The 144,179-nt window shown below is 38.9% G+C and overlaps 4 protein-coding genes and 1 pseudogene across 4 annotated transcripts; 4 read left to right on the forward strand and 1 right to left on the reverse strand.

Moving 5' to 3' along the window:
- Nucleotides 1-522: 522 nt before the first annotated feature.
- On the forward strand, nucleotides 523-10,618 carry LMOD2 (leiomodin 2). The gene is made up of 3 exons (XM_063309561.1): nucleotides 523-905; nucleotides 5,562-7,172; nucleotides 10,190-10,618. Exons 1-3 carry the CDS (start codon nucleotides 633-635, stop codon nucleotides 10,214-10,216), a joined length of 1,911 nt encoding a protein of 636 aa, XP_063165631.1. The 5' UTR covers nucleotides 523-632; the 3' UTR covers nucleotides 10,217-10,618.
- An 11,453-nt stretch (nucleotides 10,619-22,071) lies between these two features.
- Nucleotides 22,072-48,943, reverse strand: WASL (WASP like actin nucleation promoting factor). The gene is made up of 11 exons (XM_063309567.1): nucleotides 48,262-48,943; nucleotides 39,995-40,129; nucleotides 39,244-39,330; nucleotides 38,763-38,859; nucleotides 35,234-35,257; nucleotides 33,602-33,770; nucleotides 33,032-33,074; nucleotides 32,537-32,690; nucleotides 29,478-29,995; nucleotides 26,727-26,835; nucleotides 22,072-24,835 (listed from the first exon to the last, which is right to left on the reverse strand). Exons 1-11 carry the CDS (start codon nucleotides 48,376-48,378, stop codon nucleotides 24,774-24,776), a joined length of 1,515 nt encoding a protein of 504 aa, XP_063165637.1. The 5' UTR covers nucleotides 48,379-48,943; the 3' UTR covers nucleotides 22,072-24,773.
- A 36,521-nt stretch (nucleotides 48,944-85,464) lies between these two features.
- LOC134501684 (U4 spliceosomal RNA) lies at nucleotides 85,465-85,625 on the forward strand (annotated as a pseudogene).
- Nucleotides 85,626-96,118: 10,493 nt separating this feature from the next.
- LOC134501258 (hyaluronidase-like) lies at nucleotides 96,119-106,639 on the forward strand. The gene is made up of 3 exons (XM_063308903.1): nucleotides 96,119-97,069; nucleotides 99,129-99,218; nucleotides 106,301-106,639. Exons 1-3 carry the CDS (start codon nucleotides 96,149-96,151, stop codon nucleotides 106,637-106,639), a joined length of 1,350 nt encoding a protein of 449 aa, XP_063164973.1. The 5' UTR covers nucleotides 96,119-96,148.
- A 24,245-nt stretch (nucleotides 106,640-130,884) lies between these two features.
- On the forward strand, nucleotides 130,885-134,381 carry LOC134501508 (hyaluronidase-4-like). Its single transcript, XM_063309349.1, has 3 exons — nucleotides 130,885-131,766; nucleotides 133,572-133,661; nucleotides 133,968-134,381. The coding sequence occupies exons 1-3, from the start codon at nucleotides 130,885-130,887 to the stop codon at nucleotides 134,379-134,381; spliced, it is 1,386 nt and encodes a 461-aa protein (XP_063165419.1).
- The last annotated feature ends 9,798 nt before the right edge of the window (nucleotides 134,382-144,179 follow it).

Raw genomic sequence — 144,179 nt, forward strand, 5'->3', positions numbered from 1 at the left:
TTTAGTGGCATATTCCATAATTTTGGGAATGAGGATTTTCGTATTTCCATCTTATATTCTCAAAATTAGCAGATCTCAGTTTGGACAGTAATGATCCTTTCTCACCCTGTTCCTCTCCTGACAACAGTGAAAACAAGGGGTGTCACAGCTAAGAAAATATGTTGTCCCACTTTGGAATGACACTAATCATGCTGAACAAAGCACTCCTTTCATTACCTGGTCTTTGTTGCTTGGGTAGACACAAAGTCTTTGTAAGTGTGCTTGTTGTTTTATGAACAACCATCTTCCTGGGCCTCTAAATCCACAGATGAGTATTCATTTTCCTTTTATCAAGCCACTCTAAATATGGTTCTGGTCAGTATGTCAGTAATCCCTGTGTTTAAGAGACATAAGACACTGGTGCGTTGGGACATTCTTTCTGCTCAACTCCTGCTGACGTCTGATGCTTAAAACAGAGCATGCTTTCATCCTTCCGTGCATTGTCGCAACCCCCTAGGAATATTTTTAAAAGGTGCTGCAGTTACTGGGGGAAACATTTGCCGACCAAAGCAGATGCAGACCCCTTGGTTTCAGTGTCCGTGAATGCTGCGTTGTAGTTTCAACTTTACCTCAGCCTGACAACAGAAGGGACCATGTCTAACTTTGGCTACAGGCGAGAGCTTAGTAAATATGAAGACCTCGATGAAGATGAGCTCCTTGCTTCTCTTACTGATGAGGAGCTGAAGGAGCTGGAGAAAGAGTTGGAGGATATCGAGCCTGACCGGAACCTTCCTGTGGGGCACAGGCAAAAGAGTCTAACGGAGAAAACTCCCACAGGAACTTTTAGCCGGGAGGCACTGATGGCCTACTGGGAAAGGGAGACCAAGAAGCTTCTTGAAAAAGAGAGGATGGGGGCATGTGAGCAGGTACGAGAGCAATTGCATTAAGTCGGCCCTAGAAATATTCCCTTTCACTTTGTACTCTTATTCCAGAGAATGCTTTCCCTTCTCTGTATTTTCCATCATACTGAAAAGCCAATTGATCAAGAGTAGAATATTTATTAAAGTGTGGTAGTTAACAGTGTGAAGATCTTTTTTATATAAAAATATTCTTTTTACATGAAGGAACATCCAAAAATGTGATCAAAGTACAAGCTGAGCAGTACTGACGTGGTCACAGTCGGATTGATTATGCGTTTTTGCTAAATGTATAACTCATATCTCAGCTTCAGTAACACATCTAATATCAAATTCTGTTTAGCATTGCGCTACAACAGATGTGGCCTACCACATTCCAGACTTGCGGCATTTAATCTGCTTTTAGAAAAACCTTGAAATCCAGCAACAGAAGCTAGTACAAAATGGTGACTCAACAGAGGATGCTAATTATTGGTTGCATTTAATGAGCTATTATATACACAGACAGAATCTGAATATTTAAGAGTCTTATTCAGATTCTCAAATAATTCATGTGATGAAGGAATATGGAGATATGCACACTAACTTCAATCTACTTCTTTCCATTATGTTGTACATCATATTTTTCAGGATCTCAAATTGTACAGAAAACCCCTAGAAGTAAGAAACTGGCATGCATAAGTTTGCACTTCAGATGTTTGTTTCTGACACACTGTATGTACAGCAAAGGGAGGACAATACAAGTATGCTTTTCTCCTCTCTTATCATCAGAATAAATTGACTGTCTGAATAAGGCCAAGTATAAATCTAGTCACAGGAATTACAAATGGTGGTAATGAGTTGAACATCTTTGCTGACCTGCTGAAAATCATTCCATGATGTGCCAACAAGTCTTCACCAACTTTCTGTCCAACCCTTCCCCTTCCCTTCCCCTTCCCCTGTCCCTCCCTTTCTGTCTCCAACTCCCCAATTCCAAAGGCCTTTGAAGAAACTTCATCGTAACAGCTTTATAAACTCAGGGAAGTTTCCAAAGCAATTTGTTAGAATGAGATAGGAAGGAGCACTGCAGTTTATAACACACTAAAAAATATTGCAATCAAAACATCATATTAATGACCACTTCACATTTATGACAGATGATGATAGATGTTAGATGATAGATAGAATAGATAGGTAATAGATCTTGGGCGTCTCTAGAAACTAGAAAATGGATCTTTCAACACATTTTTAAAAATGTGGTTTTAGGAAGAAATATGAATATGAAGCCCCCCCCCCCTCCTATTTCAACCTCCTAAAAAAAAGCCAGACATTTCAAATTTCAGCCTGATCTCTTTTAGTAATATCACCATGCCAGCGCTGTGCCGATCATAACAGCAAGAATAAACAAGAAAGAGAGTGTCCCATGTCTATCAAAAGGTTGGGATAAGTCCAAGTCAGAGGAAGATTAGAAATACTTGGCTGGACAATAATGAATTGAATATTAAACTACAAGAAAAAGGTTTCCATGTAACTACGGGTAAGATGGTCTCTCCAGCTACCAAATATATCAGAGTTATCCTTTTATCCCATATACATCTTTGTTTCTTTTGTATTATAACATTGTTTTTGTAGAGCAGAAAACTGGAGTAAAATATCACAACCAGTAAAGAGAGAATAACATTCCCAGCAGTATCCAGATTACAGGGCTTTATTTAACTCTGAACTGATAAAGTCATGTTTCTCCCCATGAAAAACAGCACCATTCTTATCAGAACCAGACTCAAGGAATGTATCTTAGCGCTTCAGCCAGGGTGTTGGTATGCAGTCCAAGTATTAATATCTATTGGTCATCCTGACTTTCCAAGGGCAAAAGTAAATAACAATAACAAGCAGTGTTATAATGCAAATAAGAAAAAAGTAATGAAGAAAAAAGCAGGATTCAGAGTTATGTAATTCAACAGTAGACCTAAATAGCAACAACAGTCATTATGTCTGAACTGGGAAGGTACAAGCACAGTTAATTCTAGACTTAATTTCAACCTACACTTGACACTGCTTGGCACTTCTCTGAAATTGCTCTGTCTTTCAAGCCCAGTGATTGTAATTCAAGCTTCAAACTTTAAGGACAAAGCCCTTACGCTACAGGCATGGAGTCTGCATGGATAATATTCCATTACAGTTCAACAGAGTTCTAGTTCTCTATCCTAACACACACACACTTGTGGGTGTCTGCCTGTGTAACAGTAAAGGAGAACAATAACATGTTGGGCATAATTAATGGTCTTGGGTATACTGCTGATATTCCATTTTTTCATTTTGGAACTTCACATGGTTGGAGGAAAACTAATTGTACCAGCTTGAAACAGAAATGTGCAATGGTGGGAGATCAAAGTTTTCTATGCTTAATTGCTGCATCCAGAGTTTGAATGCCAGGACGTTCCAAGGTTTTTTTCATGGCCTTGTTTATTAAAAGATATATTTGTATTATTCCAGGATTTTCTCCTTATTTCAGTCCTAGAACTGATAAAGTGAGACTATTGCTGGCAATTAGAGAAAAAAAGTGCATAATACTGTTTATACAGTTAAGAGGGCTGGACTAGAATCCCAAATCTTTTTTGGGGGGAGAGGATGTTTAACATTTCAGTGAGATTCAAGCAAAAAAAGTTACCTAAGTGTATGCTGTGGTAATGCAAGCTTAGCAAAAAGGGGTCCAAACAAGGTAACTTGGAAGCACTCACTGAAAATACAAAACTGACAGCATCAACCAGTTTTATTTTTGTACATTGACATATCACTATATGAGATGTCAACATTAAAACTCTGCATATTGACCAGATAATATATTTTTTCCTGATCTGATAGTTGAGAATACTATCTTGATACTATCGAGATTGTATTTGGCTAGACAGCTTAGAATGGGATGGGCAACTCTTTCTGGTCCAAAGATCTTGGACTTAGAGTGGTATGCTAAGGATCCAGAAATGGGACATATACACAGACAACAACAAATTTATTTATATTCATATTTACTTACAATCAAATGTGTCCTATAAATTCACTCCTGTTAAAAATTACAGTTTGGTAACAAAATTGACCAGAGCCAGTGTAATGGTTAAAGGTACTGGGATAGAAAGTGGGAGACTGTGAATTCTAGTCCTGCCTTAGGCACAAAGTCAGCTGGATGACCTTGGGCCAGTCACTCTCTCTCTGCCCTAGGAAGAAGGCAAGGGCAAACTACTTCTGAAAAAGTTGCCAAGAAAACTACAAAGGCTTGTCCATGTAGCCACCATGAGTCAAGACTGACATGAAGGCAACAAATTAAATAAATAAACATTGAGCTCTCCAGGGGTTTTCTGCAGTGCTTATAAAGACCTTGTGCAGATGAAGTTTCAGGTTTCACCCTTCTGGATTAGAAGAGTAAATGAATTACACATCATTCTAAGTACACATTTTAAAACTTACTGAAACACCAGTCATTTTCTTCTTTTACCTCACTCTAGATCAGAAACATGTTGGATGGGATGGAAGCTAACCCTTTCTCTCTTTGAGGTGATTTTTAAAACTAAAATCACCACCAGCAGCTGCTACTTCCCAGGGTGCTGTTCTCTGAAAACATACAATAGTCACTTGGAGGCAAATGGTGGTTACAGTAGTTATAATTCTGCTGTTAGTCCTCAGTAATATTGTAAATACTTTCCAATAGGTATTATGACACACAACCACAACATTCTAAATTTTAAAGATCTTCAGTAAATTGTGATCTGATGCTTAGGTACATGGGGTATTTTTTGTGCAAAACTGTTCTTTGAGGATGCAGTATCTGCTTCTCAAAAACAAATGAAAAAACAGTTGTCCATAATTTTTTGGTACATAATTGTCTGGAAAAATCTTCAGGAAAGCTCACTGGAATGAAATTTATTTATTTATCTATCAAATTTTGCCAACACCCATCTCCCCCCAAAGCGGGGACTCTGGGTGGTTTACAACCAGGATAAAACATTAAAATACCATAAAAATATAAATACAAATATAATATTCAAATAAATTCAATATGAAATCCAGATGACAATGCTAGTTGGAAAATCGCTCAGAAGGCCATTTAGAGCACTAACCATCTCTAGGAGTGATTACTCCTCCTCCCGCCCCAAGCAAGTTGTTTATGAAAAGCCACAAGAGATGGAATCTGCCTTATCTCTGGGGGAAGAGTGTTCCAGAGGGCAGGTGCCACTGCAGAGAGGGTGCACTTCCTGGACCCCGCCAGATGGAATTTTCTTACAGACGGGGTCCATAACATGCCCTCTCTGCATGATCGGGTGGGACAGATGGACGTAAAGGGATGAGGCAGTCCCTCAGGTACCCTGGTCCCATGCCATGTAGGGCTTTAAAGGTGATAACCAACACCTTAAATTGAACCTGGAAGCAGACCTGCACCCAATGCAGCTCGGGAAGCAGTGGTGTAATATGTGCCGATCTAGGGGCACCAATAATTGCTTGTGTGGCCACATTTTGGACCAGCTGTAGCTTCTGGATACTCTCTAAGGGTAGCCCCATGTAGAGCAGATTACAGTAGTCTATATGGGAGATGACCAGGGCATGAGTGACTGTGCAATTTGAGAAGCTTTAGAGATAAAGTATTTTTTTTTATCCTTTACTTTTGATCATGACTGAACCACCATTCCCTTTTAGGATTATAAGCAAGAAGAAGAAGAAGAAGAAGGAGAAGAAGAAGAAGGAAGAGGAGAAGGAGAAGAAGAAGAAGTAGAAGAAGAGGAAGATGGTGACGGGTCAGAAGAAATTAAAGAAGAATATTTCACAGGAAGTAACAGTGGAATTTCTGAAGAGGTGCACGATGAAGAAGATGAAGAGGAGGACAGAGAGGATGAAAACAAAGAGGATGAGAAAATCAATGAAGATGATGAAGGGGAGGAAGAGGAGGAAGAGGAGGAAGAGGATGACAGAGGAGAAGTAAGTAGCACAGATGATGAAGAGGAATCTGTTGAAGAGTGTGAAAATTTTACAGATACTGAAAAGCAAAATTCGCTCACCATTAAACTAAAAAACCATAATAAAAATGAAAATGAAATTGTTAGCAATGGTCACAGTGAAAAAGAAGCAGATTTGAGCTACAGAATGGGAGCCATGCATCCATGTGGAAATCCAACTGTGATTGAAGATGCATTAGAAAAAGTTAGTAGCAATGATCCCGACACTACCGAGGTCAACTTAAACAATATTGAAAATATCACACCACAGATGCTTATACATTTTTCTCAGGCCCTCAGGAATAACACCATAGTCAAGACTTTTAATCTGGCTAACACTCATGCAGATGACAACGTTGCAATGGCTATTGCAGGTATGCTAAAAGTGAATCAACATATTGTGAGTCTGAATCTAGATTCCAATTTTATCACAGGCAAAGGAATTATAGCTATCATGAGGGCTTTGCAGAACAACAAAATTTTAACAGAATTACGTTTCCACAACCAAAGGCACATAATGGGCAGTCAGGCTGAAATGGACATGGTTAAACTTCTAAGGGACAATACTACTATTGTGAAACTAGGCTATCACTTTGAGCTTGCTGGACCAAGAATGAGTATGACAAGCATTCTGACAAGAAATATGGATAAACAAAGGCAGAAACGGATGCAGGAACAGAGACAGCAAGAGGCCAGTTTGGATGGAGCAGTCAATCCAAAGACCAAAGCATTGCAGAGGGGAACTCCTGGTTCTTCACCATATTCATCTCCTAGAAGTTCACCTTGGTCCTCTCCAAAGATTTCTAAGAAAGTTTCAGCTTCTCAAAACCAACTTTCACCTCCCAAAATTTCACCTATACCTTCTCCAAAGATTTCAAAGAAAGCTACTCCTGTTAAAAACCCAGCTCTGTCCCCACCACAATCACCACCTCCACCACCACCACCAACAGTACCACCTCCACCACCACCACCACCTCCTCCTCCTCCCACTCTTCTTCTACCACCACCTCCTCCTCCTCCTCCTCAAATAGTTTTAGAGAAAAAAGCACCCACCAGGAATATTGCTGAAGTTATAAAACAGCAGGAAAATGCCAAAAAGGGTCTACAAAATAATCAGAAGAAGAAAAAAAGCAAGAAAAATAAACAATGTGAGAATGCAATATTAAAAGAAATTAAAAATTCGTTAAAATCTGTCCCAGACAATGTGTCAGAAGGAGGGTCACGTCCTTCTACCCGACCTTCTACCCCAGTAAGATCACTCCACAGTGATCTTATGGAGGCAATTCGTGGAAGTAGCATGAAGCAGCTAAAGCGGGTAAGTAATCGTAATCTCAAGAGTTGATTTGGAATGGGAAACAAGTTAGGCTTACAGACAGATAATCATGATTTTTTAAAGGATATCTATAGGGTGATAAACTTCTTATCATTTTGTTAACAAGGGAAACTATTTCCTTAACTTGCCCCTGGGCAGTGGTGGGAATTGAGCATTAATGAAGATGTCAAGCAAGCAGCTCCTTGGGAGATGAGAACCCTCAAGAAGGCACTCCATAGAAAGAGCTTCTTACCAAACAGCCATATGCCCAAACCCTCTCAGCTGGCATTCTTTGGTATGAAACAAAATTACAGTGCTCCTACAAATCAATGATTTCCCATTTGTGTTCTTTCATGTTTTTCTTTTTGGCTGAAAAATAACTTTTCTGCAAAACAAGAGGTCTGCTTATTTTTAGATTCATTCCTGATTCCCACTTCCATACTACTTTATTATTTGATCCAATTTTGTGTCTTAAAGAAACTAGCATTGAAAGACAGGAGAGCTAATTTGGTTCACAAGAGATAAATCTTAATCATAGCCAGACATTCAGGTCTCATGTAATCTTGTCATATTAAGTGGGAGGCACCCTCACTGACTATAAAGATAGGATGGGACTTCAACGTTCAAAATGGATTGGAAGTAAACCATTTCTCCTCCCTCAGTGGTAAAGGAAAAGTGATTTTTCTGAGATCTGGTCAGTGGATAGCAGTCTTTTTTTCCCCTGAATTGCACAATGGGAGGAGTCTCGCAACTTGACACCTGTAATTCAGTATCTTAAACTGCTATGGAGTTGATCATTCCACCTATTTCATGCAGTTCTAATAAAGTTAATACACAGTACAGTTGAAGCCATTAGTGGACAGCTAGGACCACAGAATGGAGCAGAGTTTAACACAGCGGAGGAGCCGTGCACAGAAAAATAATATTATCTTAGATAGCTTTAATGAGCACATTAGAGACACACATGTTATTGATCTTACACACTTAGCCCTCCCAAGCATGAAGAATCACATGCTTAGAGTAGGTTCAAAATTAAAGTAAAAAGAGTCTTACTGATTTTTATTCTTGGTTCAGTTACATCCATCTTCAGTGGAAAAATTATGTTCCTTGTTTCTTCTATTCTTTCCCTATACTTAGTGATCTCTCAGCCCTACAGCTGCTAAGAGCTGCATGGAAGAAAGGGCTAGGCACTTGGCTTTAGGCCCAAGATGGAGACAGAAGCAAAACATGCTTCTACTCCAATGGTGAAGGAGGAAGAGAGAGAGAGAAGAAGTGGGAGTGGCAACAAACAGCTTTCTCTAACTAGCATGGAGAGTTGCATCCTGGGAACAAACTCAATTTACATGCTAATTGAGGCATGCTGATTTGCTAACACTTCTGTGACCAGTCTGATATGTGGTTGCTACGAGTCAAGAACAACTTGATGGCACATAATCAATCAATCAATCATACTGAAGGACCTGCAGATGTGACAGGTCAGCCTGTACTCTCTAGTGCGGTTCCATAGTTATTTTCATTTTTGGAATTCTACAATGGAAAACATTCTGTTCAGCCATATTTCTCTTGTATGAGCAGATCATCCCACATTAGGGATGATAGAATTTGGCATTTGTAAGAGCACTCTTGCAATTGAATTGGGAAACTGCCTTGAGTATCATGGATGCCAGCTTCTCTAATTAGAGAGGTAGTATCAGGGCAACAGGATCTGAAAGCAAAATAACCCCTTCCTACCAGTAATCAGTGTTATAAAGATGACTCTTATATGTAACTGAGAGTTCTACAGGTATGGGGACACAACAGGCTATTATTGATTAATGTCATTAAAAGGATTGGCCCAGATCTCATAAAGGTCAGATCTGTTTTAAAATTTGGTTGATCTAGATGTTGATACTCTACCAGTTGTCCAACAATTACTTAGCTTTGCTGCTTATATTTGTATGGATAAGCAAAAATGTTTACCTGTAACAGTAAGGAAGTCATCATAATATAAAAATATTCAATGGAACTAAGTATACTTGCTCCAAGAACAGCTTAATTTAGGGAAAAGAGTGAGCAAATTCTTTTGTGGCCTGGAGTCACACTTTTTTCCAGCACAACAGAAATTAATATTATTTATTTACTTATTTTCCAAAAACAATTAGAGGGGGAAAAAAAGGAAAGGAAAAAGAGGTATAAGAAAAAGCTACAAACATTGTGAGATGATTAGATTTTTAAAAACTATACAATGATTCGATTTTACACATTAGAATACCTTATATCAACTTAACACTTTAAATCATTTCTTTAAAAAATTATCTTGGCTGTTAAGGGCTGCAAGGGCATAGCTGGTGTGTGGTAATCTGGTGTGTGGGCTGATATTTATTTATTTTGTACTTAAAATCATTCAGGAGGGATTTTAAGTACAAAATATGTATCTTGTCAACTTTGGGCACTGATTTCAATTCTAACTTTCCATGGGAAAAATAAGCCCCAATCTGAAGAGGGGAGTTAAGGTGTAAAAAGTGCCTGTTTCATCTGTTAAATGCTTCAGTGCCTTCCCCAGATTAGCCAAGCCTTTTGGCTCTATCACTGTGGAAGCTGTGGCCCATAATTTAGGGCCTGCTTTTGGGAAGGATAAAGAGAAATAGAATTCTGTTTATCAGAGTTGCAAAACTACCATGATTTTTGAGGATCTTGAGGGCCATACTGTTCCAGTAGTAGATGGAAAAGTACTCAATGTAAGAGCGGGCTTCAAGCGTCTTAAGGGGTGAGCCTACAAAACTTAAGACACACATTGTTATTTCTCTTCATCTCCCAGTAGGGGTCTTAATTTTTGTCCTCATCTGCTCTGAGACCACACTTTTTTGCATCCTTGCCATCAAGCCCAAATATGCATCTAAAACATCTGTATTCTAGGCTTTACTATTACAATACACAGTACAATAGGACATTGAAACTTATGGGGTTTTCTCTACTTAGATGATTTCATTCTTTTACTTCAGTTCATATTCCTAATTTAGGTAAAACACCCTTCTTTTTAGGTGGAAATCCCAGAAGCTCTGCGATAAAAGAAAGCCAACACAATGAAATGAAGATCTATACACACACTGAAAGAGAGGTATTCAATTATCCTGCAGTGATACAATGGACTAATGTAAATGGCTTCAAAAGTGCATTCTTAGATTTGAGATATAAATAGAAAATGTCTATGAAACTTCAAGCAATACTTTTAAGAATGCAACAGTGTTTTGTTTCATTTGTAAATACGGAGAGTATTTTTTTTTAATTTAATAAGATTTCTAAGAAGACATAATTCATTTAGTTATTTACGTTGATATCAATTAGCACTTCGTAGAACAAGTCCTTTCTACAGAAAAGCAGCTGTTCAGTTCCCTGTCTTTCTTTGCCTGCATCATACATTTACAATAAATGTGGTTTGAGTTTCCAAGTGGAAAAAAACAAACAAACAATATTTGTCTTGGTTTGTTGCAAATCTGTTGACAAAGAATTATGGGTTTAAGGAGTAGTGATGGCCTGAGAAGAATCTTTTTATGCTGGAGATTTAGTGTGGATTTGTGTGGTGTTAAGATCATTACATGAAAAATGTTAGAAATGCTTTTCTGGGTGCGTGGAAGCGACTGTAAACAGTAGCTATAAAATTCTAGAGCTGGTTTCCCCCGTCAAGTGGAGCCTTGTTGTTAGGGGGTGTGTCATATTGGCACGGAAGAATTTCGTTTCACCAGAGGGATTAACAAGATCGATGACTGAACATCATGGATGTCTAGTGGCTGGTGACACATGGATGACACCCCAGTGGTTTTCATGTAGCCTGCACTAGAAGAAACTGCGCTAGCGAGTCAATTTTATATAAAATGCTTCTCCGGATAACTTAAAGGTCTGTATATTTCTACTCAGCAGGAACAAAACTCTTGAAGCTTTGCTCTTACATGTTTATTATATCTTGCTTTTGCTGCCACATCATGAGCACAGCCAGGGACCTAAAAAGCCAATACTGTACGGTAGTTCCTAGCCCGTGGCACACAAGCAAAGCCAATTCCAGCTCAATTTCATTCATTTATTTATTTTATGAACAAGGTTTATAAGGCTGCCCAACTCAAACAGAGTGACTCTGGGCAGTGTACTGGAGGAAAAACAAACAATAACCCCCCCCCCGAAAAACCCCTCCCACCATATAACATTAGACCAGTGTTTCTTAACCTTGCCACCTTTATGATGTGTGGACTTCAACTCCCAGAATTCCCCAGCCAGCATTTGCTGGCTGGGGAATTCTGGGAGTTGAAGTCCACACATTGCAAAGTTGCCAAGGTTGAGAAACACTGCATTAGACATATACAATATATAAATATAAATATTATACAAAATATAAAATGGCGACCAAGCAACATAACAGAACACCCAAAAGGGGACTCTCACTCAACCGGCCCCAGATGCCTGGGGTATCTCAGTGTATATTATGGAGTTTATACAGTCTGAGCAGAGAATACTTGTTTCTTTCAGTGAAGTACAATTACATGGCTGTAAAGAAATGGGAACGGTAGTGCAGATCATTCTAGCTCCTGCTTTTTTAACTGATACAAATTGAAACGTGAGGGATGACTGCAATATGCTATTAACTGTATCTCCCATTCTGACTGTGGACATGCATCGCACCAATTCAGATGGCTCACAGGATACCAGGCTTCACTTTTTCATGTGTGCATTATGCTGGTTGGAATGAGATTTCAAAGGAAACAAAATCCCACCCATCTATATCAAGGTGGCTCATGTTCATTCCCTGCCGTAACAAAGCCTGTGTCGGATAAGTAACCTGTATGCCCTTCCTCAGCAATAATAGCAAGTTAAGCTTCAAATTCTTCCTTTTCTGAAGACAGTATAAGGCTACCGACTCTGGTGATATTTCCTGTGATGCTTACGTTCAATATGGGGGGTTTGTACCATGTTAGTTTCTCTTCCTGGCTAGAAAGATTCCTAAAATGATGGGTGGGTGTTCATTTTCGTTTACATTTTCTTTTACGCACACACACAAACATCTCAGAACAAATATTTAGTATGGCCTACAGGAAGTATTAGGGTCACCATGAATCGTAAACGACTCGACAGCAACTAACAACAACAACAACAGGAAGTATACAGGCAGTCCTCGCTTAGTGACCACAATTAGGACTGGCAACTCTGTCACTAAGTGCTATGAGTGCTAAGCAGATAATCACTGCAATGGATTTACAACATCACTTCCCATTCAGTAGTTAAGTGAATTGCTGTGGTTGTTAAGCAAGACATCACATGACCACAACTTGTGATTTTACTTCTGTGTTCTCCATTAACTCTGCTTGTCGGAAGCCAGCTGGGAAACACACAAACGGTGATCACATGTCCCTGGGATGTTGTGACAGTCATAAATGCGAGGATTGGTTGCAAAGCTGGTTTTTTTACACAGTTGTAACTTTGAATGGTCACTAAACAATGCAGTCATTAAGTGAGGACTACCTGTAGTCTCTTTCAATTTTGTCAATAGGATTCCTTATTAATATGAAAATAAACATTTCCTTCAAGAACTCATTCTTTATCCTGATTTCCCATTAGGAAAAATCTAATAGGAATCTTTGCTCAGATGCAATTTGTTAAGAAGCTATCTCACTTTGAGCCAGGTGAGGAATAGCCGTTTTATGTTAACATCTCTCTCAAAATCTCAGAAGAAATTTGTAATGTTAGTGTTCCCTAGAGACTGCTTGCCAGTTTAGTTTTATTTTCTACTCAGTTTCCTGGAGTCATTACAAGTGCAGAAGAGTTTCCTAGTTTCTTTTTGACCTATATAAACAGAATTGTGAGATTCTCTGACCAGCTCAAGCATACCGGTTTTCTACTGCTGTTTGACCTAGAGAATTGTAAAATTCTTGGCCTTTCATATCATCGATCCTTCTGGACTGCCTACAAGGATTGCTTATGGGATGCACAGTTTGCAGTGGTTCTCTTTGGTCTGTCCATTATGACATGTTTGACAGGGCTTGGCAGCTTCACCTCTCCAGTTTAATATTTACATGAAGACCCTGACAAAGATCATCCATGAAGACAAGGTGAGGTATCCTCAGTATGCTGATAGTACCAGGTTATACTGTGCATGTCTACTCCAGGAGACATGAACAAGAGATACACTCAGGGGAGACTGTAGGACCCTGGATGGGGGAAACAGGCTTGCACTCAATCCCAGCAAGACAAAGTAGCCTTGATTACAGAAGCCATTGGATCACAGTAGAATTCCATCTTTGATGGACAGGCCCCTATGCAGAGTAAGGTTATTTTGTACTCACAGTTCCTGCCGGAAGATCATGGCCAGAAAGATCTTTGCCCAGCCTCATCTTGTGCTCCAGCTGCTGCCTTTCTTGGGACAGGAGGCTTTGCTGATGATCACTCATGACTTTGTCCTCTCACACTTAGACTATTGCAATTCACTTTACCTGGCATTGTATTTAAATACCATTTGGAAGAGACAGCTGATTGTGGATGCAATGGCTCAAGCAGTAACAGGTATGTCATGTTTTTCCCAGGTATTGCCATTACTTTGGGAACTGCATTTGTTGACAGTTGGTTTCTAGGTGCAATTCAAGATGCTGCTTGTCACCTTTAAAGTCCTTTATAGCACAGGACCTGGGTATCTGCAGGACTGCTTTTTCCAGATGGAATCTATCCATCCAATGAGATCCAGTAGGGCTAGCTTGCTGCAAGTTTCAATCCTTATAGGAATGCTGCCATCAGGGACCCCAAGGGTGAGCCTCTTCTGTGGTGCCCCTTCTCTGAAACAGCATACCTCTGGAGGTAACGTCAGCCTCATATTGTATTTTAAGCAGGTTAATACTATAATGAGGAGTTTGATCTGCTCAGAGTAGTTTTTGGTTGGAGAGGCATATAAGCCTTGGTATGTAAGCAAGTATATAAACAAACAAACAAACAGATATAAGTATGGCTATACAGTTTTGCATTATTAAGACCTTGAAGAAGAAATACCGTATCACCCAACAAGTATAACATGTTTATTGAATGCCAAATTCTTTTAACCACTCTGAAAGGCTGCCACAGGTGGTGATGATGATGATATTAAACTTGCTTGCTACTGAAAACTTTGCTGTTTTATGCCAAAACTATGTGTCCAAATTGCAGAAGATAGCAAGCAATTCCCTCCTTGAATGCTTTGTGACAGCTTCCTTGACAGTTCAAGTCCTTTTGAAGTTTATGCTGCTGTCCACTTTGTCATTCAAACACACAGGGTAAGTTTCCAGGTCGATAAAGGTCAGCCTTTCTCAACCTTTTGACCCTGGAGGAACCCTTGAAATATTTTTCAGGCCTCAGGGAACCCCTGCACACTCAGGCTCAAATATAGGCCAGAAGTTACCAAATTATTATATTCGTTTCACGTGTAGGCCTGTACTAACAGTGTTCTTAAACTAAAGAATGAAAGTTACCTTTTTAATGTGAAGTTGCTCAATTTGAAATATTTTTTTAAATCAATTGTGATCTCCCAGGGAACCCCTAGTGACCTCTTGGGAACACTAGGATTCCATGGAACCCTGGTTGAGAAACCTGATAAAGGCCTTATACCTTTAAGGCTGCAATGAAGTAGAATTTATTTTCCTCTTCTCTTTCCAATGGTGTAAAATAGATACCGCAAAATTAGAACCTCAACAAGAGAAGAATAGAAGCAAAAGGTCGTATCTAAAGAGCTGTCCTTGTGTTTCTTGGAAGACCTCCTGGCCTCTAAAATGACAGCACAGCTGTTCATAGAAAATTATGCAAAAAGATGACTAAATTCTGTATCTAGTTCTTGAGCTATGCAGTGCTGCTAGTTGCCATACTTGTAGCAATGATCAAATTACAGCTGCCAGGACAAGCTGGCTACAGTTCAAGAACACCCTGGCAGAGATTCCAATTGGTTTGCCTGTGTAATAAAGGTTATATTGGGGGCCTCTGGTTGCTTTTTTGCCCACCACTACTGATAAAATCTCATGCGCAAAAGTTTTTGTCCAATGGCAGATAAATTCCAACAAGCAAGTTCTGCAAACTTTTATTGATCAACAAGCCAGTTACATAAATATTGCACAGATATATTATGTAGAATGCATTCCAAATAGCCAAACTAAATGGCCAAAAACTCATAGTGGGCAAAAAAGGAACAAGAGCCTATAGGGGGATTCAAGAGAGGAAATCTTGTTTTAAATCGTTTGCTTATTGTTTCAAGGTCCAAAATACTGAGACTTTTTGATACTGCAGTTCTTTCACAGCTGTATGATTTGGGGTTCTTTGAAAGTTTTATGTGTCCTTGATCTGCAGCCAGCAAGCCTCATTAAAAAAGACAAAGTAAAATATCGGCAGTATCTGCAAAGCACTTATTGATTTAAAACAGTGGTTTGTATACAGCCCAGAGCCACCTATGTGGCTCTCTTTGGAAATGGAATTTTGAATTAGATTACCCTCAAATCTGATTCAGATGGGAATTTCATTCAGAACTATAGTGCTTACTCAGCTATTTCTCCTTCAAAATAATTCTTGACAAAACTGTATATCTGTAGAACAGAATGGAAGAATTAAGATAAAGTTATCTTTGTATTTCTTTGTGGGGATGTTCTTGTGTATGTATGGGATAGTAGCTGTGTTTTATAAATCATAGGATTAAACAAAGGCAACTGAAAAAGCTGGGAATCGACGAGCTATAGCTTTCTGGCTAAGTCAAAGAACTGACTGAAGAAGTTGGTAAATTTTAATTGTTGGTCAATTCCTCCTTCTCCTCCTCCATCATTGAAATTGCATTTTGACAGTGTTACAATTACATGAAGGAACTGGGTCCATTGATGTGTGGTTAGATTTATGCTGAAGTTTTTTGTCTGTCTGTCTGTCTGTCTGTCTATCTATCTATATCTAATTTGCATGGCCATCTCACCAAAAGTGACTCTGGGCAGCGGCGTACAACAATCCGATAAAAACAGTACATATAGAAAACAAGGAGTATAAAAATAGAAGAATCAATATTAAAAGATAAATAATATAAAAAACAAAACATACAAACTCTAGGCAAACAGAATAAGAATAGCCACCTCAGCAACGGAGCCATCTAAGCATGTCTCTGGTTCCTTGGGAGTCCCAGGCCTGGTGACATAAGCAGGTCTTGAGGGACTTCCGAAACATCAAAAGAGATGGAGCTAATCTAATTTCTGGGGGAAGAATGTTCCATAAGGCAAGCACCACAACAGAGAAGGCCTGTCACCTGGGACCCACCAAATGTATGTCCCTAGCTGATGGTACCCACAGCCTGCCTTCTCTGCTAGATCTAGTAGGGGCAGGCTGATGTAATCAGGGAGAGCGGGTCCCTCAGATAACCTTGTCTCATGCCATGAAGGACTTTAATGATTAAAAACCAGAAGCAAAGTGGCAACCAGTGCAGCTCGCAGGAACAGAGGTGTAACATGCGCTGTTCTAGAAGCGCACATAATTGCCCATTCCTCTGCATTCTGTACCAGCTGAATCTTCTGGATACTCTTCAAAGACAGCCCCATGTAGAGCGCATTACAGTAGTCCAATCTGTAGGTGTCATGTTCACTGTTTCAATGTGCCTGGTACATCGTAACACTTCACATGTCATTTGCTACTCCCGTATTTGATTTGTAACACTTCACGTGTCAGCTGTTAATTGCGTGTTTGATTTGCAGGGAAGGGAGGCTTCCATTCCCCAGACTGTTATCTCTGGGCTGAGGGAATGGAATGTGTTTGGGTTTTCTCAAATGCTCAAGGTTGCTTTCCCAGGGATGGTGAAGACAGTTACTGGCACCTGGGTGGTGGTGGTGGTTAGAACGGCTGGGTGGGGGGAGGTCTTATGTTTTGAGCCGAGGGTTCTTAATTTGTATTTGGCATGCTTTTGCTCATTCTCAGCTTTCTCTGTACTTGCATACTAATCCTTCAATAAACCAGATTTCATAGAGTCCACTTGTGAGCCTGGTTTTGTTAGGTTAGGCAACCATTACAGTAGGTGACTAGGGCATGAGTGACTGTAAGCAGGGTCTGCTGATCCAGGAATGGGCACAAATGACGCAGAAGGTGAAGCTGTGCAAAGGCCCTCCCAGCCACGACTGCCACCTGCTCATTGAGCAGGAGTCTAGGAAGACCTCCAGATTGTGCACTAGGTCTGTCTGGGGCAGTACAACCCCATCCAGCACCAAAGATGGCATAGTTCTGGAACCAGTGGGCTCCCAAACCCAGAGCTACTCGGTCTTGCCAGGGTTCAGCTGAAGCCTGTTGTTTGCATCCAGACCCCCACAGCCTCCAGGCACCAGAATAAGACATTCAAAGCAGTGCTTAATTTGCCAGGGGTAGAGATATATAGTTGGGTATCATAAGCGTACTGATGATACCTAACCCCATGGTGAGAGATGAGCTCACCCAGCAGCCTCATGTAGATGTTAAAGAGGAGAGGAGAAAGTACCAAACCCTGTGGCACCCCACATAGTCGGGGCTGAGGTTTAGACATTGCTTGGAAACAATCAGCATTTTTTGACTGCAGACTTCCTTGGAAGGGCATAACTTGGTTGAGTAATTTAAAATTTGGCTGCATAAAATTAAAAGCATCGCTGGATAAAACCAAGCCCAAGAGAGCATGGCTTCAGACTGGCTCTTGGGCTTCAGACAGAATAACCCCATTTCCCTAACTATAAAAATGGAGTACTACAGCACAAACTAATGTTTACTCTGAAATGAGTCCTGCACTGAGGGTTAATCTCCTTCATTGGTGTCTCTGAGCAGGACCAAGAGAGACAGGATTGTGGTTGTGGCACTGTGATCCAAAGCCTAACTTTTTGTACATGGGTCAACAGCCTATGCAGATAAAAATGCCCTAGCTGCCATCTTGCTGTTTTCATACACCCACAACCAGCTTTACTCCTGATGATTTCATGGACATGACTATGCAATTTTCTTGGTGGCAACACTACAAAAATGGTTTGCGGTGTTGTGTGTGTGTGTGTGTTTTCTACTTCTTAGTTTAGCTGACCCACCTAGGATTTCCATCTGTTCTAACCAGGCACAACTCTGCTTAGCTTCCAAGCCCAGACAAGGTCAGCCCTGGGCAAATTTGCAAAACCACCTCAGACAAACTCACAAATAAGGACTGCCAAGCGTTTTTCTGCATAAATGCATCACCATTCTGTCTGGTCTGCCAAAGTTCTGGGAAATCACTTGAGCAGTTGATGGATTGCAAGATACAGAGTGAACTATAGCAGAGCCCAGCAGCATGTAAGGTTGGGTTGCCACCAGCTGCCCAGGATTAAAAGTTGGTAGCAATCTTTGGAGAAACCTACATAACGGTCACACATCCATTCCTCTAGGAAGTCAGTGTCATTGAATTCTCCCCATCTGAGCTCCTCCTGATAGTAGCCAGCATTACCACCATGGCTTTCCTGCCCAGACAGATAACCTGTTGCAGCAGGCAGTGAGAACAGCAGACCTGGGCTACAGCACAGACTGAGGAAGATAAGGCATCTTGTCAAAGCCCAGAATCTGTAATAGAAAAGCTTTGATTAAAAACATTTTTTTAAAAAAACCCTTCTAGCAACTTGTTTTGAGTTGATGCACTCCAAAATATTAAATGCTCCTTCCCTTTTGCAGAACGACCTGGATGTTTACATGTTGCAAATAACCCTATATATTTATACATTCTTATTCTTGAAATAATTACGCTGAGTTTACTTTAATCCAGGTTAGAGAGACTTTTCATGCATGGCACTAACGCTGGAAAATGAATTGCACCCAAAGCTTGCAGACGAACAGTAACCTGCAGATCAGCAGTAGAGTAACTTTCCACACCAAATAATTACTTGTCTATTCATTTCAACATTAACAGAGTGGCCAGGACACCAGTTCATTTTGGCTTCTAATGTATTAGCTTCACAGCTTTTTTCTGTGCCTCTCTGACTCCCAGAATAGTTTAATAATCAATACAAAATTAAGATCGTCCCTACAAGCACACTCAAAAGGGGATATGGAATAAAAAATAAGCAACTCTATGAAGCATTCTGTAAGTTTTCTGTTCATGTAACCTGCAGTGATGTAACAGACACAATTACTATTTTCATTTATGGGAAACAAAAGGAATAGAACCCTTTGGTTCCTCAAGTCTAAAATGCGAGATGCCATGTGCTTTTTTTTCCTTGCTTTCCTCTCCCCCCCTTCCAACGATCTTTTAAAGTAATTACTGTACTTCTAAAGGTTGATATCAAGCAAGATATTTGCATTATCAGGTCATTATTCCCCAAATTGTATGTTGAGGCATGAAAGTATACCACATAAACACATGACCATGCATTCTTCATGGAGTTAAGATTGCAAATCCTCATTTGACTCCTCAAAAACATCTGTAATAGGTACGGTTTGTGTTATCTCAGTGAAGAGGACCAAGGGGAAGAAATCGGTCACCACTCAAAGTTCTTGCAAAGAAATCATTTCAGTCCTGTATATTGAACTATATTAAGGACAACAGGTTTCAAAACTCTTTAAAAATTCTTTAAAAAACCCTTTGGAATATTTTGGATTTGAATTTAATGGAATTCTTTGCAGCATGATATTCTTTATAGTTCAACTAGTCGTTCTACTCTCAGAAAAAAAACAACAACTGCCCATTATAAATAGTAATTCTAGATTGCACTGGCAGGCTCATGAGCAAATTGGCACATACTATAGCTGGAAGAAATGTTCAGTTAGCTTCCAAACTTTACCATTTGGAATGAGGTTCCCCCCAAGATCCAGCTGCCCCCCACTGCTATTGTTCAGAAGAGCAGTGAAGACCCAGCTCTTCACCCAGGCCTTTGGCAAGGGAGAGTGGGACCCCTTGCTTCATTCCATTTGGTCTGTTGTGCTTGCCAACTTTTATCTTTTATTGATTTTATTGTAAGTTCTTTGACTGTTGTGAGCTGCTCAGAGTCATTGGGAGTCAGGCAGCATAAAAGTTTGAATTTTTGAAGAATCTGGGAAAAACCACATTTTTGATCACAAAGCTTATCTCTACATATTTCTTAAGACATATTCATTGACGCAGTGTAAGAAAATTAATCAATTCCTGTTATCTGCCAAGTTTGTTATTTAAAAACAATGGAAAATTAAAATACACTTTTCATAGGATCAAGTGTGGGAAACTGCTGTGGCTGTAAAAATTAATAAAACAAAGAGCGTTGATCTACTTTATAATGCAGGATAAATGTACTGGTTATTATTTACATTGACAATATTTTTGATAAGATTTTTATTTATTAATTATTCATCTCCCCCAAAAGAGGGACTCTGGGCAGTAATTACCGTTATTTTGATAAGAAATATAGAACACAGGTTTAAAATGTACTTCTCCTTAATATCATTTTGATTCAGTTTTTTTTTGTCATAGATTTTTCTCCTTAAGACTATTTTAAGAGTTTATATTTTCAGTTTTCTGCGGCGCTGGAAAACTCACCATTGCATAGCAGATCAAAAGTTGGGGTTTTATTATACTTTATGTAATACTTTTTTCTGTTGTAAACCACAAGGAGTCCATTGAGAGTATGGTGGCACAAAAATAAAGTTCTGATATATTGTGATATGTTCAATTCAATGAGCTGTTACCATGTACACTTATTTGCATCTTACAGGAATCACCAGCAACTCCTCTAGGATTGAATGGCATCAGAAACATTCCACTCCTGGGTTTTTTTTGTTGATATAAAGTATGTTTCATGAGGAGTTAACGCTTTCACTACGTAATCATTTGCAATGTTGAATCCACTGCTTGATCTTCCACTAGCTGAACTGTTGGAAGTGAAACAACAGGGATTTCTGGAAATTGCAGATTAGTATTCAGTTTGCTTGAGGCAGTGGTTCTTACACTGTTTCATCCAATTACCCCTTTTCTCAAATAATGTCATTACGCCACCCCCAAAATCCCAAACTGTTGTTTTACATGTGCATTTCACCAGTGGCAGTTCCAGGCTGGATCAAGTCACAAACAAGTAATTACAAATTGCTTCATTACTCCAAAGATACACCCCAATTACACCCTGGGGTCTAGTTATCCTCAGTTTAAGAACCACTGGCCTAAAGGCTACAGACTTCTTCAATCTGCTGCTGTCCTAACAGCCAGGAACCACGCTGAGACAAGGAACAGGTCTCTAGTGTTTTATTGCTGCTACATAACAGGGAAATCCTAACAAACTGAAGAAGCATGGGAAAAACCCAGACAGATAAACCTCAAAGGCTAAGGCGGGCCCGATCTGTGTCTCTTTGAATGGCCACCTAATTCCTCAGTGCTACGCATGCGCTTGACAGCCTGGATGGGAGCCCCCTGCTCGCCATCCTCACTCATGACAGCTGCCTTTTGTATGCACTGGCTTACAACCTCCAGAATTCTAAACCAGTATGGCTAATTTCATTGATGATCTGGCATTATCATCAGTATTATTCAGAGCATTAGTATTGTAATTATTCCTATCACACCTTTCAAGAGAAACATGCTATAAACAAAATGAATATAATAAATATTATAAAGATATTAAATATTTTAAAGTATTTGTTGGATGTTTACTATGAAACAAAATAATCAGGATCCTTTCCATAGGGCATCCACTGGTAGGTCCTATGGGGAGAGTGGGGAGCAGAAAACTCCCGCTGAGCAAATGTGGGGGTGGCTTGCCGCTTGTCTTCCATGTTTTCCCCTGGGAAACTTTAGGAAAAAGTGTCAGAGCGTTTATATCTTGCTATTCGTTTTAATTAGCCCATTCCAATGCTGTAGAGACATGTAAGTTATTTGCTGAAGCCATTTTTTAAAAAAATCTGGAACAATTTTTGAACAACTAACTAATTTCAACCTGCCCTCAAGTGAAGACATACAAGCCACACCATACTATTATACTGAGACAAATTAATTTTATTATGCTTCATGATGAATTGCCACCAGTGCAACATCCTATTCACTGTACATTTCCAAAGAAGAGCCAAAAAGGAAATTCACATACCAAGAATTTCAATCTGATGAAATGGAAAACTGAATGACTGAGATCTTTTCAGAGTACAAGTCGCTAGATGCTATTGGTTAAGCGCAGTGTTCAGAGACAGGCTCATTCGCTACTTGCCAAGGCTATGTGGACAGACAATTTAATTGATGCAAAAGGCTGCCCTGGTTACAACAGTTAGCAGTAGTGATTCAATGACAAAAAACATCGCCTCCTGCCCACACTGAGAGCAGTAAAGTAGAAACATGCAGCTCTGACTTTAAATCTAACTGTAACTGCGGTCATGCCTTAAATTAAAACCATACAATATGCTATCGAAAGCAAAACATTTGAATGTGTGTGCAATAATGTAGATATACTTTCTATATGGAAAAAAAGCCTGTTGGGTAAGTGATTAATGGATTACACAAGTATCCTCAAAATATTATCTTTTTTCAAACTCTCTCAACTTTAGAAGCATGTGCTTAATTTATAAGTAACATCGCTGGAGACCAATTGAGCAATATCAACTTTTAAAATGCCCTTTATGAAACTAGCGAGGGAACACTACAGGCTGTACTGCGGGCCATTAACATCATCTCTCATGTGCATACACTTTTAACCCACCTCCACAGCATTATTACACTGCTCACAATCCTCGAGCCCTACTAGCAGCAATGCTACCTGAAAAGTCTTTCTAGCACAAAGCAGTGCCAGAGATACACCTGAAATGGAGATACTTTGAAAACGTTCCTTTTCCATGTTGTTTGCATCAAATTACAATTATTCCCTTTGGAATAATTTAGCTTCTGCTTACCACATCTTCTTTCATCAACATACTCTTTAAATCCCATTCTTCTTACAGAATTAAAAACCCAAATGCTAGACATACATTATAATTGCATTAAACATCCAGGCCACATCATGCAGGTCCAGCCTGCCAAAATCAGGCCAACACTGGATTTCAATAAAGATAATTCCATCCAATATGTCATGAACAGAAGAAAAATGAAGAAGGAAGCAAGCAGGGATTAATTGTACTCCAAGTATGTCTCACTTGAAACCTTCTGCATTTACTAAGTGTATTCTTACTGCTAGTACAGTATTAGCATTGATAAAGCTTATCTTTAATGCAATATTGCATGAAAAATAAGCAGATAGTCCAAACATTAGGTCTCCTAGTAAATAAGAAAAATTAAAATGAAAACTCAAATTTTCCCATCATATATTGGAATGTAATTCCAAGCACAGGACCACCTAACTTTTAAGATCACATCCCTTATTTCTAGTGAAATACTGCAATGTGCAAATTTGGTATATATAAAAAACAGTGGCTTATAAACCTTGTAGTAGTGAACTTCTCCCCCAAAGCAAAAGATAAACAGTTCAATTAGCTCTGTTCACTCTTGCTTCGAAGTCCAGAAATGTAGAGTCAAAAGGAAACAAGGCAACACTGACCCATAATGTTTGAATAGCCATAGGAGCCTGTGAGAAATACTGCATTTGATGGGAAGAGTGCCCACCCAGTCTCAATGATCTGGACAACACAGATACAGAGACTAAGTTAAGAAAGATGGAAACATCAGCAAGAAGCTCACTGGTCTTCTAGCAACAGTTTCTATCATCTAATGTTGTCACAATCAATAAAATATGGATTTAAGGCTCCATCTCTATTTAATCCAATTTTTAGGTATAGGGTCCAGTGTCTAATTGTGTTGACATGCCCCATAATCCATGAAAACTGCAGAGTTACACTACTTAAGTTCATTTATTAGCATACCAATGCCCTACATTTTAAAAAATTAATTTACAACCATTATTATTCAAAGCAAACATCAACTACAGCCCTTCAGTAAAAAACCTTATATAAAAATAAATAACGACTGCAGCAGTTGCCAAAAATGTAGACTCCTCTTTGTCATGAATGACAGTTGGGAAAAGTCATGAAGGTGGTTTCTATCAGTTCTATTTGACTAAATAGACTATTCTTAAATTCAGTATTCAGGTATCAAAGCTCTGATTATAGGCAACAACGCTCCAGATCAGGGAAAATTTTCATGATCACTTAATTTTTCTAGTGATTGCTTTATAGCTTGAAGACTAATCTGAATGGTAGTGTTATGAACTGAAATGCTCATCGTTTTATCAGCCTCATCCATGAAGCGTAGTTTCCAAGATGAAGAGGCTAAAACTAGGAGCTGCATTGCGTAAAGTATGTAGTGCTATATTAGGTTTTAATAAGAAAATCTAGATACAGAAAAAGTAGGGTATGAAAATAGTGTTTTCCTTCTTGCAATTATAACTAAATACATTTAAGGTGTGTTTGTCAGTCTCACAGATTACATTAAAACTCCCTTATTGATGGAATGGAAAGTATTCACATGTACACTGGGCAATCTGGTGTAAACTTTTACATATTAAGAAGGGAGTAGCCTTGTATAGGATGACAAACCTTTACAGATTAAATGAGGTATTGCACAGATTAATAAAAAAGCAAAAGGCAACAAAAATATACAGTAAATTGGTAAAACATTTACATGATAATTTTACAGAATCCATAGACAGAAAGTAGTTTAGTATTTCACCGTAAAAATATATATAAGATATAATATATTGATCAGTCATCCCACTCATCATCATCTTCAAAGTCTTCTTCATCATCTTCATCCTCATCTTCATCTGATGATAGAAAAAATAGTTATTTTGCAAGAAAACTAATGAAGACAAGCCTTAGTAGAGAGAAATATTGGTAAAATTATTATGGCAGGTATCAATTAACCAGCATTTGTACAATAAAATGTAAACTTGTATGCAACAACAAGAAGATAACTGGGATCTAGGCTTTAAATCAAACAATTATACACTAAAGGAATAAACTCAAACTTGTAAATGAAGGCCTTAATGTACAAGTTCTTTTGGACTGAAGATTGCCCTACTCTTTCAGTGACACTCCATCAAATTGTTGGGGAAAGACAAAACTAAGGTTTGGTTGAATTTAAATGTAATTGATCAAAGTATGAGATTCAGGTTTTAGAAGTGTTTTCTCTGTTTTGATTCTGAAAAAGGGCAACCACAGGTAAAAACTGATGACAAGTAAAAAGTTTGTTTGTTGTTAAAAAGGCTCACCCAGTTAATCTGATTGCTAAAATGTTAAATTATTCATTCTGCAAAAAGGAGCTAATCTTAATTAAATCTTTATGTTTGGCTAAGTACTTGTGCATTGACAAACATATCCCAAAGCCAGAGAACTGAGTTTACTAGATTTATGAGTATCTCCTAATCATTTGTCAATCCAATCAACAATATGTTTCCCAGCCAACAGGTTACTCAAGAAAAGGAAACCGATTTCCTAATCATCATTTTTCTTTTCATTTCCACTTATGAGACATGTTGTTCTCATTTCAGAAACAGAAAGTCCTTTGTTTTGTTTTGTTTTTGACGAGGTGGCAGAGCAAAGCTAATCAAAGCAGTTATGCCTTTATTTGATTGTTTAGCCTGGAGACCTATTATTATCCAGGTCTCCAAAAGCCAGGATTCTGTCATTCACTCTTAAACTGTCTCTTTAAACATTCAGCCACACAGATCTGAATTACCCAAAGCTAAAAAGTTATCTCTTTTATGAAACTTCCCAAAGAGAATAGACAGATTAGAATTTGCCTTGGAAGATACTGAGCACCTAGCATTGCTGTACTAAAACCTTCTGCCTCAGCAAGGCAAAGAGGTCTCTAAAACATCTTCACTTGTTCCCCAATGAATCCTAACCATCCAATCTAGAATCTTCTCCATTTTCTAGCTTCCTTAATAAAGAATCAAGGAGTGTAAGACGAAAGTAACCCTTGGCTCTTTCGTCTCTATTGTAGGGCAGATTTCACTTTCCAAGATGGAAACTGCTTCACGCTTTCAATACTAACCCTGTTCTGAGAGTCTGAGCATCAGAGTGCATCTCTTTATCTGTCCAGTTACTGAACACTTTAACTCCTAATTTTCTTAGAACCATTCCTAACAATCCTTATTCCACTGCTGATGGCCCTGCATTAAAGAGCTTGAGAATTTTACAACTAAGCTATCCCAACTCCATTCAAGATGCTCTCAAGTCCAGCTAGACTTCATTGTAAAACACTTTTGCTCCTTGTATGTTGCTCCTTTACGTTAAAAAAATGTTTAATTTGTGCGATTACTCTTTTTGTATTTCTCAACAAAAGTTACCTGGATTTGCACCATCAAATGTATTTTACTTCATTTCTAAATAAAAGACACCTAAGGACATATAAGCTTCCTTCTGTAAAGCAATATCCCTTATGCAAGTTGTTCTGAGAAGAGTAATAGATCTGTCTGTATCAGTAAATTTATGCTAAAAAGAATTCTAATTGTTATAACAAGCCTACTTTCCATGCAAGAGTTATTAAGATCTATATGTGGGTATTTCCAGCAAAAATATCCTAATTTTCTATTCTTGATAAACTGGCTCTTTCATGTCAGATATTATAACAGTATACAGAACACAATGTCCATGGATATAAGCTAAACAGTTCTTTCCTACTTGATGGCAAATGCTGATTTCCTGACTTACCTGAAGAATGAATGGCTTTGCTCCTTTTCTGCATAACTTCCATTAGTGCACCCACAATACCTGAGGTAGGTGCAGGTGTAGGTGGTACAGTCTCTTGGCCATCAGATACCTGAGGCAAAATTGAACACAAAAGAATGAATGCAACAAAACTTAGTAAGCATTTCACATTTTTCAAAAGCCTGAAATATGAGCAGATCTAAATAAACCAGACTGTTAAAAGCATTAGATGTTTAAAATCAACAGCACTTAAGAGTTCCATTGTAATATTTGTTGAAATAGCAACATTATTTTTGATAATTTGGGGGCAGATTTTTGCACATCAAGATAAAACAAAAATTAAATACCAGCAACCCTCAATGCTATACTAACATCTATGCATTGTTTACTTGGCAAGCTTATATATTTATTTTGTACTGTTTAATTGTTTTTTATTGTTTTGACTGTTTTATGGTTTTTATGACTGTAAGCTGCCCAGAGTCATTTGATGAGATGGGCAGCTATAGAAATCAAACAAACAAACCGGTTTCCAAAATTAACCTTCTTAGAAAAATTAAGTTGTCTTATGGAGTCCCTGGTGCTCTCTGAGCCTTGTTGTTTTCTTGCAGACATTTCATTGCCAGACTAGGCAACATCTTCAGTGCAAAGAGGGAGTGGGCCTTGCTCTCAGTTTATATACCGTGGCTTGCCCTGCTTCTGTTGGTAGGGGTGTTGTTCTCTCCTTGGGAGTTCTTTGATTGGGCTGTCGTTTGCTGCTTGGTTGATTGCCTGAGTTAATAGTTCCTTGATTAGGGTGTATTGTGCTGTTTGATGGTTCATCTGGTGTTGATTTTTGCATATCTGGGTGTTGATTGCTGGCAAGGGAGTGTACTGGTCTTTTGGCTTTTCTATTGTCTCTTTTGAATAGTATGTAAATGTTGTTTACCTCTATGTGTCTGTTGATGGCTGCTTTATCTGAGTGACAGGCTTCCAGGAATTCTCTGGCGTTTTTGGATTTGGCTTGGTTTATGATGCTCAGAGTTTCCCAGTTGAAACTATGGTTGAATCTGTCCATGTGTTGTGAGATTAAGGAGTTCTCATCATGTCTTCTGACTGCTAGCTGGTGTTCGTGGATGCGCTCTGCTAGTCTTCTGCCTGTCTGTCCTACACAGTGGCTGTTACAGTCTTTGCATTGTATGTTGTAAATAACTCATTTTTTCTTCTTGGGCTATTGGGTCTTTTGGGTTGCTTAATATGTTTTGAAGAGTTTTAGTTGGTTTATGTGCTACGGTGATGCCAAGTGGTTGTAACAGTCTGTTGGTGGTTTCTGAGATGAGCAGCCATCAACAGACACGTAGAGGTAAACAACATTTATATACCATTCAAAAGAAACAATAGAAAAGCCAAAAGACCAGTATACCCCCTTGCCAGCAATCAACACCCAGATATGCAAAAATCAAGACTAGGATTAACACCAGATGAACCATCAAACAGCACAATACACCCTAATCAAGGAACTATTAACTCAGGCAATCAACCAAGCAACAAATGATGGCCCAATCAAAGAACTCCCAAGGAGAGAACAACACCCCTACCAACACAAGCAGGGCAAGCCACAGTATATAAACTGATAGCAAGGCCCACTCCCTCTTTGCACTGAAGATGTTGCCTAGTCTGGCAATGAAACATCTGCAAGAAAACAACAAGGCTCAGAGAGCACCAAGGACTCCACAGTTCAACCCTGAGCTGCAAATATTTGCTTTAAGTTGTCTTAAAAAGGACAATTAGAGAGAGGATCAACTGAGCAAGAGAAAATGAACAATGAACCTCCACAATTAAGATCCGAATTGCCTTGCTTCCTGGTTCAGCTCATCTGGTGCTCAGAATGGACAGGCAATTGAAGAAACACTACTTTGGCAAACTCAATTCAGTATTATCAACATGTATTTGCAGAAGCACATAAAGATGACTTTTGTTCTGTCTGTGGAAATCCACCCTGCTAATCTTAACAGTTTCTTTCATTATTAGTTTAATTTAGAGGCATTTGACTTCTGTCCAACAATTTGGAACTAATAACCAATAAGCAAACTTCAAATCTTGCAACCCCCTCGAACCCTCCCCAACCCGTGCCTCTTGTGCACCCCCTTGCACCCGCATGCACCTTCCCCGACCTGTGACTCTTGCGCAGCCTCCCTGACCCTTCCTCCCCCACCCAGCAGCAGCCACTTACCTGCCTGCTGGCCTGGGACTTGCAACTTCCTGTCAGCTTCTCCACTGACTTTGGTTGTAGGAAGCTGGCAGGAAGTTGCCTTGCTTAATGACCATAGGTTTCGGTTAACAACAGCAACTGGGACTACAGGGACTGCTTTGCTAAGCAATGCAGTCGTGCTTTACAACTGCATCACTTAGCAACGGAAATTCCTGTCCCAATTGCCGTAGTAAGTTGAGGAATACTGTCCTGACAAGCAGGAACCACACCGAGATGAGGAATAAGTCTCTAGTGTTTTATTACTGCTACATTAGACAGAAAATCCTACCAAACTGAAGAAGCGTGAGAAAACCCATACAGATAAACCCCAAAAGTCAAGGCGGGTCTGTTCTGTGTCTTTTTGAATGACAACTCAAATTCTCTCTACTACGCATGCATTTTCCCCCCTGGATAGGGCCCCCCTCCTGCTCACCATCAGTGCTTATGACCAAATACCTGTAGAGGAAAATGGCTTTAAAAAATAATCTAGAAACTTGAAGCCAGATCTTAAAAAGAATGATACTCACAGACTTCAGCTGTATACCCTGTCGTATCTGATCAAGTAGTGCATCTCTTCCGGTACAGGAGACTGGACGACTGTTTTGTTCTACTTTTTTTAATTGGGCACCTTCTCTGATTTGATCTAAAAGCGCTGCTTTATTTGCTGAAGGAGCTGGAAGCTGATGGTCAACCTCTACTGGAAGACCAGGTGGAGGAGGAGGACCAGGAGGGGGAGGGGGAGGGGGTGGTGGTGGAGGGCCACAAGAACCACCTGATGGTGGTGGAGGGGGAGGAGGTGGGGCAGAGGGTGCGGAAGAATGAACTGGTGGAGGAGGAGGATATATCCTATTTGGTGGAGGTGGTGGCACTACAGTCCCAGATCTAGAAGGAGGTGGGGGAGGGGGTGCTGCTATTGGAGCTCTTGAAGGAGGTGGGGGAGGGGCTCCTCTTCCCCTAGCAGGAGGAGGAGGGGGGCCTGAGCTATGTGGTGGTGGTGGAGGAGGAGGAGGTGGACCGCCCCTAGACGGTGGAGGTGGTGGTGGAGCTGAAACCAAAAACAAACCAAAGACACAGAAGTGTTTATTCACTACGAGACAGTGCTCTCTGAAGCCAAAACTGACAGAATTAAAAGTACACCAATTACCTTGGAAAGCATTCATTCATACTTCACACTCTCCCAGAAGAGTCTTAAATCGTTTTTAACTTTTCTGCCACTCACATTTATTGACGCTATCCGTTAAAAAGAGCAGATTATAATACTATCTCCACAAATGGTAACAAGATGAATATTTATTTGCAATATCTAGTAAATATCTTCACTGGGCAATGTTTTTATTTAAAAGTTACATTCTACTGCCGAAGTTTTTATCTATGGAGAGGTTTGTTATTTGTTAACTTATATCATAAATGTGACTGAATTTGCTTTGAAAAAATACTATCTAGTATTACCCATTTGTCATTCTGAAAAAATGTAAAGCATAACAAAATTTAATACAAAAGGCAGGTCACTCAATCTCCAGTCCCATAAAATGATCAGTTGAAGCACTGGAATTATGTTCAACTGTAGTTCCAAGACAGATCCAGTAAATTACCTTAACCTGGAAGCTACAGAGATAGAGATACATTTGGGCAAGATGTGCAATTCAGAAAACTCCAAGTGGAAAAGCAAGAAGGTGCATAGTCAAGATGAAAGCTATAATGTGAAGCTTCTTTATCATTTTGCTTTGGTACTTGTAGTCATCATTTCGGGGAGAGTCAGACTAATGAAAGGCCCAAGCAAATCCCAATATTTCACGCCCAATTTTCTATGCACAATCCCCACCACTAGGGGTCCAGAAAAAGTACTGAACAGTTCAGTCATAAAGCCATTATTGGTAAATGTATTTCATTCAGCTAAGACTAATATTGATTGCCATTTTTAAGTAAAGGGTCTTGCTATTAGAATACAAATAAGAAAAATCAGTTATACAAGGTAATTTAATCAAGACCTCAAGATACAAGCACTCTTCAAGCAGTGATCATTTCTTATTATACAAGGCCTACTACATAGTCTGCGAATACTGAATTGGAGAAGCATTGAGATAAGTAAGTTAGTATCCTTAGAAAGATTAATGTCTCTGTGCCAACAAAGCATAGTTATTCATACAAAACACAGCTGAAACTTAAATGCTAATACCATGTTTACCCAAAAGGAAGACAGCTCTGAAGGAAGGGTGGGTGGGGGAGGGGGGAATCCAATGAACCCAGACAAAAGATTGTGTGCCATGCTTCCTTGCCTTTCCAAATGAGGATTGCCAATTCCAGTTGAAAGTATCATGGAGCTTTCCTGCCGCCAACGAGTGTGTATGTGTATACACACCCACACACACACATGTATTGACAAACGTGTTACCAGAAGCCACACTTCAAAAAAAGGCAAAGCTGGGAGGGGGAATGACGGAATGGACCCAAAACCAACCCAATTAATCCAGACTGATTGCCCCTGAAAAAGGTATTCCATTTATAAAACAAGCTGAATCCCAACTGCCTGTATCTATCATTCTCTCACACACAGGAGCATGCAAGAAGATATATCTTTTGGGGGAGATGGGCGGTGGCTAAATTTGATTAATAAAATAAAAATAAATAAATATGCACACCACCTTTCCTTCCTTCCAGCAAAACGGGGGAAAACAACAACAACTAGTGTGGCTATTGGGTGAGGGCGACTGGATTGAGATGAAGAAAGGGGAAAGGTAACTGGACAGGGAAAGCAAACGTCCCCTTCCAATCCACAGTTAATCTTCAAAGACATTCACCCTTCATAGCAGTGATGACTGCAACCACTTGTACCTCAACTTGGGTGTACAATACTTCTCAGAAAATATGAGACAATTCACACACACATACACAATTCATAGGTAGTTATTTGGGGGGGGGAATTGTCTTCCTATTAAGTAAAAAGGTACATAAAAACTAAAAAAGACTAGAATTCATACATACCACTCCAGCGTGGTGGGCCTAGATTATAAATGTAGCATATATTAACTTTCTCTGAAGTCTATCAGAGTCCCTCATATCCTACATTTAACCATATGAAACTGTTGTAATACTGCCTGCCCATCAATCTACCATGATAAAGCCAATTCTATGATGTATTCAGTGCTCATACAATGTTAAGCACTGTAATATTGTAATAATTATTTGTTGCTATCCAATTAAATTATACTCAACCATTAGAGATGATGATAATTGAATCAAAATATACAGAAGTTATACATTACTTGGGTATATTTTAAAATTCAAATTCTTACTTTTGGCTTTGTTGTTCCATTGAGGAACAGTCAAGCTGTTTCTTGAAGCCAATAGCAGCAATGTTATTGGCTACGGAGTTTGCCGCTCAAATAGTTAATAGAAAACATACTCTGTAGTATAATGTGATATATTTACAAGTGTGACTTAGGAATATAATTGTATTTTAACAAATGTGCAAATGCATTTTTAAATCAAGAGAGCACTTCTCAAATTACCCTATTTAAATATCCTAAATCTTTTGTAGGCATTAAAAAGCATAATCTATAGACTGCATGAGTATAAGAAGACTCACCTTGTCTACGCAATTCATTTTTAACTGCTTCTACTCCTCCTGTTTTTTCAATAAAATCATATATAACCTTGGAGGTTTCTTTGTCTTTGAGCTGAGCCTCTGAAATTCCACACATATCGAATAGGTTTTTCAGTTCTGGATCCAGATTGTTAACCTACAGGAAACATTAGAGCTATCTGCAAATTCATTCTTGTTAATAAATGTGATGCAAATATTTTGTAGAAAAAAGTCTCTACAAACTACTGAACTGTATGTAAAAGTAAGTGAAAAATGCTGAAATCTCTGAGACATGTGTACTTCCAAAAATCTTTTTAAATCCTGAAAAAAAATGGGTTAAGTTGGTGAGGAAGACTGCAATCCAAATACAGAGATCGCAGTTGCCCTTCTATTTTTGTTCCAGAACAGGATCACATATACATGTAATGAATCAGTGATCAAAGAAATGAAGTCTCACATGATAAAATGCTAATGTAAGCCTTCACCATGCTTACTTACATCAAAACCTGTGTTTGGGTCCCAGCCAACATGGCCAATGTGTCTGAAAACAAGACAAAAAAAAAGCTTTAGATACACGGGGTAAAGGCAACTGCACTATAATAAGTAACCAGCAAGCTGATAAATAGTTGTTACATTTATTCAACTGATGTGAGAAAATAATATGGAAAAGGTTAAGATAAAAATGAAATGAATTCTACACTTAATAATTCTACAGATCCCAAAATGGGTTAGAACCTTCTGTCACAGGAATAATCAAACTATAAATTTATCAGATGCCTGGTTTTGTATTCTATTAGAATTCCCCACCCTACTTTGCTTCTCTTTCTTTCTGTGGATTCACTATTGTGTTTTCTTATACTAACACTTTATCATTTAAGCGCATAAACCATTGAGGGTCTTTTTTTAAATGAAACACTAAAGGGTAATTATTGTAGGGCACTTAATACAAAGGAACTCTTGTTGTTCATGTAGAATTATGTAACTGACTTTCCTACTGAGATGTAAATAAACACATCTGTGGGTTTTTTGTAAAGTTAAAATGTTAATAAATTAAACAGGAACTCTTACTGGAAGTTGCTTGGAGTTCCAATATCTGCCTTTGTCAATCTTTTCTTTTTTGCTTTTCCTTTTTTCTTCTCTTTGGTATAGGAGATATTGTTGACTTGTGAACCATAAAATCTGTTAGTGGTGATTTCTGGATTTTTGATGTCAACAGTTGCCATTGGCAGACTTGGACCTGTAAGAATACAACTAGACTGTATGCTCAATTTGAATTGATTTATCTTTCTCTTCATATTCTGTTGGTTTCAGTATTCAAAAGCATTGTAGAAAGCTTCAAAACAAAGGAAGCATTATATATAAAAGAGTTTCATAACAGTATTATATTTCATAAAGTTTGTGAATTTCTAGTAATTCTTCCAACAATAGACATCCATATCCTTCCTGAATGCAGAAAACACGTATGAATCTTATGACTGATTAAAATGCAGAAATTATAAACAGATTTTTGAGTACACATGATAGCTAACTTATTTTGAAGTGCAATCCTAAGCATTTTTACTTAGAAATTAGACTTACTCTGTTCAGCTGACTTACATCCATGTATTGTTAAGAACGAATACTAAGGCAAGTTGCTTACTAGCAATATACCTATTAATAACCTATATATAGAAAATTTTAGCCTATTAGAAGCAAACTAACCACTCTAATCAGAGTTTGGTTGTCCATGGGGAACACATGAATATAAAGAATTTCCACTTCTTCTAACATTGTCATGTTAGTATCCAACAAAAAAAATATGCCATCATAACATAAGCACCACTCCCATGAGCAAAAGTTAGTGAAGATGAAAGAGATCTATGAGTTCATCCTTTGAAGAACATGACAGCCTCAACTATCCACTGGGTTGGTATCTTCCCCATTTTCAGGTTTTCCCCAAAACACAGTATAAAATATCCCATTTCTGAGATCCTGTGTTTTCCTCAGCTGCTCTTCATAAAGGGTAGCCTTCTACAGAATAAATCAGATTCTATCACATACATTAAAATGAAAATGGGCCACATGACTCCAGAATATATATACATTTAAAAAACTAATTCTGTTAAATCCTCAATTTCATTCCAGCAATTATGAGTGATAATCCAAAATTTAAGAGATTTTTCTATTGCCAACACCACTGGAAGCACAAATCCAAAGAATTTACAGGTCAATGCATTCAATGCCAATTTAATCCTACAATTGTTATTATGCTATGTTACTCAATCTCTTTAATTGCTTTTGTTTTGATGTGGTTAAAAATATAAATTGCAATTTTATGTCAAATATTAGACTGTTGAGAAGTGAACAGATGTAAATGGAGAACGTAATTAATTCTCACCAAAAGACAGATATTTATTTTTTCCTACTTAGCAACTGAAATTTCTCAGTGAATTTTGAATATGACAACCTAATGTTAGTATGTGAGATCAGGTTAAAGCTGAATTAGGACATTCTAATACAAGTAATAAACAGCAAGGGGAGTATTCTATACTGTAAGAATAAAATTAAAGTCATTGTAATTTCTGATTTTCCACTGTTGCATTCATATTACAAATTTAAAATATGGTCCTTCCTTCCAATCATCATTCTCAGAAATGCACACAGAAGTTGGCAGTTATATAACAATGATGAACATGTTATGGTTATTAATAAAAAGCTTACCATTTGGTAGATCTCTCCTTTTCTCTGTTAAGGAGGGAAAACACACAAAAGAGTATCATTCCAATCATACATGAAGTTAAGAAAAAAAATCAGTATTTCATTCATTTTAGTAACGGGTTTAAGTAATCTCTAATGGCCTGTGGATGATCCCAGATCCTCCAGATAGTCACTCTGGAGGACTACTATTAACTAGCTTAAAAAGTCAGCTTTCCAATGTAAATGACATTTTAAAATGCAGTTTAAAAGTGAGAGAAACATGCACATACAACTTGCTGTTAAGAAGTGTGACATTTTTTGACTTCCAGTGAACCACTGTGGCCGAAAAGGGTGCCCGAATGGGGGATTCAGGCTACCAAAATTTCTCTGGAGTAAGGAGAGATCACAAACTTATCCACATGTACTCTGTACAGGTGAGCATATAGCAGGAACTGATGAAAATAATGGGTTTGCTATTTCCGGTGATGTTTAATAGTTTTCTGATTGGAACTGGATGATGATGGTTATTTCTGCTAATGTTTAATAGTTTTTTGACTGGGACTATGACTATTTGAAGAGAGGAAATAGGGGGGGGGATCTGTTTAAATAGAAATGGATATATAAATATAAAAGGAAGGATTCAAATTGGGTGTAATAGATAACGTTTGTAATACTTATGTTATTTCTGATAATCCTTACTAGACTTTTGCTGGTCAATATGGAGAGATGAGGTTTTGGAGACAGGCTTATAGAGAATAAGTTGAAGTATGGAATGAAAAGGTGTTTGGTTGTATTTTGAGAGAGAGTGATAAGTCGTTAAAGTTGATTATATTTGCTGGGGATGAAGGGGGTGGTTTCTTTTTCTATTATTTCCCCACCCGCTTTTTCTTCTTTTTCTGCACTTTAATTTTTAAAAATGTATTTCTGTACTATGTAACTAGATTAGTTTTATTTGTATAGTATAATCTTTAATTTAAAAAAATCATTGAAAAAAGTGTGAGATTTTTTCAAATTTCTCTTGGTATTGTAGTAATCCAGGATAGTTTGCTGATCCATTGTTTCTATCTTACAAAATTATTTTAACAATAAAACTGATTGTATGCAATTCTAGGCAAGTAAATAAAAAGGGTAACTGACAGTGAAACATTCTGATATTTGGGAAAATAATTCCTATAATTACCTCACTTAAAAGACATGAATTTCTAGAATTATTACAGTTCACACATTTTTACATATTATGTATTTTCTCCATATTAAAGAAATAGAAGCAATGTGTTATATTCTACAGTAAGATTTTTAACAATTAAAATTTTAGACTTAATAATGTTATGTATGAAGGAATAAATGTGCAAGTGTTTTATCTAGAACTTCAGAAACCTTAATTGCATTTTAAAAAGGACATCTACTTAACTTATGTAGTTAACTTCCATTTTAAATATATTTTTCTATTTATTTCACTTACGTAAGTGATACACAAATGGAGCATGACAATGCACCCTTTTTAACAGGTGAGATACTACATTTGAGTTCTTAATTTGAATAAACTAAAATTTAAAATGGATTTTAAACTCTTTTTCTATTCCACTGAAAGGCCATTCAGTTTCAATAAAATGGATCAAAGCCATTTTTTAAAGGAAAATTAAATGTACTTTAACTTAGAACATTTTTTTCCAGTGGGAAAAAAGCAGCTTATCTCCCACCTGCATTCTGTAGTAGTTGCAGCTCTGACATGGTTTATCTCAGCATTTATTTGTAAAAGGTACATCTTGATAGAATAAAGCACCTTTTAAGAAAAAAAGGATGCGCTGTTCCAACTCTTATCTTATAATCATAAAATCTTTATCTGTCAGTAAATCTGTATTACAGGAATGATAGTGTTGGAAAATGTCATTTAGGATACATAGTCCAGTCCCCTGCTCCATGCAGGAATTCATATTGAAATATCCATGCTAGAAGACTCATGGAAAACATTCTGTAATCAGAACTACATCCAGTAGTGTAATACAGACTAAGGAGTCCATCTAGTGGTTAAACAACTTCTGTCCATTAAATAAAGGAAAACAAAGGCACGACTAAGAACTCCAATAATGTCTTTGCCAGAATAAATTTCAATTGTTTTCAATACGTATCTTACATTGACTTTTTGAAACAAATTCCAAGTTCTACATTCTATGGAAAACACAGAAAAAAAATTACCATCTGAGTGATAACATAATTCACAGAAATAGTTCCATAGAGAATGAGAGGTTAATTAAAGAATTGCTAGATGTATATGTGTATGTGTATGTATGTACACACGCGCACACACACAGTATATATATTTACACATATACATATGAATATGTTTACTGGCCTGAACTATGTTCACTCAGGTGGCAGGTGGAAACACTTGAGTTTGGGGGGATGAGAAACAGTGCTTAATTCATAATGCAGCTGAACACTAGGAGCTAGACAAATGAATACAAGCAGCTAGGTAATTTCAAGCTTCAGCAACTACTTAAGTATATTACAATACAGAAAAAGATAAATGTAAACTAAAAATTCATGGAGAATTAACATATCTAGGCTTGCTTAAATAGTATACATATTTCTCTTCTTGCACTTGTGTACATGAACACACACACACACACAGTCTCTCTTACTTATTTGGAAAACAGCGAACATGTATTGCGTTTATGGCACTAAAACACGATATATTCAGTGAGCTGAAACTACTTTGTTAGCTACATAAAATGTACGACTGGACATCAAAAGGTTAGGGTATTCTTACTTCCTAACTGAAATGCTCCTCCAGCAGACCATTTCTTTTCCTGCCATCCCCATTCTTCCATTTTTGTTTCAGCTGACACTCAACATGTTGCTACTGAGCATGTTGAGTCTTGTGCTAAACCAAGACAGGGTAAATCCAATTTTTCTTTTCTTTTTTGTTTTAAAGTTTTTTTAACATATCTTGTATTCACTCTACTTGGCTTTCCAGAACCCCCCTGTTAATTCTCAGTGGACCCGTTTTTGCTCAATTTCAGTTGGCTTTTATTATTTATATTAACTCTTCTAGGAAGGAATAATATTGAATAAATTAATTCTGTAATAGACTACACAGCCTGTAATGCTAGTTGGTAATAAATCCTTCTGAAATTGTCATGCACTGTATAGAATTATCCATTTTGCACATATTTGCACAATTTCTCTTAATTTATTTCAATTCAAATTGTGAAAAGTAATTATTTGCTAATTAATACCCAGAAGAATTTTGAGGCAATAATGTTCTTATGAAAGTAATTTCAAAAAATAAAAATATGCCATTTTTTTCAAGCCTAATTTTAGCACAGGGGCAATAGGGGAAGTCCAGGAAGCATCAGCACTACAATCCACCAACTCAACCCCATGCTGCATTAGTGTCAGACAAGGACTCCATTAATTAAAAACTTGTTCAAGCCTAACTGGTATAAAGCACGGTGTGTGTGTGTGTGCAGAATTGGGGATGTCCACAGGCTAAAGATTTCCTATTATAAGCTAGAACTGCAAATAAGACAAACAAGCACTATATAAGTACCAGATTTTCTCTGCCGTCGTCCAAGTAGGTCTGTTATTGTCTTTTGGAATTTTTTAGCTTCTTCTTCATTAGCAAAATTAAGACCCACCTGACATGCCTGAAAAACAATAATGTTCCTGTCAACTAAGAAATAGAGTAAAGATGTGCACTTATGAAACTAGATAAAGAAATGAAAGAAGTTCCATTGAAACAAAGCAGTCTTCGGATTTTCTACCATTATTGATCTCAACTGGAATTAGGAATACTTTTACTCTTACACTTTACTTTGCAGTTATAAGCTAATTAAAAAGAAGACTAAAAATCAACTACGTTTTCAAGTAAAAATCAGTCAAACAGATCTTCTATTTGAACATTAAAATAGAGATAATCTATACAAATGCAGACAATCCAAAAAAATTACTTAATATTTTATAGGCTACTTTAAGACAATATACATTTTTAGAGTAGTAACTTTTAAAAATTAACTCTTTAAAATACTTACATCTCCAGCCAAGGTATGAAAATATGTTCTAGGACTATTATATACAAAGTTATTATATAATTCTTGTTCCCACAATTGTTTTCCGTCCTGCAAGAGTGATGGGAGGGGGAGGGAAGAATATACAGACATTGAGACATTAAATTAGTATAAAAGCAAGTATATATTGATTTATATCTCACCTTTTTGTTCATGGACATTGATTTTTTTACAACCTTTCTGATGACTTCAGATTAAAGCTCTATTCTAAAGACATGGGAACTAGCTTACATTCTTGGTAACCTGCACTTTTGCAGCATGAATCTGAAAATGTGTTACAATTCTCGTGTAACTTGTACTGTCTCAGAGCCTATTAAAACAAATATGGACAAAATTCACAGATAGGACACGTATAAGTGAAAACGGGCCGGACTTATTATTTCCCCCCGCCCCCCAGAAATCCTAAATGCAAAAAAACTAAGCTTCTTGTACTTTCAGTAATGAAAATATTTGCAACAGAACACAAAAACAAAGTTCTTACTTTCCACATAGCTCTCTCTTATATATAAATATAAATACAAGATATAAATACAAAATAAAATAAAATCCAGATGGCAATGAAAGTTCTAATTCAGTTCTAGTGTATATAAGGGCCATTTTAGGGCACCAGCCCTAAACAAATTATTTGTAATTATATGCAACTATTACCCAACATTTTTGTAAGATATAACTGATAGAAATATACACTAAATATGGCAAAGGAACAGTTCCTTACCTTGATATCATATATTCTGATAAAATAAGACCTTTGTGGATTGTCTTTTACAAGGCAAGCTACACCACAGCATTTCTTTGACCACATAGCATTGCGTTCCGCCGCGTAAATCTGAACAACTGCAGAGCACATTGTCTAAAATAAATTTTAAAACATTCTTAGTTAAGTTTTAGGTATCATCTTGCTATTGTCAGGCATAGTCTTCTTCATTAGTAAAAAAAAAAAAATCTTGCAGAATCCATCTGATGAAAACTGAGTATTTCTGGACAGATAATAGGGCTCTCAATGACCTTTCTTTGAAAGTACTACAAAATCCCACAGGCCTCAAAATAGTAAAAGAATGTATTCGAAAAACACTAACAGGAAGATACATCAACACCTCCCAACTTAATCTGTATACAGTGCACATCATCCTATTTATTTCTGCATCAGTTGTTTTTATGCACTTTATCCACACCAGGCAATTCAGGAGAGAGAGAAAGATGGGGACATCCTACAATGAAAAAGTTGACCGGTCCATTTTTAATCCTTAAAAGGCATCCTGTAATGACGTTTTCCCTGTTAAAAATCTAAAGTGTCCAAATGGGAGTCTTGGTGTCCAAGAGGGAATAAACAGAAGATCTTTTAGTTTAGCCTCCTGCACCTCTTGGGCATCAACTATCTTGGATATGCTGATGACATAAGTCTCCTCTCAGAAACCAAAGAAGGCCTAAAACATCCGATCAAAAGGATTGAAGAAGAAACTGAGGACTTTGGCCTTTTCCTAAACATCAAAAAGACCAAGCTCGAGAGCGCTGCGAGGAATGGAAATGTCAAAATAACAATTGACAGTGAAGAGATCGAATGTGTGCAAGTATTTACTTTCCAAGGTTCGCTGATCACAGCAGTGAATGCAGTCCAGAAATAGAGCGTCGAATCGCACTGGGTCACACAGCAATAAGGAGCATGAATTGAGTATGGAAAAGCAAGGACATCAGCCTGGCAACTAGATGCAGATTAATCCACATTATTGCGTTCCCCATAGCTACCTATGATTGCTAAAGTTGGACCATGAAAAAACTAGACAGGAGGAAAATCGACTCGTTCGAGCTGTGGTGCCAGAGAAGGCTCCTGCACATTCCTTGGTCAGCAAAGGTGACAAATAAACAAGTACTGGAGCATATAAAACCAGACATATCTCTGGTGGGCAAAATCACAAAACTCCACCTTGTTTATTTTGGCCATGTCATGCAATCAAACTCGCTGGAAAAGGCAGTTGTGCTCGGAACGATCAGCGGTAAAAGGAAACAAGGCCGCCAAAAGACACCGTGGCTAGACACTATCAAAGTTGACACCAGGCAGAGCATTAAACAACTAAAAGAAGCCGCACAAGATCAGAAAAAGTGGAGAGAGCTGGTCCACAGAATCAGCAAGAATTGGACACGACTGAATGGAGAGCATCATCATCACCTCTTGGGCAGAAGTTATCACAGAGGTTACCAAAATTAACAGGCAAATTCTTGCACACCACAGAATGTTTCCTTCTGAAGATATTCTTCTAGCATAACGATGGCGAACCTTTTGGGCTGTGCGTGTCAAAAATTTTGAAAAGTTAGAAAATGTCTAACTTGACTCTGCTGGCATGTCAGCCCCCCCGCCAACAACAAAAAAGCTTTGTGCAAAGCCAGCAAAAGCAGGCCCCTTCACTCAAAGGCACCCCTTCGCGCAAATTTCAAGCAGTTTCTCCAGGAACTGGCTTTGCACAAAGGGGCAACAACAACATCAACAACTATTATTATTATTACCCCTTTGCGAAAGCTGGCTTCTGTAGGAACCAGCTTCGCCCGAGAAGGAGCCAGAAGATGGCAAGGTGAGCTGAGGTGGCAGAGGGCAGGGCAGCAGGGGGCTTGGACCTGGCGAGGGTGACCAGACTGGGGTAGCTGAGGCTTCCTGGGTTGTGGCAGTTGTTGTCTGGCGTTTCACCCAAAACTGGCGTGTCACCCAAAACATTGTGGCATGTCACCTTTAACACGTATGTCATAGGTTCGCCATCACTGTTCTAGCAGATCTTTTTTCCCCCACAAAGAAAATCTGTTTAATATTTGAAGGGAAGAAGTCATGCACTTTCAATATAAACTACTACCCAGAAAAAAGGAAGCTCATTTGTGGTGCTTCACTCAAAGCCACAATATTACAGGATGTTTTAAACTTTCAGTCTTAACCACAGAGGTCAAATGCTACATAGTGTTGCAGTCTGTACAGTGATGTCTCTCTGACTTTAGAACTGTAATACAGGAAATAATTTCAAGATGATTTTGCTAAATATGTGGAGTGAAAAGCAGGATTAAAAATATTTCCTGGAAAAAAAGCACTTGCTCAAATTACTGTTCATGTTATTTTTCAAAAATCTTTAAATTGAACTCCCCTTTCTTTACATTCCACCATATGTTAAGCATCAGAATCTACAATTTGAAATAAGAAGCCATTTTTAAATGTATACACACAGACACACACCACCCTCACATTTATGACCTTTGCAGGTCTGCAAAGGAAAGCTGAAGTAAGATCATAAGCACAGTCATGGTTTCACTTAGCCACTGCTTCACTTAACAACCAAGTTGCCAGTCCCAAATGAGGGCTACCTGTGTGTGTGTACAGAGAGAAAGAGAAAGAGAGAGAGAGAAGGAAGAAGCTGGTCCATGATCTCAGGGTCCTTTCAGACTCACAGTTCCTGCTTAAGCAGCAGATGGAAACCATACCTCGGATTGTGCTGCAGTTGCTGAGGGTGTGGCCAGGAAGTAATAGCACAGAAACACAACTTTTAGATCAACTGGAATTGAGGACCACTAACTTTTCCAGTATATTGAGTGATGCATGTAATATTGGGCATCTTTTCATTCACCTTGCCAGCTTGATTTAAATAAAAGTATTAGATGACTTAGCAGCCTTGTGTGGTGCAGAGTGGTAGGCGGCAGCATTGCAGCCAAAAACTCTCCCCGCGACCCAAGTTCGATCCCAGCGGAAGCTGGATTCTCGGGTAGCCAGCTCAGATCGACTCAGCCTTCCATCCTTCCGAGGTTGGTAAAATGAGTACGCAGCTTGCTGGGGAAGGTGACGACTTGGGAAGGCAATGGCAAACCACCCCGCTATAGTCTCCCAAGAAAACGTTGCGAAAGTGGCATCCCCCCAAAGGGTCAGACATGACTCGGTGCTTGCACAGAGGACCTTTCACCTTTCATCACCATTAGATGACTTACCATCCCCACCATGACAGCATTTTGTGAATGAGCATGACTCAAAATAGCAATTTTGTGTCTGTGGCAATAAGTTTCTCAAAATTCCGAACATGCCTAAAAAGCCTAAAAAGACTAAGTCCTCCCAGATCCACAACTACTGTTTTAAGGTCAATAAGGATTATGTCCTCCCTCAGACACTTAGTTAGCATTTTACATATTAAACTATAACTTGACAAGTTTTTAAAGCTAGGAATAAAAGGGATCCCAAGGAAAGGTGGTAGATTAAATACTATTAAATATTAAATACTATTTACTACCTTAAATACCACCTTCTATCACCACTTCTAGGCAATAGATGTTCCTTCACAGAATTCAGACCTATTATTTGACAGTTACATTGCATAGTGAGATGAGAAGGCTGACAGAGAGTACAACAAAGAGAATACCTGTGGACTTAAGTATCTGGAAAATGTAATGTAAATTTATAATGGAAAATGTAAAACTGTCAAAATATAATGCTGCCAGTCCCATGAATCCATGCTATGCCTAGATATCAGACGTCTACTAGAGATGTCTAGTAGGCCACAATTAAAAACTACCAATATTAGACATGGTATAGTAGATTAATAGGTACCGCTTCGGCAGGCAGGTAATGGCGTTCCATTTAGTCATGCCGGCCACATGACCACGGAAGTGTCTACGGACAAACGCCGGCTCTTCGGCTTTGAAACGGAGATGAGCACCGCCCCCTAGAGTTGGACACGACTGGACTTAATCTCAAGGGAAACCTTTACCTTTACCTATAGCATAATAGTACCTCACACACATTTTCTGCAGATAGCTTTGCAGTCAACTGCAACAAAAGATAACATTTTCTCTCATACTGAAAAACAATTATGACACCTTTCAACAGGTGAAGTAATCATATTAAGTCTCAGCATGTTGGAGGTAGTGGATATGGATTTGTCCCTGAGGTCATCTGAAGACGACTTAAATCCTACTGAAATAAGAATACATTTTCAGGGTACTGAGCAGCAATTAATGCTGTGGAATATAATTATTAAATAAAAAGATAAATATAAAAATATCCATTGGAGTAAATCCATATGCAGGTAGTCCTCACTTAACAAGAGTAATTGTGACTGGAATTTCCACCGCTAAGCAATGCAGTCACAAAGCGTGACATCCGCGACTGCACTGCTTAGTGACGACAGTACCAGAAGTCTACAGTTACTGTCGTTAAATGAGGATCTCATGTGATTGTGACTTCCAACTTCCTTCCAGCTTTGTTGACTTTGCTTGTGGGAAGTTAGCAGGGAAGGTTGCAAATTGTGATCACATGCCCCTGGGATGCTGCAATGGTTGGAAATCTGGGCTGGTTGCCAAGCACCTGGATCACAGTCATGTGACTGTGGGGGCACTGCAATGGCCAGAACTTTGAGGACTGGACATAACTACCACTTGTTCAGCACTATTGCAAGTTCAAACAGTTGCTGAATGAGTGGTTGTTAAACGAGGACCACCTTATTGAGCTCAAGAATGGATCTGCTTTTATAGAATAAGAGGGTAATGCCTTTATTTTATCTACACAGAATTTGTTATGATTCAACAAGACTAAGGAGCATTGTTGATTTAGAAAAGGTCAGACTATTTGTCTCTCCAGAATTGCCTTCTCTTGAACACTGATTCTTCAGGTTCTCTGAGTAAAGCCTTTTGCATTACGTATTCTCTGATCTTTTTAACTGATGCCAGAGATCAAACCTAACCTCTTCGCATGCTGAAGGTATTATCTACCAGTTATGGTTCATATCTTCTATATCACACTGATATTCATTTGCATCATAATTCTCAGCCTAGCAGTCACAATTCCAGGAGTGAGAGTGATTGGTTATTTCATGCTACCTTTTGCAGCTAGACAATATTACACCACAAAACACTTGATATGTATACGTATCTGAACGGCCACCTATTCCAGGTAGAACCAAGTTGTCCAGTAGGTCCAGCCAGAAAGGGGTGGCTAAGAGTGCCACCTCCAAGTGCGATCAAAAGAGGAGAGCAAGAATATGCTGCTGCAGTGTAACAATCTGCTTCCTGAGATCTGAATGGTGTCCTCCCTGATAAACTTCCTGAGGGCCCTAAAGTCAGAACTCTTCCACACAGCTTTTAATGGCTGAACAGAAGGCAACATGAAGGGACACAGGGTTTTAGCACATGTGGAAAAGTTCTGTAGGTTACGTTTTATGGTTTTTATAACTCTGTAAACTGTCAGTGGCACGAATACTTTTTAATAAATCACTAGATATATATTTGGACGTGATTATGCATCAAGCATTAAGCAACTAACACATATGCAATTTGTTTTTAATGAGATTTTAAGTTTTCCATTGAAATACACAATTATTTTAAAATAATAGTTTTAAAGAGGTTTTTAACAATCTTTTTGTATATGAGGAAGCACTGAAAAAATCATATAACCCAATATGCAATGTATTTTCAAATCTTTGAAGTGCCAACACCTAGAAATTGAAATATTTTCTCCAAGTCTAGACTCTATCTTCTAGTTTTATTAGTGAATAGTACCTAATTTTCCCTACTGTAGTATATTACTGTACCCAAATTTCTGCTCTTTAAATAATATAATTCTCTGCAGCTGACCACACAATTTTGATTTCCAGTTGTCACCTGGATTTTATTGATTACATCTGCATATAAAATAACTATACAAAAGCGTATTTGTTCCTTATATAATGCAAGCACACTCATAGATGGGTCATCTTACTGTTTGCATAGGAATTCACCATGCACTAAATTAGTGCAAATCCATGCAGCTCAATACTAGAAATTACTAGAAATGGGTCTCCAGAGAAAGGAGCTCTTTTCAATAAACTTGGACTTTGCTGGAAATAAAACTGGTACTCTGTGCGGGCAAAGCCTGAACTCTTCCACCCAGGAACAGCCTTCTCCAAAGAGGAGAGAATGTAACATTATAAAATAGATTTTAAAAACCTGTGAAGTATATTAAACTTTGGCAAAGACATTTTTAGCAAAAGTGCCAAATTTTCTTTAGTCCTGAAGTTTTTTTAAAAAAAAAATCTTTTCTCTTAGTCATTAGTTAAGATAGGGACCCTGCAAAAAGTGGATTGCCAGTAATATTACAGTACAGTATTAACATAAAGGGTGGGAGATGTACTTTCCTGCACTGCATCACCTAGCAAGCAAGTTTATATTCAGCCTCTTGCCCTATAGTATTTAAAATAAATTCAGTATGGTAACCAACATAAATTTACAGTCTCCCAGGCAAGCCTGCATTCCCAGAAAAAAGTAGCTCATGTTCTTTAGACAGTTTCTAGAAACATACTTTATCTTTGCAAATTCCCATTAACATCTGAAAAAGACAATATATCTAGACTGCAAACCTGACCTTAATGGAACATGAATGACAGACTATGATCTGTGAATCTTCTTTATCCATTTAAACCCATCAGAAACAAAAAAGTGTGTTTTCCACAGATACCACTATACAACTGTAATCCTTATGCAGCTCACAGTGGGCAAGGACATTTGAAAATCTGTAACCAATTTCTTGGTTCCAATATAGTTCAAGTTTGTCCTTCCTCTCATTATAGGAAAAAACTGTAGCAATATTGATTTCTGCAAACAACAACAAAAAACCTTAATGGAATCAGAACATGTCTGTGGTGCTTGACTTATGACTGTCTTTATTTAAAAAAAAAAAGATCAAGGAGGGGAAAGGTTTTGGTGCCAACCCATCTGGAATACAGGTAAATAATTTAGCGATGTGTTTAAATGTATGCCACTCAGAAATCAGAAAAGGCTAAATTTAAATGCAGGATATTTCAATATAAAATAGCATGATACAAATTTTATACTAAAACCTGCTAAGCCAAGACATAGCAGCATAAAGCCGCATATTAATAAGCAAATGAGGAGTACCAAGATTTCCAGGATTATTACAATCTGTTCTTTTTTTCCCAATAAAATATATTTTCAGAGGAATTTTGCATCTGCTCTTCAAGTCTACCGTTCAAATGGGAACAGAATTCAGAGCACTCTTTTGCCTAGCTCATTTCATAGTTCATCTCCTGAAAGTTCAGAAACCACATGGGTACACAGTTATTCAAGCTTTCTATAACTAGCTGAACTTTTCCACAAAAAAAGTTGCAACATCTCCTTTGCTGACACACACCTATTGGAAACGACAGAGCACTTCCGGGATACTCTGAAATAATTATACCTGTTGGAAAGAGGAAGGGAAGAGAAAATAATCTCTTAGCACAGCAAAAGCTGAAGAACTCCCCCGCAATTCTAAACAGCACCTCTCTGAAACAAGGCACAAGGGCGAAATATTTGTTTGAACCTCCCTAGCCAGGTTTATTTCCTTCAGCAAACCCGCAGCGGATCCAACGGATCAACAAACTCGGAGGGGTGACTCTGCCTCTCTTGCCTGGATCCAGAGCCTTCACCTGTGCCCAGCATTTATCCCACTCCCACGAGCTCAAAAAAAGGACCGCTGAAGTCTTCCCCTTGGAGAGCGAAGGCGTGCATCCCTTTCTCGTGCACCCCCTCCCGCTAGCCCCTTTCAGCACAGATTTAGGCAAAGCTGTCGGGGTTGATTTTCCACCCCCGCCCCAACAATAGAGAGCCATGGGGAGGAATAAAGGGGGAAAAGGAAGCAAGCAGCTGTTCCGTGGGAACGGCCCCAGCCTGGGACCTTCTGCTCTCTCGAAATCCGAAGTAAGCCAGCAACGACCCCAGCGCCGGAAAGGAAAAAAAAGGGGGGGGGGCAGAAAAGCTGGCAGTCCTCTCGCATCATCACGCCTCCCACTTGGAGTAGCCTGCTTTTCCTCCAGCAGATGGAAGTCACCCCCGTTCTGCCCGGAACCCCCTTCCTGAGAGGTCAACGGGCTGCCCGGGACGCGCGCATGGCAACCCTCCCCGCGCTCCCCCAGGCGCCCCCGCAGGATTGGCCGGGCCTCCCCGCAAGGCAGGCCCAGCCGGCAGGGCGAAGCCTCCTTCCCGTCCGCCACTCACCACGCATTTCTTGCCGAGGAAGCCGAAGAGGCTCTCGTTCTCCTGCGGGGTGAGCAGCAGGGAGCCCACGTTGGAGACCCGCCGCGGCGGCGGGGGCTGCTGCTGGCTGTTGTTCATGGCGGCCGGCGCCCGGCCGGGACTGCCAACCCCTCTGCCGGCCCCGCAGCTGGCTCTGGCTCGTCCGGGGGTCAGGCCCCGCGTCCCTCGGAGGGTGGCGGCGCAGCAGCCTGCCTCCCTGCGCTATTGCAGCAACATCGGGGCGGCGACCGGAGGGGGCGCCGCGGCGGGCCGGGGACTAGGCCGCTCCCGAGGGGCTCCTGCGAGCGGGGCGGCCGGGAAGTCCCGCTCCTCGCCCTCTCCGCGCCTTCCGCCGCTCTCCCGACAGGCACTAAACTTCCAACTTCTCCCCGGCGCCGGCCGCGCAATCCAACATGGCAGGGAGCAGAGGCGCGGGCGAGACCAAACGTCGCGGAGGGAGAGGGGAGGACGCGGGGTCAAGCCGCCCCAGGCTGCCCGGCCCGCGCTGCCGCTTCTCGGCGCGGCGCCCCCCTCGCTGGGCTCTCTTCTGCGTCGGCCCGGAGAGCGGCGGCGGGGTGGCCCGCGGCTAAGCGGCGGCGCAAGTCCCAGCGGCGAACTCAGGAGTCGCGTCTTCCGTGGCCTCCCCCGTTAAATACCGGGCGGGCGGGCCAGGCCGGGCTGCTTTCCCGGCCTTGTCATGCAGGAAGTCTGGATGTTGGCGGGAGGCGGAGGAAGCGAGTGGAGGTGCTGCGGACTCGCAGGAGGGACGCGCCCCGCGATTTCTGCAATTCTTCGAGGCAGAACCGCGGGGCTGGTGGAACGCAGCGAGGGTGCGCGCGCGTGTCACCCCCCGCGTGTCCCTGGCTTAAAGCCTCTGTCAGTCCTGCAGACCTATTTGCTCCTCCAGAGTTGAAAGCGTAGCTATTATAAATTTAAACCTCTTTCTTTAGTCATTTGGACAAAAAGGTTTGCATAAAGTATGTATTGCTTTCAATAATGGACGTGGGGTTGGGCTCACCTCTGTGGTTGGTAGGGTCTGGTTGATGGCTTAAGGTCCTAAACCATGGTTAAGAGATTAAAAGGCCTTAGAAGTGTGGGAACCCAGATTGTGTGTGTCCACATAAAGGTTCCAAAGTTGGGAACAAAAGAAGGAGCTCGTGGTTTTTATTTTTAACTGAACCGAGGTCATTGTGTTATAGGTCTCATCCTTGGCTTTATGGAATTGCTGGATTTTTATCTGGATGCATCTTCATGCACTCCAGAGCATTGCTTGCAGTTGTAGTAATGGTTTTAATCATATAAATCACAGAAGCAAAATGTTCTACATGGAAAAAGAAAACTTCTCTCTTTGAACCCCAGATACCCATTTTTGCAAGAAAACATTGGAAGGATACTCTCAGACTGCAATTGTGTTGAATCTGCATTACTGACAATAAATGATAAATAAAAACAAACCAGATCTAGTGTTTTTCATTGCTCATGAAATGGTCAGGATTATTATAGGATGGTTATTGGTGCAGTCCACCATCATATAAAAGCTGTCAGTATGCACAGACTGCACTGTAAAAATTAGCCCGCATCTTAGGGCGCAGAATGAAAGATTCAAGGAACAGATCCATACAGAGTCTTATTTACTAGTAAATGTTTTGTGACAGGTGTGCTGTTTTTTAAAAAAGGATCATGCAGCTATCACAGCTTGCATCCTTGTACAAAGTTTTCCATGGCACACAAACCTAAAAGCAGTGATTCTTCTTTATATACAAGGGTCCATCAATTATAATGCATCTCCATGATGATAGAATTAAACACAAACACTCAAAAACTTGTTAAATTATATGTGAGGGGTGATCTGAAGGAAGGTTTTGAGTATCTTCATGTAAAAGTCATGAGAATTCAGTGAAGGTCAATACATACCTCTGATCTAGACTTGTGCACTGAAATTGAGATATCTGGTTTTCCTAGTCCAATCCAAGTTTCATATGTGTACTGTAACAGTGAATTTGAGGTGATGCTGCTGCTCATATTAGGCATGTTCACTGCCTTGAGTTGACCAAATGTAAAAAAAAGGTGGGACAAAATAATAATGCTGTGATGATGATGATGATGATAATAACTTGTTCAATGGTTCACTTCCAAAGGGAGGAAGTTAAATCCTGTTTGGAAAGTGTATCTTGTACCCTAGACATTCAGGGTATTCTAAGCTACATTTGCTTATTTAACAGCATGCACCATCACATCAATCCGTACAGAAACTGTGACTGGGTTCACACATGATCCATTATACTATTTAACTGTGGTTCCCTGAGTTAAAAACATCATAGAACCTGTGATCAAGAGGCAAAGTTCTAGTAATGGAAAATTGGCTGCATTGGAATGAACTTTCTCATGGAACCTCATTAAATTCTCATGGCACCTTGGATTCTGTGGAATCCAGTCTAAATAGCTCTTCCATAATGTGCTGTTTACATCATAATGCCTGGGTGCACATAAGACATTAAGCATTTTAAAACCCAACCACTATGGTTTGTCTGAAGCATTATGGCTTAGTACAACATTGGATTCCAGCCAGTCTGGTAAAATTAAAGGGAAAGCAGGATATGTTTGGGTGCATTTCTTTAATTAAAAAAAAAATTCCCTTCTCACCCCCATGGGTGGTATGTGTCTTCCTCAACCTCGGGTCCTCTACCAGAGGCCTGGGAGTTTGAGGGTTCTGTTCTAAACCATTTTTGCCTGAAAAGCTATGTGACTTAGCATCTGAATCAAGTACCAATACAGTACCACATACTGTATAGAAGCAAAAGCTTTCTAACAGGCAATTTTCTACAGAACCCAAATCCAAACATATACTCTGAGTTCATTCAGAATAGAATGTGGCTCCCTATTTTAATTTAGGGTTCAGCCATGGGATGGATGGAGGGATGGATGGAAAAAAAAATCCCTTCTCTCCCCTATGGGTGGTACGTGTCTTCCTCAACCTCAGGTCCTCTACCAGAGGCCTGGGAGTTTGAGGGTTCTGCTCAGGATCTCAGCTGTTCCTAGCATTGCACTCTTCTGGAAAGAGCTCTGATGTTGCTCCTGGGATCTCTCAGAGTCACTCTCCCAGCTTAGGAGTCACAGCCCCAAGTGCCCCTACCACCGCTGGGACCGCTTTGGTTTTCACTTTCCACATCCCCTCTAATTCTTCCTACAGGCCCTGGGACTTCTCCAGCTTCTCATATTCCTTCTTCCTGATGTTGCTGTCACTTGGCACTGCTACATCTATCACCAACACTGTCTTCTGGTCCTTGTCTACTACCACGATGTCTGGTTGATTGGCCAGTACCCATATATATATTTCCCTTAGCCCTGACATTGAAAAACTAATTTTATGAGCTCAGCCTTACCAAAAGTGAAGACCTACCAGGGATTCTTACAACAAAAGAAAATGGAGAGTAGGAGAATGAGAAGAAAGGATGAACTTAGACCACAGTACACTTTAACTATCCAGGTCAGGGCTTCTCAACCAGGGTTTGGTGGAACCCTAGGGTTCCACTAGAAGTCATTAGGGGTTCCCTGGGAGATCATGATGTATTTAAAAAAATTATTTCAAATTCAGGCAACTTCACATAAAAGAGGTAAGTTTCGTTCTTTTAGTTTAAGAACACTGTTAGTGCATATATATATACAGTCCTACAGATGAAACGAATATAATAATTTTGTAACTTCTGGCCTATACTTGAGCCTGAATGTGCAGGGGTTCCCTGAGGCCTGAAAAATATTTCAAGGGTTCCTTGATGATTGAAAGGTTGAGAAAGGCTGATCCAGGTAATTATATTCAGAATAACATAAATGTAGATTCTTAGTACCTGTTTATGATTTTTATGGTTTCATTCCAAAATGTTTTGGAAAAATATTTAAAATTATGATAATATGCCATGTATTGTCCCATAACCAATGTATTCACATTTTTATTGAAAAATGGGAGACAGTTCTGAAATAGAGAGAGTGAACCCATAAAGGGTATAGAGGGTAGAATTCTGTCAGGGGAAGTACATGATACTACTATACAGGTAAATGCACCGCAGTGTGGAGTGAATATATACAAATTACAGAAAACATCTGTTGTGACCTTTGCTAGGTGGTATGCAGTTGAGGATTAAAATTAGTCAGCCCTGAAATATCTTTTGATATACAAACGCTGTAATATGTTGCCAACAGTTGAAACATTCAGACCATTAATTTTGATTAGAGGTGTGAAACTTCAAAGAAGGAAAGTCAACCACCCTGTTCCCCTACCCTTTTTGTTTTTTAAAAAATGGAAAAATGGATTATAAATATTTTCATTTAAAAATGTGTAAATGATCAAGAGGTGAATAAAATTGATCTGAAACCATAACTGTTTTCTGAAAATCATTACTTTCTGCATTTGTGATTCTAGGATAAAGCCTAGAATATATTTTTGTTTTGTTTCACTACCATGTCAGATCCTTCTGTTTTAAACATTAGCGTTTTGTCCATATAATTTTAAACAGAGAAACAAACAAACAAAAAAAGCTAATTCCTTATAGTTCAGCAGCTTGAAGTTCCATTTGCAACAAAAATACAGAACATTTTAAAGTAAGTTTAATTGGTACGCTTAAAATGATTGAATAAATTGTACTTTTCAATTTCATACTTCATATATATTTACACACACACACACACACACACTTCACAAATTCCAGTGTGTCATAGTAACTAAAATGTGTGTCTGTTTACAACTAGTTTCACATACTGTGCTAAATAATGATTTTGTTAAGAATTTGTTGACTAAGCCACAATTGGCGGAGTTCGTGCACTGGGCTAAGCCATAAATCATAGTTTACAAATCAAATGGCTATGTTCACACATTAGGCTAAGCCTCAAACCAAACAACCCACACAATGGCTTAGCCCAATGTCTGAATCCAGTCTCACTCAGACTGAAAAATAGGGATTCAACATTTAATTATGCACATCTAATGCTAGGCCATAAAGTATGTTTTACAAACAATGGCTGCCTTCACACATTGCTTAAGCCAGAAACAAACATGCAACCTTATAGCTTAGTGCAATATTTGAGTCCGGTAATTGGAATCAGTGGGACAAAGTGAACCTACCTAAGATACCGTAAGTTCTATTGATTTTAATTGGTGTACTCTAATCATAATACTTCAGCAAAGGATCGTTACCTTGTCGTGGTGCTGGAGCTTGAGCACCTCAATGATGCCATGAGCTAAACCGTGAAGGGCCACCCAAGACGGGAAGGTCATGACAGAGAGGTCAGACTAAATGCAATCCCTGGGGAAGGTAAGGGCAACCCACCCCAGTATTCTTGACGTGAAAACTAAATGGATCAGTACAACCAGAGATATGTTGGTATACCATCAGAAGATGAGACCCCCAGGTTGGAAGATGGTCAAAATGCTACTGGGGAGAAACAGAGGATGAGTTCAACTAGCCCCAGACGTGATGACGCAGCTAGCTCAAAGCCGAAAAGACGGCTAGCGGCCGACGGTGCTCGTGGTGAACGGCAAATCCGATGTTCTAAGGATCAACACACCATTGGAACCTGGAATGTAAGATCTATGAGCCAGGGCAAATTGGATGTGGTTATTGGTGAGATGTCAAGATTAAAGATAGAAATTTTTGGCATCAGTGAACTGAAATGGACTGGAATGGGCCACTTCACATCAAATGACCACCAGATTTACTACTGTGGACAAGAGGACCACAGAAGAAATGGAGTAGCTTTCATAATTAATAGTAAAGTGGCTAAAGCAGTGCTTGGATACAATCCAAAAAACGATAGAATGATCTCAATTCGAATTCAGGGCAAGCCATCTAACATCACAGTGATCCAAATATACACCCCAACCACAGATGCTGAAGAAGCCGAAGTAGATCAGTTCTATGAGGATCTGCAGCACCTACTGGACAACACACCTAAGAGAGACGTTATTTTCACCACAGGAGACTGGAATGCTAAGGTGGGCAGTCAAATGACACCTGGAATTACAGGTAAGCATGGCCTGGGAGAACAAAACGAAGCAGGACATAGGCTGATAGAATTTTGCCAAGACAACTCACTCTGCATAACAAACACTCCATTCCAACAACCTAAGAGACGGCTTTATACATGGACTTCACCAGATGGACAACACCGAAATCAGATTGACTACATCCTTTGCAGCCAAAGGTGGCAGACAGCTATACAGTCGGTAAAAACAAGACCTGGAGCTGACTGTAGTTCAGATCACGAACTTCTTCTTGCACAATTTAGGATCAGACTAAAGAGATTAGGGAAGACCCACAGATCCGCTAGATATGAGCTCACTAATATTCCTAAGGAATATGCAGTGGAGGTGAAGAATAGATTTAAGGGACTGGACTTAGTAGATAGGGTCCTGGAAGAACTATGGACAGAAGTTCGCAAGATTGTTTAGGAGGCGGCAACAAAATACGTCTCAAAGAAAGAGAAAACCAAGAAGGCAAAATGGCTGTCTGCTGAGACACTAGAAGTAGCCCAAGAAAGAAGGAAAGCAAAAGGCAACAGTGATAGGGGGAGATATGCCCAATTAAATGCAAAATTCCAGAGGTTAGCCAGAAGAGATAAGGAATTATTTTTAAACAAGCAATGCGTGGAAGTGGAAGAAGACAATAGAATAGGAAGGACAAGAGACCTCTTCCAGAAAATTAGAAACATCGGAGGTAAATTCCAGGCAAACATGGGTATGATCAAAAACAAAGATGGCAAGGACCTAACAGAAGAAGAAGAGATCAAGAAAAGGTGGCAAGAATATACAGAAGACCTGTATAGGAAGGACAACAATGTCGGAGATAGCTTTGACGGTGTGGTCAGTGAGCTAGAGCCAGACATCCTGAAGAGTGAGGTTGAATGGGCCTTAAGAATCATTACTAATAACAAGGCAGCAGGAGACGATGGCATCCCAGCTGAACTGTTCAAAATCTTGCAAGATGATGCTGTCAAGGTAATGCATGCTATATGCCAGCAAATTTGGAAAATGCAAGAATGGCCATCAGACTGGAAAAAATCAACTTATATCCCCATACCAAAAAAGGGAAACACTAACGAATGTTCAAACTATCGAACAGTGGCACTCATTCCACATGCTAGTAAGGTAATGCTCAAGATCCTGCAAGGTAGACTTCAGCAATTCATGGAGCGAGAATTGCCAGATGTACAAGCTGGGTTTAGAAAAGGCAGAGGAACTCGGGACCAAATTGCCAATATCCACTGGATAATGGAAAAAGCCAGGGAGTTTCAGAAAAACATCTATTTCTGTTTTAATGACTATTCTAAAGCCTTTGACTGTGTGGACCATAACAAATTGTGGCAAGTTCTTAGTGGTATGGGGATACCAAGTCATCTTGTCTGCCTCCTGAAGAATCTGTATAACGACCAAGTAGCAACAGTGGCGCTGTGGGTTAAACCGCTGAGCTGCCGATCGGAAGGTCGATGGTTCGAAACCGCGCGGCGGGGTGAGCTCCCGTTGCTAGTCCCAGCTCCTGCTCACCTAGCAGTTTGAAAACATGCAAATGTGAGTAGATCAATAGGTACCACTTCGGCGGGAAGGTAACGGCATTCCGTGTCGTCATGCTGGCCACATGACCCGGAAGTGTCTCCGGACAACGCCAGCTCTAAGGCTTAGAAACGGAGATGAGCACCGCCCCCTAGAGTCGGACACGACTGGACTTTACGTCAAGGGAAACCTTTACCTTTACCTTTAGCAACAGTAAGAACAGACCACGGAACAACGGACTGGTTTAAGATTGGGAAAGGAGTACGGCAGGGCTGTATACTCTCACCCTACCTATTCAACTTGTATGCAGAACACATCATGCAACATGCTGGGCTTGAGGAATCCAAGGCTGGGGTTAAAATCGCTGGAAGAAACATTAACAATCTCAGATATGCAGATGATACCACTTTGATGGCTGAAAGCGAAGAGGAACTGAGGAGCCTTATGATGAAGGTGAAAGAAGAAAGTGCAAAAGCTGGCTTGCAGCTAAACCTCAAAAAAAGCAAGATTATGGCAACCAGCTTGATTGATAACTGGCAAATAGAGGGAGAAAATGTAGAAGCAGTGAAAGACTTTGTATTCCTAGGTGCAAAGATTACTGCAGGTGCTGACTGCAGTCAGGAAATCAGAAGACGCTTAATCCTTGGGAGAAGAGCAATGACAAATCTTGATAAAATAGTTAAGAGCAGAGACATCACACTGACAACAAAGGTCCACATAGTTAAAGCAATGGTGTTCCCCATAGTAACATATGGCTGCGAGAGCTGGACCATAAGGAAGGCTGAGAGAAGGAAGATCGATGCTTTGGAACTGTGGTGTTGGAGGAAAATTCTGAGAGTGCCTTGGACTGCAAGAAGATCAAACCAGTCCATCCTCCAGGAAATAAAGCCAGACTGCTCACCTGAGGGAATTATATTAAAGGCAAAACTGAAATACTTTGGCCATATAATGAGAAGACAGGACACCCTGGAGAAGATGCTGATGCTAGGGAGAGTGGAGGGCAAAAGGAAGAGGGGCTGACCAAGGGCAAGATGGATGGATGACATTCTAGAGGTGATGGACTTGTCCCTGCGGGAGCTGGGTGTGTTGACGACTGTCATGAAGCTCTGGCGTGGGCTGGTCCATGAAGTCACGAAGAGTCAGAAGCGACTAAACGAATAAACAAACAAACAAACAAACAAACAAAAATTATGGCAAAATCAGGATCCATTCCTTTGGCTGAGAGGTAATTTCTTTGTGCAAACCAAATTGCTCATAATAAGAAAAATGTAAGCAGATTATTTTTGTAATATTAAAAGTGTCTTTTCCAATATTACAGTTGTAATTTTTCTGGTAATAGGCTCAATGGAAGTACTGAAAGCAAGTTTTTGTTTGTTTATTTTTCCTCTCTGAAACTTCTGAGAACTTTCAAATGAGGCCAATAAATCTCTCAGGAAGGAGAGGTGAGGAGAGCAGGTAATGAAAGGGAAATGAGTTAGATCAGCTAAAGAAAACAGGAATTTGTATTTTCCTTAAGGCATTACAGATTATAAGGCTTAAGAATTTTTTTTAGTCAGGCAATATCAAAGTATGGTAGCCAGCAATGACATCTTTAATCTTTAGTACAGAATGAAAGTTTAAAGCTAGGACATTTAATGCTTATTATAGTATGCAAAAAGACCATCCATACAACTTTATTGTATGAATCAAAATAATACAATCATTCAAAATAAAAGGAAATCAACTTTTGCATTGTATTCTAGAATGATGAAGGAAGAATATACTTGGATCAACCTAGAAGGTTTGGTTTTGGCATCACAATAGAAAGGGGAAATGACAAATAAGTATAAATTATTCTTTCGGGCCTTGCCTACTTCTCTGTCATACCTGCAAAATAAACCTTCGAAAGGATAGGTTGAATATAAAGCAAAAGAATGGCAGATAAGTGCAACCATCAATCTCTAATGGCATGTAAACATTCCAGTTTCAATTACATGTTTTGAAACCAACATTGTTAGTTGAAATTACATTCTTTGTATATTTGAGTGTGATATATGTTAAATGTTGTCTAGCTCTGTGAGAAACTGTAGAACTCATTGTAGTGTGAAGCAGAAGTCTCCATTTTGGATGGGGGGTATTCATGGGCACATCCAATATTCTGATAGCATGTTGGGTGAGTTTGGCCAAAAGGAAAAATAGCAAGGTTCTCTGTGCCACTGAATCTAGTCTTCCAGAATGCTCACTAGTAGCCCCCAAAGCTATCCACAATTTTTAAGCCACCCAATGTGTTATTTTCTAAAAACATTCCTATGGGGTCTAGGTAGAATCTAAGGGCATTCTTAATAATGGAGTTTCTAGTAGTTGCTGTTTTGCTTTAAAACTGGCTGGGAAATTCTGGGAGTTGAAGTCCGCACACCTTAAAGTTGCCAAATTTGAAAAACGCTGCTTTAAAGCATACCAGCTTCATTATCTTCACTATCATGATCATTATTAATGAAAGCCAGTGTCATATAGTGATGAGATTGCTGGATTAAATTAAGGAGCCCCAAGTTCTACTTTATCCTCAAGTCTGCCTCTCAGCTCAACCTACTCCACTGGATAGTTGTGGGAAAAACTGGATCGTCGCCATTTTTATATTTCTGTGTTTCTCTTCCTCCCACATTGGAATACTAACATTTTGAAAGGGTTATAATTACTATAGTCCTTACAAAGTAAATACTATTTATTGAATACTTTTTTTTCCCCATTCAATCCTGTCCGATTCTCAGAGACTGCCTGGACAAGTCCCTGCAGTTTTCTTGGCAAGGTTTTTTGGGAGGTATTTGCCATTGCCTCCTTCCTAGGGCTGAGAGAGAGGGACTGGCCCGAGGTCACCCAGCTGGCTTTGTGCCTAAAGCGGGACTAGAACTCACAGTCTCCAGGTTTCTAGCCCGGTGCCTTAACCACTACACCAAACTGGCTCTTTATTGAACACTAATGCTTAGTAAATACTAAAATAAAAACTAACAATTGTAAGAATTATAATTAAAATTATTAAAATTTAAAAAATAGAGGGAAGCAGTGGTCATGGCAAACATGAAAAGGGATGATTGCAGATATATTAGGGTCCTTACTGCCACTTTGGGGGTACCTAGTATGTCATGTAAGTCTTAATCCTATATATACATACATGTTTTCCTTACATTTTTAGTTACAAAGCTAAGACCATATTTTAGTCTCCCAGCTTGCTTTGCCAGCCACTAAATTCTCCATAATGGAACATGCATTTTATACACACACATGCGCACACACACACACACACACACACCAATAAATTGCTGCCCATAAGCACTCCCTTTCTGAGTAGTGAATAGTTTTAAGGCTTTCTGTTCCTCAGAATTTACTTTCCCTTAGAGGGAGGTTACTGGAAACTGATGGCATTTTATGATTTAAAATTTATTTATACATTTATCAAGCTGAATAGGTTGCACATTCACAGCACTTATACTCCAATTAATTTTTCTTCCCTATCAGATATGCAGGGGATCCCACATTTCACTAGAATTTCTAGCAGCTATCTGCTACAGATGACTTCCTGCCAATCATCTGAGCATATCACCTATGTCATTTTAAGCAATCCTAGCTTTTACTTGCCAATATATTAATAGCATGAGCATTTTAAGGTCCATAGAAGTGAAGACAATTGGTTTCAAACTGTGTGAGATTGAGGAATGAAATGTCATAATGGAGTGGTTATTAACCTGTGGTGTCATCATGTTCATACTATTATGTAAAGTGCCAGAAAGGGCATAGCAAGTATCAGTATCTACATATCTGTAAACTCACATCCCAGTTAACAATCTAACTGCAAGTTCACCCACCATCAGGTATTTTAAGGATCAGAAAGGTAGGCCATCAGGGAATATCTGTCTGAGGATTTCTACCTTTTCCCCTTGCTTTCAAACTGGAATTATGAGCAACCATACTAAAATAGATACAAGTACAAACCTAAGTCTTTTCCTGATGTGCCCACTGCAACATAATTTATAGTATCTGATAACCCATAGTACCCTATGTAGATTTTCAAAAGATTGATCCAGAGGTGCACACATTTCAGCTGGTAGATTGGATGCAACCTCTCAAAAGCTAGAATGCTCACCCCCCCTGCGCCTGCCCCATGAGCTACTTCAAGTGTACCATCAAATGCCACTGGAAGGTTGTGCAATGGTAGCTACTCCATAGGAGAGGAAGCCAGTAGCAGAATAGTTCTCCATCACATTCTCTATCACATCACATAAGTCATCCAACCTACAGGGCAGTTTCAGAGGCCCTTCCCATTGCACCTTCACTAAGTATTCCATTCTGTCTTACACTATAGGAACCTTGCCTTAAAATTATAGCATCTCCCCAAAGATCCTTCTAACATCTCTCATATGGTCTAACAAAACCTCTTTCCTTGAGTGTGCAGTAGGCATGTGCAATGAAGGTGACACTTCTCCTTGGCTGCAAAACTAGCTGAAAAGAAATTCAGTTTAAAGGTAGATCGGCAGGGTAATCTGAGTTCATAGATGGATGGAGTAACCAATGTGTATATGGTATGAATGAATCAATTTGGGCCATCATGCTGAGGGCATTTAAATGATTTGACTGAATTGTTTCCTACTTTGGACCACATTTTGGAAGCTGGCCTCAGTATGCTATTCAAAAGCCAAGTATGGGTCCCAAATTAAAAAAAAATGCACAACTTTGTCTTGGGGTTGCAAAATGAGTTCTATTCTTAAATGGAAAAGAATTGAATAATTGGATCTAGAATCACATATACTTTATTTAGGATTAAAGGCAGTTCAAATAATATGGAATCCATAAACCAAAAACATAAATAGTCATAAAACACACAGATGAAAATCAATCAATAAAACCCATCATATGGTCCATAAGTGCTTTCTCCCACATTTGGCTGCTTCCAATTAAGTTGTTTCTTCCACCCTGATAAACTGTTGAGAAAGCATGGTCTTCAAAAGGAAAATAGGGAAGTGACCATCCTAACCTGGGTTGTCATTGAGAAGTCTCCTTCTCCCTTGCTTTCTCACAGGAGAAGGATCTTCAGCTTACTCTTTTGGCCACCTTGGAGTAGGTGGGCAGACTGTACAAATGGTCCTAAAGTTAGAAAGGACCCAACCCAAGCCATTGTTAGGCTTCAACTCGCACATCAGCTAAGCTGGACAAAAGCCCACCTTGCCACAGCCTTCATCTGCTATTCTAGCAGGAACCACGAATCTGGAAGGATTGTATACCTGCTCTTTCAGGAGCAGTGTCACCCCTTCCAGAACTAAAGATGGAGAGATTCTGCAACCCAAATGCTTCAGAAGAAATAGTATCTACATCTTGCTGGGATTCTTTCTAATCCTGTTTTGCCCCATATAGCAACTTACTCCAGGCATCAGGTTTTTAAAAAAGGAAAATTAAAAAAGGCTGTGATCCTGGCAGAGTGGTACCTTTCCAGAACAATACAATCTTTTGTCCTGAATATGGTTTTATCAGATTAAGGGGAAACTTTTCTAGTGACATAATTCTGCATCATAGCCCCTACAACGCAGGGCAAAATCTTTACCAAGGGAATGACATCTGAGATAGTACTGTAATGTAATCTTAGCAATTGATGAAGAAGACCAGGTTAACTTCCCTCTTGTTCTAACTGTTTTCTCTTTGTTCCCCAAAACAACTGAATTGCTCGACAAAAGATACCTTCTTAACTCCAGGACAGTTCTTCTTATGAAGTGGGCTATGGGCCAAACTCTTGCTAACATGATTATAGGATTCAGAAGGATGCTTTGAATACTGCTACTATACTAATAGGTTTTCAGTTCTTTCTCTGTCATTTACAAAATACAGATCGATTAATAGACTAATAGAATAATAGTTATACTTTGGAGTGAATTCAATGTAGTGTAATGCAAAGGAAGAGAACTCCTGGAACTGAAATCTATGTTAAGTAGATTTGTGTACCTGGAGATAGTGCTGAATCATATGTTATATGACCTGGAAGAAGACTTTGGGAAAAAACAGATTATGAGACACACACCCCCCAGTCCACCAACCCCCCCCCCCCAATTTCAGGAACATTACTACAATGTAACTGGCAAAAAGTTGTTGCTATGAAATCAGTTCTAAATTCTGTTTGAACAGATGACCAGTTTCAATGCATATTTATGTAAAAACAATGAATTCTAATTCTTTTGTGAAAAGTTATGTCAGGGCTTAAGTTGCAGTCTTAAATGTACCCACCAGGAGGTTTGTCTTAGTGTTTGTCCCACTTGGTTGCAGGGCCCATTTATTTTTGGACTGAGTTCTTTAAGCAAATATCAATGCATGATGTGACAAGGCCTTGTATTTTTCACCTGGTTGCCACAGAGCCAAACTCTGATTATGACAAAGAGGGAGTGACTGGCCCAAGGTCACTCAGTTGACTTGCTTGCCTATGGAAGATGAGGATTTGGTTTCCCTGCTCCTAGTCCACACCTTAACCACTATAGTATATTGGCTGTCATACCTACCAGGGAATAAGTCCCATTAAAAGCACTGGCACTCACAAGCAAGGAAAAGACTGTTGCATGCTTTTCAGAAATGATTTCAAAATTCAATATTCTACCAGCATATATTCTTTTGTTTAAATGGGCCTGTTAGATAATCGGTGCCTGAAAGATTATACAAGTTACCAAATTTTATTTTATTTTTTTTACCAGATTTCAAACTTGGAAGAAAAGAGGTATGCTATGAAGCACTAGCATCCCTAATCCAAAATGGGAACAAATAATGGGATAGGAGCTACAGTGTGTGATGCCCTAGCCAACTTACAGTACCATATTAGACTTTTCCCAACACTAACTGCCGTATTGGGAAATGGAAGGTTTTCATAAGGATCGTAGCAGAGGGGAAAAGAATCAAACTTCTCCTGGTGCACTGAGTTCCTCATGCAACACTCCCCATCACCATTAATATTAATTCTATAAAACCAGCAGCAAGAACACTGGACATTAGTATTTAATGTGCTTCGCATTGTTGAGAACAACTGAGATTTATTGGAAGGCATTCTTTCATAGACTCCTTCAGTCTAATACAACTCTTAATAATAGAATGTCTTCAATTTCTCTGGTAAAATCAAGGTTTCAGAGAATCCCCTATAAGCTGTTAGCAACAATATACTTTAAACAGAGATTACTAGCACCAGTTTTCTATTCTACCCGGGAACATCCAATGGTTAGAGAACTCAGTAACAGCCTAATAAGAAAGTAGCTGAGATGTCAGCATGGCAAATTCTCTCTCTGATTAAATAGAATATCAGTGGCATAATACAGCCAGTTCTTCCAGCTACTGTAGTCTGTCTTTCACCTCAGGCTGAGAAATCTTTTCCCCAGGCCCAATGGAGACAATAATGGAAGATGTTTCAGATCAGTGATGAGATCTTCTTCCCCCAGCGTAAGTTATTCAGGTATTCCTTAATATCAAATCAGGATGTTACCTAGTTAGGTATTGTCAGATTCCCCGATCAAAGGTTTCACAGAAACCCTTATCGGAGCATCTCCCATCATTTCCTTCTCCCATGTTGCCAGATGGGAGGGGGTGTGAAGTTGGAGTGTGAAGTGGTTTATTATGGCTATGGAGCACATCAAGGACACGGGGTTGAGATATGCCAGGAATACCATCTGGATGGGAGGGGGAGTGACATGGTTTCATGGGAAAGGGGACTAACTAAGGGAATGTAGTTTTAAGTTAGGTTTGAGCAGGAAATCTTTATTCGCAGCTTGCCTTCTGTACCATTCATTATGCTTCATTAAAACAGTTAAAGGAATCCCAGCCTCCTGACTGCGATTGTGTGAATGCTCGAATGATCAGGTGCTGACAGGTATGCTACTGAAGCATCAGACAGAATATGGATTTTAGCAGGACGTTTCTTAACAAGAGAGGGCTGATACTTCATTCAAATCATAGGGTGGTTGTTCTATTCAAATGAGGTAGTTACTCTGATGAAATAACAGGATATTGGTTCTGGCCAAATGCAAACAATGAGGCCTTGAATATTTTGGTACTTTAAACATGAGATTTGAAAACAGCCAGCATAAAACACACTTTGCACTTTTTCGTTAAATGTTCTGAGATTAATGGTAGAGATACCCACTGATGCTTGCAACCTGTTTGGGTTTTTACCTCTTGCCTAATGTTTTTATTCTATTCCTTTGGGCTAAGAGTATCTTTGCTGCAGAGAAGCCCATTCTGTTGCCAGGTAAGCTAATGTACTTTAGAAGTTTGTGTCACATGCACTCACCTCTGTCCATGAAAAGCAACTGTGAAGTGAATTGTTCATTTTATATAGACCTCAAATAAGCAGGTGTCAGATGCTGGTAATTTTGGGGTGTCAAATAATCACAGAGCTGCAGCCAAAAACTAGATTAAAATGTCCTGGGCTGAAACTTGACACTGAAATGCAAGGGCAAGCTTCCAACTCTGGCTTGTCTGAGCTTGTGGTTCTATATGCTTCAGTAGGTGTTTAATGGCCTGAATTAAGAGAAAAAGCAAAGTGGTTGCATCAACTACATTTTCCTTCAGGTTGAGGAGTCTGCTTATCCACAGGTGATGCAATAACAGAAGGCCTTCCTTTTGGGGCAGAAATCTGATAAATAAGTGACTGTCTGGCCAAGCAGGTAGCTGATGCTAGAAAGAGATGTTGCACTGACCATTACTGAAATTTTAAGTCTTTGGTAGCCTCACCTATTCTGCAGCCTTAGCTACTTTTGATACCCCATACAATACTAGAGAGATAAGTGTGTCCTTAGTTTATTTGAACCCACATATCCAGTAGAATTGTTTTAGAGCAGTTACATTTTTAAAGTTGAAAATTTTGCTTGAACTGTCTAAAGGCTAAGTCCATAACAACCCAAATGTTAAAGCTGGCACAGTGTCCTTGGATTGCTAAATGCAAGGTTTCAGTCATCATTCAAATCGATTGCCCTAATAGTTGCTGATGGTGAGCATGCAGGAGATGGATAAGCATGGATCTGTTTATAAAACTAGAACAGCTACAGCATTTCAGAGCAAAGGCCCTTTTTCCCTACAAGAACCAGCCCATGAGTTCAAAGACCAGATGGATCCAGCAGCAGTCCCTGTAGACACAGTGTTAAAAGGCCTTTTCAGATAGTTCTAGGAAAACTCTCAAACCATATGCTGGCTTCAGAAGGAAGTGGCTGTTAAAGAAGATGTTTCTAGAAAATCAGGGTAGCCTTTTATGTTATTACTGCATTTAGCATATTACAAGCTACAGTCCAAGAAATTAGGAGAACTCAGTTTTTGTGTGTTTTACAGCCACGGTAGTCATTCTGTGTAGAATTAAAATAGCCCCAAATTGCATGCAAACTTTAACGTATTAATTAGAAAACGTCTGCAAGAATATTGGCCAGGAGCCAAGCCTTCCTAAATGATGTTTTATGGTTTCCTTTTATTAGTTTTAAGTAACTTGCCACTTCTGTTGTTGTAAACACTTGGTAGAAAATGACTGATTAAAGACATATGCATCACTTATGCAGGTGATTCACATCCAGCTGATGCAGACAACTTAATTTACAGCAAGTTGAAGGAGATATAGTCATTATTAGGAACTACTTTGTTTTTCTGCCTCTTAAGCTGGTCTAGAGGTTTAATGTGTTCTTTAAAAAGTAAGAATGACTGTATCTTCACAAAAAAACATAGCATATCTGGATTCAAGTAAGCTAAGCAGATAATGGTATCAGTAGAAGTTGTGATTGTATTTTACCATCAGGCTTCTCTCCCCATCAGCATTAGTGATGGCTACTCTTCAGATGTGCACTGCTAGTCAGTGAGCAGTAGACCGATTTTGTAATGGAAGTGCTTTAGTGAACTTGGAGTGTTCTGATGCTTCTGGGTGGTGTCCTAAAAAGTTTAGCCTTAATCCTTAAAGCAAAAGATTCAAAAGCTAAGAATATAAGCAGGAGGAGGAACTATTGTCAAGACATATCTATCCACTAGGTGTTAAATAAATAAAAAGAGCACAATTGCAAGATTCTGTTACTATAGACAGTATAATAAAGTAGTTTAATCTTTCCTTTGGAGTTACTTTCTTGGCCTGGTATACATAGCAGGGCTGACATCAATCTTGCAAGTCTAATTTTGCCCCACTACTAACACCCCATACACCTGGGAATTAAGGAGGTTCTGTCTGAGCCATTTCTTCCTCCCCTAAAATCTCCATCACAGTCATCTTCTTTACTGTCTAGAGATGGTGACAACTTCATAGAGCTGTGAGGACCTTCTCCTATGAATTGGACGAAGTTGTTAGATGACCCTGTTCAGCTGTTAAATTTAGTCTTTGTTATACCCAGCCTCAGTAATGTACTCATGGTGATTTGTTATATTGGTCCATTTGTATTTTTTTTTTCTTCCCCCAAACGTTATTCTTTACTTGTAGAGGATTGCAAAGTATAAACACAGCACCAAAATACAGAATAATAACAGAAAAAAAATTCAAACAAAACAAAAAAGGACACCCCCCCTCCCAAGTCCTTAAAGACCTTAACCAAATTTAACAATTTACAATACTAATGGGTTAGGGTTAAAACTAAAGATCTAACATCTTATAGATAGTTACTGGTTTACAGAAAATACCATATAATACTATATTACAATCAGATAAAAAGAAAAAAAATCCAATGTATATGATATAGGTTTTATGATATTTTACAATAATACTACTGTATTATTGTAAAATATCATAAAATCTATATCAAAGAAATACACACTGATTCCTCCTTTGAGTAGTAGAAAATGTTGCCTGTTCTTGAATGGATAAGTTACATAGTTACAGGAGCCAATCCTTTATGTCTCAAACAATATCACTTTTCCAATTTCTCAGTATAAATCTTCGGGCCATCTCCATGCCTGTAATCCATAGACAGTCAGATTCCAGAGTTTTGGCATACAGTATAATAGTTAAGGTGCTTGGCTAGAAACCAGGAGTCTGTGAGTTCTAGTCCCTCCTTAGGCATGAAAGCTGGCTGGGTGACCTTGGCCAGTTACACTCCTTCAGCCCAACCCACCTCACAGGGTTGTTGTTGTGGGGAAAATAGGAGGAGGAAGGAGTATTTGGTATGTTCACTGCCTTGAGTTACTTATTAAAAAAATAATAAAGATTGGATAAAAATAATAAACATCTTTAACATTGAGGGATTTCTCCATAAATTGACTTATGTACATTAAAAGTTCCGACGACCACATCATATGGGTCAATGACCCTTCAAATTTTTTGCATCTCCAACAGAGAAAATTTGAAGTCCATCCTTTCAAGTTCTGTACATTATCTGGGGAGTCTAACACACTCTAAACAGAATTTTCTGAATGAAATATTTATTTAATTAATGTATGCTGCCCAGAGTTACAAATTCTAAATGAAGCAACCTTATAAATTCTTTAAGTAAATAAAAGTAAATAAAAAATAATTTGTATTTGCTTTCTGATTCCACTTATATCACACATCTGTTTCTTTTCCAACTAGTTCCCCCTTTTTTCTTCCTTTCCCAGTGGGGCTACCCAGTCCCTTTAACTGATCTCAACCAAGCCTTTTTTTTTTTTTTTCTTTTCTGCTAGAGTGAGAGATGGGAATATGTTTCTCTGTGAATGTGTTTCTGTATGTGAGAAAAAAATGACTACCATCTGCAGATGTGGGAGGAAGGGAAATAAATAAATATCTCAGAATTTTTTTTACAGAAATAAAAATATTCTGAGAACCAGCTATACTTCCGATTCATTTAATCATTGCCTTTTTACCTAGTAGATAATTAGCAGCTGACTCATGTATTGGAGATCAAAACAGGGTTGGGTCCAGATTATGTCTTGGTCAACCCACTTCCTGCAGGGCAAGATGTTAAAGAATAGGCTTGCATTCTGCCATAAATATGTCCTTTATTTCATCAACCTAACAGTCATGTTCAACTGTTTCAAGATAATTCAAGTATTTCACTGATTTGGAATTAGTTTACGGTTGAGATAGAGAGGGAGAGCAAAATGCCAAAGGAAGTTTATCAAGTTGGGAATGCCATCTGACTTTTTTGGTTCTGGCTGTGGAGACACTAGAACAGTGTTTCACAACCTTGGCAAGTTTAAGATGTGTGGACTTCAACTCCCAGAATTCCCCAGCCAGCCATGATGGCTGACGAATTCTGGGAGTTGAAGTCCACACATCTTAAAGTTACCAAGGTTGAGAAACACTGCACTAGAAAGTGAGGCAGCGAGTTTCAGACAATTGCGAACATACCTTACATATGCAAAAAGAACATGCGCTCCCTTTACAGCTTACAGACTGGTTGATAATTTACTGTCTGCTTGATTATATTGCTCAGGCATTCTGTTTTGACAGTTAATGTATTTCAGCCACTACATGACAACGTTGCTATTTTAATGAAATGTGAGGTCATTGTAAAATGTGGCTTGTCTAATTTTGCAATGTGATGTTTGGGTTGTTTTTAAGGGGCATATCATGACTGTTTTCCTTCAAGGATTTTCTGGTAGATAAAATCATAAAACAGCAGACCTTCACCATATGGAAGGAATCCCAAGGAAACTAACAGTTGGCTTAATACTTGGAGAGAAATCCATATTCTCATTGTAAGTGACAGAATTATCACTTTAATAAAGGTCTTTGTTACTCAATATGTTATTATTACAGTATTCTGTAAGTGACAGAATTATCACTTTAATAAAGATCTTTGTTTAAGTTTTATTAATCATATTGGATAAGAGTAATAAAACTGTACAGAAACTTAGTATTTTCTCTCCTTTGGGCTGTGGTAGGGAAGTGTCCACATACAAAATCTTGCTTTTTGTGAGCCATGTTTTGGAGAGCTTGGGCTTCCTCCAGATGTGTGGAGGACATCTCCCAGAATTCCCAGGGATAGCCACATCTGGAGAGAGCTAAGGGTAGAGGTAGATCATTGATTAGGTCCACTAGGGATGTAGCACATCTGCTATAGCCAGTAGAAAACTTGTTTCCCTGAGATAGAAAAGCAAATACATCCTCACAAAGCATCAGGATGCTTAATAACTGAAGGTGGTAAAGTTATCTTTGGTACCTGAGGCAGAACATTCCACAACTTTTGGTCCCTGAGATTAAAAATACAGCAATATAACAACAAGTGATTGCTGATTTCTTGACATATTAGATCTGCTGTCTCAGGTGGTGTCCTCAATCTGACTAATGATAGAGCCAGCCCTATACCAATCCTATGTGTAATGTTATTTCAACACAATATTATGTAGGAAATACTGCTGCATGATCTATATAATTTCATCTATGTGAGTGGATGAGTAGTTCCTCTATCACACGCCTGCTTGCTTCTCATGACAAATGTCAGCTACTGTGAATTTTGTGAATTTTCATCTTCCTCAGTCGAGATATACGGAGTGTTTTAACCTGGTACTTGTTGTCCCCACATAGTGGGACAGACCAGCTTGAAAACAGATTGGGGAATGACTTGTAAGAAATGGATGTTCTCTGCCCTTTTCTGAACACTTCCTTCTATTCCTTGGTAGTAGCCAACCAAGAGTATTAAGTTATTATCTCTAATTCTATAAGAGGAATGTCCTATAAGAAATTATGCAAAGTGTTCTGTCTACATCTTGTTCATTCAGCAGTGCTTCCTAGATCTGAATTCTTTTAATTTAGTGTGTTGTCTAAGCTTTTCTTTCCTCTTTTGTACACCTATATCACGATCCAGCAGAAACTAATAATCAAACAGTCCAATCCTGGGGTTCAGGGGTTGCCAGTCCAAAAGAACTGCCAGTGCCTGTTAGGGTTGAAGGCTGGAAAGCATCAATAGATGGGAAACTAGAGACTCAGAAGTTGGAAGTAGAAATATAGAAGAAGAAACCAGACATTTAGCTTGACAAAGGGCTTTGACTATGAAAGACAATCACCAGTTAAAGAAGTAGGGATTTTTGCTTAGTTTTCTATTTTATCAATATTTTGTTTAGCGATCCTTTAATACATTTTTGAGGAGATATTTTACAATATAGTGTTACGATATAGTATTAACATATTGGACCTATTAACAGTTAGGTAAATAAATATGTCATTACTGTAAAAGGGATCTATAGATTATATTATAATTGTTTTAATTTACAGCTGCCTATATATAATTGTACTCATTTGACTTATTTTGATTTTATGTGCTATTTTTATTAATTTCATGTTGCTGCTCATTGACCGAATAAACATTATTACTACCATTACTTACAACCATGATAAGACAATCTGAATGGTGGAAGTTGGGCTTTATTGAGACTGGTGAAGAGGAAATGGTTTATGACGTAGTCAGAAAATTCAATCAGTTGCTAGGGAAGGTTGTGCGATTTAGACATAATCTTTAAATGATGGAGGTGAGTCTTGAAGGATCAAAACAGAAAGAAACTCAAGACCTAACTTCATGACCCAGTGGGGCATAGTGGTTACTGACTGGGAAAATCCAGGTTTAGATGACTTTTGCCCATTCATTCTCCTCCCAATCTATCTCACAGGTTTGTTACTGTTGTGATGGATGCTGCATGCTGCCTTGATCTCTTGAAGGAAATACAGGATATAAGTATAACAAATAAATAAACATCCTGTGAATAAAAAAATGTAATTAAATACTAGGCATAGAAGAAGGTGATTATCCCTTCAGGGAATGTTAGCTGAACTCCTCCAGTTGCCAAGGAACATACCACACCTTTTACTGTATGTCAATTAGCATTAGAAAAAAATAATAAATTACTGTACCTTCAGGGTGTGGTGATTTTTGTCAATATCACAACTGACAAAGGCAGTAGCATCTATGGGAGGTGGGGTCAAAATAGGGAAGCTGGCAGTCATAACAGCATTATCCAAGTTTGTACATCCATCAGTGTCATTCACAAATTCAAAGGGGTGGGGATTTGATTGTACTGCTGTGACCACTATTTTCTCTATTTTGACCTTTCCCCTTCCTGTGGGCTTACATTTTCTCTTTTGCACCCTGGTTCATAATTTTTGAAAATCAGCGATATGATTACTCATTGCTTCCTTAATGTAACATACAGTTAGAATTTCAGGGCCAACCAAGCCTATGCTATCATACTGAGATCTTTGATAGTGGAAGCTGCACTTGACAATATTCTCCTGCCAAAGTTTTATAACAGAAGATTTGAAAGCAATTTCTCCTGCAGTGGAACAAAGGGCAGTGTTTCAGCTTCTACTTATGGCCCATCAGCAGGCATGTGGATAATTTAGGTTTCTACCTTCAGCTTTTCAGAGTATCCAGAATAAACATGTCAGTGAAGATTATACCATCACCATTCTCCCAATAAAGGAAGAAATATTAATACAGTTGTTTCATTAAATTACATGATCTGATTTTCCATCTGCCACTGAGGAGAAAGGGAAATAAGTAATAAATTGTGGTTAGTACTATTTCTGCTTCACAACAGGAAAAGTTCTAATCTTAATTAGTAGCCAACTGCAATTCCCAACATTTCATTTTTAACCAGGACAGAAACTCTATAGTAGAAGGTACAGTAACTCTCCCTCTCTTTCTTTCTTTCTTTCTTTCTTTCTTTCTTTCTTTCTTTCTTTCTTTCTTTCTTTCTTTTTTCTAAGGCAAGTGCAGGCAGGAAATGAGATGAGATGAGAAAAAAATTTGTGGAGAGTTTTCTCTTGCTTCATATTTGTGGTTGCGCCAAAGTGCTTCAACAGTAATCTTCTGTTTTGAAGTCTTCTTTGGCACTAGAAATTGTTTACCTGCTTATAAGCTTGGATGAGGTGAGAAAGTATAAATCAACATGATTTAAAATCATCAGAATGGAACTTGATCCAAAAATGTGTAAAACTTAGCTGCAGCATTTGCATGTTACCTGAGTTAATTCAGGCTATGCTGCAAACTGCAAAGGAAGGAAGGAAGGAAGGAAGGAAGGAAAGGAAGGAAGGAAGGAAGGAAGGAAGGAAGGAAGGAAAAAAAGGAAAGAAGGAAAGAGGAAGGAAGGAAGGAAGGAAGGAAGGAAGGAAGGAAGGAAGGAAAAGGAAAAAGGAAAAAGGAAAAAGGAAAAAGGAAAAAGGAAAAAGGATAAGAGGAAGCATAGTGAGTGGAAAGATGTAAAGTCAAGTCAACCTTGACACCTGGTGACATCAAGGAGATATCTATATTGTTATTCTGGTTCTATGGAGGAAAGAAATACAAATCAATAGAAAATTGATTTGTATTTCTTTATTATACTTGATTTGGTAATTAACTTTAGAGTATGTATTCCATGCTATAGGATAGAAGAATATAATTATGGCCTTTTAGAGGATTCCAACATTCCGGCAATTATTCTTAAATATCTATAGAATTTATATCTTTAGTAAAATGCAGCAGATTAGAGGATGCATAGTGGCTGCTCTCTTATCTTTCCGTAGTAGAAATCCCTCTCACAAATTTTCCCCAAGAGCTTGTTTAAACCAGAGACCGGCACACAATTCCACTGAAGCACAGATTGTTTATTATGGTACTGGAGGCAGCCGAGCTTAACCTAAAAGGAGTGGGGATGCAACCCCTCTATATACTGCAAATTACAGTATACAAATATCAGATACAGTGAAATTAGGAATTGGTTGCAGCAGCATATTTTGATTTGATGTAACAGCAAATCTTGTGTTGAGTGAAGTAGTTAGGGTGAAACAATTAGGTAATGGAAGCAGTACTACAAAGACTGCTTTGTATATATATATTTGAGAGAACGAAGAATCAGTATTTAATGAGCATAGTTCTAGGGAGCTACTTTTATGGGTTTATCTGATATTGGATAAAGCCCTTATATTTTCTGAAGGAAAAGAGGACTCCGAAGGACCAGCCCTGACTCTGACCTTTCTGAATACAGCCAAGGTCAGCCAGATGCTGCAACTTCTGGAGATACGTGGAATGGCCTAGTACAAACTCAGAAATCCTGCAGTTTGGGGCCCTGTTTTATCGTGGCCTACAACTCTATGTTCTATTCATATTCATCCATGATCTCTGAGTAGAAAGGAGGGGTATAGAGCAATCATCCATTGAGTGATGCTTGCAGTCCTGAATTTCAGGCAGTGAACATCTCCAGAACTTTGTGGAGATACTTGAAAATGAACCTACAAGAACCTGTGCCCTGTACCTTAACTACTGGCCTCATCCAAATTCTGGGCCAGAGGATTTGGACTGTATACTCTGCACAAATTATGGAAACTAATCACCCTTGCATATATGGCATATTTTGCTTAATTTTTTGTAGTTTATGTTAGGTCTTGGAAAGGCTAAGAAGCTATGACTACTGGAGATATTTTAAACATGTTCATTTCTGTACCCAATTAAAAATATTTGCTTTTTCTGTAATATTGCAGAATTAAGCATACATGAGGAGTAAAATCCTGCCCTATCACAAGAAACAGTATTATGTATTCAACAGCCCAGGAATGCTTGTCAGAAATTCTTCATTTGCCACCTATAGGTCTGTTCAGAAATAATGCATTACATTAAATGGGTTTTGTTTCCAATATGTGAATTAAATCTTTAAAGCAGATTCAAGAAAACTTGAACCAAATGTAAGAGGATACATTTGTATCCTAAATGTAAATATTTTAGATAAATTATTAACTCCCTATTTATAATACAATAATGACAAATCACAATTCTATACAAAACCTGTAAAGCAATGGGTATAGTGCTATTATCAGATCAGGGCTGATTTCCCAGTCAATGTGTTGTGTCTACTGTACCTTGATATCGACTGAGTGAACATGTTTAGAATGTCGTTCCATGTATTCTCTGCAGAGCAGCTGTGAATAGCCCTGAATCATTTTTTTCCTTTGCAAGTTAATGAGACCTATTGCTATATTGCAGATTAATATATTTACAGTCAGGTCAAAAGTATATTTACTAAAGGCTGGAGGTAGAATGAAGTGGGTTTAATATAAAAATATATTTAAACCCATTAACCCTGTGCTGGGTTACGCACTTCTCAACTTTTTTCAGACCGCTTCTTTTTAGAGTAAGAATGGGAGCCAAAATCATCAATGAGACAAAACATTCTTTCATCTCCCAAGGCCTCCCCCTATAGCCCAAAATTATACCTTGAAAATGTGGCCATTTTGACAGTGCAGTCTGGGAGTCAAAGATCAATGGTTCATGGACTGCGTATCACTGATGGACATAGAGAGCCATGGTGGACTTGTAAAGCCATAGCATTACAAAAGATTTGTAATGTAGGGAGGTACAAATGATTTAAGCTGAAATAGGACTGGGCTCTTCTAAAATATTAGTACATTTGTTTAAACATCAGGAAGAACACTATACTTTTCCTATTTGGTATAATGGACAACAACCGTGAAGCACAGTGATGAGCAAAGAAATGTACTGTGAATAACTTCTTTCAAAAAGAGAGGTGATATTTTTATTTTCATCATCCACCAGATGGTACTACTTTCTCAATTTAAAATACAGTGGTTTGTTGGAAAAATACGTAAAAAGATATTTTTGTAATTTGGCTTCTCTGGAAAAGTCTATTCCAAGGAGTATAAACTATTATCATCCCACTTAAGTCTCTAGAGACAGTAACAAATGGGCATAAATGGTGTTTACTTCTACAAGAAGAATATAGTAACATACATCACATCTCATATTTGCTGATTTTTTTCTCATTTTTATTATATTGTTGTGAATCTTAATACATTATACTTTTTTCTTTATTTTCCCAAGAGGAGTAAATTCCACCAAATATATACTAATGCTTAGCATTGGTAAATGGAGCTTCAGCATTAAATATTCTGTTGAGTTACTTCCAAATGAGTAAAATTAGAAGTTTATATAAATCTGACAACTTGAAAAAGTTCCAAGATAAAGCGTGATAGATTTGACTGGCTGATGCAGTGATACAGGTGCAAAACCAAAATGACTATAGGGGTATGCTTAAACTGAAGTCTGCACACATCTTCATGTGAAAGGTGAAAGGTCCCCTGTGCAAGCACCGAGTCATGTCTGACCCTTTGGGGGGATGCCGCTTTTGCGATGTTTTCTTGGCAAACTATAGTGGGGTAGTTTGCCATTGCCTTCCCCGGTTGTCACCTTCCCCAGCAAGCCGGGTGCTCATTTTACCGACCTCAGAAGGATGGAAGGCTGAGTCGACTTGAGCCGGCTACCCAGAGAGAATCCAGCTTCTGCTGGGATTGAACTCGGGTCATACCCACGTTTTTATGTTATTGTTTCTTAGCTTTATCTGAGTGTTAAGTGAGGCTTAAAACCTTAAAGAAATCCCTATGAAGTTTCAGTTTTGCTATTCTCACTTCTGCTATGTTCCTTCTATTTTGGACATTATCATTAAATAAATGATAATGAAACCTGTTTAAACGTGGGGACATTTCATGGTATTGACCAAAGGGAACTACAGTTCTTTCTATGTAGTAACAATGGGAACTCAGTGTGTGCATTGAGCATAAATTAAAGCACTGGATCTTCCGTATGTTTTGTTTTGTTTTTTGTTCTGGTCTTTTGAGTCAGTGTTAACTCCTGGCAACTGCCTGGACATGTCCCTGCAATTTTCTTGGCAAGATTTTAGAAGTTGTTTGCCATTGCCTTCTTTTTTCCTAGGGCTGCGAGAATGGGACTGGCCCAAGGTCACCCAGCTGGCTTCATGCTTAAGCCAGAACTAGAACTCACAATCTCCCAGTTTCTTAACTGGGTGCCTTAACCACTATACCCAACTGGCTCTGTAATAATCATTAATTACATGTATTCAATTATTTCACACTGGTTGAAAAGAGAGGAAGAGATACTACTGGGGTTCCATTCTGTCCTGCAATTTATGAGTCATGGAAATGGATGAGGCTGCTTCCTCCTTGAGACAACCTTTTTTATTTACTCACTTGAGTTCTTCTGGTTCTTAGAAATCCAGATAGTGCTGTTGACACCTTAACATTTATATAATTAAAGAGTCAACAAAATCCAACAGGAATCTTACCAAGCAGCATTCCAGTCTACGTGGAAAGGAAAACATTTCTGTCTGCTCTGGAAAATGTAATTGCACCTGCTTTCATAGCTTAAAATGAGTCATAATAATATAACAGCTGACTGTAGGCTTCATTTAACATAGCTTCAGTCCTAAGTACAAACAGAAAACAATGTAAACAGTTACAACTGTCTCGTTTGTGCCTGAAAACACATGATGCTCATCTGAATGTCAGACCAAAAAGCACCATAGAAAGTAAACTAATTTTAAAACATGTAAATTAGTGATTGCACACTGCACCATCACTAATGGTTTAACTCTACAAGTAACTAATTTTGTGTATTTAGAATGTAAATGAATCAATTTAAGATAATTTAGCTGTTGTTTTCTTTAATGTAATAGCATATGAGCCAAACACTACAATATCTAGCCTTATCTCCTGGTCTTATTTTGGTGCTTAGAAACAGCGATGGCAACATCTGAGTGGTTAGGGGCCACAAACTTGCTTCCCTGCTTTGAGGAGGGGGTGTCAATTTTTTCTAAGACATAGAACTTTCCACTTGAAAGTTAGAATGAGAGAAGGTAAAAATTGCCCCAAACCATCTTTTTTGCTGCTACCAGTTTTACGGTTGATCCTTAAAAAAAAACCATCTTGTTTTCTATGGATCCTCATTTTCATGCATAAGGTCCTCGAAGTGGCTTACAGCCAGATAAATAAAACAAATAAGAACCCCTCGTGATATATAATAATATAATTAAAGAAAGCAGTGAGACAGTAAAATCAGCAATCTGGCAGTTCTGCAAAAGAGAAAGGCTTTCTGTTAGCTATTCAAAAATATTAATTGAATGTATCTATCATTCAGTAGTGCACTATTAATTCAATGTATCCATCAAGGCTCATTGGGAGGTAGAAATGCTTTTATTGAAATAACTTCACTGGAACATCGTATAAAATAATTTCCTTCCTTCCATCTGTCCGTCCATCTGTCTTGACTCCTGGTGACTGCCTGGACTAGCCTTGGCAGTTTTTTTGGCAAGATTTCAGAAGTGGGTTGCCATTGCCTCCTTCCAAGGGCTGAGAGAGAGTGATTGGCCCAAGGTCATCCAGTTGGCTTCATGCCTAAAGTGGGACTAGAACTCTCAGTTTCCTGGTTTCTAGCCTGGTGCCTTTAACCACTACTGAGAGAAATCCTTTCCCAGCCCAAAGGTGATCTTAAATAGCAGTGAAAAAACAGACAGACAACATTTTGTCATACATGTCTGAACAAGGCCCTTACAGCTGTTTTTTGACAGAGCATGCAAAATAAAATCTTATTTTCCAATTTTATGATGTTGAAAGCATGAGTGGAAATTTGAACATGCTTATTCTCTCATCTTAAATATAAGGTTTTTGATAATAGAATTTATATTATATGTGCTTTTCATAATGAAACACATACAGGAAAAGGTGGTATCACAACTGAATGGAATTTCAGGTGCCATTTCCTCGGCAAAATTCTATCTGGATGACCTAGACTTCTATAGAGCAGAATGAACTTCAGAGAGGATATAAATCTTCTACTATAATTCCTATGATGAAACTGGAGGGACCTGTCCAAGTTTAGATTTTGATCAAACCTAAATAAATAAATCAAACTCTAAAATAAATTAATAAATCAAACCCTAAACTAAATAAATAAAAATAAAGTTTTATGTCTGAAAGTTTCCTTCTTATAAAAAAGTAGATGTGATTATTATTTTTTAATTCCTAGATCTCAGGAAGATGAATTAAGTCTTATTTTTATTTCTGCTACATTTATATGTAAATAGATCTTAATTTATTTATTAATCTTCATTGAAAGAATGAAATAGTATTTCACTACTTGATGGTCTAGATTGGCCTTTCTTGTTAAAGAACCTTTTGTAAAACTTTCCAACAGTGTTTATTGCTCCATATATGGGTAGTCCTCACTTAACAACCACAATTGGAACTAGAATTTCAGTTGCTAAGTGATGTGGTCATTAAGTGAATCAAACCTGATTTTACAACCATTTTTGCAATGACCGTTAAGTGAATCACTATGGTCATTAAGCGAACCATGTTGTTGTTAAGCAAATCATGCGAGTCCCCATTGATTTTGCTTGCCAGAAGCTGGCTAGGAAGGTTGAAAATGGTGATCACAGGACCACAGAACACCATGACAGTTGTAAATGCGAAGTGGTTGCCAAGTGCCTGAATTGCAATCACATGACCATGGGTGCGCTGCAATGGTCGTAAGGGTGAAGACCAGTCACAAGTTGGGTTTTAGCACCATCGTATTCTGAACCATCGCTAAACGAATGATTGTTAAGCAAGGACTACCTGTAAGACCTTTTAAAAGAAATAAAGAAATAAAGAAATAAATAAAACATTACTTCTTGTTCTTATTCAGAGCTTGCTTTTTTAAAAAAATACAGAACATGGATTTATAATGTAAAAAGGCAAATACAGTAGGTCGTGTCAAGAATTGGATAAATGTGGAAAGTTCAAAGAGTTTAATATCCAGTTCGCCCAGCACTTATAAGCAGTTGGTCTAATCCAACAAGGTAGCAACAGAGCAATGAACACAGACTCATTTTTCAGAATGTTTTACTGCTATATAATTTGCCATTTACTGTTAAATAAATTAATTTTGTTGTTTATTCGTTTAGTCGCTTCCGACTCTTCGTGACTTCATGGACCAGCCCACGCCAGAGCTTCATGACAGTCGTCAACACCCCCAGCTCCCCCAGGGACGAGTCCGTCACCTCTAGAATATCATCCATCCATCTTGCCCTTGGTCGGCCCCTCTTCCTCTTGCCTTCCACTCTCCCTAGCATCAGCATCTTCTCCAGGGTGTCCTGTCTTCTCATTATGTGGCCAAAGTATTTCAGTTTTGCCTTTAATACCATTCCCTCAAGTGAGCAGTCTGGCTTTATTTCCTGGAGGATGGACTGGTTTGATCTTCTTGCAGTCCAAGGCACTCTCAGAATTTTCCTCCAACACCACAGTTCAAAAGCATCAATCTTCCTTCGCTCAGCCTTCCTTATGGTCCAGCTCTCGCAGCCATATGTTACTACAGGGAACACCATTGCTTTAACTATGCGGGCCTTTGTTGTCAGTGTGATGTCTCTGCTCTTAACTATTTTATCGAGATTGGTCATTGCTCTTCTCCCAAGGATTAAGCGTCTTCTGATTTCCTGACTGCAGTCAGCATCTGCAGTAATCTTTGCATCTAGGAATACAAAGTCTTTCACTGCTTCTACATTTTCTCCCTCTATTTGCCAGTTATCAATCAAGCTGGTTGCCATAATCTTGGTTTTTTTGAGGTTTAGCTGCAAACCAGCTTTTGCACGTTCTTCTTTCACCTTCATCATAAGGCTCCTCAGTTCCTCTTCACTTTCAGCCATCAAAGTGGTATCATCTGCATATCTGAGATTGTTAATGTTTCTTCCAGAGATTTTAACTCCAGCCTTGGATTCCTCAAGGCCAGCTTGTCGCATGATGTGTTCTGCGTACAAGTTGAATAGGTAGGGTGAGAGTATACAGCCCTGCCGTACTCCTTTCCCAATCTTAAACCAGTCCGTTGTTCCATGGCCTGTTCTTACTGTTGCTACTTGGTCGTTATACAGATTCTTCAGGAGGCATACAAGATGACTTGGTATCCCCATACCACTAAGAACTTCCCACAATTTGTTATGGTCCACATAGTCAAAGGCTTTAGAATAGTCCGTAGAACAGAAATAGATGTTTTTCTGAAACTCCCTGGCTTTTTCCATTATCCATCGGATATTGGCAATTTGGTCCCTAGTTCCTCTGCCTTTTCTAAACCCAGCTTGTACATCTGGCAATTCTCGCTCCATGAATTGCTGAAGTCTGCCTTGCAGGATCTTGAGCATTACCTTACTGGCATGTGAAATGAGTGCCACTGTTCGATAGTTTGAACATTCTTTAGTGCTTCCCTTTTTTGGTATGGGGATATAAGTTGATTTTTTCCAATCTGATGGCCATTCTTGTGTTTTCCAAATTTGCTGGCATATAGCATGCATTACCTTGACAGCATCATCTTGCAAGATTTTGAACAGTTCAGCTGGGATGCCGTCGTCTCCTGCTGCCTTGTTATTAGCAATGCTTCTTAAGGCCTACAACCTCACTCTTCAGGATGTCTGGCTCTAGCTCACTGACCACACCGTCAAAGCTATCCCTGATATTGTTGTCCTTCCTATACAGGTCTTCTGTATATTCTTGCCACCTTTTCTTGATCTCTTCTTCTTCTGTTAGGTCCTTGCCATCTTTGTTTTTGATCATACCCATTTTTCCCTGGAATTTACCTCCAATGTTTCTAATTTTCTGGCAGAGGTCTCTTGTCCTTCCTATTCTATTGTCTTCTTCCACTTCCGTGCATTGCTTGTTTAAAAATAATTCCTTATTTCTTCTGGCTAACCTCTGGAATTTTGCATTTAATTGGGCATATCTCCCCCTATCACTGTTGCCTTTTGCTTTCCTTCTTTCTTGGGCTACTTCTAGTGTCTCAGCAGACAGCCATTTTGCCTTCTTGGTTTTCTCTTTCTTTGCGATGTATTTTGTTGCCGCCTCCTGAACAATGCTGCCAACTTCTGTCCAGAGTTCTTCCGGGACCCTATCTACTAAGTCCAGTCCCTTAAATCTATTCTTCACCTCCACTGCATATTCCTTAGGAACATTAGTGAGCTCATATCTAGCTGATCTGTGGGTCTTCCCTAATCTCTTTAGTCTGATCCTAAATTGTGCAAGAAGAAGTTCGTGATCTGAACTACAGTCAGCTCCAGGCCTTGTTTTTACCGACTGTACAGATGTCCGCCACCTTTGGCTGCAAAGGATGTAATCAATCTGATTTCGGTGTTGTCCATCTGGTGAAGTCCATGTATAAAGCCATCTCTTAGGTTGTTGGAAGAGAGTGTTTGTTATGCAGAGTGAATTGTCTTGGCAAAATTCTATCAGCCTGCTTCATTTTGTTCTCCCAGGCCATACTTACCTGTAATTCGAGGTGTCATTTGACTGCCCACCTTAGCATTCCAGTCTCCTGTGGTGAAAATAACATCTCTTTTAGGCATGTTGTCCAGTAGGTGCTGCAGATCCTCATAGAATTGCTCTACTTCAGCTTCTTCAGCATTTGTGGTTGGGGCGTATATTTGGATCACTGTGATGTTAGATGGCTTGCCCTGAATTCGAATTGAGATCATTCTGTCGTTTTTTGGGTTGTATCCAAGCACTGCTTTAGCCACTTTACTATTAATTATGAAGGCTACTCCATTTCTTCTGTGGTCCTCTTGTCCACAGTAGTAGATCTGGTGGTCATTTGATGTGAAGTGGCCCATTCCAGTCCATTTCAGTTCACTGACACCCAGAATGTCTATCTTTAATCTTGACATCTCACCAATAACCACATCCAATTTGCCCTGGCTCATAGATCTTACATTCCAGGTTCCAATGGTGTGTTGATCCTTAGAACATCGGATTCGCCGTTCACCACCAGCACCGTCGGCCACTAGCCGTCCTTTCGGCTTTGAGCTAGCTGCGTCATCACGTCTGGGGCTAGCTGAACTCATCCTCTGTTCCTCCCCAGTAGCATTTTGACCATCTTCCGACCTGGGGGTCTCATCTTCCGATGGTATACCGACGTATCTCTGGTTGTACTGATCCATTTAGTTTTCACAGCAAGAATACTGGGGTGGGTTGCCATTACCTTCCCCAGGGATCGCATTTAGTCTGACCTCTCTGTCATGACCTTCCCGTCTTGGGTGGCCCTTCATGGTTTAGCTCATGGCATCATTGAGGTGTTCAAGCTCCAGCACCACGACAAGGTAACGATCCTTTGCTGAAGAAATAAATTAATAGACAGCTGTTATTTGTTTATTTCAACCTACTTCGTGGTTTGGGGTCATGAGAAGACTGCTTCCTTAGTAGCAAATGATGTTTTAATAACATGTAATTACTAATGTCATACTTTGTTGGATCTATCCCTTGGGACTTGAGAGACTGAATGTGTGCTAGGGAGGAAGAGTGGAAATAAACAAATGCTGAATAATCTATGTCCTTATGTCTCATCTTGATATACTGGCAGGTATGCTATCAGAATCACTTGTCTGGAAACATATTCATGGAGGAGGAGGAGGAGAGGAAGAGGAAGAGGAAGAGGAAGTGGAAGGAGTGTTTCTCTCTGCACGTGTGGTGTGTGTGATCAGCAAACTGGATATATCATGATTCAAATGAGCATAGATGACAACGATATAAACTTGCACAATTACTACCACAGGGAAAAGTACTAGTCTTTCAGCACCACCTTCTGGAATATCATGAAAATGTAGAAACACTGTAAAACAGTACTTATTTCAAGTTATAGAGGCACTTAGAAGGATAGCCTGATTTCACCATTTAGCCATTGGCTAGCAGTTTACCTCCTATGCTTCACTGCATAATTTAAGACTTAGGCACAATGACAACAAGGACCACACTAATTGGAACACAGCAACCTTGGCTGATTTAAAATTTTATGTAATTTTGAGAGATGAAATCCACATCCCCTGTGATCAGGTCAGGATTTTATTTATGAACTATACACAAAAGGAGACACAGTTTAATATAAATGCAGCAGCTCCTCCAAGTTGTTCTGCCAAATTTTCTTCTCCTTACTACCAATCAATAGGTAAGTAAAATAGTCTCAAGCTTGTGTGTGCTTAGAGGCTTATAGTTTAAAAGTTCTTTCAGATGTTGTTTTGTAATAGAACATCATTTACTTACAGACTTACAATTGTACTACGATGCCACCTTTGCTGTTACATGATGCTATTGATCTGTATCTTAATAAATCTCTTAATATAGGTCATAAAAGCTGTGGCAGAGAACTGGATTTAGACTTCACAGTGAAAAAAATGCATGTGGCTGATAATTTAAATGTAAGACCCGATTAAAACACATATCACGGTGCCCTGAACAAAAGATCTAGCATCAGACTGATCTATTTTAGTAAAATCCCTGGGATTTGAGCAGGAGTATTTTCCCCAGTTTTTAAAGAGTTATTCCACAACAAAGATTAACATCTGAGTCTGCCAAGTGCTATAACATGCATTAATTTCAAAAGGTTCTCTAAACTTTCTTTGTCTTAGTATTCATGAACAGATTGCATGGGGTCAGGGATAATCCTTACAATTTAATAAATGGGCCAAATCCTCTGCATGTCCCATAGAAATGAATGGGAAGTTCTGCAACAGCATCTCTGTGTTGTTACATACATTCCATTCATTTCAGAGTGGTCTGGACAAAACAAGCTCCTAAAGCATCAGCCCTAAACATGTAGAAACCATTAAACTAAATGGGATTTTTTTTTGAGTCAAAATGAATATACACTAGAGCGTAGTGCACTTAGTTCCCCATTTGAATAATGAATATCCAGTCTTTGACATTAGTGGTTCCAGTCCACCCATACTGTGAAAAGGATGATGATGATGATGATGATTTTGCAGAGGAGAAAAGCAAATATCAAAGTACACAATAGCAGCCTACTACTGCTTCTACTACTGCTTGGTAATGGCAGCTCCAGTGGTGCAAGAAAAGCCTGATGCAAGATCTTGAGATAAAAGTTGATTTCTCCAACCTGGCAGAAGGCTGGGTTCTAGGAGATTCAGCTGTAGCACTATTATTATTTATTAAATTTATATGACACCCAACTCCCAGTGACTCTGGGTGGTTTACCAATGATTTAAAACATGAAAAACAAGGCATTAAAAAAAAGAGAAGAAACAAAAAGAAAGGTAGAGATGGGAAGATAACAAACCAGGTGGAAACAAAAGAAAACAGCCTAGGTTAAAAGGAGGCTTCAGCATTTCTACTTTGCCTCAGTTTGGGCAGTCCCACCCATCCCCCACCCCCAATCTTGTATTAACACTTTTCTACAGTATTTTACATCTGTGCATACGAGTTTCTCTAATCACTAAAACACAAAACAATCTAGATATTTCTGAAACTTTGTACCTTCACACTAGTTTTCTTTAAACAAAAATCAGTGCAGAGAACTGCATGCAACACACACATTGGTGACAAGTTGATACAAAGTACATGGGCATTATCATATATGGGCTGCAATGATCTAGATGAGCTCTAGATGGCAGCAAAGAGCCAGAGTTTTCTGTATCCCTGTATGCAGTAAATTTTTGCGACCCAAGTATGGATGTCTAAAATAAATAATATTAATGGTCATATCATAATCACTTATTTTTCCAGTGGAAATATGTTTATTGATAACATGGTATTGGGAAAAGTAAAAATTCTGGCAAATTGCTCATGAACAATCTTTGCACACTCAGTTCAAGAATATATAATAATATGGAACAATAAAGAATTCCAGTGTCTTACTATGCTTGGAAACAAGGATAGGCAATCAAGAACATAAACCCTTAGAAGAAATTCAGTTGGGAAAAATTCAGAAATGACATTGCAGATGAAGGGTACTCAGCACTTAATTACTATTCAAGTACGATTGGTAGCTACATTTCTTCTTGGTATATTTATTTATTTAGTTGCAGTCGAAGACCAGTATTTAAATAAGAAGATAATATTACATCAAATATAAAACAATGCAAAGAATAGAATAGAACTTGTATTAAAAAGCTGGAAGCAATTAATGGCGTAAGGGAAGCCCCAGATGATTTCTGGAAGCCGTTACATTAAAAATTATGATCACCTATGAGAAAAATGATAACCTCCTGCTCAGAGGAGCAATTAAGATTTCTGACAACTGGTGTTATGAGTCCTGTCTTCCATTTATTGTATAGACAGCACTGTAGCAGTACATGTAAAAGAGATTCGACTTCTATATGGGAACATATAGTGTAATATTCACAGGGATATTGATGTATCTACCAGTTGTTGCCGTTATAGATAATTTGCTGATTTGGCCAAAAGTGAAGAGTTTCCTATGTGAAATGTTATAAAAGTGTCTGGGAATGGAGCAGGGAGCTGATCACTGAGCTGTAATGGAGGTGGGAAATGTTGGTTTTATCTTGCTTGGGGATCTAGATCCCAGATCCTCCACTGAAGGGCAAGGGTCCTATCTTAGAGCGAAGAACCACGCTGAGATGGTATCTTGGTCTCTAGTGTTTATTGAACTACTCTAGTAGACAGAAAATCCTGCCAAACTGAAAGACCATGGGAAACCCACAAAGATAAACCCAAAACTCAAGGCCAGTCTACTCTGAGTTTCTTTGAAGGAAAGTCCAAAGGCTCTATAGTATGCATGCGTTTTTCCCTCTGGATAGGGGCCCCCTCCTGCTCACCATCAGTACTCATACAGTAAGTATGGCTTCAAGGGTGAGACTAGCTAATGCTGGGAGAGAAAAGCTTCGGTAAGCTAGATGAAGATTGAATTGTCTTCTTAGGGAAAATTCAAATCAATCTAATAAGCTGAGGTGGACCACAGATGTTCCCCCCAAGATTTGCTTCAGTCAGTCTTTAAGGCAACAGTGTCTCAAATGGGCCACTAAAGAGATGCAGTCTGATACCAGCTGGACTAGGCAGTTAAGGGTGGGATAAGGAACATGGGTTATAGCCTTTAAAATTTTGATTGGGTAGCTTCTAACTTAGAAACATCCTTATAAATACATAACCTGGCGCCATGTAGAATTGCTCCCAATACTTTGTGCAGTGGCAGTATTGTAGCTAATGAGATTAATCCGAGACATGATTATTGCTAACTGAAACATTTTCCCAGCACCCCCTTATGACAACTTGAGATATAGTTGGCCTTGGCAATTTTTGACAGTCCTCATGCTAGTGTCCACTTTGCTATTAAGAAAGTTATGTAAGGCAGCAATAATAAAAGTGAGAATATGGTAGCATTTCCCATCTCCTTTGCACTCACATTCTGTAAGTGCATCAAGGTAGAAGACAAGAAGCACAACCAGGAGTGCTAGCTTTATCTTTATTGTAAGGTTATATTAACAGAATCTTGCAAGACTGAAAGTATTTCTCCCCTTGTCTCCTTTTACTCCCTGGAAAACTAGGGAAGGTCCTTTCTGAAATGCTTCCCACGCCCTCCCTCCTTCTGCAGGCTGAGACATCTTTTACATGCTGATTGTCCAGTCTGGGGGTCTTCCTCCTGTCTCCCAAGGTCATTCCCACATACCATTACACACTCATCATTATATGGATTAGGCCTGGGAGAATAAGGAAATGAATGGGCCGAAATGTCAGTGATGAGGAGATATGTCTCTTCCAAGGTCATCAACTGCAGCTCCATTCCCTTGAACCCATAGCTGTGACATCATTGAGATGAGAGGCAAGTAGGTTGCTCAATAATATGTCGTAAGCGTTATAAAAGAATTCCTTTTGGCTATTGCTATACGAATTTTGTACTACTTGTAATCATTCTTGTAATTTCTTACTTTAAAGCTTTACTATATACTTGTTGCTAATAGATATCTTGCTTTCAGAAAGTTGCTCTTACATTTGTTATGTTGTAACAAATTAAACTGTCATATCAAAGCCCTTGTTTTGTTTTGTGAATCAGTGAATGAATGGTTTGAACTCACTGACCCAGATTTCTCTTCTCATAAGCTCAAGGGGAAAACCTAGTAAATCATGAATATTTCTGGAAATATGCTTCTGGTTCTTTCATTTTCCTCCGCCTTGGGACAACATACATCTGCATCTATGCATATCAAATACACGTTTACTTTTGACCTCATTGGCTTCTTTCCAGGTTCAGGGTTTCTTTGCTTCTCAGCCTGAGTGCTTATAATGCTCTTAAAATTTGGCAATTGTGAGCAAGGCTTCACCACCACATCCCCATGCTAGTTCTAACGTTTTGGGGACATTGAATTAAAGCATTTTCAGTTGCACTCTGTAAACTGAAATAGCTGGGGCATACAAATAGAAACAATTGTTACGCTATTTCTGTCTGTGTCTCACTATACAAAGTAAGACTAATGCACTGATGGGGTATTAGCTCATTACTGGTACTGGGTTCTAGGTAAATGCTGAAACTCACAGAAACCTCTGGTTTGGCATTGATCTGAATAGCAAAGACATTGCACAGAAAGGAAATTTGGCTCCACTCCACATTGAGAATTAAAAAAGAGAAGATGAAGAGATCACTCCAATTACATGACACACTATCTGTACTACAACAAGGATATATTATTTTTCCTATTCCTACCCCTTTCTCCAGAAACTCACACATAGCTGCTAGGTTTTTATTGCTGTCTTGGCTGGGATACCATCTAAACTAGAAGGTTTAATTGGTAGAACCATAGGCATTCTCGTGGATCAATATTAACAGCAAATACTGTGGTGTTTTAGATAAGCGGTTAGGAACTAGCCTACAATAAACAAACAAACAAACAAGTGTGTATGTATGTGTGTGTGTGTGTGTGTGTGTGTGTATCCTGCAATTATTTATAGTAGCCAGACTTCTAATACGATATTACAGAATTGGAAAATGTGAATAGAAGAAATTTACAGTATTCCCCTCTTTTAATGAACTGGGATCATTTATTAAAGCTAAATTTAGGGAAATTCATGACTCATCAAAACAATGACTTCTTTGCACAACACATAGATGTGGAATTCACTGACATCAGATATGATGGCTACTTATTTAGGTGGTTTTAGAAGGGGACTAAATGAATTCATGGAGGATCATGTTATCAGTGGCTAATAGTCTTGATAGCTGTTTACTACTTTCCAGTCATAGGCAATGCACCTTAAATACTATTTAGAACTGAAGAGGGATACCAGCTTATTGCCCATGCTTGCAAGCTTCCTGAATGCCTCAGTTTGGTCACTTTATGCTACCATATGCTGATTTAGATGGGCAGATCCAGCAAAGTTCTTTGTATGTTCTTAACAAAAGCACCTTATTTAACAGGCTTATTCTAAGTATTACAAAAACTGGATCCAAACCAATTTAAAAAAAAGCACTTTAAAGAAATTCTTATGGCATAAGCTTCCATGCATAAGAAATTACATGAATTATTCCTCAATCTTCCTTCCTTCCTTCAACATAATAAAATAAACAGATTGATAATCTGATTGGTCATACTGAATTGTGGGTTATACAAATCAATTTTATAAACTGAAAATTCCTTGAAAATACTTCTACTTGTTTTAGTAGGCTTGGGCACAAGCTTCAGCTTATTAATTTCTAAAGCCCTCTTTTTGTGCTTAAACTACGGAGCAGAAATATTTCTGCATGATTTCTTTTTAGGTCACTCATGTGAGTGGGAAAATGATGTGCCATCTTTGAAAGTTTAACTAAGCATGACAATGTGATATTGACTGAGCAGTAGAAGACACTTTGTACCAATCTAATGGTAGTGTGTATAATGGAATCACTATAGAGTCTGGGGCTGAAGTAGTGCAATAGATTTGCAAACTTCGTTAAAAAAGAGAACAGCAAGAAAAAAATGTGCTTGTTATGCACAATAAGAATTTACACTGCTCACCTAATCTTAACCCTAACTCTAAATAGTATCACATTCTTTAAAACTTAGTTTCAATAGATTTTTTTTAAAAAAAAATCACAGCTAAGCTCACTCTTAGAGTACACATCTACAATTTGTCCTGCTGCAAGTTCCTGTACAAGTGTGCCTGATGCATTAAAATAAATAAAAGGATTGCAAATACATAGTTCAATATATATTTGTTGCATCCTGTCATCCTGATTTTATCATCCAACAGTAGTATGGCTATTTACATTGGTTTGCCGCTAGCAATGATATCCATAGTTTATCTCTTGGAGAGAAGACTAAACTCTACATAGTAACAGACCTCCATGCCATCACACTAAACGGCATAATCCTTACTTGGAGGCATCAGTGCCTAACACAAGTGAGCGGTCATTCCAAGAAGGACAGCATAAGTCAGCATAAGAAAGTCAGCAAAAGTGCAAAAATTCCAGCAGTGTTGTGTACAGACAGAGCATTTTAAGAGTGAAAAAGAAAGAAAGAAAAAGAGAAGGAAAATGGAAGATGACTCCTTGTCACTTCATACAGGGAATAAAATCCAGCCCCTTTAATGGCTCAATCTGGCAAATGTTTGCACAGATTATTTGCATAAAATTAAAAATCAATTTTAAAAAGCAGGTGAGAATGCTTTCAATTTTTTTTTAAAAAATGTGATTAACTTGGGATTTTAACAAATGACTTTTTAAGGTTCCGTATTTGTTGACTGAATTTGAGCTGAATCTTTGAGTGGCAGAAAACCGTTTCTTAAATAAACAAATAGGTGAGGGTTCTCTGAACAAAATTAGTGAGCAAGTTAACGTTTTGCCTTGCTGATAAATCATAACATAAGGATGCTTCGGGATTCCTAATGAGGCAATAAATCATGCATTGCTTGACTACAGCAGCAATATCATAATCTGGAAGGCATCCATAATTCCCACTGTGTGCATCTCATAGTGGCTCCTGAAATTTGACACCAGAAAGAATGCACAGGTCATAAAGTTCAACTGCTATACAATTAAGATAGAGGTGAACAGCAAGAGTATTCAAAATACATAAAATGTGCATATTATGGCAATATTTGCACAGGAACCCATTAAGAATAATGCTTTTTTAAAGCATGCATTCTAAGGAAATTGTGTACAAAGTGAGCATACATGGGGAAATACTCATTAAAAAAAGTACGAGTTTTAATGAAGACCTCCTCCCCCACCATCAAATTTACAAACTGATGTGGAAATGGTTTGAAATCATGGTTACCGCAAAGAAAAACTAAGCCAAACTGAAACTCACAGATTTGCCTGTCCCTATAAGTAGGAATGCTGATAGAATTCTCCTGTACATTTCAGATTCAGAACAAGTGTGGCATCTAAGAAACGAACAGAATAAAACAAGAATAAGAGAACAAAACTCAGGAAAACTGATGATCTGTGGTGGTGATGATGATGATAGGCGAACTAGAATCTGTCAGTATGGGGAGCCAGGAAGAGTTTCTAAAAGAGATAAAGAATATTTAATCATGCAGAGCAAAGGTTTTCCAAATATGTCATTGCTTAGGGTTGGCTTAAGGCAATATGTCTCAACCTCAGCAATATTAAGACGTGTGGACTTCAATTCCCAGAATTCCCCCAGCCAATATGCTGGGTGGGGGAATTCTGGGAGCTGAAGTCCAGACATCTTAAAGTCCCTGAGGTTGAGAAGCACTGGCTCAAAGGTTTTCCAAAAGCAGCCTGATTTAGGATCATTCTGGTAGTGCTTGTCCTTCCTATGTATAGGGCAGTGAAGATTACAGCTGAGCAAGCTGCAGTACTCTAGGATAAATGGGATATTTTCTCAGTTGGTAGATAGGTTATGCCTAAAATCATAATGGGCCTTAACTCTGTTCCTCTAGGCCAGTGTTTCTCAATGTTGGCAGCTTGAAGATGTGTGGATTTCAACTGCAGGTTCAATTTCAGTTGTCTCCAAGACTATCATAGAGGGGCATATTGTGCATCACTCTTATATAACACCACTATGTTGTACACACTGGGAGAAGGAAGTTATGAATTGGATGCGTGTGTGATCCCTTCTGTAGGAGTAGATTACAGATAGTCCTCATTTAGTGACTGCCTTGTTTAGCGACCATTTGCAGTTACATCAGTGATGAAAAAGTAACTTTATGACCAAACTTTGCATCTACGACCTTCGCAGGTCCGTACAACAAAGGAAAGCTGAAGTAAGATCATAAGCACAGTCATGGTTTATAGTGATGCTTTGCTTAACAACTGAGTTGCTGGTCCCAACTGTGGTCGCTAAATGAGGACTACCTGTATTTGGAGGATTCTCCATTGCCAACTTTGGAAACTGGAGTTGAATTACTTATATTTTCTATTCATTATGTGCAGTTTATGTTGTTTTGGACTTATGCTTACTATTTTGTTGTTTATTCATTCAGTCGCTTCCGACTCTTCGTGACTTCATGGACCAGCCCACGCCAGAGCTTCCTGTCGGTCGTCAACACCCCCAGCTCCCCCAGGGACGAGTCCGTCACCTCTAGAATTATGCTTACTATACTGAGTATTTATTTGTTTATATTTTTCTCCCATTTTTTATTTTTGTCAGTTCAAGTACATACATAATGCTCTGTCACTGGATCTAATCCCATCTGAGCCCCCACACCTATTTATACAACATCACATCAGTTGCATTGGTCTTTGGGCTCTTATAACAGTCCCCTGGACCAATATCATAAGGTATGTTCATCTGAATATTATCTCCATATATGCCACTAAGTATAGACAGCATACACATTGGGTAGAGTGTATACAGAGACCAGCCCTAATCTCCCAGTGTTCCTGCAAGAAAAATAATTGAAATAAGTTGATCTTACAGATGTTCTAGATCTGTTAGTTGTCTGTCTTGAGAGGTGTGCTATCCATTTGCTTTCTCAGTGCACAGTGAGTGATAACTAGATTTTACATTATGAGTTATCACTGTGTAACAATCAAGGGATTGGGGCATCCGGAATTCTTCTAGAGATAAGCAATAAGACTTCCCCTCAGTTTACTGTGCCTGATCTACTCCGTTTTACATCACTTCTGCTCTCAGTATATTTATCTTTATGTACTCTTTGAACAGTAAAGTGATCTTTTATATTCACTGGAGAGGAGGTAGGCCACTGCCTAATTTAATATAAGCTAAAGATAGCAGGAACTAGTCTGTAGTTATGTTATTTTTTGTTGTAAACCCCCCAGAGTCCCCCTTTGGGGGGAGATGGGTGGTGACAGAAATTTGAAATATAAATAAATAAATAAATAAATAAATAAATAAATAAATATTTGGATGCTTAGCATTCCAATCTCTGTTCCTGAGCAATCCTGTTCCTACATCCAGGGAGGATACAGATGGAATGTTCAAGAACTTTTGAGGCAGACCCCCCACTTTCTCCTAGGTATTCCCCATTGTTTATCCCTTGAATCTACAATTAATTCTTAATTAGAGTTTGTTTGTTTGTTTATTAAAGTTAGAAGGCTGCCCAACTCCATAAAGACTGTGGGCAGCATACATTATTAAAAGCCATAACAGCAGTAAAACAAGAAAATAATCATGTATATCAGGAAGATAAATATTCAGACTGATACAATCCTATAAAGGGCTTGTGTCAGACTCCACAATCAAAGGATTGCTGAATCGTTTGATCATGTCCATCTGCCATGATTGAGTCAACGCGTGTCAAGCAGAAAGATGGGAGGGGGGAATTGCAAGGAGTGTGAATCACTACTGTTTGGGCTAGGAAGGGAAAAGTCAAGGTCATACTAGCAGAGACATCTGCGGCTGGTATGGCTGGCTGTTAGAAGGAGGGTGAGAAAGACACATGAGTGGGGTTCTGGGTACTGGAATGTTTTAATGAACTTCCTTTGGAGCACTTTTTCCAATCTCAGCTTTCTTCTGTTCTGTACACTTGTTCTCAATAAATCTGAATTCTGCATATTCCAATTGTGCATGAGTCATGTCATTATTGGGATTAATGATGTCAGTTCTTACAGCTTGTTATCCATCCTAATCTAAGGCCTGGGAAAATATCCAGGTTTTCAGAGACTTTTTAAATAAAGTCACAGTGGGCCATGTGGATCTCTGGAGGATGCTGTTCCAGAGGGCAGACACTGTGACCGAGAAGGCACACTTCCTGGATTCCAACAAATCACATTACTTGATTGATAGGACCTGGAGGAGGCTTACTTTTTCTCATCATACAAAGTCTGGTTGGAAATAGATGGTCCTCAGATAACCAGGCCCTATGCTATACCTCTAAAGTCTTTATAGATGGTAACCAGCTTGAATTGCTCCCAGAAACCAACTGGCCATCACTGCAGCTCCCAGAGCAGCAGTGTTACATGGGCATACCGAGGCATGCCCATTACTATCTGAACCACTGCATTCCAGACCAGCTGTAGCTTCTGGGTGGCCTCAAGGGCAGCCTCATTGCAATAGTCCATGAACGAGGTGACTGGGGCATGAATGAACATCTGAAGGTCCTCCTGGTCCAGGGACAAGTGCAACTGCCACCTACCCTGAGATGGATTTGTGCAAGGATTTTCCTGCCCACAGCTGCCACCTACCCTGAGCAGGAACTGTGAGTCTAAGAAAACCCCCAGATTGGATACCAGCCCTGAATTGAGAATTATCTGAATATCCACAGCCAGCTAGGATTAAACCTGAGGCTGTTCCTGAGGCTGTTCCTCCCCATACAAACCCTTGTAGCCTCCTGTAGAGAGTAAGAAATATAGCATTTATGGACATATGCAAGGACTATTACCAAGGCAAAAGGGGCTGAAGCATGATTTCTTGGTCTGGGCTACCTAGTGGGGTTGACACCCCCAGACACTAGGACATTGACAGCATTGCTTGGGCAGCCTGGGATCACAATGTACAATTAGGTATTATCTGCAGTTGATGCAGTTGCCTTAAGCAGATATTAAACAGGAGGAGCGAGAACATTTAGACCTCAGGCATCCCACAGGTGAGTGGCCTTGGACTCAACCCTCAAACCAACTGGAACCACCCACAGAGAAAGGAGAACAACTACCAAGTGGTTCCCCCCATCCTCGGGGGCAGTCCGGAAGGATACCCTGATAAATGGTATCAAACGATGCTGAGAAATCAAGGAGAACCTGGACAGTACTACCATTCCCGTCCCATGATCAATGCTGTCTTTGTGCTATGCTCCGGTCTGAAACCTGAGTGTCAGGGTCTGAAAGAACATCAGATTGATGATCTAAATTAAGGGCTCTGAGAAGATAAATGGTTGCAGTTTGCTATTTGTGTTGCTATTTTTCTAAGGTGCTTGTATTGCATGCTCCCCTTCTCTGCAAATGTTCTTTCCCCATTGTTTTCATCACTAAGATTCTATCTATGTTCTGCCAAAGTTCTCAGAGATGAGGTTAAGCTGAAGTAACTTCATACTACAAGTTTAAGAAATAAGATGTGTCTTCTTCCCTCAGTGTGACTTATATACTGTTATATATAAGTGTATAAGTAACATATAATGATAAATTGCAGAATTAAATCTAATCTGATGTTCCAGCATATCTTTGTAAGTAAAATGGAGTAGTGGTTTGGGTCTGTTCATCTACTTTAGTGGGAGTGTTTTGCGTGATAACGCTTGTTATATCAGAGTAATTTATTTTACTTAAAGATATAGAATAAGATGCTGAAGTTCACGTTTATCAGTGTTTCAATATACTGAATATAGAATACACTGTTAAGAATTTGGATGGGGTGGGGAAAAGCTATAGGCTCTTTTGAAAGTTGCCATAATCAAACCATTAATAAGGATTTGATAATTAATAATTTATTTCATTTAGTTCTGTGGTGTTTAATAATAATTCTCTATTTTTATAGGAATTGTATTCAACATTAGAAAATTCGCACAGCTAGGGATCAAAATACAACTGTAAAGTACCCTGCAGTACTTGTCTGATCAGAATATCCTAATCTGTGAAATATATTAACTGGGAAGTACTGTATACTCATCTGGGAAAGTGGTATGAGAACAGGGATGATAGCAATCCTCCCCACTACATGTCTTTATGAACCCTGTTCAGCAGCTAGTCTCATGCTTCTTAGAGTAGTAGATCTCCAACACTTGACTTTACATGGCTTAATTTGACTGCTTAGCTCAAAGCTGGCAGACATCTTTCAGACACTCAACATGGCGTACTTAGATAAAAATCCTTATTGCAGTTAGAGTGAGACCACATTCAACAGTAGTTCCCTTTTAAATGGGAGCCCCATCTTTCTCAAAAACTAGGGTTGGGGATGATGTCAAGTGAAGCGCCCCCTGGAAGATAGGTGGTAGCAGAAGTAACTACAGACCAGCAACAGCAGAGCAGAGATGGGGCAGGCTGTTTAGACTCAGTGGGCTTTTGGGGAAAGAGGTATGAAACCTCCAGCCTTTTATCCCCTGGGCTCAGCTGGGCCACTACACTCTGACTTTACTAGAAACTCAACATGGCATAGCTAGATAACAACATAACAAATATAATCTGCCAAACTTGATAAAATGTGATTCTTACCTCTGGAAGATCATTCATCAATTTATCAGTAATTTTTTTTTGTAATTAAGCAATTGAGAGCACTTTTTAAATCCCCCAAATCAATGGCTAAGTTTTCAAGACATTTCTAACATTGAGCATTAATTAGTTTGGCCACCAAAAGTAAATAGACAATCAGCTCCTTATTTTTAAATGAGGCATTGGATCATATACATTGATTCAGCAACCCTAACTCTGGTGAACATCTGACTCTTAATTTTTAGTAATACTAATATTACTTATAATGTTGTGCCAGAAGACTACCACCTGATCCCTTTTGTGTACAGCCCTCCAACGTTTTGAAGAGTGATTGCGTGGGATTTGTGCTAATTTAGCAGGAGTTAATTGCCACCTTCAATTGCAACTCTTGGATAGAGGCAGAAAGAAAACCTCTTGATTTCCATAATGATTACCTTGTTGGTTCAACCATTACATTGCCCAAATCAGTATCCCAAGCATCCTTTAAGCCATAAGAGGGATTCCTTATTTCAGTTGCAAAAATAGCATATAGATCTTTGACATGATTCCTTTTGGTTGTGCCAAATAATTTGATACTAAATTCTCAAAGATAATGTATGGACAAGTTGTGAAATTCCTAACGTCTTCTTTATCAGGTACTGGGTTGATCTGGTGCTCAATTTTGTCCTTACTATGTTGCCTGGTATAACAATCTATTCTGTAAAAGTTACAATTTCTCAATAATTTTAATTGCGTTAATCTATACTGATTCTCCCTCTTGAAAAAAGTAGAGGTGCAATAGGGGAAATGAGACTGAAACCACATTAAATTGCCCCATGTCAATATAAAGGCCTAGTTCCATCTTTTATTTATGGCAGCTTAAACCCATTGTTTTCTTCTTGCCTTTCCTATGTTTCAAAGGAGTTTTCACACTGTATTTCCTGGTCTTGGATCTTGACATAAGTGACATCTTTTTCCTGAAAATGTTGCCTCTTGCTTCTTACAGTAATGGCTAAAAGAGGAGTATAGGGTGGGGGAGGGCTATTTGTGTTCATATGGAAATTCTACTGCAATTATTTTATTTGAATTAATATATGATTTAATCCATCTCATTAAATAATTATATCAGCATTACATTAAACCCCCTTTATATATAGTCAGAAATAATTGCTTAGTTCAACACTGGTTACTTTTTTGTGTGTGTAAATAATATAGAATTATAGCTTTCTACCACATCTACTGCAACTCTGAATTTCTGTCTTGTCTTATCATCACTGTACTTTTTTTCCTGTTCTTGTCTCCCTCCCTCAAGGAACTAACAGTATCAGAAAAACTGCATGTTATGTGTCATCTGTGGATTAAATGCCTGGCAGCTTGGATATTATTGAAGGGAGTTCATGGGGATGATATTATGCAGACCAAAGCACCAATGTATCCCAACCAACCTTTCATTGTGTTCTGGAATGCACCTACTGAACAATGCCAGCTGCGCTATAAAGTGAATTTAGATCTCAGCACTTTTCACATTGTACCAAATCCCAATGAGACTTTAAGTGGGTCTGTTGTGACAATATTTTATCCTACCCAGTTGGGGGTCTATCCCCATATTGATGACCATGGGCATCTTGTCCATGGGGTTATACCACAAAATGAGAGCCTCACCAGACATCTCACTAAAGCAAAATCGGATATTGACCATAGGATCCCACTGAAGACATTCCACGGACTTGGAGTCATTGACTGGGAAAACTGGAGACCCCAGTGGGATAGAAACTGGGGCAGTAAAAATATTTACAGAGCCAAATCTATTGAATTTGCTAGAGAATTGAACCCACAGCTGTCTGAAGACAAACTCAGGAAAATTGCTAAGCAAGAATATGAAAAAGCTGGGAGGAGCTTCATGAAGGATACACTTTTACTAGCTGAAAATATGAGACCAAGTGGATATTGGGGTTACTATCTGTATCCAGATTGCTATAATTATGATTATAAGCAAAAACCAGATCAATACACAGGCAAATGTCCAACAATTGAAATTTTACGGAATAATCAACTACTCTGGATGTGGAAAGAAAGTACTGCTCTTTTTCCTTCAATATATCTTGAAATAATGTTGAAGTCAAGTGTCAATGCTCTGAAATTTGTGCACCATCGCCTTAAGGAATCAATGCGCATTGCTTCCATGGCCAGAGAAGATTATGCCTTGCCTGTTTTTGTATATGCCAGGCCATTCTATGCTTATACCTTTGAACCTTTAACAGAGGTAAGGTTTTGGAGTGCATGAATCTCAGAATCAAGGTCTATTGGCAGCTATACTACATGTTTATTAGAACTCTAATGTTAGGTGAGAGAACTCCTGGAAGATCTCATTTCAGCTGGTCATGCTCTCCTATAACAGTACACCAATTGGCATGCTTTAACTTTTCACCCCTTGAACACTAGCATATGAGAGGTTCAACATGGGTAAATCTGTTGCATGTCAGATTCTTCATGTAATTAGGAATCCTGACTGGTTAGGATCCTTGATGTTGAATAAACATCAAGTATAAACAGGGAAGGACTATTTTACATCAATATCAATCACACGGCCATGGGAAAGGAATAGTGAGCAGGTGCAATCCCACATCTCTCAGGTGTTTCCTGAGCTGCATGTATGTATGTGTATGTTGACAAGTGGAATGTTACTGTATGATACAAATCTGAATATGCATGGAATAATGTACAACACTATTTTTATAGTTCAACCTGCTATCCTAGGGTTGAATTACATATTGGCAAGGTTGACCTTAAATAGTTTATGTCTGTGACACAGCAGAAAATGCCCTTGCCTCCCAAGGCACAATGCACAGTATTGTAAGACAATCAAGTTATTTTGGCATGTGAAAATTTCACGAAGTACAGTAAAATACAACAACAAAACATCAAGTATTTAAAATTGGGATAAAATGCCTAACAGCAGCACTGTTTTACTAAATTGAAGAGTGCCATAAGCGCGGCTGTAGATTTGCTCCTATGAGTATTGCAGGGATGGGATGGTGGGACAGGGAATGTAATGTCCCATCCTCGCTATTTAGTCAATCAAATTTCCTCTCCTGCAGTTGCAGTTTGACAGGTAGGAAAAAATAAAATATAATCCAGTTATTTTCACTTGTGGATAAACAAATGTGTGTGTGTGTGTTTGTATGAAGGAAGAATATATAATTTTACCACTTCAGTGAAAGTGAGATCCAAATAAAAGCTGTGCATTATATATTGATTCTCTCTTCTCCCTGCTCATATGCTGAATACAAAAACTAGAATGAAGTGTCAAGGATAGATAAAACAATCAACATAGGGAACACACAGAAGCAAAATAATATGGCTTACAGTTCTATATAACGGGAATGAATGATTGCATCCAGTATTCCTGTACCCAGTACATATATGTCATTCATACATGTCACCTGTATTTCTGTGGATGTGTTATTGCCTTATTTTTAGCAATTAATCCCCAAAACACAATTCCTCATCTAAGCTATAATTCAGGAATGAAACCATTGAAATACCTTGAATCTCCAGCATGGTGCTTGAGAACACCAATATGTCTTCTAACAATGTTTTGGTGCCTGCCAAGATCCCTGCCCTACATAATTTATTTTTAAGGCTCTTTTAAAGACATTAGTGGGAAGCAGCTATGGTCTTAAGCAACACAACCACTTCAAGTGTAATGTGTACATCGTATCTCACAAGGTTTCTGAGCCCTGTGTAGACTTTAGTGGCATTTTTAAAATGTGGGTCTCTCTCTTCCTTTTTTCCTTCTAGTGTATAGCATTTTTTTCATTAGCAACAGCCTCCATAGCAAATCATTTTGTGAGAGTCCCAATACCACATTTCAAGATTCTTAATGTGCTCACTAGCCCAAAACCAGATTTCTTGGATATACACTGTCAGCGAGGAATTATAGGCAATTTTCTGAACACAGCATTTGAGTGTTCACCATCCTACAAAGTCTACATATTTAGCGTACTCTAACGTGATAATCTGAACAGGTCTCATAGCTGAGAAACCATCATAATCACTTTTACTGGGAATATGCATTAGCGTTGTTGACTTTCGGCAAGGCATTTGACAGAGCTATGAAAGAGCATTCTTTCCCATGGTGTAAAATCTACTTACCGCCGTGCCAAACAGGTTTTGCAGGTTAGTGCTTAAACCGCTTTTATCATAAATAGCCCAAAGGAAAAAAGTAAGGGGGGGGGGGAATGGCTGCCAACATTTTAACTCTTTGTTATCAGTGTGTACTGCTCCATTAAAATATGCCTGTTCATTGCCTTACTTTTCAGGAGGATCTGGTGACTACAGTTGGTGAAACTGCAGCAATGGGGGCAGCAGGAATTATCTTCTGGGGAGGCATGCAATATGCCAGTACTGTTGTAAGTTAGTATGGGTTAACCAAATGCCCATGAGCCAAATTTCATTAGAATCCTTGAGATTGCTCCCTTCCTATTTCCTTTTATGTAAACAATTATAGCTTGTTAGAAGTGCTTTGGTGGGTGATGTCAAGTTAGGATTTCTTGGGGGGATTGTTAGCCACATCTCATCACATGGGGAAAACATCTTAAATACAATAACTACCCCCCATTTCTGAAATAATATTCAGAAAGCAATTATAAGAGGTTTGTAGCATTATTGCCCTAACTTCTTCATATGCATCAGAAAAATAAATGTGAAATCTACCTAAATCTAGTTTACATAAGAAGTCACATTATTTTTCTGCCCCTTGACAGTATAAAGCATAGATGGATGGCTGGACAACAGTGGAGCCAGTCCAAAGCCCTGGCCATTTCTCTCCATCAACCAGCTGATAAAATGGATCAAGTTTCTGAGCCACCCTCCGCCCCAAATATTTTCAGTGATAAAAGCAATAAACATGAGCAGTTTGTAGCATTTGGAGGAAGGGCAAAAATTAAACAGTGGTTAAGATCACTCTTTTAACCCTATTCAAGTCCACTGGTTTCCCTGTGCCATTAGCAGTTGGAGACCAATGAGCTGCAGCAGAAAAGGGATCAAAGTTACTGCCTGCACAATTATTTTGTGATGAGAATGTGCTTGTGGGTACTTATGCACTGAGCATATGTAAAGGTAAGGCTGCAGTGTGAAGATATGTGCATTTGTAATAATATGGGCATATATATGTGGATTTGATGACATGTTTATGTGAATAGGGTGTTTGTAGAAGACATCTGTAACATGATTGGACTTCCTACCCATTAGCCTAGCAATAGATGTGCCTTTCTGGGTAAAAATATTATTTAAATGGAATCAATGAGAGAAGTAAGCTGTGAGTAACAAATCCAATTTAAAATAACTATGCTCTAGATATAATTAAATGTACATCAAACTCTTGGTAGCTATACCATATCATGTGAAGAGGAGTGTGTATGACGTTACCAGTGTAATCATTCTCTTTGTTGTTGACCCAATTTCCTTATTCATGTCAGTACTGAAGACTGTAATATGATTGTGCATGTATGAACCAGGTAAGAGACTGAAGCCATAAAGCAGGAGTGGGTACATGGTTTCTAGCATCCTTTTGTGTCCTCTACAGCCCTATGTGAGTAGACATGGCTAAAACGTATAGGGGTTTTTTTTGAAGTTGGAATAAGAAGCAAAGACTTGCTGAGACTAAAAACACTCACTAAACCCTTGAAAAATGGCCAAGCCTCACAAATTGGGCTAATCTTTTCATTTAGGGAGATTAAAAGGTACATAGGTGGAAGGGTACTTTAAATCTCTACATAACCTTTTTTGTTATTGTTGTTGGTATCCTTCACCAATCTCAGATCATTCTGACCTATAGCATTCCTGAGACAATCTACATAGATCTGAGCTGCTTGTATGTACTCCTGCTAACCATAAGTCCTTCTTTCCTCCTCTTCTACATGTCCCTTTTCACTTTCAGATTTTCACTAACATTTTTATGCAGCCACATTTGCATCTTCCTCTGCCCTCTATTTTTTCCTCTTTGAAATTGTTTGTGATTGTGGTTTTAGTAATTACTTCTAGGAACTCCAGCTTATCATGAAGCCTTTTCCAATGAGTTTCTGTTGTGATAGAGTCCTACATGTGATTGCTCTGAATTTATTAAAATCTACATTCAAGTACACTCAGCTTTAATTTTCCTTAAAATCAAGAATTCCAGCCCTACATGTATACTTTTCCCTATAGTTCTAGTACTACCATTGACTATGTTTTTCTTTTTTAATTAGTATGAGGTCAAGATTAGATAATTCTCTTGGGTTTTCCATCATCCTCTGGGGAGAAAGTTGTTTGCAAGAACATAGCATGCTACCTTTTTAAAAAAAAAAAAATCTACAGTATCTACCATTGCCTCCATCTTCTTTGCCTGTTTTTCTCAGTAAAGAGAAGGAGAAATGGGGCAAAGAAGTAGAAGACATGTAACTTCTCTAGATTTAGAGTTAAGTTATGGCAGGGAAGAGCCTCCAGCTAAAATCCTGGGGAATCTGACTGTCAGCATAGAACGTATTGAGTGGGATAACCTAAAAGTCTGGTTTTAATAAGGCAACTGTCATGAGTGCCGTTGAGCTGAAGACATCAGCGCAATGGCACACGTGACAATAACAAGGAAACAGGGGAAGGGGCTCAAGATAAGTAGCCATCAACTTACAAAGACTGAAGGGCAAGAGACAATGGCTAAACGGATCGCGAGGCACACCCAAGCTGTTAGCGCTAACGCAACGGAGATCGCCCAGCTGACAGCAATCACCGGAGGAATAGGGAAACCGATGATGGGCGATCCCGGAACGCCAGCGGGGCCTCGCAACCCCTCACCTACCGGCAGGACAGCGTGTTGGACAAAGGGGGGTGACGTAACCGCGAGTGAGGGGGCGCTGACCGGCGCGGGGTATTTAAACCCCGCACCGGCGCGCTCCTGTCACTCTCAGCTTTTTTCCTATACTGTATCTACACTACGAATAAACCAGAGCCTGTTTCACAGAATCAGCGTCTGAGTATTACTCGGAGGTAGGCAGCGCATGACATAAAGCTGAGAGTCATAAACTCAGCCTCGCCGAGCCCCACCGGACGACAACGAGCCGCGGGAGGAGTAGACGGCGAGAAGACCAGGAAGATGAGGCTGGCGTGATGCGGACAAGGGGGGCGAGCCGCACGGCAAGAAGCAGAGGAGGACCGATCGAGGCCAGAGGCACCGCGGACTCCCGGAGCCATGGACGCCCACCCGACCCAACCCGAGCCTCAGCTCCAACCCCAAGGGGAGATGGCGACGGAGGCAACCCGACCACGGGAGGGAGCAACATACCTCCCGAGACCAGCGGAGAACCCCGCGCCCCACATCGCACCCCAGCAACGGGCGTGGAGCGACAGCCCAACGGCGGTAAGCACGGGGGAGGACGATGAAGCAACCCAGCAGACGGCGGAGGAAGCGGACCAACGGCCGAGAGAGACTGAACCCCACCGGCAACCCACCCGCGAGTGAGGGGGCGCTGACCGGCGCGGGGTATTTAAACCCCGCACCGGCGTGCTCCTGTCACTCTCAGCTTTTTTCCTATACTGTATCTACACTACGAATAAACCAGAGCCTGTTTCACAGAATCAGCGTCTGAGTATTACTCGGAGGTAGGCAGCGCATGACAGCAACTCCAGGCAAAAATGGATATGATCAAAAACAAAGTTGGCAAGGACCTAACAGAAGAAGAAGAGATCAAGAAAAGGTGGCAAGAATATACAGAAGACCTGTATAGGAAGGATAACAATATTGGGGATAGCTTTGACGGTGTGGTCGGTGAGCTAGAGCCAGACATCCTGAAGAGTGAGGTTGAGTGGGCCTTAAGAAGCATTGCTAATAACAAGGCAGCAGGAGACGACGGCATCCCAGCTGAACTGTTCAAAATCTTGCAAGATGATGCTGTCAAGGTAATGCATGCTATATGTCAGCAAATTTGGAAAACACAAGAATGGCCATCAGAGTGGAAAAAAATCAACTTATATCCCCATACCAAAAAAGGGAAACACTAAAGAATGTTCAAACTATCGAACAGTGGCACTCATTTCACATGCCAGTAAGGTAATGCTCAAGATCCTGCAAGGTAGACTTCAGCAGTTCATGGAGCGAGAATTGCCAGATGTACAAGCTGGGTTTAGAAAAGGCAGAGGAACTAGGGACCAAATTGCCAATATCCGCTGGATAATGGAAAAGCCAGGGAGTTTCAGAAAAACATCTATTTCTGTTTTATTGACTATTCTAAAGCCTTTGACTGTGTGGACCATAACAAATTGTGGGAAGTTCTTAGTGGTATGGGGATACCAAGTCATCTTGTATGCCTCCTGAAGAATCTGTATAACGACCAAGTAGCAACAGTAAGAACAGACCACGGAAAAACAGACTGGTTTAAGATTGGGAAAGGAGTACGGCAGGGTTGTATACTCTCACCCTACCTATTCAATTTGTATGCAGAACACATCATGCGACAAGCTGGCCTTGAGGAATCCAAGGCTGGAGTTAAAATCTCTGGAAGAAACATTAACAGTCTCAGATATGCAGATGATACCACTTTGATGGCTGAAAGCGAAGAGGAACTGAGGAGCCTTATGATGAAGGTGAAAGAAGAAAGTGCAAAAGCTGGTTTGCAGCTAAACCTCAAAAAAAGCAAGATTATGGCAACCAGCTTGATTGATAACTGGCAAATAGAGGGAGAAAATGTAGAAGCAGTGAAAGACTTTGTATTCCTAGGTGCAAAGATTACTGCAGATGCTGACTGCAGTCAGGAAATCAGAAGACACTTAATCCTTGGGAGAAGAGCAATGACAAATCTCGATAAAATAGTTAAGAGCAGAGACATCACACTGACAACAAAGGCCCGCATAGTTAAAGCAATGGTGTTCCCTGTAGTAACATATGGCTGCGAGAACTGGACCATAAGGAAGGCTGAGCGAAGGAAGATCGATGCTTTTGAACTGTGGTGTTGGAGGAAAATTCTGAGAGTGCCTTGGACTGTAAGAAGATCAAACCAGTCCATCCTCCAGGAAATAAAGCCAGACTGCTCACTTGAGGGAATGATATTAAAGGCAAAACTGAAATACTTTGGCCACATAATGAGAAGACAGGACACCCTGGAGAAGATGCTGATGCTAGGGAGAGTGGAAGGCAAAAGGAAGAGGGGCCGACCAAGGGCAAGGTGGATGGATGATATTCTAGAGGTGACGGACTCATCCCTGGGGGAGCTGGGGGTGTTGACGACCAACAGGAAGCTCTGGCGTGGGCTGGTCCATGAAGTCATGAAGAGTCGGAAGTGACTAAACGAATAAACAACAACAACAACAATAAGGCAACCTTCTAATGGAATATGGCATGTAAGACATGTATGAATGATCATGTTCTGTGACTGGAAAGGAGGACGATATTAAAAACAGGAATATCCTGAAAGAAACCATGGCTTGCTATAACACTAAACAAAGAGGAATCTTCCAAACTGCAACATGTTATTAACGGTTTCTTTTAATCTAATCACATGGCTAATCTGGCTAAAAACTTGCAATGTTACTCCATAAGGGATCCATTTGCATACTGGGATTTGTCTTTTGGTAGTAACTCCTAAATAGCTTACTTGTATATATCTCCAAACCAAATGTAAAACATACATGCTTATGTTGTACTAAGTTTGCTGCTAAGAACTTCCAAGAACCTCTGTATGGTTATTTGGGAATTACAGCATGAGAGGGAAGTATTAACATCCAAGAGATTTTTTGCAGTACACAGAAATGGATGGGAAACATGCAGTCCATGGGCCCCATGCATCCATGTTGCAATATCTATGTACTCTGAGATCATGCCACTGAAATTTGGCAGCAAAAGGGCTAATGTGGGGCAACTAATTGAAATCAGTCCACCAAACTTATGCAATACCAAACATGTCCAATCCCACCAATAAAACTCCCAAGTTCCCCAGGAAGCTCAAAACCAGCTATCACTGTAGGGAAGTCATTATGTCATAGGTGGCCTCCTGTAGCCTAGTGATTGCAGTAACAAATATAAATCCCAGGCTGAAAAATGTTTATATTTCTACTACATGCAGTCATTTTCTATATATGTATTTCTGTTGTAAATTTGTATCCCACCAATTATCAAACTTCGCCATTACCTCCTTTTGTCAGACTTTAAATGGCATGAAGAGGAGAAAGGGGCTGATTCCCTTAGAGAGAAGTGGGTTGGGTAGAAGTGAATCTTGACTGGGACTACCAGAATCCAGCTATAACTCCTTTTTGTTTTCCGAAGCTTTGCTTGCACAGCCATTTTCCAATACTTAGTTCCAAGAGCTTTAGAAATTAATAATAATGATGATGATGATGATAATAATGATAAAATAAAATTAACTTTTGAGGATTGTTATCCTGAAAATAGAATGCTTTTCTGGATCTCCTGAACCATTATCTATTGAGGTAATTCTTAAGCTACAAACTATGCCCAATTCTCTGGACATAAGCTCCACTGAATTCGATTGGATTAATTTCTGAGTAGATACAGATTCTAAAGGAATGCATCATAAGGCATTTATTTATTTATTTATCAAATTTGTCACCACCCATCTCCTCCCACCAGAGGGATTCTGGGCGGTCTACAGCAAAATAATCAATAAAACAAAAAATAGACAATAAAAATACAACATATAAAAATACAATATATAAAAGTACAATTACAAGTCAACAATAATTATAAATAAAAATAGAATCCAAATGGCAAATGATCCAAGTCAGTCCTTGTATGTGATGAGCGCTCTAGGGCACTAGCCATCCCCAAACATGACAACTCCTCTCCCCGCCTCAAGCCAGGTGGCAGAGCTAGGTCTTCAAATTCTTCTGGAAGGCCAGGAGTGATGGGACTAGCCTCACCTCTGGGGGCAGGATGTTCCAGAGGGCAGGAGCTACTGCTGAGAAGGCCTGCTTCCTGGACCCCGCCAGATAGAATTCTCTTACAGACGGGGTCCGCAATATGCCCTCTCTGCATGATTGGGTGGGATGGGTTGATGTAATGGAGGAGAGGTGGTCCCTTAGGGAAACTGGCCCCATGCCTTGTAGGGCTTTAAAGGTGATGACCAACACCTTCAATTGGACCAGGAAGCAGCAAAGGTGTTATATGCGCCCTTCTAGGGATGCCAAAAATAGCCTGCGCAGCTGCATTCTGGACCAGCTGTAGCTTCTGGATACTCTTCAAGGGTAGCCCGATGTAGAGCGCATTGCAATAGTTTGTATGGAAATTAACAAGGTCTATAGTCTATATGGGAGATGACTAGGGCATGAGTGACTGTTTGAAGGGCTTCCTGATTCAGGAAGGGGCGTAACTGGTGCACAACATGAAGTTGCTTGAAGACTCTCCTTTATCATTATCACTATATTATATTATTAATATATTTAATTAATTATTATAATTAATTAATTAATTAATTAATATATTATATTATCATTCTTTGTTTTATTTTAGGACAGCTGTCAAAAAGTGAAGGACTACATGAATGGTCCATTGGGACGTTACCTCATTAATGTGACTTATGCAGCCAAGATTTGCAGCAACTTCCTTTGCAAGAAAAATGGAAGATGTATTCGTAAACATACTGACTCACATGCCTTTTTGCACTTGTTTCCTGATAATTTTAGGATCATGGTGTATGCTAATAAAACAGATAAGATAGTGATTGTGAAAGGAAAACTGGAATTGGAGAATTTGAAGATTTTAAGAGCTAAATTTATGTGTCAGTGTTACGAAGGCTGGATGGGACAATTTTGTGAAGAGCGTTCTGTAAAAAAAAGATACCAAATATAAGGAAAATAAATGCATTGAAGACTCTTTCTTTTATTCTCAAACAAAACAAAATTGCCATGCAGATCACAAGACAAAGAAATCCAACTTATTTGGGAGCAAGTTTTTTAGATCAACTGAAAACTTACAAGAAGGTACTACTTTTAAGTTTCTAAGAATAGTAAGATGCTGTAATTAAAAATCCAGGAAAAAAAGGATGCATGCAGTTGTGTAATGTGCCTGGGGAGGAAGGATAGATATGGCTAGCTTTCAAATCTTGGGTCTACCTAATTAAAACCTTTGCTTGTTTTTTCCCTGCAGAAATCTTGGAGTGATCTTTGCTCTCATCTAATACCTCTTCTTCATAGTCTCCAAAACTGAATTTAGGACTATAATCTTGTTATAGTTGCAGCCACATTTTTTCCTTCTAACCCCCCCTTTTTTGTTTTTTCTTTCTAAATTTTAAATTGCGCTGGATGAAAATTGTGCTCTATTACTTCAGTATTGATTTTGAATCTCTTATTCAGAGACTTCGAGCTAATTTGTCTACTAGCACCCACATTTTAACTTCCATAGCCCCTTCCTTCAGAGTGGGCAGGGGGTAAAAACAAAAAGATTGGGCCTACTTTGAGGAGAAGAGGAGGAGGAGTGAAGGTGAGGGAGGGGGGAGAGGGGAGAGAAGCAAAATGATTGTCTTAGGCCAGAAAATAAGGATCAATTTCATTCCTTAAATCTTCAATTCTTCTATGGGGTGATTTTTTTCCCATTAGGGTAGGGATTAAAAAAAATCAGTACTTTATGATCATGCAAGACTTAAAGCACCACTTTCTCCCCTTGACCAATCCCCAAATCAGTCTTTCCCAAAGGCCAGAAACTAGCTTTGTCCACTTTGGTGATGGAGTGACGTCACCAACCATGCTCCTTTCAGTCTTTGGAGATCAAGGGAACACTTGCAGTTTACTGATAGATTAATTCCTGAATTCAAAGCAAACGAAGTTTCTTGTTCAAAAATTAGGTAGTTGACTGTCTCACATATGTCTCAGAACTGCAGAATAGTTAATTAATTAATTAATTGTACTCACTTGTAAACTGTGGCAAGTCCTTAGCGGTATGGGGATACCAAGTCATCTTGTCTGCCTCCTGAAGAATCTGTATAACGACCAAGTAGCAACAGTAAGAACAGACCACGGAACAATGGACTGGTTTAAGATTGGGAAAGGAGTACGGCAGGGCTGTATCCTCTCACCCTACCTATTCAACCTGTACCCAGAACACATCATGCAACATGCTGGCCTTGAGGAATCCAAGGCTGGAGTTAAAATCGCTGGAAGAAACTTTAACAGTCTCAGATATGCAGATGATACCACTTTGATGGCTGAAAGCGAAGAGGAACTGAGGAGACTTATGATGAAGGTGAAAGAAGAAAGTGCAAAAGCTGGCTTGCAGCTAAACCTGAAAAAAACCAAGATTATGGCAACCAGCTTGATTGATAACTGGCAAATAGAGGGAGAAAATGTAGAAGCAGTGAAAGACTTTGTATTTCTAGGTGCGAAGATTACTGCAAATGCTGACTGCAGTCAGGAAATCAGAAGACGCTTAATCCTTGGAAGAAGAGCAATGACAAATCTCGATAAAATAGTTAAGAGCAGAGACATCACACTGACAACAAAGGTCCGCATAGTTAAAGCAATGGTGTTCCCCATAATAACATATGGCTGTGAGAGCTGGACCATAAGGAAGGCTGAGAGAAGGAAGATTGATGCTTTTGAACTGTGGTGTTGGAGGAAAATTCTGAGAGTGCCTTGGACTGCAGGAAGATCAAACCAGTCCATGCTCCAGGAAATAAAGCCAGACTGCTCACTTGAGGGAATGGTATTAAAGGCAAAACTGAAATACTTTGGCCACATAATGAGAAGACAGGACAGCCTGGAGAAGATGCTGATGCTAGGGAGAGTGGAAGGCAAAAGGAAGAGGGGCCGACCAAGGGCAAGATGGATGGATGATATTCTAGAGGTGACGGACCCGTCCCTGGGGGAGCTGGGGGTGTTGACGACCGACAGGAAGCTCTGGCGTGGGCTGGTCCATGAAGTCACGAAGAGTCGGAAGCAACTAAACGAATAAACAACAACAACAACAACTCACTTGTAATAAATGAATAATGTAAGAATGATTTAAATATATACACATAGTCAGGCTGCTTGTCAAGGTCTTTTACAGACATTTAATATTTTGTACTCTATCTTGAACACAATACATACATTCCCTTTCTGATTTTGTCATGATGTAAAGATATTTGCTGTAATGGTTAATTTTTGATGGAGTACTAAAGGAGATGGCTTCATTCATTCATTCATAAACTGCTTCAGTCAATTGACTCCAAGTGATGTACACAAGAAATAACTGCAGCCAATGCAACAATTACAGCTATAAAATACATTGATACATAATCATACAAATCCAATAAACAGCCACTGACAAACAACTTTGTTATCAATGGAGAGACCTGCCAATTTGTCACTTCACAGAAAAGCAGTAAAAAAAATATATGAAGAACACTCTGGCCTAATTTACTTTGGGATATATTTGTTGTAGATGGGGAATAGTCCAGCTGCTGGACTTCTTGCAACTCCATTCCTTCTCAGTCAATCTTGCTAAAGAGACCACATGAGAATTGTGCATTGAAAAGAAATTACTTTTAGTTTAGGCAAATGCCCAACTTTCTCCTTTTAGGGGGAGATGGGCGGTGATATAAATTGGAATAATAAACAAACAAACAAACAAACAAACAAAATTCCTGAAGTTTCTACAAAACCTGGTCTACAGTGATCTCAGTTCTACGTAAAAAGACCTCGTCTTCTTACAATGTTAAATAATTTCTTATTTTCCATTTATTTATTTGAAGCATTTATTTAGGTATCAACTTGCATGCTGCCTCAGTCACCAAAATAACTCTAAATAGCTTTCATAGGAGGATTCAAAACAAGGAAATGATAAAAAAAATAAAATCTCTCTTTTGGGGGAGATGGGCGGTAATTAAATTTGAATAATAAAATAGTAATAATAAAAAATAATAATAAAAACAAAACAAAAGCCAAAATATAAATCCCACTTTTTGAAATGAATAATTTCCAGAGTATTGGTGAATCCCTTTAATGTTATGACATTCCATATTAGCCTTTTAAAATGACCAATTATTGGAAAAAGAGGCAAACTTCAAAGTTTTGCTCACCATATGCATCTTACGCTCAGCATACATCTAGTCAATAGAATAAGTTTTACCAAAACTCACTTTTTGCTAATTCAAATAATAATAATAATGCTGGAAGATTCCTACAAACAGCACACATTTTGCTAACTTTTTAAAAAGCTGACATTTTTTTTTTAACTTGAGGACGTTCTAAGCAAGTATGAACACACATATTAATTCATAGCCGACACTTTTAATGGATACGTTCTTGCAATTTTTGCTAGGGGAGATCCCATTTATATAAAAATCAATATTTTAACTGAGCAGTATTAGTTAAACTGATTTGGATATGCATGTATGTATTACTACTCAAATGTTAATATTCAAATCTTGTTTTGTTTCACTATTCTACTTTGATTGATGTTCGTAATGTCCTGTAATTCTCTGAACATCTCATTACTTACCTGAAATAATATTAATATTTTAAATATAATAAAATATATTCTTAACATATAGGGGATATACTTTTTTGCACTATAAATATATGCAGTAATACTAATGAATAACAGTTATTCATGTCCTGAAATCTTCTCCCTTTGTTACTTGTTGAAATCCATGTCCACTGCTTCTGACAGCATAACAAGAATAACTGGATCTAATAGTACACTGAATTTATCTCATAGTTTTATAAAAGTTTCCAGGTTCATAGAATTATAATCCAAATTTTTGATTGAAAGAGTCACACTCAGTTTTATATGCAGGATCAGCCTTCTTGTTCTATAATTCCTTACAGATATGTGTACAAAATCAAATTAATTCTATTCACCTTGAAATATAATAACTAAATATAATATTTTAACCTAGTCCACATGATAACTGTTGAATAATTTCTGCTGAGTACTTTTTGCCTTCACACTAAATAGAATAATTCAACAAAAATCTATCCATTTCTAACAGCCATTGATTCAAAATACATGTTCAACCAACAGATGATTATTTGATGATATGACTCTAGTATCTGGAATTTTCTCATTTTGTTATTTACGTACATGCTTCTCCATCTCAAAATACCATTCATCATTATTATTTCATTAAATATTTTTGTGAGCCTAACTATCAGTAATTCTTTATAAGTTTACTACATTTACCTATTAGTCCAGGGATTTTATCCATTAGTTCCCTTGGTTTTTTTTGTACATCCAAGAATACAGTCAGGGTCTCTTGATATCTCTATGTGCTAAAGTAATTTAAAAAAAACATTAAAATCATTCACATAATCTTATCTATGAGCAATTGAGGACTTCCATGATTTGGAGAGTTATCTAAAAATAACCCTATAAAACTTATTACAAATCCTATTATGATTCCTCTTTGTTTTTGTATGCACTGAATAAGCTTTGGTATAACAAGTTTGCTAACAAATCTCCTGTGGTCTTACTGCATTCAAGCATCTTTTCTTTAGAATATATTTTCATAAGCATCCATACTTGCTGTTCTGTCTTCAGTGAGAAAAGTTTTATATGCTTACTATATACGTATTTCATTCTTAACAATGTGCTCAAGTTTTTCTTGTAATTTCTTACCAAATGCCCTAAGAGATACATACCAACTTTGTTTTAAATCAGGGATGCAACATATGTAGCTCTCCAAATAATATTAACTGAAATTTAGGAAAAGAAAGCAAGAACAGCCTCCCACAATTACAGTCTCACAGGTTGCAGGGAATCGAGATCAGGCCTACGTGCCTTATTCATGTTCTGCATGAAATTTATAATAAGGCCAGAATCACTTTGAAGATGAAATCTGTACAACTGTAAAACACCCACCCACCAAGACATGACTAATTATAGTACAAATGATGCTTACAGTTTCTCATTGCATTAAGTTCATGATTATTTGAAAGCAAATACCAGATTCAATAGAAAATCAGTCAAAGGTAAAGAGATGGATGGATGGATGGAACTTACCTTGTGTCCCACGTGCTGAAATTATTCTCATCAAAAATATTTGTCCCTCAAGTCATGCTTGGTACTAGAGGACTGCAAACTAGTTAGGGTGAAACCATTTTTAAAAATGGATTCAAGGCAGATCTAGGAAATTATAAGCCAGTGGGCTTAATAAATGGTTTGGACACATGGTAGAAATGGCAATCAAATATGAAATAACTAAGCATACAGAGGTATAAGCCTCACTGACGGAAAATCACAATGGATTCCACAAAAGTAAATCCTACCTCACTGTCGGCCCTTCAAGGTAGTCCAGACAAGAAGCACAAACCATGAGTACTAACACTACCCTTAATGTAAGGTTACAGTAACAGAATCATGCAAGCCTGAAAGCATTGCTCTCCTACTTTTACTTTCCAGAAAACTAGGGAGGGTCCCTTCTGAGAAGCTTCTCATGCCCTTTTCCTTCTGTGGGCTGAGATACGTTCTGCATGATGTTTTTCTAGGCTGCAGCTCTTCTTCCTATCTCCCAAAGCTATTCTCACAGACCATTACACCCACCAACTTTTGAGATGTGAACAGGCTGGGAGGTGGAGGTGACTATGTTGATACCATATACTAGGATTTTACAAAAGCCTTGACAAACATCTAAATCAAAGGGTTTTAATAAGCTTGGCAACCATAGGATAAGAGAACCTGTCTTTTTATGAACTACTAGCTGGTTGAAAAACAGGAAACAACAAGTAGACATAAATGGGCAATTTTATCAAGGGTGGGAAGTAAGTAGAAACCCTCAGGAATGAGATCAGTGATTTTCAGCTTATTCATAAATGAGCCTGACTTGGGGGTAAGTGATGAACTAGCCAAGTTTTATCACATTATTTTATCAAACAATTCAGGGAGGCAAACACAAAAGAGCTCCAGAAGGATCTTTTGAAACCAAATGAATGACCATCCAAATGGCACACGCAGTCTAATTCAAGTCAATGCAAATGGATACACATTGGGGCAAACCCCTAATTTTACATTAACATGGATGGGATCTGAGCTGTTTGCAGTTAACCAATAAAAAGATGTTAGGGCATCAATGGATAGCTCAATGAAAATGTTGTCTCTATGCTAGGGATCATTAGAAAAAGTTCTGAATATATAACTGCCAACACTATAAAAATAAAAATCCATGGTACTAGAATCCTATGTGTATGTTTAGACATCAAAATTGAAAAAGGGTACAACTGAGTTAAGTTCAGAAGAAGGCAACCACATTGATTAGTGATCTCAAATACATTCCTTATGAGAAAAGTCTGCATTTTGGGGGACTTTTTAGCTTGAAAAAAAGGTGACCAAGAAGGGGATATGATTAAGATATACAGGTAGTCCTTGGCTTATGACCACAATAGGAACTGTAAAATTTGTCATTAAGCAGTGCAGTCATTAAATGAGGGATCACATGACCACACCCAATTTTACATTTTTTGTGGCATTTGTTAAGTGAATCACATGATTCCCAATTGATTTTGCTTATCGGAAGATGGTTGGGAAGGTTGCAAATGGTGATCATGTGATCCAGGGGCACTGCAACCATCATAAATACAAGCCAGTTGCCAAGCACCCAAATTTTGACACTGTGACGGCTGTAAGTGCAGGGACTAGTTGTAAGTCACTTTTTCATGTAACTTTGAATGATCGCGAAATGAATGATCGTAAGTCAAGGACTACCTGTATAAAATCACACATGGGCTAGAGAAAGTGGACACAAGGAGTTTTTTTCCTCTCTCAAAACAGTGGGGCTGGAGGTAATAAAATGAAGCTGATTCAAAGGCAATTTAGAACGGACTAAAAAAGGCACTTTTTCATAGAGCATACGATTAACTTGTGGAATTCATTCCCACAAGATGCAGTGAAGTCCATTACTTTTGATGGTGTTTAAAGGAGGTTTAATTAATCAACAGAGGACATATTTAAGTTTTATAGATATCTTAGAAGTTTTTCTTACTTACTTCTGAGTTGTGGGATCCTCCAGCAGAATCAAAATTAACCAAAAAGAAACAAAAGATATTGGCAGAAATGTTCTCCAAAACAGATTAATCAAAAGGATAAATTGCATCAAAGTAAATCTAATGTATTTTAAAAATTATTTAAATGCTATTAAATTATTTAAAATTATATATACTATTTCCCTGCATTTGACTCAATTATAGTTATCCCAAGCACAATTAATATATTTCATTTTCACAATTATTTTGAAGAAAATAGGTTTAGGGATCACAGTAAATCATTAACCCTGTGACAGGGTTAATTAGTTAGATAGAAGAACTAGAAGAAATGAAGAAAGAAATAATCTTGCCTGCTTCTGACTTTATTTCCCCCCCCCCCCCAAATGGAGGATTTTAAAGACTCATTATATACCTATGCTGGAGAAATAGAGTATTTTCTTAAAAATAAAGTCTGGGTGTGGGGTGGAATGATATCACTTCTTCCTGTTGTCCATTTTGCACTTTATTATAGCTTTTTAGTGTCTCAGTGGTGCATGGCGGTGGTGCAGCTCACATGTATCCCAGCTTTATTTTATTGAAGCTTTTCAAGAATCATTGTCTTATCTCTGGTTCAAGCAACTAGCCTGATAGGACCTCCAGTTCTTCTTGGAGATCACTTGGGAATAGTGGAGCCCACAAGCAGCTCTTAAAAGTTTTTATAGCAAGATGTACCCCAAGTTTGAATAAAATATCACCTCCCTTCTTTTTGTCACATGGCAATTCTCAAAAGCATGGAATAGTTTTAAGTACATCTTGTATTGGGTCCTGGAAGCTAATTCCCTGAGATGTGAAGACGTTGACTTAGCTGGTAGCTACTTCTCAGTCTTTGGTGTATTGAAATCTTTCAAAGATCTGAAATGTTCTTCTGTACACAAAACTATCATGCAGAGCCATGCAGGATTAGTCATAGCCCACCTGCTGTAAGCAACGGATTGGAAACTTTTACTCAGGTAGATAAACGCTTCTTTCAAATTGCTCTATTTGTGCTTTCAGGACAAGGGATTTGCCTTTGTGAATGTGCATCAGAATTTGTTACATATGTGAATGTGACGTATGTGCCTGTATTATGTTTACCCTTTCAAAAAACATAAAATGGTTGTCCTGCTTCAGGCTTCAGTCACACATGCACATACAGTTTCTCAGGTGATTATCAGTTTTCTACTAGGCCAAAAGATTTACAGTGAAACAAAGGACTGTAAACAAAGCACAGGAATGTAAATGAACATGAGGCTTTCTTGCAAGGTTTGCTTTGAGAACAGAAGCCTGCCAAAGAATCGTCCAGAGTCAGTCCAAGGTTTCAGAGCCGGGTCGAGGTTGTCAGCTGGTCCAAAGGTCACAGATCCAAGAAGCAGAATCCACACACAAATGTCATACACAAGCTGGATGTCAGACATTGTTTCCAGCAAGAATCTTGCCTCAGAGCTAATTCTTAAATAAGGCTGCAGCCAGCTGTCAGGAATCAGACTGCTTTGTTTGGCAAGTAACCTGATAGACCTTTGCCATTCTGCTCTCCTTTCTACTTGTCTGGTGTGGGGACTGGGAGGCCTTAAATCATCCTCTAGCTACTCAGGTGGTGCCTGTGATTGATCAGCCTCATGTGATGTCTGCCTTTGTCCTTCCTGAGGCTGACATTCCACAGGCTCAGCTGGGGCAGCTTCTTCAGCTTCAGACTCAGAATCTGAGTCCAGAGCCTGGGACATGACAATGGCATTCTTATATACATACAGTAAACATCAAAATAGAACATATATATGTGTGTGTATATATGTGTGTGTATACACACACACACACACACACACATGTTCTATTTTGATGTTTATTGTATGTATATAAGAATGCTATTCTTGTACACACACACACATACACACACCTTTCTCAGGCCTATGGGTGGTATGTGTCTTCCTCAACCTTGGGTCCTCTACCAGAGGCCTGGGAGTTTGAGGGTTCTGCGCAGGATCTCAGCTGTTCCTAGCATTGCACTCTTCTGGACAGAGCGCTCTGATGTTGTTCCTGGGATCTGTTGGAGCCACTCTCCCAGCTTAGGAGTCACAGCCCCGAGTGCTCCTACCACCACTGGGACCACTTTGGCCTTCAAAGTGGCCATTTTTTAATTTTTTACATACATATACATATACATATACACATATTCCAACATCCATTCCATTATCAGTTTCTACTCAACATAATTGGCAGCATATTTCACTTCTATCAGGCCAGTGTTGGTGCTACCACATAGCAAGCAGTCTGTGTCAATCATTATTCATAGCTACTGGGTAATAACATTGCAGGTTGCTTCTGGAAATATTCATCTGATCAAGGGATTTACTTTGTGTGATGTTGATCAAAATAACTTATTGAATATGATGGCATGTTACCATGTATGTTTGCTTCTTGTTTCTTGCATAGGAGCACTAATACTATACTGATACCATGGAAAGTGATCATTCAGCTTGTGTTTTAAAGAAGAGAAGTACAGTTAGAATTGAAAAATTCTAACTAAATTAAATAAAAAAAAAAAAAGGTAATGAAGCAAAACACCTCAATTCTCAGCAACTGACCTCTGGAACACCATGCCCCCCTAGATTAGATTGGTCACTACCGTACCAGCTTTTCACAAAGCACTGAAGACTTGGATGTGTTCCTGGGCAAGGGCATGGTCACAAGGTGTAATGGTATGTGGGAATGACCTTGGAACACAAGAGGAAGAGCTGTAGCTTAGACAACAGTCTGAAAAATGAAATCTTTTTTCGATTTTGAGTCCAAAAGTGGCATGGGGGTGAAGAAAGCATCTCAGAAGGAACCTTCCCTAGTTTTCAGTAGAGTAAAAGTAAGGGAGGGGACAGGTACTTTCAGACTTGCAAGGTTCTGTTACCGTAACCTTACAATAAAGGTAGTGTTAATATTCATGGTTGGTGCTTCTTGTCTGGACTACCATGAAGGGCTGACCTCAAGTTTGCAAGTCTGAAAGTACCTCTCCCCTCCTTTATGTTTACTCTGCTGCTTTTCCTCCTGTCTCCCAAGGTCATTCCCACGTACCATTACACAAAGTTAGATGGCCCATGCATGTTGTTATCCTGCTTTGGTCTTATTCCTGGCATTCCTTGTAAATTTTTATGTTTTTTGTATTCTTTTAAATTGTTTGTAATGTGTTGTGAGCCAATGTAATGGGTTGTGAGAATAACTTTGGGAGATAGGAGGAAGAGTGGCAGCCTAGACAATGATGTGATAAATGAAATCTTAGTCCAAAGAAGGGATGGGGTGGAGAAAGAAGGGGCCCTCCCTTGTTCTCTGGAAAAGAAAGGCAGGGGAGGGAAGTACTTTCAGACTTGTAAGATTCTGTTACAGTAACCTTACAATAAAGGTAGTATTAGTACTCATGGTTTTGGTTTCCTATCTGGACCACCTTGCAGAGCTTACAGCTGCCAGAGTCATATAATATAAATAAGTAAATGTCTAACATCTTTTTTTTGAAATATGTACATATGTATAGAAAAGCCAATTTAAAGATAGATACATACCTAGATAAATTAATGGATACATAGGTATCAGACTAAGATTACATTTAGCTTGCTTCAATTTTTTTCAGCTGTGGTTCAATTTTTAGACAATGAATTGAACCTAGAGCATAAAAAATCACATTGTCCAGCCTTGCCTGTCTGTTGGTTCAAAAGCTGGGAGTTGACCAGTATCGTTGATGCACTTTATCTGGCAGAGTCACGAAAATGAAAAATGGAGAGAAATCAAAACTGGCATAATCTCTCAGCTCTACTTGGGTATAAGTCCAAGAACTCAATTGGAATCATTTTTAAGGAGAAGTACTTAGAACTTGTCTATATGAGTCTAGCTCATAACAGAATTGCAATGAATATTTTAAAGTTGTAATGGCTAGTTTAAACCAAAGCACTTACGTGGGACTGACTTCAGTTAAATAGAGATTTAGCAAAACCTTCCAGTTTTACTCGTTGCCCTGAGTCACCCTGTAATGACATGTTTTCTGGAAAGCAGACCAAAAACGTTTTGACATTCTGCTTCTCTCTGCATGGGATAACTTGCATACTGATGGCATACTGGAAGGTAATCATAATTATATTTTCTCCTCTAAAATGTTATGTTCATTCTTTTCAGAATGAAGTGAAATGTCTTGACATTTATGGTATTTATTTTGTTTGCCTAATATAAACTTCAGTGGCAACTGCTGATATATAAACTGCTAGATGAATTAGGTAATTTTGGCTACTTGAAGATAATCAATAACAGTGCCATTTCTTGGTAATGCATAATTAATCCAAATTATTCTTTTGAATTGCAACAGAAATGAGATTTATTCTATATGAGGGATTTTATTCTTACATCCTAGGAGCACTCCAACACCACTGCAAAAGTCTTTTCCATGCTAATGCATCTTGTAAGGTGTATACCTCCTACCCAATGAATTAGATATTCAATTAGATACACTACTGGGGACTAATATTCTTACCAGTAAGTAATCTTTGAAAAATATTCTGTAAATTCTGCTTTAGAAAGAATAGGTAATTCCAAAATCTGCAAATTATAAGCCCAGGAGGTACATTTTTCCCACACACTTGATTTTTGTGATTTTTTTTTTTTTGTGAGAACGTTACAAATGGAAACGACATTAAAATGTTGCAGTTCATGCATCTGCCTAATAGGAATAGTTTCCAACTTGGGCTTTCAGCCAACTGTTTCTTCTCAATGGGAATTCTACTTTTCTGTCTCTGCGTTTTCCATTTTTTTCTCTTAACATTCTGTGGCTACCAACCATGCTAAATCCTCATTAGTCCTTATTCTGCATTGCCTCATTAGATTTTTCTATTTGTGTTTCTACACATTTTGCAGTCCTTCCCTCATTTCTCCGTTGCCTTGTTTTGGCTCCGGGCTTGATGGTCCTCATAACTTGAAATCAGTATTAGAGGAAATGATTAATTCTTCTGTATAAATGTTTCAACTGTTTAGGGGTGGAGAAAAATATTATCTTACCATTATACAGCATGTAATTGAATAATACAAATTAAATTCAACACCAGCACATATTCAAATCATGACTGATATTTTGTCTGTGTTTCCTCTTAACAAATTACAAGGGAAATTCCTTACTCAATATACTGTATATTCCTGCATTCCTGATTTTTCTGATTTTGCTATAAGTAAATATAAATAGCACCGTACTCATCCCATAGATGCATGAATGACCACCAAAAATTATTTAGAGACTTAGGTTTCTTTGATATTTCAGTAATTACTTTATCATGCTACCTTCCACTGGAGCAGTTTTTCTATCCTACCTTATCCTCACAACCTTTTAAGGAATACTATGCTGAGATAAATTTGCCAAGGATGAACAATACATTGATGTATTTGATGACAATTGGGAAGTTATTTCAGGCTACGTCTCTCTTTCTGAGCCTGACAGCCCAGCAATGATACCACTTAAATTATAAACCAGATGGATGATGCTTACCTTTTCTCCTGCAGTGAGACAGTTCATTGCTTTTTAGTATTTAATAACTGTACAAACTAATCTGGGGGCAGATTCCCCTATTACAATGCTCTTTTGTTGAAATAGATACCGTACTGGTGCCCTTGTAGAAAGATAAATGTTTCTGCAGAAGGGGGTCATAAAAGCCAAGATGGTAGTCACAACTGGGCAATCAAAGCACACACAAAAGGGATGGGGCTTTGATCATACTCCTGTGACTACCATCCTTGACTTTTTGGCCCTTCCCTTTGGATCTCACCAGTATTGACAGTGCAATCTCTCTACTCAGTACTGAGTACTACTGAGTACAACTCTACTCAGAAGTTAATCCCTGAGTTCAATTGGGGTTACTTAATTTTTACTGCTAGGAGTTAAATTTAGGAATGAACAGTTCTAATATTCTTTATTCAACTCAATGTTTTTCCAGATTCAGTTCTTTCCTTTTTATATTGAGTTAATAAATCTGGGCTATTTCAAAGGTGACAGAAATAACATTAAGTGCTTCAGATACTTCATGGCTCTCTTCTCAGAACACAGTGAATTTAGTCAGCCATTGTCCCAGTCAAGCCACTTCACAAGTAGTTCCATCAGCAAACACACTAATAAGCAGAGTCCCTGCTGGTTTTTTGCAAGAAGTATCTATCATCTTCTGATCTTTACATCAGGAAGAGTACTGACAATGTTTCATGCCATCATAGCCCCTTCCCATTGACCAGACAGGCCACATTAAGGGTGGCTTGAGCACTGTGGCCTATACTTGGGTGCTGTCTTCTCTGTGATGCCATGCTTTGGCAATGATTTTGGCAATGGAGAAGCTCACTTTCTCTTTTTCTCCAGATCCTTATCTCCAGCTCCAGGATGCAAAAACAGGTCAATTGACTAGGTGTGAATGTTGCAAACACTGCATGGAATCAATCAGATGTTGTATGTAGCTTTACCTGTTTTGCATAACCTCCTAATTATTAGCCAACTTGCTCAATTTTGGTGTTCCCATAACATACTACTGTATCTATCCCCTACTGACCCAGTTAAGTTTGTTATGGGGTCAGGGCCCAACAACAGTGTGATCTAATTTAAATTCAACAAATTCTATTGGTTAGGAAGTATTTTTAAGATTATAATCTTAAATAGGGCTATTAGTGCTGTGCTGCTTCTGTATCTTTTTGCTAACATCTTTGCAGCTCATATCTGGTTGCCCTAGTCTTAAGCACTACAAAATGTTAAATATAATTTATTCATTATTGTAAGTATCACTAATTCGATACCTTCATTAATAATTTGGTCAAATGTGTAACACATTTCATCATGGAACTATGGAAATAATAGATTTGGTAATAAGACACAAGGTGGAACTTTATAAGAATATTTCAAATCCAACCAAATTATAATTTCTAGGTTGTGTATCAAACTGTTAAAAATAAAAAAATAAATCAGTTGTGACTGTTCTTTCTTTCTTTTGAGGTGCAGGTTAATTTAAGCAGAAATACATAAATTATCTATTTGTCTTATAAAATTCTGTGATGTAATGCTGCATTCAACTTAGAATAATAATAATCAAAATCAAAGTTTAATTATTTTGATCTGAATTAGCCAGTTTGGTGTAGTGGTTAAGACATCAGGCTAGAAACCGGGAGACTGTGAATTCTAGTCCTGCCTTAGGCATGAAGCCAGTTGGGTGACCTTGGGCCAGTCACTCTCCCTCAGCCCTAGAAAGGAGACAGTGGCAAACCACTTCCAAAAAACCTTGCCAAGAAAATTGCTGGGATTAGTCTCGGCAGTCTCCAGGGATTAAGACCTCCTTGAAGGTTCAAAATAAATAAATAAAAGTTTGAAGTAAAGGCACTAAGTTATAAAGGTGTGCCAGAGAGCCCAGACCCCTTTCCCTATAATTTCACATAGCTCATTAACTGGATACTCTAGTTATTGTCAAAGTTTCCATCACACCCCTGAATTCTGCCTTTCCTGCTTTGTCCAAGTATGGAAGGAACCACCAGAAAATCCACTGAATTTCCAGATCACCTTCTAATCTTTCTGAAGCAATTTCAGAAGACAGCTTATTTGATCTGACCACCTAAACGAAGATTTGGTCTGAACAGATCTGTTGGTCAAATCTCCTCTGAAATTACTCGCAAATTTCATACAACTCTAGTGAACCAGAATGTGGCTTGTTAGCATCATATGTGAGCTAAGCCATTATAACTTGTAAACCATGGTTTATTGCTTCATGTTATAGATAAACCAAGTCATTATAGCTTCTTTAACAAATCTTGGTTACAATGGCATAGCACATGTGCAAACTATATTTTTAACTTGTTCCCAAATGAAGCTGCAAAACAATTGATGTAAAAAAGGGGGGTGGAGGATGGATTTCATGAAATCATATTATTTCAGAGCACCAAGTCATTACAACATTGTGTTTGAATTCTCATTTTCTTCTAAATGTTACTTGTATTAAGAGTAGTGTCCTAAAACTTTGTTTAATGGGATAATGGGATTCATCTTCTCCCCAGAGAGATCACATATCCTTTTAGGTTAAAGAAAAAGCAATTTCCTATCAATCTGTGCCAGTTTCAGAGAGTGGGAGTCTTTGCAAACACAGGTTTGCTAAAAATAAACTGGAAATTATAGTTTTGTACACAGAGAATGAACTCCTGGAAACAACTTAGTACTTAAAAAAAAAAAGAAATCTTCAACATGACACCATTGTTCTAGCTCAGGTTAAAAGATCCATGTGTGGAAGCAGACTCCCACTTCTACTTTACTTATTGGATTAGGAACCATAAATTGAAATCTGGATGCTCATTGGCAAGTGGCATTGTTTTTAACTGGATGTCTTCTAGGATGACCTGTTGTCTAGCTCCCCATTCTAGTGCAACCCCCCATTCAGAGACGTTCTGGATTACATCTGCATCAGGAAAGTCCCTGGTTATTATAGATTCAGAGAAGATTTCCAGATCATTAAAGCCTGTGGAACACACATTTAAATGCAATCAGAATATTTCTGAGGTGTCTTTACTTTTCCAGTTCTTACAGCACAATAATTGCGTATGAATCTATAGCTTGCAGTGAATGGCAATTAAATGTTGCCCTCCTTTGCTATCTTTGTATCGTCCCCATCTGACTTTCCAGATTGTGAATTAATTAAAAAAACCCTCTTCCACTCCTCTCGCAAATAAAAAATAAAATAAAATAAAAAATAAAATGTGTTATTTTTTCCTGGTGCATGAACAGCAGCAATAATAACAGATGCTTTCAGATCACTTCAATTCCTAGTAGCTGCATTCATGAAGTCTTCTTGTGCTTTTTTCCATGAACATGTTGACTTCCAAGTTTAACCAACAACCTGTTTTTTGTTTCCAGTTGTTTTCCCCAAACACTAGCAAGATCTGAATCTCCTTTGTATCTGGGATCAGCTGAGATTAGCATTTGGTGGTGAACAATTTAGTTTAAAATATTTGTAAACAGTTTCTACTGTTCCCATCACTCCCTTTTGGCCATAGTCACCAGTATGTACTATGAGAGAATCCTCACGTACCCTTGTTGACTGGAGTTCCCAACTTTTATTTCAGCCTTTGCTTTGTGCCTTTAAGTGCCTTTCCCCACAGGCCATGCCATATCCTCCATTATATTGTCTTCATCTCATCTCCAACTCATAGATAAGACAGGCTAGAGGGAGAAAACGTAGAGGCAGTGAAAGACTTTGTATTTCTAGGTGCGAAGATTACTGCAGATGCTGACTGCAGTCAGGAAATCAGAAGACGCTTAATCCTTGGGAGAAGAGCAATGACAAATCTCGATAAAATAGTTAAGAGCAGAGACATCACACTGGCAACAAAGGTCTGCATAGTTAAAGCAATGGTGTTCCCCGTAGTAGCATATGGCTGTGAGAGCTGGACCATAAGGAAGGCTGAGAGAAAGAAGATCGATGCTTTGGAACTGTGGTGTTGGAGGAAAATTCTGAGAGTGCCTGGGACTGCAAGAAGATCAAACCAGTCCATGCTCCAGGAAATAAAGCCAGACTGCTCATTTGAGGGAATGATATTAAAGGCAAAACTGAAATACTTTGGCCACATAATGAGAAGACAGGACATCCTGGAGAAGATGCTGATGCTAGGGAGAGTGGAGGGCAAAAGGAAGAGGGGCCGACCAAGGGCAAGGTGGATGGATGATATTCTAGAGGTGACGGACTCGTCCCTGGGGGAGCTGGGGGTGTTGACTGACAGGAAGCTCTGGCGTGGGCTGGTCCATGAAGTCACGAAGAGCCGGAAGCGACTGAACGAATAAACAACAACAAAGGTATCTTTAGATGTATCACTACATCTTTCTTTGCCCCCTTATTCCATCTCTCATCATGCAGCTTCTAAGTGTATAAAATTGTTTGGTCACCTGTTATCATGGAGGAAAATCATGTCACTGCAGTGACTGGGAATAAACTGTGCAATAAAAGGTAGAATATGGATTTGCAACAGAGACAGCAGATTTGAGGCTGGTCTAGTTTGTTTCAATTCAACAGTGTGGAAAGTTTCTAAGAGGAGCTTGGTCTACTAATGTTTGCGACTTGAGGCAATCATACCTATGAGCAAGTTGCAAAACACTCTGCTTAAATTTTATCAGTTACAAGCTTCTTAAAAATAGTCAAATTTACCACTGAGAAGTAAAACTTGAGTTCCATTGATACTGCAGAATATGTCATTATTATTATTATTATTAGTAGTAGTAGTAAAGTTTCCAGAAGTTACATACCGTTTTTGTTTACATGGACTAGGATAAACATTTCTCATTTTGTAATAATCCCCCTCTTAATTTAATGGGCAGCGTTAGGAGCAATATTTCCAGGATATATTTCTGATTCATTTATAACACTTTTAGATGATGCTGAAGGGAAGTAGAACTGTGCAGGTACAAGAAGAAGGGTAACACATGATTCCCAGTATTTGCAGTATGACCTTATTTTTAAATGAAATTTACTTACCCACTTAAGACTGGAGAACAATGGAAAATTTCCCCTTACCAATCCTAAGATTTGCTAACATTAGTCCTTAAAAGTATAGTGACAAATCTTTTATAATTGTCCTTCCCAAACTTCCCATATGCTTTATATCAATTTCCGTTATTTTATATTTAGGCAAGGTGCTGGAATAGATAGTGTAAAATATTAGCTCCATATCTGGATGATGCGTGTTATCTACATTTACTTCATTCCAGCTTCAGGCCTGGTTGCAAGGTGGTAACTGTTCTGTTACATCGGTAGACGTCTACATCAGAAACCTGATCGTAAAACGGCTGTATGTTCTTCAGGTGGATTATTGCTCTCCTGATTTCTTTATTGGTCTCAGTGGTAATCACAACAGTTTTCCTGGTTCTCTTTCTTGCTACTCTTTGAATGATTCATGGATTTTTTTTTTTACTTCAGAAAATGACTTCTATTCCCTAGTTATTATTTCATTTTCTTTGGGAGGGGGGTATATACAGAAAAACAATGACAATGAAAAGAACAGAATTCATTGCAACTTTCCATATCCACAACTAGTAACAGAAATGAAATAATTCACAAGCTATATTATATGACATTTCTTTCCTTTAATCAATTCTAGGGATATCATTCATGATTTTATCCAGTTTAATATGAGCAGTCCTTTAATCTTCAATGTTTTTAGACATATGGCCCATGCACATATTGGAATGATTAGATCTTTTCTCCAAACCCAACAGATTTGCCCAGGGGTTTTTCTTTTAAAAAAATAACTTCCCCCATCCCCTTTCCCTGTGGGCTATATCAGCTTCACTTGTTCTGGCTAAGATAAATGTGGCTATCCCAGTTTGACAGCTCCTGAGCACTTTTCAGCAGTGAATAATGCACAAAGATGCCTTGAGGTTTATAGCTGCAAAGAAGTTAATGTGCTAATCATCAAACACCACTATGACAGAACTGATGTGAAGAACATTCCCAGTCCGTGTCTCTTAAAAACCTTACACTAATTGAATTTGAGAATAATGGAAAGATGTTACCAACTTCCAGGTCATTTTGGAAGCTCCTGCTAACTAAAAATAAGAAGCTGCATTGTAATAGACTAAGTGACATATTTAGAAGGAAATTAGAAAAGCCCATGCTTGTTTATGCAGTTCCTTTATGTGCTCCTAGATTTCAGTAATTGCTTCTTTTTCAAATCTGAACCCTGAAGATGTCAATTGTTCAAAGTAATTTACATAATACTTACAAATTTAAGTTGTCCACATTTTCTGTTTATAGCAGTTCATAAACAGCATTGGTGTGAAATCTAGAGAGGGGAGAGGCTGAGAGTTGCATCTGGCCTTTGAGTATTATGTCAGGTCCCACACTTGCGAAAATAGGCAGGACAATGAAAATGAAATGCCTGGGATCAAATAAAAAAAATGCATCTTATTAAATTGTAATTTAATTTAATGCATTTAATATGATTATTCTCCACATATTTAATTATTTTCTCTTTTGTCACATTTAAAGATGACAATTTGATGCTGTCTGGCTCTTTGGTAGTAGCCTCAAACCGAAAGTAATTGTAACCAAGCAGGAGTCTTACAAAGTCTTCTTTAGCAAGATTTATTGATGTGACAAAGATAAGTTTATAAGAATTTCAGCAACTGAATTATTTGCCATTCATAATCAATTTATTTCCTAATGGTCCATGGGGACACAAAGAGTTGGACACGACTTAATGACTGAACAACAACTACTAGGGTGGAGACTTTTTATTTTCTTTGTAACAAGAGGTGGAACTTTCTACCGATAATGGAAAAGCTTGCAGCTGGTTGTTCACATACCATTTCCTGAATCTTTATTAGCAAACTCACCATTACATTTTGAAATATTTGCAGGGGTTTTGAGGATCACGTCAAGGGTTTCAGAGGCCACAGAGGGACCTGAAGATTTTGGTTATGCATCTCTGATATATAGTAGCAGTGAAACTTCTTTTTTTCTTTTCATAGATATAGGAAGCTGCTTCCTACGGGCCACAGCTCTTCAGTCTTTCAGACTGAAGTTGTTTTCACTTCTGCCTAGAAATGTCTGGGATTGAACATGAGCCCTTGTACATGCCAACCATGTTTTTTATGGAGTCACAGTCATTATTTACTTACCATACACCTTCCATGAGGAAGAAGATGTGGTAGAGCTGTCTGTGTATGCGTGTGTGTGTGTATGAAAAAGAATTTTATACAGAATTAAAATCTATAGAAATGTAAAGAGAAAATTAAAAAAGAGAAAAAGGTATGAAAGGATAAAATAAAAAATAAAAAAACAGTAAAAGTCAAAGAAAGAGGGAAAAAAGAGAAAGAAAAAGAAAACTATTTTGCAGCAACATGATGTTTGTATAGCTGCATATAAGAGAACCAGACCACCTGTACCGGACTACTTCAAATAATCTAACTACTTGTTAGTTGCAAGAAAAACCTAGAACAGAAAACTTAACTAAGAGAAAAACAGAAGAAGCAACCCTTAACAAATTAAGATTGATGTTGATGGTACATTTAAACCCCTTATTCTGGTTCCTTGGGTAGTTATAAATTCCATAAATAAATAAATGACAAACTTCTGCTGCAGAAGTGACCTGTTTCTTGCACTTTATTCACACAGTGTTCTTCCAGATGAGACTTTTATTACAGAGAATAAGGATTTCAGATGATGATATCCTCAGTTTGTAACCCCCTCATCTTTTCTCATCACTGCATGCTATAGTCAAGAGGCATTCATAGTTATCACATCCTGAGATTGCCTGGATTTTCTCTTTAAATTGCAGTGCACGTTATTTTGTAAAACTGTTTAGAACTTCCTTCTTTCCTTACCTTCCAGGCACCCAATTGCATGGATGAGTAATCTCTGAGATATGGGCTTAATTTTGTCCTCTAGGCCAGCCTATCTACCCATAGTTCCTTAAATAAACTATTAGCCATCAACAACTGTCACGTTTGCAGGCTGCAGCTCCTGCAATTACAGTTCTGGCTTTGTCAACCCATGTTTTCTGGGAAGATCTGAGGCAGCTGAGATTGGGTGCAGCTCCTATTGCATTTACATGGTTCCTCTCTGGAGCTAGATTATGTCTTTGCGAGACAGTTTTGAATTTTGGCCTAACCACAATGCCATTATACCTTCCATTTAGGGTGTCTGGGGAATGAATCTAGCCTGAGAGTCTATTTGCCACCTACCATGCTTGACTTAGGGGATCTGTCAGCCTTGTGAGGAGTCCAGACAAGAAGCACCAACCATGAATATTAACTCTACCTTTATCGTAAGGGTACATTAACAGAATCTTGCAAGTCTGAAAGTACATCTCTCCCCCTTCACTTTTACAGTCCAAGAAACTAGGAATGGTCCCTTGTGAGATGTTTGCCATGCCCCCACTCCTTCAGCGGCTCAGCTGCCACTTGTCTGAAAGTTGTCTAGTCTGCGGTTCTTCCTCCTGTCTCCCAAGGTCATTTCCACATACCATTACAGGATCTTACAGCTACACACATACCCTTGATAACCTTCTTGTGATTATTTATCTGCAAAGAAAACCTTAGTATCAAAAAACATTTAATGCATGCAATGGAGAATTAGACTAAGTAGATTTATTGCAGATGCATTGTGAATTATTAGATTTTTGTACTTATTTCTGCCAGTTTTGTTTGACTGTGTGTGTGTGTGTGAATTACTCCTCTTGATGTTAGGCTTAGTGGCAGTCCATGCCCTCCTGACATAATAGTACAGGTACTTGACAGGGACAAGTGGCCATTCTGAAAATGGTTGTTTTCTGTTTTAAAACCTACTGTTGAAAAGCCATATATTTTTAAACTAAGTTTTTAAACAAAGGCATTCCATGCCGGTGTTTGGTATACACCTAAATTAACACAAAACCACACTCTGAACTTTTCTTTAAATAGCTTTGTTTTATTTTAAAGGTGCTTGAAATAGACACCCAGTGACTGACAATGGCAAAAGAGAACATCTACAACTCTGCTGAGTTAAGTAGGTTTAAAACATAGGAAGCATAGTATTTCTTTGGAATGAGACGTTTTTTATCACAACCCCAAAATTATGGTTATGCATTTGAGAATGATAGCCAATGATCCTGTAATATCCATTGATTTGCTATGCAATGTGGTTTTACTTAGGCTCAGTGTAAGAAACACAAGCTTCCTATGTGTAGAACAGGGCTCCCAGATCTGGACTACAAACTCCATGAGATGACAGCAAAGAGATACAGAAACTACTAACTCTGGGTCATCTACTGTTATAGTCTAGAAACTTATGGACCACTTATTCTAAACCACTGCTTAAGACCTAAAACTAATTGTGTGCGATACTTTGGGTTGGGTGGGAGGGTGTGGCAGGGGGAGACAAAGCCTTCTGTTCTGGGCATGAAATTTATATGGGTCCTCAGATTTAGATACTTCTAAATTTTTTAACTTAAAAATATTCAATTTTTCTCTTTGCCAGTACATTCTTTTGTTTACAGGTGTGATTTTTATTATGATGGAGAGGGGGGTTTCAAAGGCTAAAAGTAGCTCTCTATGATAAGTCCCCTTGTATTCCATGGGCCTGCTCCCTAGGAAGCATCTTTCAAATTGCCCTAAGGAATATTTATGAGCAAATATACTTGGCCAGGGCCACAACTAGGGTCTGTGTCACCCGGGGCAAACATGGATTCCACACCCATTTTGGTGCCTCCCCAGTGCTCATTTTGGCACCCCCCAGCACAGTCTCCGGGCACATACCCTGCTTGCCTCCTCCCCCCCCCCCCCCCCCAGTTGTGGCCCTGTACTTGGCATTCTACTGCTTTCTGGGTTGAGCATTTGAGTTTCAGTAATAGGTTGGTTTCTGCAACCAGGAGGGCTGGAGGTATACGTTTTTTGAAAAGTTAAAGACAATGAACACACGGAGACAAATCATCAGAACGTTAGGATCCTGAGGCCCATCCCATGTTGCTGATCTACAACTTTGTCTTTGCCCGAACTGGCTAGACCTGAGCCAAGAGATTCCCTACCTTTGCCTATTGCACTAGATAATAAGTATGCTCTCTTCTAGTACTTTACAAAGACACACCATTACCATCATCTCCATCTCCATCTCCATTGCCATTACATCTCATGTGTGTTAATACAGTGTGTATACTGCCTAGTTGGTGGGATATGGGGAACAGTATCCAGGTGCCCTCTGGATTAGAGATCCTAGTTTACATAGTATGCTGGGGGCGGGGGAGGGAATTCGGCTTAAACAAAGCCCAATTTGTTTTTGCTTCTGGCATGCTGCCCAAAAAACACTACTGTTCTTACTATTTTTTTTATCCTGCCTTTATTATTTTTATAAATAACTCAAGGCGGGGAACATACCTAAATACTCCTTCCTCCTCCTATTTTCCCCACAACAACAACCCTGTGAGGTGAGTTGGACTGAGAGAGAGGGACTGGCCCAAGGTCACCCAGCCAGCTTTCATGCCTAAGGTGGGACTAGAACTCTCAGTCTCCTGGTTTCTAGCCTGGTGCCCTAAGCAATAGATCAAACTGCTCCATGTGGCACACATACAACTAAGGATAATAAACTAATTGATACTATCTCTCTACTACTAAAAGCAGTATATAAAAGTTTGAATTGATCAAACCATGATTGGCAGCAGAAGTCAATATCTATGGACCGATCTGGTGACAACCATGGCTAAGGAAAATTTCATCTGGAATATAGGAGGAGTAAATAGTGAAGTGCATGACTTGTGAAGATAAGAAAAACAAAGAAGATGTAATAGGTGCAAATGAAGGTGGTCTGATTTTGTTGAGTCGAGTTGATGAATTCATGCAAGGAAATAAACATAAAGGTTAAAAACTGGAGTATGTATATTATGCAGCTTGATAGAATTTTTGTTAAAGATGAAAAAGGGATTTTTTTCCCAAAATATCTTTATATTGGTGGATAGGTAATATAATGTTTGTTTAAAAAGCAGTAAGTCCTGGTATAAGAGCATACTTCTACTCACTTTGTTATATGGTAGTGAGAATTGTTAGGAAAAACATGTGACTAAACTGAATATCATGGAAATGTGTTATTTAAGAAGTGTGTCTAGTAAAACAAGAAGTGATAAGCTCAAGAAGGAATGAATGTGGAATGAATATAAAAGTGAGTGGCAAATATAAAAAATGTATAGAGAATGAATGAGCATTGAACTGCAAAACAAGTATATGAAGGAAACATGAATGGGAAGAATGAATGGGTTGAGAAGAAGTGAAGGACTCAGGAGGTTTTGTTAGATCCCCCCAAAAAGAGAAGTTGAAAGCACAAAAAACAATATATAAAGCAATGTATGGATGCGGGTGGAAGCAAAGATGGTTTATAAGGAAAGAAAGATGCAAAGAAAGATATTGAATGGTGTTGTGTACACCTGATTTGACTCTATTTCATTTCCTTTTCTTCTCTCATGACTTAATTTCTTTGCATTACTTTTTCTTGCTTCTTTGCTGTGCTTTTGCATAATGTTGCTTGCCCCCTTAAAAAAAAATATATGGGCATGCATTTATTTATATCCTGGGGATTTTTTCTTGACAATTCAAAGTTGTTATCTATTACCCAGCAGGTCCACTCTACACTCTGGTTACAGATGTCATTTATGTGGACTTCTGCTTTGGCCCTGAAGTCTGCTCAGCTGCCCGTGTTCCGAAGGACGCCTTTCATAGCAGCCTGGAACGCACCGACAGACCATTGCTCCATCCGATATAACATAACAATCAGCTTAAAAATGTTCCATGTGATTGGAAGTCCATTTGCCAAAGCAAGAGGACAGAATGTGACCATATTTTATGTCAACAGGCTTGGATATTACCCATGGTACACTTCACAAGAAATCCCAATCAACGGTGGCCTCCCTCAGAATTTCAGCTTGCAAACACATCTGGAGAAAGCTAGCCAAGATATTAACTACTACATTCCTGACAAGGATTTCACTGGATTGGCAGTCATAGACTGGGAACACTGGAGGCCCCAGTGGGAGCGCAACTGGAATACCAAAAATATTTACAGGAGGCAGTCAAGGAAACTAATTTCCAAACTGCAAGAGAATGTTCCTGCAAATGCCATTGAACGTTTAGCTAAATTTTCTTTCGAAAAATGTGCTAAGGCTTTCATGAAGGAGACAATTGAGCTGGGGATTAAAAGCAGGCCCAAGGGCCTCTGGGGATATTACTTATATCCTGACTGCCACAATTACAATTTCCATGAGCAGAACTATACTGGCTCATGTCCAGAAAATGAACTCATGAGGAATAATGAACTGTTGTGGCTGTGGAATAGCAGCGCAGCATTATATCCCTCCATCGGCATTAAGAAATCCCTTGGAAGCAGTGAAAACACATTACGCTTTTCACAGTTTAGGGTGAAAGAATCCATGAGGATTTCCTTTATGACCTCGCATGATTATTCTCTTCCAGTATTTGTATATACTCGACTAGACTATAGAGATCAGCCATTGTTATTTCTTTCTACGGTAAGTTCTCTAGGGATTATAAACTCTGTTGCTTCTGTAGAACAGATGTACCACAGTGGTGGACCAGTGGAACTCTTAATCAGGAAGAGCTAATTCACATTTTACTTCAACCAAGAACACCCAAGGGCATTTGGTTGGCCATAATGGGAAAATAATGCTAGGTTAAATAAGACCTTGCTCTGATCCAGCAAGTTCATTTTTTGGTTCTTAAAACCACATGGCAAATGTTCTCTCTCCTTCATCTTCTTCCATTTCCCAGCCCTGAACTAACCACATCCCCACCACCACATTCCTGTCATTCCTTACTCTTCCCAACTCCCTCAGCCATTAGGTATTCAGTACTCAGGTACTCAGGCATTAGTATTCAGTTTACTTACGTGTTTTTCCTTAAATACCCAATTCTCACTTCCATATAACAAGTGAGTTGAAGTATGCTCCTGTACCAGGACATCCCTGGTCTCAGTGGTGCCCTTCCCTTTCCTAACACAACACCCAGATTTGTCTATAGTTGGAGTGGAAAAACTATGAATCAAGCTGCTAAGAGTCATTGGATTGTGGTGGGGGTGCAAGTTAAATAAATACATGGTTATGCGAAGCATTGAATCTCTCTGAATGTTGGGTAAGAGAGGCAGAACTTCAAAGTATCTGGAACACTGCAGCTACTATACTGTAATCAACTGGAGGCAACTGGCCTCCACTTCATTTCTCCTCCAAGCCAGTAGTTCTTCACAGTGAAAAAAGTTCCTCTCCCTTGATGTACAGGACTGCAACCTTCGACATTTGAGGAAAGGTGGTTTGTATAAGAAATTATTTATTTTAACACATTTCAATATCATATCTTGACTTTATGTGCAGACATTCTATGTTTGAAGAATTATATACCTTTTCCCTCTTAATGGAGCTTTCTCACTCCACTGTCCTAACTAATGACACAGGGTTTGTTTGTTTGTTTATATGGTTTATGCTTTCATTTTGGTATTTATTTAAGCATTTGTAAATCTCAGGGTTTAGTTTGCTATATTTGAGATCAACCCAGCATGAAATGAATATACTATATGCACAAAACATACTTAATTACATCTGTTAAAGACCTTAGGGCTTCATCAGCACAATGCATAAAGTCTGGCTAATTTCAACCTGTGTGTGTGTGTGTGTGTATTAGCATCTTGTGCATACCCTGTCCAGTTGGTTAGTGGATTGTTGTATTTTGTTTTGAGCTCTCTTTTTCCCCATAATAACAGTTTCCAGCAGCTGCATTACAGGAAATGGATTTTCGACGACAGAAATAGGATAGAAATAACTACAAATGATATAAAGACAGATTTTTTTTAAAAAAAACACCAGTGATGTAAGTTTTAGAGGGCACATCTAAAATTCAGCCCTTAGAACAATGACCCTAATTGTACAATTCCAGTGAAACAGTCTGGAAAAAACCAGTGTAGGCCTGTGTGTATTTTTATTGCCCCCTCCATATTCTAAAAAATAATATCTGATCTCATGTTTTGAACAGCAAGATTTTGCTAGATTCACGACAGAAGGATTTATGGAACTTCCATATTACCCTCGAATTGGCACACTGAAATTGAAGTAACAAAATATCCTTGCTAAAGATATAAAACTGATTTAAGATGAAACACATTAAAACATGAATATATGCAGCACTCAGTTACTGACTAATTCTTCTGAAGGCTTGGCTGCTCAGAATGGGGTGCCTCATAATTATGCTGTTAATCTGCCCATTTTTAATGGCATCAGTGAAGATATACAACCATTGACTGATGATATTTTCTTCTATTTCTATGTAGCAAGATCTTGTTAGCACTATTGGTGAAAGTGCTGCCCTGGGAGCAGCTGGAATTGTTATTTGGGGAGACATGAATTTAACGTCATCAGAGGTAAATTTAAGTCCTTGTTTTAAAATCTTATTTTAACTTGCCTAAAAGTCCTTACTTTAACACAATATTCTTTAATGTAGTAGACACACTTTTCCATTTATCCATTCTTCTTTATGCAAGATCAGATTATGAGTAGGAGAAGCTTCAAGGACCGTTTGGCAAAGACCTATAGTTTCCTTTTAAAAATGAAGTTAAATTAGGGGCTTTGGAGAGTAATGTTACATAGGTTCTTTTTTATATATTTATGGTAATAGATATAGCACTGGGTAGCCTTCCTGTGATTTGCATGTTTCTTCTTGCCTGCAGGCCAACTGCACAAAGGTGAAAGAATTCATTGCTTCTGAGCTAGGTCCCTACATCACCAATGTAACCAAAGCTGCTGAGATGTGCAGCCAACATCTGTGTCAGAATAATGGAAGATGCATACGAAGAAACTGGAAAGCTTTGGACTATCTTCATTTAAATCCTCAGAATTTTCAAATCAAAGCCTCAAAGGATGAAGGAGTTACTGTGAGAGGGGTACCATCTTCAACTGACCTTCAAATAATGGAGGAGAAATTCACTTGCCATTGTTATCAAGGATTTGAGGGAGTTAATTGCAGGAAAATTAGGACTTCGGGCTGGCAACCAGGACACTCTGTCAGTTTAATCTCATCCAGAATAGTAATTATGATAAACTTGGTTTCCTTCACCTTTTTAATTGTTGAGATTTCTTTCTGACTATGACAAAGCAGTGATTCCCTCCAGGATCTGTTGCTCCAGAAGAGCAGTGGAAGTTTAAAAACAGCTGTCCTATGAATTCCATGATACTATGCATAAGCTTTTAGCCATTTTTCAAATTGTGAAGCCTGAGTTTAATACACCTTGATACAATGAACTTGGCATGAAACAGGCAAATTTCTGCAGTGATTTATGTCACTTGTATGATGGTATCACTAAATAATTTACATTGTTCTGCAAATGATGTAAATCACTACAATTACATACTTTAATATTTAATGGGCATTCTCTAGAATAACAGATATCCTCCCCACCCCCTTCAGTCCCTTAAAATGAGGTGTCACTCTACAAGAGAAAACTTGAAACTAATGCATGCAGCATTTCTACTCCCCCCCAAGCTGTTTTGTGCTGGTGGAAATCAGGATGCTGATTGTATGTGCTTCTGTGAAGTAGCTTCTTGATGCTTTCCTGCTAATGCAAACATGTAGAAACTGGCAGATACATTTTGTACAATCTGCTCACTAGTTTTATCCCAGTGTCACTCCAGTCAAACAGAGCAGCAGTGAAGACTGAAGCACCTTTCACACAATCATCAGCTTTGCCTCACACCTACTGTAAGCATTACTTTTGCAATACTTGGTAAGTGTCCTCATCTTCCCCTCTTTAAGCTCTTCTTCCAGTGGGGCAAGAGGAGAGTGCTAACAATGCAGTCAGTTTATTTTATTGGGGGGAGGGGTGCTTCAAAAAGGCCCTGGAATTCACCTGCAATGAGGTAGTATGTTGTAGCTGCTTCTTCAGATATATGTTTACCAACCCAACATTATGGGTGGCCAGGCATCATTCATTGGGTGTAGTGTCAAGATACAAGCCAGTCCCCTTGGTTTGGCAAGCATGCATACTAAGTGAGCATGGTGCTTTATTAGAATAAGAAAGATAGCTTCATTAGCCACCTCCAAGTAAGGTAACCTTCCCTCAGGATTATAAAATGAATTCTTCCTATTTCTTTTCTTTTCTTTTCGCTTTCACTTGATCTCCATACACCTTCACAAGCGGGGCAAGCAAAAGGGGAGCAAAAAAGTCAGTGCTAAGTCCTGATGAGGCATTTAGCCTGAGTTCAACAGTGTAAAAAGTAAGTAGGGGAATAGAGATATGGATGCATCCCTATTGCCAATGCCTCTTTGACTTTTCCAATCCCATTCTTAGTACACACGTTTGCGCTAATGTACAACTGAGCACTCTTAGACTATTCCACATATACAGGAACTCTGCTAATGTAGGAGTCCCCATCGCTGAGAAGCTTCTAAGACATTCTGCTGAATACACTTGGAATTCCATTTATGTTGTCAGAAGTAAAGTGCCATTACAAGAAAGGGAGCTAGTACTGTATTATTATTATTAAAATATGGATTAATGAATGAAGTCTTGGGTTTAAAGAGCAAAATGGATGCCTTAAACCTCGCAGATATACATCCCTGATTTAAAGCCTGAAACCTCTGTACACCTCTGGGAGTCACAATCAGTCTAATTAATGGATTGATTAACTAAAGCTTAATTATGACAGGCAATTATTATACCTTTTTATTATGACTTAACTTTATTATTTGATGGAAATGGATTAGTGCAAGTAAGAAAATTATAAATAAATTAGTACAAGTAAGGAAATTATAAATAATAAAGCTTGGCTCAGTTGACTGGAGGAGGCAGTTAGCAATTAGTAAAAGAGCATTATGGTGCTACTGAACATATATACCAAGCAATTTTTAAAATTTATTTACCAGGAACTATGAAAGGTTTTCTGTAAGAAATTTGAACAACCCTCCCCAAAGGTGAGAAGTGAGACAGCTAGTTTCAGTGTCCATGTGGATCTAATGATATGTAGAGTAAGTGCTGTTCTACAATTGGAGACATACCTCTATTTTATCAGGAGAATAAAACACAAAATAATAATCCTTTTGCTGCTAAATAAAGCCCATTAGCATAATAAGCATGGAAGATAAGCAGCTAGTTTTACAAGGCCCAGGTTAATGTATGAACAAGGCACAATTGCAAAAAAAAAAAGCTATTATGTACATTATAAATGATATTACAAAACCAAGATAAGAGCATAATATTACATAGCATATATCACATACATTTTAAACCTCATAGTAGTAGTGTTGTATATTTTTACCGAGTTCATTAAAAACTAGGGCATATTTTAGCCATAGTGTTAAGAGTTAGGGCCTTTCCCCACTTGTACCTAGTCACAGCACAAACATAACCTGGCAATATCGTCTGTTTTCCTACTATGTCCCCAGGATGTTGCCTTTACTTCATCCCCAACCTATGAGTGAGACTGGCTTAAGTCATTCTTAGCTGTACTGGTATTCTCTTATGGTGTTGTTCCTTATTCCAACATGGACCCAATGCAGCCTCGAAACATGTAGCATTTGGTAAGCATCATCACACATTATCTTGAAGAGCAGTGAAGATGGCATAGGGACTTGAAACAGAAGAAATAAAGGCGGGATAAGGATTAGTAATGAGGATTTCATTACCAGATTTCATATCGGTATTGTTTTCTTCCAATTTAGGAGAAAGGTTCTAGTGACTTTCCTTTGAGCTGGAATGTTGCCAAACGTCTTTGTCTTCTTCAGGGTTCTTTGAATGTATCAGTTGGTCCTGACTTACTGTTCAAGTCTGGTTAGGTGTCCATATAACAATTATCCTGTTTTGGTGGTGATGGAGGGAGCAAGCAGGCACAAGAGACTGCAAGAAGGAAGCAGAAGAGGATTGTAGTTTGAGTGAGAAGAGGCAACACAACCCAGATGTGGGAGATGTGAGAAGATGGCATTTCAAAGAGTTGGCCTTAATTTACTCACTGTGACACTGGCTGAGAATGCACTCTTACAGTTTTCAAGAACCTGCTTTTACACCAGACTAGCATTAAAGAGATCTGCCTGACATCCGTGTCTTCTTGCTTCCTTGGCTTTGCCTAGCGATGGGGGGTTTTGCAAGGCATAGAAGAAAACAGCATGATTAACTAAAGCAGAGGTAGGTGGCTTTTTGCTGGCAATGTGAGTTTAGGGTAGAATTAGAGTGGGTTTTGTTTTTTTGTTTTTTTTTGGTTTTAGAGCAAATAATATAGTTCTTTTTCATTTCCCACCTCAAAGTAGAAGGAAACGATGCTGAGGATTTTCAGCCATGATGGTTAGGAGGGATCCGAGCCCACAAAAACGGGTGTTGAGGACTTTGTGTGGTTCTTGGACTTCAGGTGCCCATAACTGAACTAAAGGTGCTGCTATGATCTGTGCTGGGTGGATTTTATGCTTTCAGAATGCACCCTAGCCTCATCCAGACAGTCTTTAACCAGAATACTCACCATGGGAAACCCCTTCTGCCATTGCCCTCACACTTAGAATATTTACAGAAGGAAAGCCGTCATGCATTCTAAACATCCTGACTCATATGGAAGCACATGCACATTTGTTTGTGTATACAACAACTTGGCTCGCTTGCAGGCAGTTGCAAAGCATGCAGACTTGCCTTTGGGAAGCTAATGTTGCTTGAGTGACCCTGGTGAGAAATGGGGATTTTCCAAAGGGGTCATGTGATGAGTATTCTGAATAACCCACACCTGGATGGGACCTTGCCTAGATGCACAGTCCAGAGACTGGTGCAACAAGCATGCCCTTAAAATGAAAGAAATGCGACTCCTGTGATCTTTTTTAAGTTTTGGAAAGGAATCCTTCATAGCGCTCCTCTCTTCCCTGGCAACATCCTGCATCTCACCAATTTTCATTTCATTCATTTCAAAATTTACAGTCAGATTAAAGCCAATCTGTTGCTTTTATTGCCAAATTCCTAAGTCCTCGCTGATCTATTTTCTACCTATTCCTTTGGCTTTACTTGCAGGAAAGACAGATAAATTTCATTTTATTCCATTGTCTGACAGTTGCTACAAAGACCCATATACCCCACTTAGCTGGAAGTAAGCCACATCAAATTCAATGGTCCTTACTTCTAAGTAGACCTGTGCAGGCTAGCCCTCTAAGAAGATGAAGAACAGGTACAGAAAACAATCTTTCGCAGCCGTGTAGAGGTTGTGCAGATTTTCACAGCCCAGATCTGGTATAGAAAAATCGTCACTGTTCTTCCAGCTGGGATGCATGCATTATAAATCATTTGTGGAGAAACCTGAGAGTAAGAGTGGGAATTCTCATATACGTAGAATTAAACATTGTCGACAGTTAAGACTTAAACAGATATCTCAGTTATCCTCAGCTGGAGGAACAGAACGGCCATATAGAACTATTTTACAGTCCGCCACTAGAGGGTAGCAAAGAGATGTATTATAAGGAATTTGAAGAACAAGTTTCTAATTTAGATGCGTTCCAAAAGCCTTGAAATGACATGTCAATACCGGTGATTTTGTAGGTTCCTAGACATAGCTAGATTTGAGAAATCGTATTTAAATAGGAATAATGTTACTATTTATAAGTATATTGGTATACCATATTAGTATATTCGTATATTTACAAATAACTTTGCACCAAGAATATTTCAGACCAACAGAGAGGATAAAGATTAAAATATAAAACAGCAAATGCACCCCCACACGAAATCTCAACACAAAATCAACAAGTAAAAATCAGCTCAAATGACTGACAGTTAATCTAGCAAAGCAAACACAAGGTGAAAATAAAAATATAGTTAGTGAGGTTCCAAGCTTTAAAACTCACAAGGTTCAGGAACACCAAATGAAATACAATCCAACAAACAATGTTTTTTTTTTTAATGTGGAGAATTTAATAAAGGGCTTTGGTGTCAAAAGGTACCATCATTGATAAAAACTTTTCATAATGAAGTGTTATGTAAAGGGAGATAAATACATACAATAAATAAATAGGTAAGAATATCTAATTTAGCAGACCCTGCTATGCAATTTGATGACAGAGCTTTGCTTTTATACATTATTTAACCTTCTCCACTCCATACAACAATTCCTGGAAGCTCTCATGGACCAGACCCCAAAACCTGGATTTTCCACACAAAATTGTCATTTACACTTTACTGAAATATCCAGAGGGTACCCTGTCCAGCAGTGCTGTCTGTATGACCAAAACCGCATTATTGGGATCCTTGCTTATGTGGAATCCACCACAGCTTCTCTCCTGCAGACAATAGACACATGAGTGTGTGCAGGAAATGATGTCCTTTGAGTGATATGAATGATAGGGCTCATCTGGACATGGTGCACCCTCTGAATATCTGGATTTCTATTCTTTTTTTAAATATATAACTTTATTACATTTTTAAAGAAGAAAGACAAAAACTAACAAGAACTAATATTTAGAATAAAGAGAGAGAAAAAAAGAAAAGAGAGAAGGAAAAAAAGAGGCAAAAGTGCAGAAAAAAAAGAGAAAGAAAGAAAATATAGTGACTTCCAATTTTTTTTTTACAGTGGTTATAAGTATAAATGTAAATTAAACTCTTACTCTGTGGTTATAGCATTACTTACAATTTTTCTATAATCTATTTTTTTCTAATTGTTGAAAGCATAGATCATAATTTCATTTTTTTTTCTGTTTCATGCAAAAAGTTGATAAGGGGTTTCCAGTCAGCATTAAACGTAGACAATGTCTTTTCTCTAATCAAAGCTGTCAATTTGGCTATCTCAGTAAGTTCATCCTTACCATCCATTCCTCCATTGTGAGTAAAGTCAAATCTTTCCACCTTTGTGCATATAATAATGAATATCTGGATTTCTGAAGAGGGCTATTCAGTTCATTAAAGAGACTATGATCCAGCTAGCTTCTCCTAAAAAAAATATTGCCTTGGACTCAGGAAATATCTGATGATTTTTAAACACACCTTTTATTTCTAAAGAAAAGTGGCAAAGATCACTTTTACTTTTCACTGCCAGCCTGCAGCATGGCAGAGATTGTAAGGAGATGAGACAGGGAAAAAAGAAAGAAAGGAAGGAAGGAAGGAAGGAAGGAAGGAAGGAAGGAAGGAAGGAAGGAAGGAAGGAAAGAAATCCAGAAGAGAAAGAATGGCTGGTCTCAACAACATTTCCTTGCTCTGGCTCCATCTGGCCTGTAAACATGAGCAGAAGGATGTTGCTCACTCTTAATTTAAAGCATCCTAGTTCTTCAACTTGTCTCCCCAAGAGATTTTAGTTGGCACATTTTCAGTTGGCAACTTAGACACTCTTTGTATCTACAGTAAATGGCTTTTTGATGGAGCCAGTTTTTAAGAAGGAGGTTTTGTCATTTAATTGTCTCTTGTTAATTACTGTAAGATGTCTACCTTGTTTGTTTTTCAGATATGGTGTTTGGGCTGATGTTTATTGCTATCTTGTCTATCATTACTGCTATCATGTCTTATATTTTATTGAATTTTATTGCATATTACTCATACAGCTTTGTTTTGGTGCCACACAGACATTAAATACAGTAATAAAATAGTCTTTTTTAGAAGCAAACCAACATACCCATCCAGCAACAAACAGACAACATTGAGTTATGACATTCTTGGGGTTTTTCAGTGACATGAGGCCACCACTGATTTAACATTTAAATTGTTGAAGGAAAAATATTCCTGGTTCTTCTGGATGACTAAATGTATTTCATTTTCTGAATGGGTAGAAGTATATCTTTTTCTGAGATTTCTGTACCTAGGGGGGAAATAGGATTCTACAACATAATCTGTTATAAATAAATAGAAATCCACATATTTTGAAAAAAAGAAGAAACAGAAATTGCATCCATTCTGGATGCTGGCAGATGTGTATAGAAATTAAAGTCAGTATCTCTATTTGATATCAGGTAAGATAAAACTTTCTTTGTTGGGTATTTATTTATTTATTTATTCAATTTCTATATCTGCCCATCTCAGCAAGTGACTCTGGGCAGCTTACAATGATAAAAACCACAAAACAATTAATTACACATAAAATAGTTACAATACAAAGTAAGTATACATGGCTGCCAAGTAAACAATGTAAGATGTTAATACAACCAAGAAACTGGACCATTACCACACTAGGGCCCCAGGCCCAGGCACATAACCAGGTCTTCACGGCCTTACAAAAGGCCAACAGGGTCGGGGACATCCTGATCTCTGAGGGGAGAATATTCCAGAGGGCAGATGCTACGGCTGAAAAGGCATGCCTGGGTAGAATGCTCTATTAGGCCATTCATTCTATCTGGACTCAAAATTCCATCTGGTTTTAAATTTTCCTTCTTTACCCTAAGAGAAATCAGATTGATTACATCCTTTGCAGCCAAAGGTGGCGGACATCTGTACAGTCGGTAAAAACAAGGCCAGGAGCTGACTGTAGTTCAGATCACGAACTTCTTCTTGCACAATTTAGGATCAGACTAAAGAGATTAGGGAAGACCCACAGATCAGCTAGATATCAGCTCACTAATATTCCTAAGGAATATGCAGTGGAGGTGAAGAATAGATTTAAGGGACTGGACTTAGTAGATAGGGTCCCGGAAGAACTCTGGACAGAAGTTGGCAGCATTGTTCAGGAGGCGGCAACAAAATACCTCTCAAAGAAAGAGAAAACCAAGAAGGCAAAATGGCTGTCTGCTGAGACACTAGAAGTAGCCCAAGAAAGAAGGAAAGCAAAAGGCAACAGTGATAGGGGGAGATATGCCCAATTAAATGCAAAATTCCAGAGGTTAGCCAGAAGAGATAAGGAATTATTTTTAAACAAGCAATGCGCGGAAGTGGAAGAAGACAATAGAATAGGAAGGACAAGAGACCTCTTCCAGAAAATTAGAAACATGGGAGGTAAATTCCAGGCCAAAATGGGTATGATAAAAAACAAAGATGGCAAGGACCTAACAGAAGGAGAAGAGATCAAGAAAAGGTGGCAAGAATATACAGAAGACCTGTATAGGAAGGATAACAATATCGGGGATAGCTTTGACAGTGTGGTCGGTGAGCTAGAGCCACACATCCTGAAGAGTGAGGTTGAGTGGGCCTTAAGAAGCATTTCTAATAACAAGGCAACAGGAGACGACGGCATCCCAGCTGAACTGTTCAAAATCTTGCAAGATGATGCTGTCAAGGTAATGCATGCTATATGCCAGCAAATTTGGAAAACACAAGAATGGCCATCAGATTGGAAAAAATCAACTTATATCCCCATACCAAAAAAGGGAAACACTAAAGAATGTTCAAACTATCGAACAGTGGCACTCATTTCACATGCCAGTAAGGTAATGCTCAAGATCCTGCAAGGTAGACTTCAGCAATTCATGGAGCGAGAATTGCCAGATGTACAAGCTGGGTTTAGAAAAGGCAGAGAAACTAGAGACCAAATTGCCAATATCCGTTGGATAATGGAAAAAGCCAGGGAGTTTCAGAAAAACATCTATTTCTGTTTTATTGACTATTCTAAAGCCTTTGACTGTGTGGACCATAACAAATTGTGGCAAGTTCTTAGTGGTATGGGGATACCAAGTCATCTTGTATGCCTCCTGAAGAATCTGTATAACGACCAAGTAGCAACAGTAAGAACAGACCACGGAACAACAGACTGGTTTAAGATTGGGAAAGGAGTATGGCAGGGCTGTATACTCTCACCCTACCTATTCAACTTGTATGCAGAACACATCATGCGACAAGCTGGCCTTGAGGAATCCAAGGCTGGAGTTAAAATCTCTGGAAGAAACATTAACAATCTCAGATATGCAGATGATACCACTTTGATGGCTGAAAGCGAAGAGGAACTGAGGAGCCTTATGATGAAGGTGAAAGAAGAAAGTGCAAAAGCTGGTTTGCAGCTAAACCTCAAAAAAACCAAGATTATGGCAACCAGCTTGATTGATAACTGGCAAATAGAGGGAGAAAATGTAGAAGCAGTGAAAGACTTTGTATTCCTAGGTGCAAAGATTACTGCAGATGCTGACTGCAGTCAGGAAATCAGAAGACGCTTAATCCTTGGAAGAAGAGCAATGACAAATCTCGATAAAATAGTTAAGAGCAGAGACATCACACTGACAACAAAGGCCCGCATAGTTAAAGCAATGGTGTTCCCTGTAGTAACATATGGCTGCGAGAGCTGGACCATAAGGAAGGCTGAGCGAAGGAAGATCGATGCTTTTGAACTGTGGTGTTGGAGGAAAATTCTGAGAGTGCCTTGGACTGCCAGAAGATCAAACCAGTCCATCCTCCAGGAAATAAAGCCAGACTGCTCACTTGAGGGAATGATATTCAAGGCAAAACTGAAATACTTTGGCCGCATAATGAGAAGACAGGACACCCTGGAGAAGATGCTGATGCTAGGGAGAGTGGAAGGCAAAAGGAAGAGGGGCTGACCAAGGGCAAGATGGATGGATGATATTCTACAGGTGACGGACTCGTCCCTGGGGGAGCTGGGGGTGTTGACGACCGACAGGAAGCTCTGGCGTGGGCTGGTCCATGAAGTCACGAAGAGTCGGAAGCGACTAAACGAATAAACAACAACAACCCTAAGAGAGTAAATCTATCTCTATCTATAGACAGACAGACAGACAGACAGACAGACTCTATCTATCTATCTGTCTGTCTGTCTGTCTGTCTGTCTATCTGTCTATCTGTCCATCCATCCATCCATCCATCCATCCATCCTGCTCCAGTGTCCAGTCTCATACATTTCAGAAAGGTCCTCAGCCTCCAAAAAGGATTTGGAGGAATGCAAATAGCAGGGAAAGGCAGAGAATGAAAACCCTTTTTAAATTATCTCAATTAATGTATCTTAGCAACTTGACCCAATTTGTACAGGACTGTAATTTATCCCTCCCCACCCCTCATTTTGCT

The sequence above is a fragment of the Candoia aspera genome, chromosome 7 (genome assembly GCF_035149785.1).
Source record: "Candoia aspera isolate rCanAsp1 chromosome 7, rCanAsp1.hap2, whole genome shotgun sequence".
Lineage (NCBI taxonomy): Eukaryota > Metazoa > Chordata > Lepidosauria > Squamata > Boidae > Candoia > Candoia aspera.

Excerpts from the sequence above, each read along its gene's own strand:
- LMOD2 (XM_063309561.1), top strand. The coding sequence starts at position 633 with ATGTCTAACTTTGGCTACAGGCGAGAGCTTAGTAAATATGAAGACCTC. Across the intron at positions 906-5,561 it reads GGATGGGGGCATGTGAGCAG|GATTATAAGCAAGAAGAAGA; the intron begins GTACGAGAGCAA and ends ATTCCCTTTTAG. Across the intron at positions 7,173-10,189 it reads GCATGAAGCAGCTAAAGCGG|GTGGAAATCCCAGAAGCTCT; the intron begins GTAAGTAATCGT and ends CCTTCTTTTTAG.
- WASL (XM_063309567.1), bottom strand. The coding sequence starts at position 48,378 with ATGAACAACAGCCAGCAGCAGCCCCCGCCGCCGCGGCGGGTCTCCAAC. Across the intron at positions 33,075-33,601 it reads GGAACTCCAAGCAACTTCCA|ACACATTGGCCATGTTGGCT; the intron begins GTAAGAGTTCCT and ends TCTTGTTTTCAG. Across the intron at positions 24,836-26,726 it reads CAAAGCCATTCATTCTTCAG|ATGAAGATGAGGATGAAGAT; the intron begins GTAAGTCAGGAA and ends TTCTATCATCAG.
- LOC134501258 (XM_063308903.1), top strand. The coding sequence starts at position 96,149 with ATGTGTCATCTGTGGATTAAATGCCTGGCAGCTTGGATATTATTGAAG. Across the intron at positions 97,070-99,128 it reads CCTTTGAACCTTTAACAGAG|GAGGATCTGGTGACTACAGT; the intron begins GTAAGGTTTTGG and ends CTTACTTTTCAG. Across the intron at positions 99,219-106,300 it reads TGCAATATGCCAGTACTGTT|GACAGCTGTCAAAAAGTGAA; the intron begins GTAAGTTAGTAT and ends GTTTTATTTTAG.
- LOC134501508 (XM_063309349.1), top strand. The coding sequence starts at position 130,885 with ATGTCATTTATGTGGACTTCTGCTTTGGCCCTGAAGTCTGCTCAGCTG. Across the intron at positions 131,767-133,571 it reads CATTGTTATTTCTTTCTACG|CAAGATCTTGTTAGCACTAT; the intron begins GTAAGTTCTCTA and ends ATTTCTATGTAG. Across the intron at positions 133,662-133,967 it reads TGAATTTAACGTCATCAGAG|GCCAACTGCACAAAGGTGAA; the intron begins GTAAATTTAAGT and ends TCTTGCCTGCAG.